Source organism: Thamnophis elegans, chromosome 10, assembly GCF_009769535.1.
Source record: "Thamnophis elegans isolate rThaEle1 chromosome 10, rThaEle1.pri, whole genome shotgun sequence".
Classification (NCBI taxonomy): domain Eukaryota; kingdom Metazoa; phylum Chordata; class Lepidosauria; order Squamata; family Colubridae; genus Thamnophis; species Thamnophis elegans.
In genome coordinates, this window is record NC_045550.1 from 67,124,099 (window position 1) to 67,255,760 (window position 131,662).

A 131,662-nucleotide genomic window follows, 5' to 3' on the forward strand; every position below is an offset into this window, starting at 1 on the left:
AATTGCCTACCACATCTATCCATCTCCGCCCCCTGCCTTTTATCCCCAGAGCTAGGGTGGGGCTTCGCTAGCAGTGGTGGCTCTTCCATCCCAAGAACCGGCCCATAGATTTCCACTGTTCTCCTCTCCTTTGCCTTCTGCACATCCACACATCAGGCACTGGACCCAGCTGTTCCTCCTCTTCCTGATCAGCCACCTCTAGACCTGGGGGCTGTTGACTCTCTATCTGAGGGCTGATGGACGGCCCAGGTGTCAGGATGCCAAGTAAGACGCCCCTCAACGAAAGAAGACTCCGAGGCTTGAAGTTCCTCTAAGTTCCATTTTATTAGAGATGTCAAATTGGCACACCTGGGAAAACCCGAATCTGAAAGCTTCCAGGTTTTCACCACCCAAACGAAAGTTCAAGCCCCTTCCCGGCACCCTCATGACCATCCCATGGTCCAATCAGGCACCATCCAAACCAGGCGATGCCTCCCAGTCACCTCATCGCAGCTGTAGAGCCAAGGTGGCGCAGTGGTTAAATGCAGCACTGCAGGCTACTGCTAGATCAGCAGTTCAGCGGTTCAAATCTCACCGGCTCAGGGTTGACTCAGCCTTCCATCCTTCCGAGGTGGGTAAAATGAGGACCCAGATTGTTGGGGGCAATATGCTGACTCTCTGTAAACCGCTTAGAGAGGCCTGAAAGGCCTATGAAGCGGTATATAAGTCTACTGCTATTGCTATTGTAGGGCAAGGTGGCCTTGACTTTATGAGAAAGAATGTTGTTATGGCTACATAACATAGGAGCCGAGGTGGCGCAGTGGTTAAATGCAGCACTGCAGGCTACTTCAGCTGACTGCAGTTCTGCAGTTCGGCTGTTCAAATCTCACCGGCTCAGGGTTGACTCAGCCTTCCATCCTTCCGAGGTGGGTAAAATGAGGACCCAGATTGTTGTTGGGGGCGATATGCTGACTCTGTAAACCGCTTAGAGAGGGCTGAAAGCCCTATGAAGCGGTATATAAGTCTAACTGCTATTGCTACATATCAACCACACCCTGAAAAAAAAAACCCTCCCATTTCCCCACAGTAGAAAATGTAGCAGGCCTGAAGTCCAAAAGGTAAAAGATGGCTTCCAGGCCTGACATCAGACTCCCCCCCTTCTCTCCCTCTCTCTCTGCCCCGCTCCATTCCCTCTCCCCCCTCAGAGCTCTCAGGTTGCCTTGATGCTGGCCCTGATTCCCACGCCTCCTCCCTCCCCTCTGATTCGGCTGCTGAATGTATGTCCTTTTTAGAATGCTCAGGATTGAACAGTGGACACCTTGATGCTCTCGGAGCTTGATTGTTTTCTCAGAGATTGTTTTCTAATAACATTTGCTTATCTTGTTGGGTAATGAAGCCTCTGCAGATGACTCAATGAAGCATCTTGTGTGTCTTTGGAGCCTCGTGTTCCTCTCCTCGTGGCTCCTAAACCTTTTCAAAACGTGACTTCTTTCCACAAGCAAAAGATAGGAAAATGTTGGCATAGCAGATTATTTGGAGAAGGTGCCTGTTAAAATCTGAATTTGCTTCCGTTTCTGTTCGCTGCTGATGTGGAAAAACCACAAAGACAGACAGACTGTTGATTTGATGGACTTCAGTCCCTTGAATGGAGAGAGTCCACCCAAAAAAATATTGTCCATTGGATCTCACATGCTCACATGATGGCAAGACACTGCAACTATTCATGAACCAGCTGTCAAGCACCCAAAATACAATAGAATAACAGTTGGAAGGGACATTGGAGGTCTTCTAGTCAAACCCCTTGCTTAGGCAGGAAACCCTACACCACTTCAGACAAATGGCTATCCAACATCTTAAAGACTTCCAGTGTTGGGGCATTCACAAGTTCTGGAGGCAAATTGTTCCACTGATTAACTGTTCTAAGTGTCAGGAAATTTCTCCTTAGTTCTAAATTGCTTCTCTCCTTGATTAGTTTTTCACCCATTGCTTCTTGTCCTGCCTTCTGGTGCTTTGGAGAATAGCTGGATTCCCTCTTGTTCGTGGCAGCCCCGGAAATATTGCTATCATGCATGGCACTAGGGATTCGGGGGTTTGAATCCCTAGCACCGTGCAACAGAGTGAGCTCCTGTTACTTGTCCCAGCTTCTGCCAACCTAGCAGTTCGAAAGCAGGTAAAAAATGCAAGTAGAAAAATAGGAACCATCTTTGGTGGGAAGGGAACAGCGTTGAGTCATGCCGGCCATATGACCACGGAGACGTCTTTGGACAGTGCTGGCTCTTCGGCTTTGAAACGGAGAGGAGCACTGCCTCCTAGAGTCGGGAACGACTGGCACATATGTTCAAGGGGAACCTTTATTTTTTACCTTTTACATCTTTCAGGAATGCTCAAAGTTTATTAGAAGTGGTCCTGTGCTTTCCTTCCTTCCCTATTCTGTAATCCATCTGGATATGTTCATTTAAATTAACCCTTATCCTCTCCTCACCGCTCCTACATCTCCTTTCTGAGAGAAGACAGACATAAAATATGATTTAAGCAGTTCTTTCCTTTTCACCGATTTGCCTTTTCTCCTTGCAGTGGATCTACGCAGTCTTTTATCCTGAACATATCCAAAGTAATCTTTTATATTGGTTTTGTATCCCTTGCAAACCTCAGCATTTTTTTAGAGCTTTACCTTTCTTGACGGGATTTCTATACTTTCTGAAGATTTATCTCATAGATGTTGTTTTTTTTTAATGATGCATATCCTAGTCACGTTTCATTTTTCTCTTCATTTTGGAGAGCTCAGTATATATCCCTTCTGGACTCTTTAGATTTCTCCCATTTTTCCTCCTTTTGGGAATTGATTGGGATTCAGACTAATGGAATAACACAGTGGGAAGAGACCTTGGTGGTCTTTCAGTTCAACCCCCTGCACAAGCAGGAAACTCTACCATTTCAGACAAATGGCTGTCCAACATTTTCTTTAAAATCTCCAGTGTTGGAGCCCTCACAACTCCTGGAGAGAAACCATTCCACTAGTTTATTGTTCTTGCTATCAGACAATTTCTCCTTAGTTCTAAGTTGCTTCTCTCCTTGAATAGTTTCCACCCATTGCTTCTTGTTCTGCCCTCAGGTGCCTTGGAGAATAGTTTGACTCCCTCTTCTTTGTGGCAACCCCTGAGTTATTGGAAGACTGCTATCATGTCTCCCCTGGTCCTTCTTTTCATTCAACTAGATATACCCAGTTCCTGCAACCGTTCTTCATATGTTTTAGTCTCCAGTCCCCTAATCCTCTTTGTTGCTCTTCTCTGCACTCTTTCCAGAGTCTCCACATTTTTTACATTGTGGCGACCAAAACTGGATGTGTGTATTCCAGATGTGGCCTTACTAAGGTTTTATAGAGCAGTACTAACATGTAGAATGGAATGGAATAGAATAGAATAGAAAATAGAATAGAATAGAATTACAGCATTGGAAGGGACCTTCAAGGTCTTCTAGTCCAACCCCCTGCTTAGGCAGGAAACCCTATACCGTTTCAGACAAATGGCTATCCAACATCTTAAAGACTTCCAGTGTTGGGGCATTCAAACTTCTGGAGGCAATTTCTGTTCCACTGGTTAATTGTTCTGTCAGGAAATTTCTCCTCAGTTCTAAGTTGCTTCTCTCCTTGATTAGTTTCCACCCATTGCGTCTTGTTCTGCCCTCAGGTGCCTTGGAGAATAGTTTGACTCCCTCTTCTTTGTGATTTGATTGATTTGATTTTATTGAAATTTATAGGCCGCCCTTTTCCCTGAGGGGACTCAGGGCGGCTCACATAAAATCAGGGAAGGGGAAATGCAAACAGTAACATAGACACATATAATAAAAACAATAGGCAACATGCATTCATCATTCGGGAGGGGCAACTATCTTCATCCCCAGGCCTGACGGGCTAGCCAGTTCTTCAAGGCTGTGCGGAAGGCCTGGACGGTGGTGAGGGTACGAATCTCCACGGGGAGTTCGTTCCAAAGGGTCGGGGCTACTACTGAGAAGGCCCTCCTCCTTGTGGTTGCCAGCCGACACTGGCTGGCCGATGGAATACGGAGGAGGCCCAATCTGTGTGATCTAATTGGTCGCAGGGAGGTAATTGGCAGAAGGCGGTCTCTCAAGTATCCAGATCCACTACCATGCAGGGCTTTATGGGTGACTAATAGCACCTTGAAGCGCATCCGGAAATCGACAGGTAGCCAGCGCAGCTCGCGGAGGATAGGTGTAATGTGGGTGAACCGGGGTGCACCCACAATCGCTCGCGCGGCCGCGTTCTGTACCAGCTGAAGACGCCGGATGCTCTTCAAGGGCAGCCCCATGTAGAGCACATTGCAGTATTCCAGCCTAGAGGTCACAAGGGCCCGAGTGACTGTTGTGAGTGCCTCCCGATTCAGGTAGGGTCGCAACTGGCGCACCAGGCGAACCTGGGCGAATGCCCCCCTAGCCACAGCCGTCAAGTGATGGTCAAACGATAGCTGTGGATCTAGGAGGACTCCCAAGTTGCGAACCCTCTCTGAGGGGTATAGAATTTGACCCCCCAGCCTGAGAGATGGAATATTGGTGGAATCTTTGGGAGGGAAACACAACAGCCACTCGGTCTTTTCTGGGTTGAGCACAAGCTTGTTAGCCCTGTGGCAACCCCTGAGATATTGGAAGGCTGTTATCATGTCTCCCCTAAGTCCTTCTTTCTATTAAACTAGACATAACCAGTTCCTGCAACTGTTCTTCATATGTTTTAGCCTCCAGTCCCCTAATTCTCTTTGTGGCTCTTCTTTGCATATGTGCATCTGGAACAGGCCCCAGCTGTTCTTTCTCCTCACTCATAGCTCCAAAGGCAGCTGCCTCTCTGCTGGCTGGGAAATGTTGAATAGGTTTATAGGTTTATTAACATTTATAGGCCGCCCTTTTCCCTGAGGGGACCTGGCTCTCTTTCTCTCTCTGTGTCTGACCCTGAGCATCCATCAGAATCTTCCCCAGGCCCCAGAAATCCAGTTCCAGAGGGCAGATCCAGGAAGGTTGTGTAGATACTTACAGAACCAAAATCTTGTGGCCCTAAACTGTTCAGTCGCTTGCTCCTACCCAGCCGTATTGTGATTTTTATGGAGATTCTAATCATAGATTGATGGTGATGCTTACAAAACCAGATGAATTCTGCATCTGTTACCTTTTTGCCTGACTGGGATAACAGAATGGTTGTTTAATGCAGCCAGATTTTCTGTGATAGTTTGTCGAAGGGGACTGCAATTAACAGCTGATTAATTTCCAGTGTTTTATGTGGGTTGTATAATAATAATAATAATAATAATGTTGATTTGTTTCCTTTTTCTTGGGCTGTTTTTAGTCCAAATTATGGAGGAGATTGTACTGTTCCTTGGTGCTTGGTGTAATCTTTAAACTCAGTAAAATAAAATAAAAGATAAAGATAAACTAAGATAAAATCTATCTACATATTAATGGCTCTGTGTGTGTATATATATATGTTCCAGCATAACTCTGGAACGCCTCCAGCAATTTCAACCAAACTTGGTACACAGATGACTTACTCTCTGGAAAAAAATACTGAGGGGGTAAGACACCTCTAACACCCATCAGTGTGTGTCTTCTGTTAAGATACAGCCTTTTGTGCCTTAAAATGGCTTCTACGTTACTGCCTTAAAATGGTTTCTACTGTGCAGCTCAGTGGAGTTGCCATGGTAACGGCTCCACAAGGGGGCTCCCTCTGGTAAGTGGGAAAATCCAACATTAGAAATTACGTTTGGTCGGGACATTTCCCCCCTATAAATAAATACCTGGATAATCAACACCTAGTAAGATAATAAAATAAAATATAAAATAAAATAAATAATAATAAACATTTCCTCTTTGATTATCTTAAGTCAGTAACTTATGGTCATGATATGAGTTGTGCATATTGGCTTTTTTAAGTTTCTCTGACCATGGAAACTGATTAGATTTATTTGTTTGAAATCGTTGCTGATGACAAAAGTGAAGACAAATAAATAAGAGCATCATTTGCCCCTACAGTGAACCCAATCCAGGTAGTCCTCAACTTACGACCCACAAATGAACCCCAAATTTCTGTTGCTAAGTGAGACCTTTGTTAAGTGAGCCTTGCCCCAATGTACAACCTTTCTAGCTGCCATTGTTAAGTGAATCATTGCCGTTGCTAAGTTAGTAACACAGTTGTTAAGTGAACCTGGCTCTCCCCATTGACTTTGATTCTCAGGAGGTCGCAAAAGGGGATCACAGGACCCCGGGACACTGCAACGGTCAGAAATATGAGTCAGTTGCCAAGCGTCTGAATTTGGATCCCATAACCTTAGGATGCTTCTTAAGTGTGAAAAATGGTCACACGTCGCCATTTTTCAGCGCCGTTGTACCTTGGAATGGTCGCTAAACAAAATGTTGTAAGTCAAGAACTACCTGTATTAACTTACCAGCTGCAGCGATTCTTGTAACAACTGTGGCAAGAAAGGTCGTAAAATGGGGCTAAAACCCACTCAACCGCTGTCTCGCTTAGCATTAGAAATCTTGGGCTCAATTGTGGTCGTATGTCGAGGACTTCTTGTATCTATTGCAAGTCCATGTGTATACTATCATCATCCCTTGCGGGGTGGAATCTGGGCAACGGAATGGAGCTGGCAGAGTATTTCCTGGCCAGATGCCTTCCTGTCGCCAATGTGGAGTTTTGTTCAGCAGATAGATTCTCATTGTGCCCAGAGAGAGAAATAGCTGCCGCACCACTCCTCCATATATATGCTATGCCGTGTGCTAAATAAACATATCAATGCATGTCTTTGTGCTAAATAAACATATCAATGCATGTCTTTCAGGTGGAACAGTTCTGGCGGTTTTACAGCCACATGGTCCGTCCTGGGGACCTGACAGGCCACAGCGACTTCCATCTTTTCAAAGAAGGAATTAAGCCGATGTGGGAGGTAAGCCTGAGGTTTCAAGATTGGCTTAAGTAAGGCCGTCCTGGGACTGACATCTCTACTGGGTTTAAACTCAGCTTTAACATTCTGTAGTCTGTGGGGATGCTCTCCCTGTCCCCGTTGTTCATCCTTTTTTCACCCATTTCTTTGGTGGGAAAGGGGAGCCTTTGGCCTATAAATTGTTTATTTGTTAGATTTTTCATCTACCTTTATTACTTCATCAGGAACTCAAGATGGCGGACATACCTAATACTCTTTTCTCCTCCTGTTTTCCCCACACCAACAACCCCGTAAGGTGGGTCGAGCTGAGAGAGAAAGACTGGCCCAAAGTCACCCAGCCAGCTTTCATATATTCAAGACAGGACTAGAATTCACCACCTCCTAGTGATTGGCCCAAAGTCACTCAGCCAGTTTTCATTCTGGAGGCAGGACTAGAATTCACCACCTCCTGATGATTGGGCCATAGTCACCCTGCCAGTTTTCGTACTAAAGGCGGGACTGGAATTCACCACCTCCTAGTGATTGGCCCAAAGTCACCCAGCTGGCTTTCATTCTAAAGGCGGGACTAGAATTCACCACCTCCTAGTGATTGGCCCAAAGTCACTCAGCCGGTTTTCATTCTGAAGGCAGGACTAGAATTCACCACCTCCTGATGATTGGGCCATAGTCACCCTCCCAGTTTTCGTACTAAAGGCGGGACTAGAATTCACCACCTCCTAGTGATTGGCCCAAAGTCACCCAGCTGGCTTTCATTCTAAAGGCGGGACTAGATTCACCATCTCCTAGTGATTAGCCCAAAGTCACTCAGCCGGTTTTCATTCTGAAGGCGGGACTAGAATTCACCATCTCCTGATGATTGGGCCATAGTCACCCTGGCAGTTTTCGTACTAAAGTGGGACTAGAATTCACCACCTCCTAGTGATTGGCCCAAAGTCACTCAGTCAGTTTTCATTATGAAGGCGGGACTAGAATTCACCACCACCTGATGATTGGGCCATAGTCACCCTGCCAGTTTTCGTACTAAAGTGGGACTAGAATTCACCACCTCCCAGTGATTGGCCCAAAGTCACTCAGTCGGCTTTCGTGCTTAAGGCAGGACTAAAACTCACCATCTCCTAGCAACTGGCCCATGGGGATCCCGTCAGCTGTTAGACTTGAGGCAGGACTAGAACTCACCATCTCCTCGTGATCGGCTCAGTATCACCCAGCTGGGTTTCATACCTAAGGCAGGACTAGAACTCACCCTCTCTGAAGTGATTGGCCCACAGTCACACCGCTGGTTTTTGTGCCTAAAGCATGACTAGAACTCATTTCCTGGCTTCTCAGCCAGCACCTTAACCACTACACGAAATTGATGCAGCTTATTGGAACTGGCTCCCTCTTTCACGTGTCAAGTTTCCAAATGAGGGAATAGGCACTTCTTCTGCTGAAGAAGTGAATGAGCTGGAAGGGACCTTGGAGGTTTCTAGTCCAGCCCTCTGTTCAAGCAGGAGACCCTCTACAAGTGGACATCCAGTCTCTTCTTAAAACCTCCAGTGACAAAGACCTACAATTTCCGGTGGCAAGATGTTCCACTGGTTAATTGCCCTCACTGTTAGGAAGTTTCTCCTTAATTCCAGGTTGCTTCTCTCTTTGATTAGTTTCCAACCATTGTTTCTTGTCCTGCCCCCTGTCAGAAGAATTGTCTTGTTTTGTCACAGACATCCCCCCCCCATCAGTGCGGCATCTGGGCTCTCTGCAGCCTTAACTCTCATGTCCGTACTAGGTTGACCCTTAATTTTCTTCCTCCTCCTCTTCCCAGGACGATGCCAACAAGAATGGGGGCAAGTGGATTATCCGCCTGCGGAAGGGCCTGGCGTCTCGGTGCTGGGAGAACCTCATTCTAGCAATGCTGGGAGAACAATTTATGGTGGGGGAAGAAATCTGCGGGGCCGTCGTCTCTGTCCGTTTCCAGGTGAGTTAACGGGAAGCGGCTGCCAATCTGAGCACAGGGCTGTCCTGTCCCGAAGGTGTTTTTTCAGGAGGCAACTGGACTGTTCCGGTTTTTTCTTTTGAAGACGTTTCTCTTCTCATCCACGAAGCTTCTTCAGCTCTGACTGGATGGTGAGGAACGGAAGGATTTATTTTCCTTGCAGACAAAGCAGGTCATTTGCATCCTTTTAGAGTGTCGTTCAGGCCACTTGGAGTCCCAAAAGTGCTTTCTTCAAGAGGCAACTAGATTTTCTGGTTTTTCTTTTGAAGACGTTTCTCTTCTCATCCAAGAAGCTTCTTCCATTCTGACTGGATGGTGGGGAATGGAAGGATGGATACTCCTTGCAGGCAGCTGGTCATTTGCATCCTTTTAGAGAGCGTTGAGGCCACCTGGAGGTTTATCCATGCCCTCAGGGTCACCCGAGTGGTGGTCCTGGTTCCTTGAGTCTGCACTTTCTTTCCTCTGAAAATCCATTCCTACTCCCACACCATTCGAAGGCCGTTCATCCCAAATTGTATTAGCTAAACGTCTGTAGAGATCAGTGGTGGGTTGCAGGCAGTACCCCCTGGTACGGGCGTACCGGAGGCTGCCTGGAGTACCGGATACCATTCCGGTTCGGGGCTCCGGAGGGCACACCTGAGCTCCTACGGGTCTTTTAAGGCTTCCGTACACGCGCATGGCGCATACAGTGCCTGCGTGACGCTCTGCGGAGCAGCTGGAGAGTCGCAGAGGCTCACGGAGGAGCTAAGACGCATGTGTGCATGCGCTGGCATGTTCATGTGGACGCCGCCAGGCCCGTTCCAATAGCTGACACGGCATCCGGAACCCACCACTGGTGGAGATCCTCAGTCATCCAGGGCATGCTTGTCCCAAAGGCAACCGTTTTAATCGTCTCCTGACTGTTTTCCCCCTGCAGGAGGACATCATCTCCATATGGAACAAGACGGCCAGTGACCAAGCCACCACGGCCCGGATCAGGGACACCTTACGACGCGTTCTCAACCTTCCCCCCAACACCATCATGGAGTACAAAACGCACACGGACAGCATCAAGTACGTGCCGCGGTGAGGGGAGGGCGAGCGGTTGCTGGAATGCGCTTGTTCTGTGTCCGTACGGGCCAAATGCTGCTTAGATACGAAGACATAATGTGTGCATGTTCTGTTGGGGTGGGGGGAAATCAGGATTGTGAACCCCTTTAGCTGAGCAATTTGCAAGCTCTCCATTCTGGAGAGCAACCCCCCCCACCTCCACCCTCCCCATGAACTGTTACTGCTCCCCTCAGGAATCTGCTCTGCCCCAGAGATCCTACGAGAGGAGTGTCAAACTCAAGGCCCGTGGGGCCAGATCCGGCCTGCGGGTTGCTTAGATCTGGCGCAACGGGGCCAGCTTGGAAACCACTAAAGCCTGGCCCGCGGTGCCTCTGCCAGCAAAAATGGAGCACCGTTTTCGTTGGCAGGCGGTTGCAGGAAGCTGTCGCAGCTGAAAGCGGAGCTCATGAGACCGTTTTTGCCGGCAGAGCGCTCACAGAACTATAGGTGCCACCAATATGAGTGACATTGGCCCACACTGGCCACGCCCATCCCGACACACACACATACACGCTGTGATATCAAACACAACCCTGATGCAGCCCTCAATGCAATTGAGGCTGACACCCCTTGTCCTAGGACAACTTTCTTTGAATTCTCCTTCACTTCTTTCCGACCGACAGGCAGGAATCGGGTATGGCCTTGATGCCATCAGGAACTCAACGTGTATAGCCGGTAGTCCTGGACTTACGACCACAATGGAGGCCAACATTTATGTTGCTAAGCGAGACAGTTGTTAAATTGCCCCATTTTGCCATCTTCCTTGCCACAGTCGTTAAGTGAATCATTGCAGTTAAGTGAGTAACACGGTTGTTAAGGGAAGCTGGCTTCCCTGTCGACTTGGCTTGTCAGAAGGTCGCAACTCCTGGACACTGTCACCATCATAAATATGAGCGGCTTGCTAAGGGTCTGGATTTTGACCATGTGACCCTGGGGATGCTGCAGCAGTCGTAAGTGCGAAAAATGGTCATAAGTCACTTTTTTCAGTGTCGTAACTTCAGTCACTAAATGAACTGTTATAGGTCGAGGTCTATCTGCATTAGGCATTATCTCTAAGCCAGCGCCTCCCACTTTAAGTGAGCTCCAATCTTTTAATTTTTTTTCAGTGTGTGCGGAAAGGTATCGTGTTTGAGTGGCACATTTTCATGCCTGAGCACCTGAATTTTTTTCACAGATGTTTCACAGAGCAATTGATTTATAGGATCCGAATTTGAATGGAGAAAAATGGTTTTGTGTGTGTGTTTGAGTGAGTGAGGGATCCGGTAAGGGAACTGCACCTATTTAGAAAAGGTAAATTATTGCAAACATAATCAGTAGAAGATAAGTATGGGGACAGGTTGGGCGGTAGAGAGAAAGTGATAAAAGAGTGGGAGAGAGGAAGAGAGGAAGAAAAAAAAGGGAAGAGAGACAGAAGGAGACAGAGAAGGAGAGAGAAAGTGACAGAAGAGTGGGAAAGAAGGAGAGACAAAGAGAGACAAAGAGAAAGAGGGTGAGAGACAGAGACAAAGGAGAGAGAAGGGATTGCCTATCAATCTAACTGTATGGCGATTGACAATCTCTTTATATTTCAACTCTAACTCTTTCAGTCTTAAAGGTTTAGTGAGGAGAAATCCCAAAATTCTTTTAAAGAGGAAAAAAATGCTTCCACAATTGCATTCATAGATACATGTATGGATACATCCATGTATACATGTACACAACACATAGAGAAACAAACTTAACAAAGTGCTAAGTCTGCCCTCCAACACACACTCACACTCTCCCTCCCTCCCTCCCTCCCTCCCTCCCTCCCTCCCTCTCTCTCTCTCTCTCTCTTTTAATGCTAGAGAGAGAGAGAATATCCCTCCTTCCTTCAGCCCTACACTCTCGCTGGCATCCTGGCCAGATGAGAGGGACTGCAGAGAGTCTCCTAGAGTCTAGGGCAGCGAGTCATTCAATGGGAAAGTTGCCTCTTGGAAGGAATGACCCTGCTTGGCTCCCACTTTCGATCTGCCGGCCAACGACCGAACGGAGAAGCGAAGAGGCAGGAGAGATGAGGCAGGAGAGACGAAGTGGGAGCCAAACCGAGTCATTCCTTCCAAGCGGCAAATTTCCCATCGAATGACTTGCTGCCCTAGACTTGAGGAGACCCTCTGCAGTCCCTCTTGTCTGGCCGGGATGCCAGCGAGAGTATTGGGCTGAAGGAAGGAGGGATACACACGCTCATGCTCTCCCTCCCCCCCCCCCTCTCAAATGGCAAATCCGAGCAGCCGCTGCTGCGAGCATGTCCCACGCCTTCTACAAACCCCCACACCGCTTCTCTCAGCTACTTTCTGCCTTGTGGACTAGAACTGATTGCTGTCTCCAGGCTGGCTCTCCTCTCCTATTATTGTGGAAGGCGTCTCACAAAAACCAGTGCGCGGCAGTTGGAAACTGCTGCGCGATGTTTTGTTGCCACCTGCGCGGCCGCGCACCCGTGCAGCTTAGCGGAAACATTGTTCAGCTCCCATAATTCCCCAGCCACCTGGGGGTCGAAGTTGACCTGCATGAAGTCCTCGACTTAAAACCACAACGGAGCCTGGGATTTCAGATGCAAGCTGTTACCGTCATAAATTGAGGTGCCACATCCCTGGATTCGACTTTATGACTGTTTTTAAGACTGGTAAAGCGAGTCAGCACAGTTGAAACTCAAATCATGGGGTCATTAAGCAAATGGAAGGGACCTTGGAGGTCTTCTAGTCCAGCCCCCTGCTCATATCAGACAAGTGATTGTCCGGTCTCTTTTTAACAACCTCCAGTGATTCACTTAACAGCAGCGGTGGCAAGAAAAGGCATACAATGCGGCAAAGTTCACTTAGCAAATTTCTCCCTTAGCAACAGAAACTTTGGGCTCGTTTGTGATTATAAATTGAGGACTGTATTTGCTCTCCTTCTTTTAAAAAAAAAGGTTTTATTTCTTAGTTTTCTACAAGCATATTGTGGTGTGAACAGTGCGATTACATTTTAGTACAAATAAAACAATACTCTTCATATTTAACACAATTAACAATCTTGTAGATTTTTAGTCGCGTGTTTCCCCAAAAGTAAGACAGGGTCTTATTTTCTTTTGACCCCCCCCCCAAAATAAGTGCTTGTCCTTATTTTCGGGGAGGTTTTATTATTTTTGAAGTGCAGGAGGTGGCAAACGTGGTCACCTCATGGCCTGCTTCCGTGTTGCAATATTTTCAGGGAGGGCTTATTTTAGCGCATGCACACAAAAGCCCGATTGGGCTTATTCTCCGGGGAGGCCTTATTTTCAGGGAAACAGGGTAGTAATACCCATATTTCATTGAATTACAATCTATCTTTAATCATTCAATATTTCAATGTATTATTTTTTATGCCAATCTCCATTTTCTCGATATTGCATCCCAATGTAAACGGAGCAAGGAGCAGCAGCCTGGCCCCCAAACCTGCTTCCCAAACTCAAACGCCCCGTAGTTACCACGGTGGCAACTTTAAAATTGTTTGCGTTTGTGAGACAAAACGGCCAGAGGGACGAAGAAGAAAAAAAAAGGCTGCATTCCTGGGGAAATGAAACACAAACTAGCGAGGATTTATAAGCCCTTTAGATTTATAAATGCTCTCAAGAAGGCACTATGTAAATTGACTTGCGCGGCACAAATGATTTCTGATCGTTATAAATGCCGTATATTAAATTTCCCCCGCTCCTTCAGTTGACGAGGGCTCTTTAAACAGGACGGAGGATAGTAATATATGGAGGAGACGGGGGTATTTTAGAGAAGGCTGCTCTGCTTTACCAGAGCAGGCAGTTTCACGATGACGTTTATTTTCACGCAAAATGATAAAAGATTGCCACTTATTTAAGAGCGTGGAGTGAAGAATGTGAAAAAGACGCCAGTGTTCTGTAAGCAAAGAGGCCCATCGGATCATGAGGACTGACATTAAAAAAAACAACTAATCCAAGTGAAAGAGACAAACAGGACAGAAAACAGAATTCAGCCCTGAGGAGAGTAAAATGGGGTAGAATCTTCTCCCTGATGTTTCCCACATGCGACCAAAAAGAATTTTCTGGTAGGGTCGGATCAAAAGCCCTCGACTTACCGTAACCGGATTCTTGGTAGTCCTCGGCTTACAGCCACACAATGGAGGCCAAAATTTACGCTGCTAAGTGGAACATTCGTTAAGGGAGTTTTGCCCCAGTTTACGACTTTTTTTGCCATCGTTGTTAAGTGAATCGCCTTTAAGTTAGTTCACAGGGTGGTGAAGGGAAGCTGGCTTCCCCGTTGATTTTGCTTGTCAGAAGGTCGCAAAAGGGGATTATGTGACACTGCGACCGTCATAAATATGAACCGGTCATTGCCCAGAATCTGAATTTTGATCATGTGACCACGGGGAAGGCTGCGACGGTCGAAAAGGGTGAAAAATGGTCCTTTTTTCCACTGCCGTTGTAACTTTGAATGGTCACTAAATGGTACTACATGTACTAACTTAACTCCGGCAGCAATTTGTATAATAACGGTGGCAAGAAAAGTTGTAAAACAGGTCAAAATTCACTTAACAACGTTCTGGCTTAGCAATGGAAATTTTGGGGCTCAAAATGTCTGTGGAGATTCTCAGTCATGGTTGTCCCCAAAATGTTTTTTTTCCCAAAAAAGACAACTGGATTTTGTTTTTTTTCTTGAAGACATTTCGCTTCTCATCCAAGAAGCTTCTTCAGTTCTGACTGGACTCTGGGGTCGTACGTCGAGGACTACCTGTAATTATATTGATTGAGTGACTAATCACCAAGTCATTTTGGACACTTGGCAACCACATAGATTTCCTCCATGACTCTCTGTCCCTCACCTGATCCACCATCACTGAGTCCATCCACCTTTTCTCTTTCCTTCGACGGGAGGGGAAAACGCCGGAGACATCTGGGACACTGGATTGGATTTCCACCTGGAGGTTTGGCACTCTAGCTGAACCCCCAAACTCCAGTGAGGGGAATTCCTTCCTTCCTTCCTTCCTTCCTTCCTTCCTTCCTTCCTTCCTTCATCTCCCTCCCGTCCTTCCTAACGGCTGCCTTCCTTCCCCTATCTTCCACCCTTCCCTCCTTCCCTATCCCGCCCTTCCTTCCTTCTCCGTCCCACCCTTCCTTCTTAACTCCTTCCCTCCCTCCATTCCTTCCATCTCCCTCCCTCCCTTCCTAATTCCTTCCTTCTTTCCTCCATCTCCGTCCCTCCCTCCCTCCTCCATTCCCCCCTTCCTAAGTCTTTCCATCCTTCCCCAATCTCCCTCCCTTCCTAAACTCTTTCCCTCCCTCTCTTCCATCTCCCTCCTTTCCTTCCTAACTCCTTCCCTCCCTTCCTAAGTCCTTCCATCCTTCTCCCATCTCTCTTCCTTCCTAACTCCTTCCCTCCCTTCCATATCCTTCCCTTCCTTCCTAACGCCTTCTCTCCCTCCCTCCCTCCTTCCTCTCTCCCTCCCTCCCTCCTTCTCTCTCCCTCCCTCCCTTCTTTCTTTCCCCATCTCCCTTCCTCTTTCCTCCCTCCCTCCCTTCTTCCTTCCTCCCACCTCCCTCCCTCTCTTCCATCTCCCTCCCTTCCTAACTCCTTCCTTCTTTCCCCCATCTCCCTCCCTCCCTTCCTTCTCCATCCCCCACTTCCTAAGTCCTTCCATCCTTCTCCCAGATCCCTTCCTTCCTAACGCCTTCCCTTCCTCTTTCCTTCCTTCCTTCCTTCCTTCCCCCTTTCTCCCTCCCTTCTTTCTTTCCCCCATCTCCCTTCCTCTTTCCTTCCTTCCTTCCTCCCTCCCTCCCTCGCAATAACTCACCAGCAGAGATTAGGCACCGGTGAGGTGGAGGAAGGGGTCGGTCCCTCTCGGTTCTTTCCATCCACTCCACTAGAGATGGTGTTTAAGCCAGCTAATGATGATGACCCCCCCCCCCGGAGGTCGCTTAGAGCAGTTGCAGTGGGGTGTTCCCCCCCCCTCCCAGACTGAGGAAGCTTGTGCAGACAAAGCAGGAATCCCGTCAACATTTGGGGTTTTATGGTTTTATACTTTTCATGATTCTCTCTGCTGCAATCCAGCATCCAGTCCCAAATTTTGCAGACTAGTTTATTCACAGAGAGGGGCACATGTGCATAAGTGTTGCACAAAGGTATTTATTATTTTAGAGGGGGACGTGGTATTGCAAACTTGGGGTGACCAGCCAAAGGGAGACCGTTGGAAGGGAGGCTCGTCAGAGGCCGAACTGAAGCTTCCTTCGTTTCTTCCCTTCCCTGGGCTTTTTTAGATCAGTGATGAAATGCACGCGCACACACACACACACACACACAATATTTCCTGCTTTCAATGCAGCCGCAGGCTCTTTGCAGCCTCCCCTTGCGCCAGGAAAACAGATTGAAAATGGAGCAAATCTTCCCCTCCCCATAATACTTCATAAATAACCTAGGCTTAGCTGCAGGCTTCTCGTTGTCTGAAGGGAGATTTGAGAGGGAGGCTCAAGAAACAGGGAAACTGCCTACTTAACCAGAAAGGAGATTGACGAACGGATCTGCCAGCTCAGTTACTGGCAGCTCAGAACATTTGGGTGCTCGGGCACCCACTCCGCTGGCGCTCACACTGTTCAGGCCTTCCCCAGCCGCGCGGTCCTTGAACGCCTGCAGGTGGCTGAAGCCATCCTGCCTGCATAGGCTGCGCATCGCTTTCTAGCACACCCCAGCCGACACGTGTTCCGAAGGCCATCAAGTAAATAACTGGCGCGGAAAACGCGGACACCGGAGAGGCTCACCGCTTGGAAAGCGAATTTGGCGGTGCAGCTGGCTGTGCCCGAGATATTTCCCCCCCCCCATGGCTGATTATAATTGTCAGTCTCCTTTGGCCCCCCAAAGGAAAAAAAAAGAGCACCAGAACAAGAACGTGGTCAATTGCTTCTTGCTTCGTTTTTTGCTCTGCAGAATCTCCCGAATTTCCTCAGAAAAAAAAACCAATTTCCGCGGTTAATTCGGGAGGAAAAATTGGCTGGATGGGTAGAAAATGCTCCGGAGATCATTTTAATGGGCTCTCCAGCTGCCTGCTTCCCAATCCCCAGCCCTTCCGTCATGTCCTGAGTGATGCTTTGAATACAGGGGAGTCCTCGACCTACGACCACAGTGATGAGGCCAACATTTCTCTTGCGAAGCGAGAAATTTTGTGAAGTGAACTTTGCCCCCGTTTTACGACCTTTCTTGCCACGGTTGTTAAGCGAATCACCGCAGTAGTTAAGTCAGCCACATGGTCGTTAAAGGAATCTGGCTTCCCCCGTTGACTTTGCTTGTCATAAGGTCGCAAAAGGGGATCACAGGATCCTGGGATGTTGCCACCGTCATAAATGTGAATCAAGCTGTCAAGCGTCTGAATGCAAATTACGTGACCATGGGGATGCTACCACGGACGTAAGTGTGAAAAATGGTCATGATTCACTTCTTCCAGTGCCGCCGTAACTTTGAACGGTCGCTAAATGAACCCGCGCTCGAGGACTCCCTATCAAGTGAATCACCCCAGTTGTTAACTTAGTCACACGGTTGTTGAGTGAATCTGAACTTCTCAGTTGGCTGGGCTTGTCAGAAGGTCGCAAGATAGGGAATCACATGACCCCGCAACCGTCATAAATACGAGACAGTCACGAATTTTGATCACATGACCCCGGGGATGCTACAGTGGTTCGCAAGTGTGAATAAAGCTCCTCGGTTACTTTTTTTCAGCGCAATCGTAATGGTCACTAAACAAACTGCTTTAAGTCGAGGACTTGCCTATGCCCATAGCTGCTGTGTGTCTCAGGAATTCCCCCCCCTCTACGCCCACCTCACCCCAAGTGGCTTTCCAATCGTTTCTGCTCTGCTCAGAGACAAGGAATCCGTGGGACTTCCCCTGTGGCAGGCCAGGCTCCCCGTGCGCTTATGGGGTTCGTAGTCCACCTTCGACTGCCAATGGCGCCTCTGCAAAATCCAAATTAAAGCGGTTATTGCCATCTTAAAAACCAACAGCCCGGGCAGGACAGATGGACGCCCGATTTGTATGGCCAGGCTGCCAGTCTATGCCAAGTCACCGACAGCTTTACAACCCAGACATTATGTCTGTAGTGGAAAGTTAGTTTTTCTTTTTTAAAAAAAAGATTTTTATTAGCAAACATGTAAAATACACACAAAAATTAGACATACGCCACATTTATACAATACAATACAATACGAACAGGAACTTCCTGTTCTTTATAGTAGCAATCATCAATCGATACCGCTCACCTTATATTATTTCCCCTTCTATTGTATTTCATTCGGATTTCACCATTCTTAACCCTCTTATTTTACTCATAACTATTATTTTTTGAGTTTTGTTATATTCCTTCATTGACTCTTGGTTCTTTCCTCCATCCACCTATACCATTTATCCCATATCTGGTAGAATTCTGATTCTTCTTTTCCCTGGATTTCTTTAATTAGTTTATCCATTTCAGCGTAATCCATAACCTTTCTTATTATTTCATCTTCGCTTGGGATTAATTTGTTTTTCCATTTCTGGGCAAAGGCAATCCTTGCCGCGGAGAGTTAGTTTTTCATTGGCCCTCCTCCCCACCCCTCTTCTTTTCCCCATCTCCCCTTCCCCCCTGGCAAATTGTCCAAGGGATTTGTGCCGCTAACTTAACAACAACAATTGTGGTCGTACGCCGAGGACTCCCGGTACAGCGAGGGGAGCTCTGATGCTGTTGGGAGGGAGAGCTTAGCTTGCAAGCGAGGTCAGCCAGGGGTCTGTGAGATCTCAGCCAGGGGACAAGGGTTACACTAATATCAGGGAAATGTTGGAATCGAATCGTGAAAGAAAAGATGCAGAAGGAAGGACACAAGGAAACGTGGATGACAGCAATTCAAATAGGGTTTTTTAAAATTCTTTTAATTCTTTAAACTAATTTAAAAACTATTTTCATTTTTGACATTCACGTGTCATTGTGTGTCCATTCCATTTAATTGAATTGTTGGATTTAGTTGGCCATGGTTAGTGGTGCGATTCCACTCCAGGGGACTGGAGGCTAAAACATATGAAGAACGGTTGCAGGAACTGGGTAGGTCTAGTTTAGTGAAAAGAAGGACCAGGGGAGACATGATAGCAGCCTTCCAATATCTCAGGGGTTGCCCCAAAGAAGAGGGAGTCAAGCTATTCTCCAAAGCACCTGAGGGCAGAACAAGAAGCAATGGGTGGAAACTAATCAAGGAGAGAAGCAACTTAGAATTGAGGAGGAATTTCCTGACAGTTAGACCAATTAATCGGTGGAAGCATGGGCCAGTCCTGGAGTCTGGGGAAGGCTCGGAGGAGGGCTCTGTGTCGGAGGCAGAGAGGGGTCCAGGGCTATATGCCAGTTATCAGCTGCCTTCAGAAACAGAGATCAGTGGGGCAGAAGAACAGCTGGAGCCTGTTCCCAGTGTGCGCATGCACAGAGTTGCCAGATGAAGGGAACAGCTAAAAAACAGGGGTCGACTTGGGAGTAAGGCCACAGGGGGACGATGAATGGCCCCTCCCAGAGGAAATAAAAGAGGAGCGGAAGGGGAGTGGAGTTTGCAGGAGACAATTAGTTCACTTCATAGGTTCGTGACTCTCCAAGACCCCTTGCAAAGTTCTGCAGAGATCGGCCTGGCAGCTCTCCAAGCCAGATAAGGTCTGTGACCGTAAATCCTCCCTGGAAAGACTTTGCTGGATGTGAAGGAGCAGAATTCACAGTCAATTAATAAAAGGGGTTTTTTGTCGTGATAAGGAGCCTGCTTCAGGCTCTTGGGCAGCCTTAGTCAGAACAAGCAGGGGGTTGGACTAGAAGACCTCCAAAGTTCCCCCCAACTTTATTATTCCATTCCATTCATTCCGCAACCAGGAGACACCGACGCAGGAGATTTAAGAAATCCAGCCTTGCCTGCCTCTGATGACCATGAGTGATCAGCCGAGACCCTCTCCCATGCCTTCCTCTCTCATTTGTCTAGCTTTGCTAAGCAGGCAAGCTGGATCTCATTCCCCCCCTCCCCCAATTCCTTTTCCCCCATCAGCAAGAAAAATCGCCCCAGCAGCCGCCCCATTAGACCCATTCCCCGAGATTTATCGGAAAGCACTTTGGCGGCGCATAGCCAGAGCGAGTTTTTATGTTTATTGTGGGTGTCATTAGCAAAGCAGATTTAAAGCCAGCCGTGACTGGTAGCAATTGGCTTTTTTTTTTTTCCCTCCCCTTCCCAATCAAAAAATAGCTCTATTAACGGATTCGTGTGCAGCTTGCGAAATGATGCATTGGCCTAGGTTGTGCCAAAGCCTTCGAGGTGTCAGAAAACATGGATTTTTGTCTGTGTCTCTCTCTGGTTAACTGTCTGCATGTTGCACCAGCCTAGGAAACATAAGGCCATCCGAGGGCAGTTTATATTCAGTCGGAATTGACAGTATTGGTCGAAGGGATGATGGGCAACCATTTTCCTTTTCCTTCACCTTTGGAAAGTTGCAGTGCTGCCACAAAGAAGGGGGGGGGGGGGTCAGCCTATTTTCCAAAGCGCCAGAAGGCAGGACAAGAAGCAATGGGTGGAAACTAACGAGAGAAGCAATCTAGAACTAAGAAGAAAATCCCTGACAGTCAGAACAATTAGCCAGTGGAACGACTTGCCTCCAGAAGTTGTGAATGCCCCAACACTGGAAGTTTTTTAAGAAGAGATTGGACAGCCATTTGTCTGAAATGGTATAGGGTCTCCTGCTTGAGCAGGAGGTTGGACTAGAAGACCTCCAAGGTCCCTTCCAACTCTGTTATTCTGAGACTCTAGAAGGGTTTCAGAGAAGAGCCACAAAGAGGATTAGGGGACTGGAGACTAAAACATATGAAGAACGGTTGCAGGAACTGGGTAATTTAATGAGAAGAAGGACTAGGGGAGACATGATAGCAGTCTTCCAATATCTCAGGAGTTGCCACAAAGAAGAGGGAGTCAAACTATTCTCCAAGGCACCTGAGGGCAGAACAAGAAGCAATGGGTGGAAACTAATCAAGGAGAGAAGCAACTTAGAACTGAAGAGGGATTTCCTGACAGAACAATTAATCAGTGGAACAGAAATTGCTTTCAGAAGTTGTGAATGCCCCAACACTGGAAGTCTTTAAGAAGATGTTGGATAGCCATTTGTCTGAAACGTATAGGGCTTCCTGCCTAGGCAGGGGGTTGGACTAGAAGACCTCCAAGGTCCCTTCCAACTCTGCTATTGTATTGTATTGTACTTTAATGAAAAGAAGGACCAGGGGAGACATGATATCAGTCTTCCAATATCTCAGGGGTTGCCACGAAGAAGAGGGAGTCCAGCTATTCTCCAAAGCACCTGAGGGTAGAACAAGAAGCAATGGGTGGAAACTAATCAAGGAGAGAAGCAACCTAGAACTGAGGAGAAATTTCCTGACAGTGAGAACAATTAATCAGTGGAACTCCTTGCCTCCAGAAGTTGTAGCTGCTCCATCACTGGAGGCTTTTAAGAAAAGATTCTACAGGGACTTGTCAGGGATGGTACAGGTAGTCCTCGACCACAACTGAGCCCCAAATTGATGATGACGAGACATTTCTTAAGTGAGTTTTTGCCTTGTTTTCCAACCTTTCTTGCCTGTAGTGAATCCCTGTGGTTGATAAGTGAGTAGCCTGGTTATTAACTGAATCTAACTGAATCTGGCTTCCCACAAAAGGGGATCGCATGACCCTGGGACACAGCAACGGTCATAAATACGAACCAATCGCCCAGCCTCTGAATTTTGATGACGTGATCACAGGAAGGCTGCAACGGTCGTAATGGTGAAAAACTGTCATAAGTCACTTGTTTGGGCACCGTTGTAACTCTCAGTGGTCACCAAAGGAAGTGTTGTGGTGTGTTGTGATGGACACCCTTTTCCAAGCACTGTGAAGCAAAGTGTGCTCAGGTCTAGTTCCTCCCCCCCCCCCGGGTGGGTTGCTTATGTGTGCACCAGTTTACGCCATTTCGTTTGTATGTGTGCCCCACGCGCATGCACAGTGCAATTTAAATGGTTCTGGTGCATGCAGAAATAAGATGGTGGCGGCTATGGCGCCACCCGGAGAACCGGTTTGGGAGCGTGGCAGGCCTGGGTGGCTGCCGGCTCCAGCAACTGGGGCTGCCAAACAATTACCGGTTCAGCCGAACCAGACTGGTCTAGTCCTGCCTTAGACACAAAGCTACTGGGTGATTAGAACAGAGAAGAGAAGAAATATTGGGATATAGAATGGAATGGAATAGCATAGAATAGGAATAGAATAGAATAAATATTGGAATATGGAATAGAATAGAATAGAATAAATATTGGAACAGAGAATGGAATAGAATAGAATAGAATAAATATTGGAATAGAGAATGGAATAGAATAGAATAAATATTGGAATATGGAATAGAATAGAATAAAATAAATATTGGAATATGGAATAGAACAGAATAGAATAAATATTGGAATAGAGAATGGAATGGAATAGAATAGAATAAATATTGGAGAATAGAATACAATTGAATTGAATAAATATTGGAGAATAGAATACAATTGAATTGAATGAATATTGGAATATGGAATAGAATAGAATAGCATAGAATAGAATAGAATAAATATTGGAATATAAAATATAATAAATATTGGAATATGGAATGGAGTGGAATGGAGTAACAGAACAGAATAGAATAGCGTAGCATAGAATAGAATAGAATAGAATAAATATTGGAATATAAAATAGAATAGAATAGAATATTGGAATATGGAATGGAATAACATAGAATAGAAGAGAAGAGAATAAATATTGGAATAGAGAATGGAATGGAATAGAAGAGATATTGGAGAATAGAATAGAAAAGAATATTGGAAAATGGGACAGGACAGGACAACTTTATTGTCACTTTGAATGTACATTAATTGACATACATCACAATGAAATGTCACACAGCTTTCAAAGGGTCACCACCTCCAATCTACACTACATGAATATGACAAACGTAATAAATAAATAAATCTCCATGTACCTACATATATTCTATGACTAGTTTGGATGTAGAAATGTTCATGGGGAGAAAAATGAATCCTGCTGTTTACCAGACGGATGGCATATCGGGAACAAAGCTCTCCTGCCAGAAAGACTTGGAAACCTGATGAAACTTTTTCACACTTTACAACCGTTGCGGCCTCCCCATGGCCAGGTGATCAAAACCCAGGCGCTCGGCCACCGGCTCGTATTTATGACGGTTGCAGTGTCCCACGGTCCCTCGATCCCTTCTGACAGCAAAGTCAAGGGGTGGGGGGAGCCCGATTCACTTTAACAACTGCCGTGATTCGTTTTAACAACCGCGGAAAGGGAGGCCGTTAAACTGGGGCCAAACTCGACAACTCGCTGGCTTAGCCACAGAAACGTTGGGCTCAATTTGTGGTCGTAAGTTGGAGGACTCCCTGTATCCCAAAGAGTCTCATCGGAACGGCCGGCCTTTGGTCTGTTCTTGAAATTGAAAGCAAGCAGAGTTGAAGCTGTTTACCCCCTTGGGGGAGGAGGGGGGCAATGCCGTTGCATCAGTAGCAACAAAACAACTCTTGATTCAGCTTCTTGGTGGGATGAGGGTGGAGGGACACAGGGCCCTTCACAACCAGGTAAAAAGGTTGGTACTTTGCAGTCCGGTTCCTGGAGGGGGGGCTTTACGGGAATGGGGGGGGGGCAGAGGAGAAGAGAGATGAGGGACTAAGAGGGTGGATGTGAGCCACATCCCTTCTGCTTCCATGGGAAGGGCAAGTGGGGAGGGGGCATCCCAGCTGCCTTTCAGTCCCCAGCCTGGTGGGGCTGCATCTCAGCCCCCCCAAACACCCAACCTGGAGAACTTTGCCTCCCCCCAAAAATTGCTTTAAAACAGGGCTCTCCAATCTTGGCAACTTTAAGTCTGGTGGACTTCAACTCCCAGAATTCCCCAGCCAGCTTGTCCACAAATCTTCAAGGGAGGAAGGAATTAGGAAGGAAGGGAGGGACAGAGAAGGGAGGGAGGGAGGGAGGGAGTTAGGAAGGAAGGAAGGCAAAGATGGAGAAGGAAGGAAGGCAAGAACGGGGAAGGAAGGGACAGAGGGAGATGGGGGAAGGAAGGAAGGCGTTAGAAAGGAAGGAAGTCCTTCCAAAGCCTTCCAGCTTTGCTGGCTGGGGAATTCTGGGAGTTGAAGTCCGCCAGGCTTAAAGTTGCCAAGCTTGGAGACACCCACTACTTTGAAAAGCATCCGGGATTCTCTTTTCTCTTATCCGGAGTTAAACCTTTGGTTTTGAAGTGCTTGTGTTTTTCTTTTCTTTTGTGTGTATGTTTTCCTGCCCTCCCCCACACCCCACTTCTTCTTCCTCCTTCCCCCTCCCTCCCCATTGGTTTTATTACCCCCCCCCCCCCCCCCATCCCTCTGGCTTGCCAGGGCCTGGGAAGACTTTCATGGCCTGGTGAACATCAGCGGCCGCTGAAATGAGCATCCTCCCTCCCTCTCACAGGCCCAGGGTAGGGCATCATCTTTCTTCTAAAACCATTATGGGATGTACCTCTCAGCCAGAGGTTCTGCCCTCTCTCTCTCTCTCTCTCTTCCCCCGCCCCCCGCACCATTCACGCTCCCTCCGAGGGAGCTGCAGATCCATTTCTAAATCCTGCAGCCTTGAGATACTCTAGGCTGGCTCGTTCTTTTCCCTTAATCCAGGGCTTTTTTTTAAAAAAAAAAGTATGCCACTTTTTCACCCTTACAGGGTCAAAGAGGCGTCTTTTAAATGTGACCAAGCCAAATTATTTTGCTCCCGAGCACCTCTGAACCATCCTGGCAGAAAGAAACCAGCCATGTTAAATCCCATCCTTAACCAAACGGAAGATATTTTATTCTTTTGCTTGGAAACCTGCAGGGGATGATCCTTTATGGGAGGGTCTCATGGAAGATGAGATTTTGGGGGACCCCAGGATAAACTCATGGGGCATCCAGGTCCCTTTAATCACACCTTACCTGACCCCTGTGAGAGAGCGCCTGGCTTCTTGCCGAAGCCCTTCCGAGGCTGAGAGGTACATCCCCCTCGCTTGCTTGTGTTGTGTGGATGTGGGACCATCGAGTGGGGAGGGTGGAAGGGCCCCAGTCCGGCCAGCTTACCACCTCACCTGCCAACAGAGGTGGCAGTCCGGGCACAACTGCCCGCTCCAAATTTCCCCTTTTCAAAACACAACAGACAAACCGGGAGGGTCTTCTGGCAGGTGTGACCACGTGGTCCCGGAGTCTTCTATCCAATTTGGCCGGTTGACTTGCTGCCGCAAAAGTGTTTCCACCTGAGCACTGAGGCTCAGCGAAAGAATAGCAATAGCACTTAAAAACTTATATACCGCTTTGTAGGGTTTCACAGTCCTATCCAGAGGTGGTATTCAGCCGGTTCGAACCGGTTCATCCGATAGCAGTCAGAATCGTGGGTTGTTTAGGATGGGTTAACCCAGCTCTATGCTGTCCTGTTTAGGCACATTTTCAAGCCACGCACATGCGTGCAAGCCATGCGTGCCATCAAAACACATGCGCGGAAGGCTGAGCGAATGCGTGGATGCGCGCATTCACATTTGCGAACCGGTAGGGAAAGTAAGTGAATACCACCCATGGCTCTTTCTAAGCGGTTGACAGAATCAGCGTATTATCTCCCAACAATCTGGGTCCTCATTTGACGAACCTGGGAAGGCTGAGTCCACCTTGAGCCGGTCAAGATCGAACTGCTGGCAGTGAGCAGAGTCAGCCTTCAACGCTGCCTTCTATCCGCTACGTCAGTGCGACTCAAAGAAGGAGGGAAGAAAAAAACGGTGGCATGGTGATTAGAAGGCCGGATTGCAGGCTGACTCTGCCCACTGCCATGAGTTTGATCCTGATTAGCTCAAGGTCGACTCAGCCTTCCGAAGTCAGTAAAATGAGGACGCACATTGTTGGGGGACAATATGCTGACTCCATAAACCACTTAACAGAGGGATGTAAAGCACTATGAAGTGTATAAGTCTGTTATTGCTATTAAATGACTATGCCCCGAAGACTGAGGGGGCCAGAGAGCATCGTTGGCACCCACTGAGGGTCACCTGATCGTGATCCTCCCCCCCCCCTCAGGTTTTGGGAAGGAGAAGGACCAGGGGACCATCCCAAAACAAAATTAGCCAGCACAATCCTGGTGGCTGTTTCAGGGCTAACTTTTGGTTTCATGTTTTTTTTTTAATTTAAATGTTTTGTTCATTTCGTTTTGCTGCTTTTGCTGTTGTGAAAGTGCTACCTGTGGTGTCGCAGGGCGAGGTGGGGCCGGGCTCATCCCTGATCCTGAGGAGCAAATTCCCAAGCTTGCTTTGATCTGCCTTTGTGGTTGGCTCAACTGCGAAGATCTTCCTCCCTGGCCTTTCCTTCCCTGTGGCCGCTACATGTGTTTCATTTCTAAGTGTCCGGCCCGTCCTAATGGGAGGAATAGAAGACTCCCTTAGATACACTCCTGTATCAGGAGTGCCTACAATAGGGTTCAACTTTGGCAACTTGAAGACTTGTGGATGTTGTGACAGTGAGGAGGTTGGGCAGAAACATGGGCCAGTCCTGGGGGCTGAGGAAAGCTCAGACGAGGGCTCTGCGTCGGAGGCAGAGAGGGAGCTAGATAGCAGCGAGGCAGAGGAACAGCTGGAGCCTGTTCCCAGTGTGCGCATGCGCAGAGCTGCCAGAAGACAAGAACAACTAAGAAAGCAGGGTCATAAAGCCATACCTTGGAGGTGATTTGCCCCTCCCAGAGGAAAGAAAAGAGGAGCGAAAGGGGAGGGGGCTTTTGCAGGAAACAATTCGTTCCTTCGGTCGTTTCCAAAGTGGAAAGTTCTGTTTGTGACTATAAGAGACTCTGTGCCAAGTTTTGCCATGCCCTGTGTTTGGAAACTGGTTATCTGGCAGCTCTCCAAGCGAGATAAGGTGCGTGTGGATAAACATTCCTTGTTTGCCAAAGCCTTGCTGACTGTGAATGAAAGGAATTCACAGTGGTGTAAATAAAAGAGGTTTTGCTGGGACTAAGACTCTGCTTCATGCTTTTTAAGGAAGCCTGGGTCAGAACAGTGGACTTCAACTCCCAGAATTCCCCAGCCAGCTGGGGAATTCTGGGAGTTGAAGTCCACAAGTCTTCAAGTTACCAAAGTTGGACACCAGTGGCCTACATTTAGATGTTTGGCCAGGACAGCCCAATTTAAGCCCTTCTCTCTGGGTTTTATGCACATCACACATGAAGGTTGCACTGTTGTGACCACTGTCCGCTGTTGTGACCGCTCTCTTGACTTTCATGGGCCACGCCCTGTGGGCTCATCTGCTTTCCATTAACTAGTTAATCTCTGAACCTTAGATTGCCTGAGCAAGCAACTCGGCTTACAAAATGCCAAATTTCTGAGCAAGAAGTCGGGAACACACACACACACACACACACACACACACACACACACACAAACCCACAATAAAAGTCCAGGAAGAGCGCCTGACCAGGTGTTGGTTTTATTACCGTCCATCAGTAGCAAGCTTTGTTGGCATTGTGCAACAATTACACAGGTACTCAAACCACCTTGATAGACTACAGATGATTGAAATGCTTGGTTGCACAAGTATCTGCTCCTTTTTTGTTTAGCAATCACAGTACAAAGCTGGGCTTGAGGTGGGCTCCAGCCTTACCTTTTTTTGAAATATTGATATAGAAATAGATATGGGTAGATATAGATATACTGTATTTTTCACAGTATAAGACGCTCCAAAGTATAAGATGCACCTAGCTTTTGGGAAGGAAAACAAGGGGGGAGGACTATCTGCCTCTGCCTCCCAGCCATTTGCCTCCTTGCAGCAAACGGCAAACAGTACAGAAGATATACAGTGTTCGTGTTGTTACAGTTCTGACTACACTTGTACAGATGCTGTTAAAATTGATGTGGCTTTCTGGAAGTATAGGTTATTCTCTGCTATTTAAAAGAAGATACAATAGCACTGGGCCTCTTCGGATCAAGCATTTGTTTTAAAAAGCTTCTTCATTTTGTTCAGCTGTCTAGAACAATAGTAAAGCAGTCTTTAAAAAATAAGAGTAATAATTTGAACATTCTATAGGCATTTATAGTTATTGACTTGCCTCCTTGCAGCAAACAGCCTGTTTCAGTGTAGCCTGATTAGAAGGAAAAAAATCTCCCTCCTGCCTCCCAACAATTTGTCTCCTTGCAGCAAACAGCCTGTTTCACTTTCAGTTTCAGCACTGGCCTCCCAATGATCAGCTGTTTCAGGCTGCGGGGATTGCCATAGCCCATTGCTGTCTCTGCAAGCCCCATTTTCCTGTTTGCTGCAAGGAGCAAATTGCTGGGAGGCAGAGGCCAAAGGGTGGGGGCCAGTGGGTGGGTGGGGTTACATTCAGTGTATAAGACTCACCCAAATTTTACCCTTCTTTGAGGGGGGAAGGTGCATCTTATATTCCAAAAAATACGGTAGATAGATAGATAGATAGATAGATAGATAGAGAGAGAGAGAGAGAGAGAGATGATAGATAGATAGATAGATAGAGATAGATAGATAGTTAGATAGATAGATAGATAGATAGATAGATAGATAGATAGATAGATAGATAGATAGATAGATATTGTTTCCCTCCAGGTGTTCCCTCTTATCCAGCTGTTGCCTTTGAAGGCAGCTGAATGAGACAACTCACTCCCCAATAACTCGCTGCAGAGCAATTCAACAATTCAATTTTAATCATTTGAAATCATTTTAAAAATAATTTTAATTTTGGTCATTCCCATTTCATTTTGTCCTTCCTTTGGTTTCCTTTTTTTTAATAGCAATAACACTTTCACCTGCATGCCGCTTCATCGAGCTTTACAGCCCTCTCTAAGCAGTCTACAGCAGAGGTCCCTAACCTCTGGGCCACGGGCCACTACCTGCTCGGCTCTTTTCAGAGAGATGCTCTAGATCAGCGATGGCAAACCTTTTGTGGCTCGCATGCCAAAAGCAGGGGGAGCGCAGGGGATCGTGCGCAGGTGTGCCACACCCATAATGCTATGCACAAGACCCCAGCGTGCATGACTAGCGCTCCCCCCCCCATTTTTTGGCATGCTTTTTTCGCTCTTCCCAGACTCCAGAAGCTTTATAGGAGCCTGGGGAGGGTGAAAACAGCCCCCCCGCCCCAGCGGAAGCCCTCCGGAGGCTTCAGGAGCTTCCCTGAAGGCTCTGGCGTGTGAAAAACCACCCCTACAAGCAAACCAGAAGCAGATTTCCGGTTTGCCCGTAGGGCCGGTTTTTCCCGCTCCGGAGCCTGCAAGGAGGCCCCCGGAGGGTGAAAAATGGCCTCAAAAGAAGGCTGAAGTCAGCTAGCGCACTGGCCAGCTGACTGGGCAACGCCTCATGGGCCCTGACAAATGGCTCCGCATGCCACAGGTTTGCCATCACGGCTCTCGATAGAAGTCACAAAGTAGGAATGGGCCAGGAACAGATGGACGCGCATGAAAGGGAGGAGGATGAAACCAGAGGGAGGAAGGGGAGAGTAATTCCGTCCTGTGAAAGGAGAGTTTGCAGGCTGATGTGGTAGAGGCCTCCCAGATATCTTAACCCCGGAGTTCCCCCACATTTCTGAGTTTGTGGAACGGGGGGGAAGGTGTGGTGAGGGGATTGGTTCCGTGTGAGCTACTGTCAAGAGCACACACGCGTGCAGCTCCATTGACTCAAACCGTGCGCACCCCGCTCACTTGAATGGAGCTCAGACGCTCGCCCGCTCCTCACACAAACGAGGACGGGGTGCATGCGGGGGGCACGGTCTTGCCAGCCGTTTCTGCGGCCCGGTTGCAAACCCGTCAACGGTCTACTAGTGGGGCTGTGGCCCAAAGATTGGGGACCCCTGTCTTAAGACTACCATCGCCTCCCTCCCCCCCCATTCCTTCAGCCTGCAGAGCCACAAGAAAGGTGCTCTGTGAGGTTTGGAGAGGGTCCAAATTGGGGGAACAGTTGCCCCCCTCCTTCCCGCCTCCCATGGCGAGGGTTAACCAGAAGCCCTTTCGACACTCCATCATCTCCTTTGTGCTGGGACCCTCTTTATGATGCGAAAGGCCATCAAATCTTAACAATCCGGCTGGCCAGGCGCTTTCCCTGCCCTTAATGGGCTGTTTAAGCTGCATTCATGCGCCCTCAGGGCCCGAGCAGAAAGAGAGTCGCTTGGCAGTTTGTAACACACCCTTGGCAGGCAGCCACCGGAGGGGCCTTAATGGGTTCCAAGAATTATTTTGCTGCTTCTGCAAGGGAGAGAATTCCCCCCCCCCACTCCCAAGCTTAGCTCATGGTCGTGTTTCCCCGAAAATAAGACAGGGTCTTATTTTCTTTTGACCACCGAAATAAGTGCTTGGCCTTATTTTTGGGGAAGTCTTATTATATTTGAGGTGCAGGAGGTGGCGAGTGTGGTCACCTCATGGCTGCTGCTGTGTGGCAATATTTTCGGGGAGGGCTTATTTGGGGGGGGGGGCGCAGGGATTATTTTAGCACATACGCTCAAAAGCCCGATTGGCCTTTTTTTTAAAACCTGCCTATTCACCCGAACCGGCAGGAAAAAAATACCTTAAAAAGTGAAAAACACTTGGCCACGCCCACCCAGTCCCGTGACCCTCCCACCACCAAGCCACGCCCACGGAACCAGTGGCCCAAAAATTGAGATGTCACCATTGTCGGGGAGGTCTCATTTCCAGGGGAAACGGGGGAGCTTCCTGTCGCTCACAAACTCGTTGCGGCTGCTACGACGTCTTGGCGGGAAGCCTCACGGTCTGTTTTGCTCCTTTGCGTTGCAGGGATAACTCCAGCTTCCGAAACACCAAGATCACATTGTGACAAGGAAGTGAGGAAGCGACTCCAACCAGCTCTTCCTTGGTGCGGCCCGGAGACGTGGGGGGAAGCGCCTCCCTCGACGCCCTGCAGTCAAAGTTTGCGGGACGGCCTGGACCTTTGACCCTCCAAGACGGCCTTTACACCCGTGTCAAAGACTGACCTTTCGGAAGACCTGGGACCCGCCAGGCCGAGCAGGGAAAACTGTCCTTGGCAGTTCCTCGGGGACCCTTCCCCACCCGGCTTCCCTCCGGGCAGCTCCTCTCGTTCAGGGCCCACGTCTGCCTGGAGGGTTTCCAGTATTATGACGGTCTCGGTTGTGGCAGAGGCCGTCGGAGAATTGGCACCCCTTCCTCTGCCAATAAACCATTCGGCTCCTAGTTGATCCTCCTCCTCCTCCCCCTTGCGTCTCGTTTGTGAAATGGGGGGGATGCGGGGATCTGGTTGAGAAAGCCGGCCGAGCTCCCGTGGGAAGTCCCTTCTTGGATTGGTAGCAGATCAGACGGGCGAATGCAAGCGAGAGGCCAGGCAGCATTAATTTGGAATTAATTGTCAAGAGCCCTGGTGGCTCAGTGGTTAGAGGGCAGCATTTCAGGCAAATTCTGTCCACAGCCAGAAGTTTGATCTTGAGCAACTCAAGGTCGACTCAGTCTTCCGTCCTTCCGAGGTGGGTAAAATGAGGACCCAGATCGTTGAAGGCAAATATGCTGACTCTGTAAACTGCTTAGAGAGTGCTGTGAAGCACTGTGAAGCAGGATATAAGTGCTATTGCTCTGCCTGCCTGCCTGCCTATCTCCCTTCTTGTTTACATCCTTCCTTCTACCCTCCTTCCTCCCTCTCTCCTTCCCTTCTGCCTCCTTCCCTCCCTCCATCCCTTCTCTCCTTCCCTTCCTTCCTTCCATCCTTCCTTGCGCAGTGGTTAGAAAGCACTATTGCCAGCAAACTCTGCCTGCAGTCTGGAGTTCGAGCCTGATCAGCTCAAGGTCGACTCAGCCTTCCATCCTTCTGAGGCGCGTAAAATGAGGACCCAGATTTTGGGGGGCAAGAGGCTGACGCTTAGAGAAGGACGGTAAAGCACTGTGAAGCGGTCTATAAGTCTAAGGGGTTGGGCTCTTCCTGTCTGCCTGCCTATCTGTTTGCCTCCCTTCTTCTTTACATCCTTCCTTCCTCCTACCCTCCTTCCTCTCTCCCTCCTTCCTTTCTGCCTCCTTCCCTTCCTTCCTTCCTTCCTTGCGCAGTAGTTAGAATGCACTATTGCAAGCAAACTCTGCCCACTGCCAAGAGTTCAATCCAGCTCAAGGTCGACTCAGCCTTCCGTCCTTCCGAGGTTGGTAAAACCGGGAGCCAGATTGTTGGGGGCAAATATGCTGACTCTGTAAACCACTTAAGAGAGGACCGTGAAGCCCTGTGAAGCGGTATATAAGTCTAAGGGCTAGTGTTAATTGGTCTCAGTTGGAAGCTACAATGGACCATTCTGAAAGATACTCATATCCCAGTTTTGAACTTCCAATGGCTTCCCTTGTAATCCCATAATCATATTTTGGGAGATTGACAACCTGCCCTCATTTTCAATCATTTCCAGCATGCTGAGTCCCACGGCCACAATTTATGACGTTTTGGGGCAGAAACCCAACATTTACTTCCACTTTCCAGCAACAAACACCCATTGGCTGAAGTGGGTTTGTTTAACGACCGCCATGTTCGCTTGATGACCGCGGAATTCAGTTAGCAACCATGGTGTTTGCTTAATGGCCGTGCAACAACAGTCAGGAAAATCAGGCAGAGTGGCACCCACTTAACGACTGGCGTGACTTAAACTGTAATTGCGGGTTCATTTTCCACTCATAAATCGAGGACGAATCCAGATGTTCCTCCAATCCATTAACCAACAAAGGGGATTTGACAGCAACATTGCCCAAATGTAAAGTACAACCGACAGGTGTGTGGGACCACAAGGCCCATAATTCCCTATCAGCTGACTGGCTGGGAGATAAGTCGGTTCCAAGCTTTAAATTCCTCTTTGGGGAAGCACTTCCTGCAAACCAGAGATGAGAGTTGGAGACCAAATATCGTCTTAAATCTGCTTTCACTCAGCTTGGGCTACGTCCTGTCCCCAGCCAAGAGCCATGAAAAAGAAGAAGAGGAAGAGAAGAAGAGGAGGAGAATAGAAGAGGAAGAAAGGCAGGGGAGAAGAAGAGGAGAAAAGGAAAAGAGAAGAAGAATAGAAAAGAAGACAAATGAGGGAGGCCGGTGCTAAGACTGCATTTCAAAAGCCATTTTGTTGGCAGAGTCCATGACCAGGTCATCCTCATAACTCCACGTGCCTCAAATTGCCTCCAGCCAAATCATGTTGTGCGATGTTCCACAACGTCTGATGGAAACAACTGATGATGCCAACAGGCCCAAGTCCAGAGGCTGGGGAATTCTGGCAGTTGAAGTCCATATATTTTAGAATGAATGAATGAATGAGCTGGAAGGGACCTCGGAGGTCTTCTAGTCCAGCCCCCTGCTCAAGCAGGAGACCCACTACCATCTCAGACAAGTGGCTGACCAGTCTCTTGTTAAAAACCTCCAGTGTTGGGACATTCACAACTTCTGGAGCTAAGTTGTTCCACTGATTAATTGTTCTCGCTGTTAGGAAATTCCTCCTTAGTTCCAGATTGCTTCTCTCTCTCTCTGATTAGTTTCCATCCCTTGTTTCTTGTCCTGCCCTCCGGTACTTTGGAAAACTATTCGACCTCCTCTTCTTTGTGGCCGCCCCTCAGATACTGGAGTACTGCTATCATGTCACCCCTAGTTCTTCTTTTCTTTAGACTAGCCAGATCCAAAACCTGCAGCTGTTCTTCCTATGTTTTAGTCTCCAGGCCTTTGATCATCTTAGTTGTAAAGTTGCCAAAGTTGAGAAACGTGGCTCCGGTATCCCTTACTAAGAGGATCCATTGTCGGAGTTGGAAGAACTCCCTGCCTGTAGGCTGAGCTTGAGCCGGCAAGTCTTGACCGAATTTCCTTCCTGTAATTTAAATGTGTCAAGCGTCCTAAAGGCGTTCAAGAGCAAAGCAAAACACCATTGATTTTTTCCTTTCCTCTTTTTTTTTATAGCTTATCTATTTGGTGGGATGCGTCTGCCCGCAGAATCGCAGGATCATTACGCAATTGTAATTTTGTGTGTGTGTGTGTGATTTCTTTGCCGTTATTCCCCTGCTCGTTGCCTTTTTCTGTGACTCGGGCTCACTCAGTGACTGATGGAAGGAAGGAAAGTGAAGCTTGATAGTTTGTTAACCATGACAAGGATGGAAGGGGCAGACGATCTGGGAAAGAGTGGGAAAGAAGGGAGTTGCAGGAGATGGGGGGGGGCAGGCAACCAGCAGTGGGCCAGGTGCCAATGTAAGCCACAAGAGAAGAGAAGGAAAGGGAAAGGGGATGAAGGGAAGGAAGGAAACAAAGAAAAAAGTAAGGAAGACCAATTTAAGAAGACGTAGGAAAGGTAAGGTTATATGATTGCTGGGTCAAAGAGAAGGAAAGGAAGGGAGAGTAAAAGAAATGAAAGAAAAAAGGAAGAAAGAAAAGCCCATTTAGAAGATGCAGGAATGGTTTTGTAAGGTTATATGATTGCTGGGTAAGAGAGACAAAGAGAAGGAAAGGAAGGAAGAATAAAAGAAAGGAAAGAATGAAGGAAGAAAAGCCCATTTAGAAGATGCAGGAATGGTTTTGTAAGATTATATGATTGCTGGGTAAGAGAGAAAGAAAGAATGAGAGAGAAGGAAAGAGGAAGATAGTGAAAGAAAAAAAGAAAGATACTCCCCACTGAATCTCCCTCCCTCCCTCCTGCTCTCTCCAATACAAGCAACCAAATTAAAAGCACACTTGAGTCAAACGCCCATCTCTGAAATAAAGTTGCAGAAAAACCTCAGAAACAGCTTTGATTAAGGGAGACGCAGAGCTCTTCAGCCCTCCTGCTCTTGGGATCAAAGGGACCATCGCCTTGCCCACCCCGAGACTTTTATCTCTGCTTCAATGGTGGTTCTCCTCTTTGTGGTGAAATCTTCTCACGAACCAGGAGTAGCTGAATAAAGTAATGAGGGAGATGAAAACTGAGGGTTTCTCATCATTTGTATACAAACATCCTGGCCCCTTTGATACGACATCCTGAGTTCGTTCATTGCAGTGTGCAAACATCAGTCAGTTTTGGACTAAAGTATCTTCCCCTGGATCAGCCCCGTGTCGTGTGGGGGCAGATTCGGAGTATGAAGAGGTTGGGGAGGAACATGGGCCAGCCCTGGAGTCTGGGGAAAGCTCTGATGTGGGCTCTGCATCGGAAGCAGAGAGAGAGCCAGGGCCCTCTGACATTTCCCAGCTGTCTTCGGAGTCGGAGATAAGTGGGGAAGAAGAACAGCTGGGGCCTGTTCCAGATGCGCATATGTGCAGAGCTGCCAGGAGAGGAGAACAACTGAGGACAAGGAGTTAACTCAGGAAGAAAGGCACACATGGATGCTGAATGCCCTTTTCTGGCTGGAGAATACATTACAATACAACAGTAGAGTTGGAAGGGACCTTGAAGGTCTACTAGTCCAACCCCCTACCTAGGCAGGAAACCCTATACCGTTTCAGACAAATGGCTATCCAGCATCTTCTTAAAGGCTTCCAGTGTTGGGGCATTCACAACTTCTGGAGGCAATTTCTGTTCCACTGATTAATTGTCCTCACTGTCAGGAAATTTCTGCTCAGTTCTAAGTTGCTTCTCTCCATGATTAGTTTCCACCCATTGCTTCTTGTTCTGCCCTCAGGTGCCTTGGAGAATAGCTTGACTCCCTCTTCTTTGTGGCAACCCCTGAGATACTGGAAGACTGCTATCATGTCTCCACTGGTCCTTCTTTTCATTAAACTAGACATTCCCAGTTCCTGCAACCGTTCTTCATATATTTGATAATAAACAGAAGGAAAGGAGAGTGGTCGTTGTAGGAAGCAACCATTTGGATTTCTGTCCAAAGATTTGCCCATGGTGGTTCCTGCCTCACCTCAGAGACAGCTTGGCAGAATTTAATTTACAGCTTTGTGGCTGGCAGCTCCCAGCCTGGCAATTATCCAAGGACTGATAAGGTCTGTTATTGCAATTAACCCTTGGAAGGATTGTTGCCGGGACTTTTCTGTGTTCGAAGGCCATGAATTCACAGTAGTTAAATAAAGAGGGGGTGTTGTTTTTTCAGGACAAGGGGTTCTGTTTCTTGGTTCTGCTAAGGCTGGGTCAGGACACCCTGAATTGCTTTAGCATCCGTCGATTGGGACGCTCCCACAACCAAATATAACCCGCACTAGGCCAATGAACCCACATGAGGGTAACAGTCAGTAAGCATCGCTTGGGTATACAGGTAGCTTGTCAGAAGATCCCAAAAAGGGGACCAAGTACAATGGTGGGTTTTGAATAATTCCACCACCGGTTCGCCACACGCTCACTTCATGACTCACTTCAGGGGTGGGTTTCAACCGGTTCGCGGCGGTCCCTGCAAACCGGTTGGTCGGCGAACTCGGAAGTAAGTAACTTCCGGGAACGGTGACTGGCCCACCCGCTCGCCCGCGCTCCTTACCCGGTTTTGACGAGTTCTGCGCTTCCACGCATGCGCAGGACGCATACAGCGCCTGCACGATCCTCCAGGAGCAGCTGGAGCATCGCACAGACACTAGTACGCATGCGTGCGCCACGCGTGTGCACGAGGACACCGCCGGCCCCGTTCCAACCGAACCGGTTGGAACGGGGCGAGAAACCCACCCCTGACTCACTTCTACATGGGGCTACCCTTGAAAAGCGTTCGGAGACTGCAGTTAGTCCAGAATGCAGCCACGCGAGCGATATTGGGTGCACCGAGGTACACCCATGTTACACCTGTCCTCCGCGAGTTGCACTGCATGCCACCTCTGGCACCCATGCCATAGGTTCACCATCGCAGGTATAGGATCTCCTGCTTGTGCAGGGGGTTAGGCTAGAAGACCTCCACAGCCCCTTCCAACTCTGCTATTCCGTATTCCTCCTGCACCCTTAACTGCACCCTTTGCCCCATCCCGATGCAGTCGGTGGTGGTGGTGGTTTTCCCCCCACCCACCCCATGCTCTGCGCCACTGCAGCATTTCGACATTTATTATTCAGCTAAACACATGACCCCTGCTGTCTCCAATATCGGTTATGGTGAGATTTGCGTTCTGCTTATAATAGCGCTCCGGTGCTGTAAGCCGACAAAATGCCCATGTAGAAGCGGCCTGACGCTGCCAGCTGTGCTCTCCTATCCGCCACTGTTGCATTAATTGTTTTGCAAATGATGGCACTTAAGGCTTTAGTCTCGCTCCCGAGCCCAGCTGTGCGCAGAACAAGTTTGCTGCTGCTTCATTTGCTCCCTCGCGCCAACACGGCGTACCAGCTCATCCCAAGCTCAACACGAGAAACCCACCCACCCCCCTCCTGCTGAGCTTGAAAAGAAAGAGGAGGGCTTGTCTCCATTCGCTCCTGGCTCTCCGCCGCTTGTCTGAGTCCCTTGTAGGCTTTAGGCCGGCTGCATTTTAATTTCCCCTTTTTTAAAAAAAAAGAAAGAAAGAGAGAAAATGATTTTGTTTCTAACATCAAATCTGGCATTGAAGGAGGCTGGAGTCCTTTGGTGCTGTCTGAGCTGGGTTGTTTTCTTGCAAACGTTTCGTGACCCAACTAGGTAACCTCATCAGGGCTAAAAGGGAGGAGGAGGAATGAGAAGGGGGGGAGAGGGGTGTGTGTTCTGACCATGGCTTCCCCAGAGCATGAAGCAAATTCCTTGTCCTGACAAAAACTCCTTTTATTAATTGACTGTGAATTCTGCTCCTTCGCATCCAGCAAAGTCTTTCCAGGGAGGATTTACGGTCACAGACCTTATCTGGCTTGGAGAGCTGCCAGGCCGAGATCTGCAATACTTGGCAAGGAGCCTCGGAGAGTCACGAACCAATGAAGTGAACTAATTGCAAATTCCACTCCCCTTTCGCTCCTCCTTTATTTCCTCTGGAAGGGGCCATTCATCGTCCACCTGTGGCCTTACTCCCAAGTCGACCCCTGTTCTTTAGCTCTTCCCTTCGTCTGGCAGCTCTGCACATGCGCACACTGGGAACAGGCTCCAGCTGTTCTTCTGCCTCACTGATGTCTGACTCTGAAGGCAGCTGATAACTGTCGGACGGCCCTGGCCCCCTCTCTGCCTCCGACACAGAGCCCTCCTCCGAGCCTTCCCCAGACTCCAGGACTGGCCCATCTTCCTCCCCAACCTCCTCACTGTCCGAATCTGCTGCCAACTCTGCTGGCGGGCCACAGCAGGGGGACGAGGAGGAAGAGGAAGAGGAAGGAAAGGACAAATAGTGGGGCCCTTGGTGTTCTCTGAGCTTAGTTATTTTCTTGCAGATATTTCATTAACCCACTAGATAACACCAGTGCTAGAAGGGAGTGGAGTTTGCAGAGTGGAGGAGGAAGATGATGACTATGGGATCTTTGGTGCTGCTTGGCTGAAGACATTTGTTTACCCAACTAGGTAATATCATCAGTGCTGCAAGGGTTTGCAAAAAGGAGGGGGAGGAGGACTGTGGCGTCCTTGGTGCTCTCCGAGGTCGGTTGTTTTCTTGCAGATATTTCATTACCCAACTAGGTAACACCATCAGTCTTAGAAGGAGGAGGGGCAGTCTAGTACATACGTCTATCCTCCTTTGTTCAAATTCTGAGGAACTCAAGAACTGGTTTAGTTCAGCTAGAAGCTTTGCAGGTAACCCTTTGCATTGCCAAGGATTAGGTCTAGATGAAGGTGCAGAGGCCAATCTGGGCTTGACCAGACTTTAGGTTAATACATGAGAGTTGAAGTCCATGCATCTTAAAATTCCCACAGTTGGGAAACGCTGGGATAGTGGTTTAAAGCAGTGGTCTCCAACCTTGGCAACTTTAAGACTTGTGGACTTCAACTCCCAGAGTTCCTCAGCCAGCTGGCTGAGGAACTCTGGGAGTTGAAGTCCACAGGTCTTAAAGTTGCCAAGGTTGGAGACCACTGCTTTAAAGCATCAGGCTAGAAACCAGGAGGCAGTCAGCTACAAATCATCCCAGTGACTTTGGGCCAGCCTCTCTCTCGAAGCCCCAGGGAAGATGGCAATGGCAAGCTCCTTCTGAACCCCTTGCCAAGAAAACTGCCGAGTCTTTTGTTGCCAAGAGTTGGCAAGACTGACTTCACTCCAAAACTCGGGATGATAAATGTGACATGCTTTTTGACTTAAGGGTCTACATTTAGGCACGAAAAAAACCAAATGCACAGGTACAGTATAGGTGGTACCTTCCTTAATAGTAGTAACTGGGAGAGGGATCTTGGAGTCCTAGTGGACAAGCATTTAAATAGGAGCCAGCCGTGGGCAGCAGCTGCCAAAAAAGCCAACACAGTTCTAGGCTGTATAAACAAAGGGATAAAATCAAGATCACGTGAAGTGTTAATACCACTTTATAAAGCCTTGGTAAGGCCACACTTGGAATCCTGCATTCAGTTTTGGTCACCACGATGTAGAAAAGATGCGGAGACTCTGGAAAGAGTGCAGAGAAGAGCAAGAAAGAGGATTAGGGGACTGGAGACTAAAACATAGGAAGAACGGTTGCAGGAACTGGGGATGTCTAGTTTAATGAAAAGAAGGACTAGGGGAGACAGGATAGCAGTGTTCCAATATCTCAGGGGCTGCCCCAAAGAAAAGGGAGTCAAGCTATTATCCAAGGCACCTGAGGGCAGAACAAGAAGCAATGGGTGGAAACTAATCAAGCAGAGAAGCAACTTAGAACTGAGGAGAAATTTCCTGACAGTGAGAACAATTACTCAGGGGAACAGAAGTTGCCTCCAGAAGTTGTGAATGCCTCCAACACTGGAAGTCTTTAAGAAGATGTTGGATAGCCATTTGTCTGAAACGGTATAGGGTTTCCTGCCTGGGCAGGGAATTGGACTAGAAGACCTCCAAGGTCCCTTCCAACTCTGCTATTGTATTGTATTATTGTACGTGAGCCTTAGCAAGATTCCCAAAGCAGCCAGCAGAGGGAGCTTTTGCACCAGACCTGTGAAATGGACTGTTGCCAAGTATCACCAATTCTTTTGGGAATATGCAGTGCCCGTTTTTTCTCTTTCTCCCTTCCAAACGCACATCCTTCCTGATTGGGAAGCAGCTGGAAAGGGGAGGGGGAGGAGAATTAAGTGTGGGAAAGTCCGCTTAAATCATCGGAGGCTTTTAAACGGTTGAAAACAAGGCCGTTGCTGGTAGTCCTTGGTTTACAACCGTTTCATTTAGTGTTACAGCGTTCCTAACGAAAGTGGCTTACAACCGGTCCTCGTGCTTACAACCCTCGCAGCATCCCAACGGTCACAATTTGAGCAAGGTGTGTACGACGGGTGGTCATGTGACCACCCAAATCAATGGGGGAAACTGGATTTGTTTAACGACTGCATGATTCATCGAATAACTGCAGTGGTTTTGCTTAACTACCACGGCAAAAATGTTGTCAAATCAGCTGCAATTCAAAAAAAAATGCCTTGCTTAACAATAGAAATTGTAGTTCTCAATTGCGGTCATAAATCGAGGACTACCTGTAGCAGGATTTAACAAAGTGAAAGCAAACCCAGCCCTTTTCTTTCTTGGTTGCCTTCTGAATAGCGACACAGGTAGTCCTCAACTTATAACGGTTCGTTTTGTGACCATTCGAACTTACAACGGCACCGGAAAAAGGGACTTAACGAACATTTTTTTCAAACTTATGACCGTCACATCCTTTCTGATCATGGTCACTTGCTCAAAATTCATACGCTTAGCAAGTGCCTCATATTTATGACGGTTGCGGTGTCCCGAGATCAAGTGACCCCCTTTTGAGAACTTCTGCCAAGCAAAGTCAATGGGGAATGCTAGATTCACTTAAAGACGGCGTTACTAATTTAACAACTGCAGCAGAGGTGGGTTCCTACCAGTTCGCACCTATTCGGTAGAACCGGTTCGTCAAATCTACTGAACCGGTTAGAAGAGGTTCCACCAGTGGACCCGGAAAGCAGGCCGCACCTACAGAAGAGGTTCCAAAATTTTTTGAAACCCACCACTGACACACACACACACACACAGACTCACACAGAGAGAGAAAGAGAAAGGAAGGAAGGAAGGAAGGGAGGGAGGGAGGGAGGGAGGGAGAGAGAGAGAGAGAGAGAGAGAGAGAGAGATATGAAAGAAAAAAAGGAAAAAGGGTCAGAGAGACAAAAGGAAGGAAAGAGAGAAAGAGAGAGAGAGAGAGAGAGAGAGAAAACACATGGCTGGCAAGCCACTCCCACAAAGGAGGCCACACCCACAGAGTAGGTTCGAAATTTTTTTGAAACCCACCACTGACACACACACACACAGACACACACACACACACAAACACACAGACTCACAAAGAGAGAGAAAGAGAAAGGAAGGAAGGAAGGAAGGGAGGGAGGGAGGGAGGGAGGGAGAGAGAGAGAGAGAGAGAGAGAGAGAGAGAGAGAGATGAAAGAAAAAAAGGAAAAAGGGTCAGAGAGACAAAAGGAAGGAAAGAGAGAAAGAGAGAGAGAGAGAGAGAGAGAGAAAACACATGGCTGGCAAGCCACTCCCACAAAGGAGGCCACACCCACAGAGTAGGTTCGAAATTTTTTTGAAACCCACCACTGACACACACACACAGACACACACACACACACAAACACACAGACTCACAAAGAGAGAGAAAGAGAAAGGAAGGAAGGAAGGAAGAAAGAAAGAAAGTAAGAAAAAGAGAGAGAGAGATGAAAGAAAAAAAGGAAAAGGGGTCAGAGAGACAAAAGGAAGGAAAGAGAGAGAGAGAAAGAGAGAGAGAGAGAAAACACATGGCCGGCAAGCCACTCCCACAAAGGAGGCCACACCCACAGAGTAGGCTCGAAATTTTTTTGAAACCCACCACTGAACTGCAGTGATTCACTTAAATGTGGCAAGGGAAAAAAAATCACTTAATCAATTGAGCGACACAACTTTGGGGTGCAATTGTGGTCGTAAATCAAGGACTACCCATACAGAACTGGGTAGCTACCTAAATCTTTTCCATAATCTACCGTAATCTGTAATCTCTGCAGAAGCCTGGAATTCGGTTTCATTCCATTTCCCAGCAAAAATTTAAAAAACAGACTGCAGAGAACAATGGCTTTGTTTAATGACCTGGGTGCTTGCTTTTGACGACCGCATTTGCTTAATGACTGCTGCAAAAATAGGTCATAAAATCGAATCAGCGCGCGATGATCCGCAAATCCCATCTAATTACTTTAGGGTCCAATCCAGGGCATCCATGTTATAAGGGTTGATAAGAATGCAGTCGTGATTTTATCTGTCTTGTGTTCCGAAACACTTCAGGAGTTTTTCGCCTGTACCAAATCTGCTGCAATTCTTTATTGACTTTTAAATTTCCTAACGCAGCCAATAATCAAATTAAGTTTCTGCAGATTGGAAAGTTGCTTTAAAACATGGAAAGTTTCTGAGAAGTAAACAATTAAAAGGGAGGTGGGGAGAGGAAAGAAAGAAAGCGAGCCAGGCAGACAATAACAGGCTACTAATGAATAGCAAAGCTTTAAAAGCTATTATTCCAGCGTAGAGCAAACTATTAAAATGGAATCGAGTCGGAAATTATAGAAATATCGGCAAGGAATGGAATGTTATTGCGTCGCAGTGAAGATGTGCAAATAATAATAATAATAATAATTCAAGTTGGGATTTTAAAAAAAAAATATCCTGGAGAATTCACGACGTTCGGTTTCTGCCCCGGGGATTTCTCAGAATTTCATCCTTCAAAGGAGAATCACTTTAATATATTTGAGAAGATCTCAGCTCTGTTTTTTTCCAAAACACCAGCTTAGAACACATGAGCCGTTCCTAATATGAGGTTTTGCCCCCCCTACATCAGGCCTGGGCATTTGATACACACACACACACACACACACACACACACACACACACACACACACAGCGCCCACATCAGGCCCTTTGGCTCTCCCCATCTGCCACCCAGGAGGTGAATGGGAAATGTATTAAGGTAGGGGGTCTCCAAGCTTGGCAACTTTAAACCTGGTGGACTTCAACTCCCAGAATTCCCCAGCCAGCAAAGCTGAACCCCCAAACTCCAGTGAGATGAATTCTGGAAGGCCTTCCTTCTTTCCTTCCTTCCTTCCCCATCTCCTTCCCCCCTTTCCTGCCTCCCTCTCTTCCTTCCTAACTCCTTCCTTCCCCATCTCCCTCCTTCCCTTCCTTCTCTGCCCCTCCCTCCCTTCCTAACTTCTTCCCTCCCTACCTCCCACCTTTCATCTCCCTCCCTTCTTTCATAACTCCTTCCTTCCTTTCCCCATCTCCCTCCCTCCCTTCCTTCTCCGTCCTTGCCTTCCTTCCTTCTCCATCCTTTCCTTCCTTCCTAACTCCTTCCTTCTTTCCACCATCTCGCTCCCCCCTTTCCTCCCTTCCTCCCTTCTTTCCTTCCTTCCTAACTCCTTCCTTCCCCCATCTCCCTCCCTTCTCAGTCCCTCCCTTCATAACTCCTTCCTTCCTTCCACCATCTCCCTCCCTCCCTCCCTTCCTTCTCCGTCTTTGCCTTCCTTCCTTCCTAACTCCTTCCTTCTTTCCACCATCTCGCTCCCCCCTTTCCTCCCTTCCTCCCTTCTTTCCTTCCTTCCTAACTCCTTCCTTCCCCATCTCCCTCCCTTCTCAGTCCCTCCCTTCATAACTCCTTCCTTCCTTCCACCATCTCCCTCCCTCCCTCCCTCCCTCCCTTCCTTCTCCGTCTTTGCCTTCCTTCCTTCCTAACTCCTTCCTTCTTTCCACCATCTCGCTCCCCCCTTTCCTCCCTTCCTCCCTTCTTTCCTTCCTTCCTAACTCCTTCCTTCCCCCATCTCCCTCCCTTCTCAGTCCCTCCCTTCATAACTCCTTCCTTCCTTCCACCATCTCCCTCCCTCCCTTCCTTCTCCGTCTTTGCCTTCCTTCCTTCCTAACTCCTTCCTTCTTTCCACCATCTCGCTCCCCCCTTTCCTCCCTTCCTCCCTTCTTTCCTTCCTTCCTAACTCCTTCCTTCCCCCATCTCCCTCCCTTCTCGGTCCCTCCCTTCATAACTCCTTCCTTCCTTCCACCATCTCCCTCCCTCCCTTCCTTCTCCGTCCTTGCCTTCCTTCCTTCCTAACTCCTTCCTATCTTCCACCATCTCGCTCCCTCCTTTCCTTCCTCCCTCCCTTCCTTCTCGGTCCCTCCCTCCCTTCCGTCTCCCTCCCTCCCTTCATAACTCCTTCCTTCCCCCATTTCACTCCCTCCTTTCCTTCCTCTCTTCCTTCCTTGAAGATTTATGGACAAGCTGGCTGGAGAATTCTGGGAGTTGAAGTCCGCCTGGCTTAAAGTTGCCAAGGTTGGAGACCCCTGTACTAGAGGACGGTCACTTAAACATGATCCAGCCGTGTGCAGCCGCTGCCGAAAAAAGCTAATACCATCCTTGGATGTGTAAACAGAGGCATAGAATCAAAATAAGGTATTAGTTCCACTTGATAAAGTCTTAGTAAGGCCACACCCAGGATTCTGCATCCAGTTTCAGTCACCACGTTACAAAAAAGATGTTGAGACTTTGGAAACAGTGCAGAGAAGAGCAATTAAAAGCCTGGAGATTAAAACATATGAAGAACGGTTGCAGGAACTGGTATGTCTAGTTTAATGGAAAGAAGGACTAGGGGAGACATGATAGCAGTCTTCCAATCTCTCAGGGGTTGCCACAAAGAAGGGGGAGTCAAGCTATTCTACAAGGCATCTGAGGGTAGAACAAGAAGCAATGGGTGGAAACTAATCAAGGAGAGAAGCAACTTAGAACTGAGGAGAAACTTCCTAATAGTGAGAACAATTAACCAGTGGAACAGCTTGCCACCGGAAATCATAGGCGTTCCATCACTGGATGTTTTTAAGAAGAGACTAGAAGAGTTACTTACCTGAAAGAGTATAGGTTCTCCTGCTTGAGCAAGGGGTTGGACTAGAAGACCTCCAAGGTCCCTTTCCAACTCTATTCGGATTGAAATTAAATGTAAATAAGTCCGCGTCGTGCATGAAAATACATCTGCATTGCTTTTATTTTGAAGGCAACTGCTCCTTGTTTTTTTTTCAATTTACACCTGTGTGTGTGTGTGTGTGTGTGTGTGTGTGTGTGTGTGTGTGTATGCCTACGCACCTTCACAGCCTTGGTTACTTCAGCCCTTCACAACATTTTGGGTTTCTCAGGCAGCCCCTTGGGAAATTTAATTGCACCCCCACCTTCCAAGCAAAGTAGCCCCCCCAGAAGGGTTAACATGGACCTTGAGGGTAGGCTCCCTGGAAGAGAGATTTCCCACACTAAAAAGCTCTCTCCTTCAAAATCTTTCACTCCCTCGACACTCCTTTCTCTTAGCTTCTCATTTGATTTCCCCCTTTTTGAAATAATATAATTTGTAGTATCTTGTCGGTAGGAATTCAATCACGCCTCCTTTTGGGATAAAAGACACTTGCAATAAATCACCTTACATTGCAAAAAAAAGCCAACACAGTTCTAGGCTGCATCAACAGAGGGAGAGAATCAAGATCCCGTGACGTGTTAATATCACTTTATAAGGCCTTGGGAAGGCCACACTTGGAATATGGCATCCAGTTTTGGTCACCATGATGTAGAAAAGATGTGGAGACTCTAGAAAGAGTGCAGAGAAGAGCAACAAAGAGGATTAGGGGACTGGAGGATAAAACACATGAAGAACGGTTGCAGGAACTGGGGATGTCTAGTTTAATAGAAAGAAGGATTAAGGGGAGACATAATAGCAGTCTTCCAATATCTCAGGGGTTGCCACAAAGAAGAGGCAGTCAAGATATTCTCCAAAGCACCTGAGGGCAGAACAAGAAGCAATGGGTGGAAACTAATCAAGGAGAGAAGCAACTTAGAACCGAGGAGAAATTTCCTGACAGTAAGAACAATTAATCAGTGGAACAGAAGTTGCCTCCAGAAGTTGTGAATGCTCCAACACTGGAAGTCTTTAAGAAGATGTTGGATAACCATTTGTCTGAAATGGTATAGGGTTTCCTGCCTAGGCAGGGGGATGGACTAGAAGACCTCCAAGGTCCCTTCCAACTCTGCTATTGTATTGCAATAAATCACCTGATTTGTTTTAAAGAAAACCCTCTTTTCAAAACATTTGTAAAAATTATTATCGCCATAGATCACACGGTCAGCCAGATGGTGGATTTGGCCTTTTTATCCATCTATCAAGTCTGTGATGATATGAAAAGGATCCCTTGCCGGATATCAGCTGTTCCATAATACAAATAGTCCTCGCCTTACGACAATTCATTTAGTGACCGCTTGAAGTTATGGCGGCCCTAAAAAAGTGACTTGTGACCAATTTTTTTTTTGCACCGATGATCGTCACAGCATCCCCAAAGTCACCTGATCAAAATCCGGATGCTTGGCAACTGGCTCATGTTTATGACGGTCGTAAGTTGAGGACTACCTGTAGCAGGATTTAACGAAGGCAAAGCAAACCCACCCCTTTGGACTGCTGCGGCTGCCTTCCGAGTACTGACACAGGAAGTCCTCAACTTACAATGATTTGTTTTGTGACCATTCGAAGTTATGATGGCACCGAAAAGAGGGACTTACGACAATTTTTTCACACTTATGACCGTCTCATCACCCGGATCACGGTCACCTCCTTAAAATTCAGACGCTTAGCAAGTGCCTCATATTTATGACGGTTGCAGTGTCCTGCGGTCACGTGATTCCCCTTTTCCGAACTTCTGTCAAGCAAAATCAATGGGGAATACCAGATTCACTTAACAATTGCCCAGTGGCTGATAGGACAGCACTCCAGGGGGTCAACGTCATTGCCCAGAGGGTTACGGGTTGCCCTCTCCCCTCTTTGGAAGAGCTTTATAGCTCCCGCTGCCTCAAAACATCCTTAAAGACCCATCTCATCCTGGGCTCCCTTTTTTTTTTGAACTATTACCATCTGGCAGACGGTACAGGGCAATAAAAACAAGGATAAACAGGCTGAAAAACAGCTTCTATCCCAGGGCAGCAACTATATTGAATTCTACGCAGTGGTAGGTTACGACCGGTATGCCCTGGTATATGCCCTGGTACGGGTGTACCGGTGCCTGCTGGGAGTATCAGGTACCGTTCTAGTATGGTGCTTCGGAGGGGCCCACTTGCCCACTCGCCCGCCCTCCTTATCTGTATTTGAGCTGTTCAGGGCTTCTGTGCACGCACACAATGTATAGGGCGCCTGCGCAACACTCCGCTGAGCAGCTGGAGCATCGCAGAGGCGTGGAGCGTCGCTGGCGGTAAGTACACATGCGTGCACTGTGTCTGTGTGTGCGTGCATGCTGCATGCATTCATGTGCTGGACGCCTGGCCCCGTTGCACCGTACTGGTTGCAATGGGATCCAGAATCCACCACTGATTCTACGGTATAAGTGCAATATCAGGTTTTTAATTTCCATGGTGTAGAATCTAAAGGATTTATGTTTGCGTTTTTATTTTTATAATTGTAATGTACACTGAAGACGGCCTTTAATTTCATTGTACCAGGTGCAAGGACAATAAAGTAAACTAAACTAATAGTGTTGTTATTTTACGGATGTGAACCATTCTTAACAACTGTGGCAAGAAAGGTCAAAAAAAAATATGGGACAAAGCCTTTGTGAATTTTGCCCCCTATTACTTTTCTTGCCAGTGTAGTCACGGCACTTGTTAAGTTAGTAACATGGTTGTTAAGTGAATCTGGCTTCCCCATAGACTTTACTAGCCAGAAGGTCGCAGAAGCTGATCACATGATTCCCCCCAAGGCACCGCAACCATCATAAATATGAGTCAGTGGCCAAGCATCTGAATAGCAATAGTCTTTAGACTTATATACTGCTTCACAGTGCCTTACAGCCCTCTCTAAGCGGTTTACAGGGTCAGCCTCTTGTCCCCCAACAATCTGGGTCCTCATTTTACCCACCTCGGAAGGATGGGAGGCTGAGTCAACCTTGAGCCTGGTGAGATTTGAACTGCCAAACTGCAGGCAGCCGGCAGGCAGCAGAAGTAGCCTGCAGTACTGCACTCTAACCACTGTGCCACCATGGCTCAATGTTGATCAGGAATGCTGCAATGGTTGTAAGTGTGTAAGTGTGAAAAATGGTCATAAGTCACTTTTTTCAGCACCGTCGTAACTTCAAACAGTCACTAAATGAATGGTTGTAAGTCGAGGATTACCTGTATTTCTGCAAGATGGGGTAAGTCCCCCCCCAAAGGTTTTGCATTGCAGCCTTGTTCTCTGTATGAAATTGCTCCAAGGAGAGGACCCAGCTGAGATCTGCGGATCCAATTCCTGGCCCACTACTCGGGCAGATATGTCCTCGGATCTCCCGCAAAAGGTTTGGCTGGAGCTTGGTTGAAGTGAGCTATCAGGAAGACGCCAACGGTACCGAAGACAAAAACGGAGGCCATGATGAGGAAGCAGACACGGTCAATGACTCTCCCCACCAGGATCCATTCCTCGTTTTCCTGGAAAAAAAGAAAGAAAGAAATCAAGGGAACTCGAAAGAAAAGTTAATTTTCCTGGAAGGAAGGAAAAGTCAGGGGAACCACAAGGGGGAAGCTCTCCAAATGTTGGGGTGGAGAAGAATGGAGGACCCCAGAGATATCCTTATTACCCTGGGTGTACAATATAGAGCACAGGTGGTATTCTACCGGTTCAGACCAGTACGCCCGAACCGGTAGCAGAAATCGCGGCTGGCCCTGCCCACTTTCCTCGGCTCTATAGCCTCGCATTCAGGCCCTTTTTAAGCAAAAAGCACATGCACAGAAGGCTTAGTGCATGCACGGAGGTGGCCCGTGTGAGCGAAGAGCGAGAGAGAGAGAGAGCAGGCACTCACATTTGTGAACCAGTAGGGCAGATAAATAAATACCACCCCTGATATAGAAACATAGTTGTATGCCATTCAAGGTCATTTTTTTAAAAAGCTTTCCCAGGAAGTAGATTCAACTCAAATTCTACCTCCCTGCAGAAGAGTCAAAAAAAGTCAAGATGGAAGCCATGTATGTATGACAGAAGTAAAACCTAGAGTAGGATTTCCATCATGGTTGACGCTCCCAGGACTCTCTCCCTCTCTCTCTCTCTCTCTCTCCCTCCCTCCCACCCTCCCTCCCTCCCTTCCCCCACTCTCTTTCTCACACAAACACGATGATCGAGCATTTTTTCCTCATGTATGGACTTCACAACATGTGCCTGTGGACTTCAACTCCCAGAATTCCCCAGACAGCTATGAATTCTGGGAGTTGAAGTCCATGCCATATTAAAGTTGAGAAATAAGGTTGAGAAAGAGCAGAGTAGAGTAGAGAAAATGGACAGAATAGAACAGAACAGAAGAGAAAACAAGTACTCCTGGAGCAGTGGTGGGATTCAGCCGGTTCGCACCTATTCGTGAGAACCGGTTGGTCACTTTCTAAGCAGTTCAGAGAACCGATTGTTGGAAGAAATCTCATTTTGTTTTTTTCCCCACTTTCCAGGGCTAATCCTGTAAGGAAGGCAGGAAGGAAACATTCTGGTGTTGTTTCTAGCCTAATCTTTATTGACCTGCTTACAGAAACTGCCTCTCCGGTTAACCCTTATGACATTGTAACAGCTAAAGCGAAGCGCCCATTGATGTGAGTGATATTGAGTTGGCCACACCCACACGGTCACATGACCACCGAGCCACACCTACCCAGCTGGTCTTTAGGGTAGAGAACCGGTTGTTAAATTATTTGAATCCCACCACTGTCCTGGAGTTATGAATGTAACGGAGTCTGTCCATTCCATTCATAACTTGAGGATTCGTGGGAGTGAATCTTGTACCTTGAAGGGTTCCACCACAAAACCGCGTTCGACTAAACCGCGCTCGACAAAACCGCGTAGCTGACATCATCAACAGCGCGACAACAGCGTGGAGACAGAAGCACGCTGTAAACACTAAACCTAAAATTAACTCCTAAATCTAAACCTAACCCCTAAACCTAATCCTAAACCTAACCCTAAACCTAACCCTCAACCTAACCCTCAACCTAACCCTAAACCTAACCCTTAACCTAACCATAAACCTAATCCTAACCCTTAACCTAACCATAAACCTAATCCTAACCCTAAACCTAACCCTAACCCTTAACCTAACCCTAAAGCTAACCCTAAAGCTAACCTTAAACCTAACCCTTACCTTAAGTTGAATCGGCTTGCTTTCAAAGCGCTATTTAAAGCGCCCTTCTTTCTCTGCGCTCGCTGTTGTCGCCCTGTTGATGATGTCAGCGACGCGGTTTAATCGGGCGCGGCTTAGTCGAGCGCGGTTTTGTCGTGCCACGACCTTGAAGAAGGTCACTCCCACTTTTCAGCCACACATTCACTCATTGAATGTAAAGCTCGTGAAGACCCTAACTTTGGTTAGCTGCCTCCTGGGGTAGGACAGACCCCAAAGCACAAAACTCTTATCGCTTCGACTCCGCTGCAGAGAAGACAAGCTTTTGTACACTCGTGTGTGCAAGAGAGGCAGGGCTTTGAGTGTGACAACGCACCCCTCGTCTTGTCGGTTTTGACATAGGCACACACACCCTCCGCAATATCATTGCTGGAGAAGGAGGCAGCTAGCCAAAGTTTCCACTGAGCTGGAAACCTTTGTAAGGAAGAAAGAAGAGGGGGAGCGGGGACCTTTCTTTTAACAGGAAAAAAAGAAATTTTCAGAGGTGGTAAAACGGCCGACAATTTGGACACCTTTCATGCAAAAAAAACACAAAACAAAATAAGTTTCCCGGCTGAACAATTTGTTTTCCAGCACTTTAAATCTAACTTATTTATGGTCCAAATGGGGGTGGAAAAAAGAAACTGCTAAGGGAAATAAGGAGAGAGAGAGGTTGAAAATACACCGAGCTTCAGTCTGATGATCAATTTCGGCTTGCCAGAGAGAATAGATGGATGTGGGTCTGATTGTTTTCTCCGATTCAGGTCTAAAGAGAAATGCTGATAAATGTCTATTTCCTTTCCAAAGGAATGAAGCCAAATGGCGAGATTTCTAGTTTTTCTTTTTTCTTTTCCCCGAAAACTTTTTAACCTGCTTCTCAACAAAACATAGAGGAACAGGCAGCGAAGCTCCAGATGTGAGAATTAATCTCCATCAACATAAAAATGCACAAACCTTCTAAATTTGGAGCATCCCGGAAATGAATCCACAACCATTTAACGGATTAACAAGAGTTGGAAGGGATCTTGTAGGTCATCTAGTTCAGTGTTTCTCAACCTTGGCAACTTGAAGATGTCTGGACTTCAACTCCCAGAATTCCCCAGCCAGCATTCGCTGGCTAGGGAATTCTGGGAGTTGAAGTCCAGACATCTTCAAGTTGCCAAGGTTGAGAAACACTGATCTAGTTGAACCCTCCTGCCTGAGCAGGAGACCCTACATCAGTGGTGAAATCTAATCCCCCCCCCAACACCGGTTTTGTAGGCGTGGCTTGGTGGTGGGGATCATGTAACTGTGTGTGGCCAACTTTTTTTTTACTTTTTAAAGCCTTTTTTCCTGCCTATTCGCCCAAACTGGCCGGGAAAGAAATGCTTTAAAAAGTGAAAAAAGAGATCGCATGGCTCACAGCTGACCCACACAATTCTCAGAAGCATTTTTTAAACTACCGGTTCACAGAACCAAGGACAATCGTCCCTACCGGTTCAGCCGAGCTGGAAAGATTTCACCCCTTCCCTACACCATTTCTGACAAATGGCTGTCCAGTCTCTTCTTGAAAGCCTCCAGGGATAAAACTCCCCTGAATTCCGAAGGCAACGTATCTTCCATTGAATATAGAATAACAAAGTTGGAAGGGACCTTGTAGGTCATCTAGTCCAACCCCCCGCCCAAGCAGGAGACCCTACATCATTTCTGACAGAGGGCAGTCCAGTCTCTTCTTGAAAGCCTCCAGGGATGAAGCTCCCACAACTTCCGAAGGCCACCTCTCTTCCATGGGTTGATTGTTCTCCCTGTCAGAAGATTCCTCCTTATTTCCAGCTTGAATCTCTCCTTGGTCATTTTCCATCCATTATTCCTTGTCTGGCCTTCAGGTGCTTTGAAATAGATTGACTTTTTCCTCTCTGTGGCAGCCCCTCAAATACTGGAAGACTGCTATCATGTCTGCCCTGCTCCTTCTCTTCACTAGACTAGCCATGCCCAGTTCCTGCAACTTGTTAGGAATATAATTCTAACGGCTGGGTTGGCAATATATAAATCATGTAACAATGTTGTACCTGTTTCTTTAAATCATACTGTAAAATGTGATTGGTTGCTGTTTTCCTCAATCGGCCATAAGAGGGAGCCAGAATGACTGTTAGCTCTCTGTTTGTTAGATGCTGGGCTGATCTGATCTGAGTGTTTTGGAAGCTGGCTGTTAGAAAGTGCCATGAGCTATTGTAAGTTTTGCAACTGCTAGCAAACTTTGAGTACTGAACTGATTATTATAATACTGGACTATATTATTTGGATTATCCCTTAACTGAAAGACATTGATGACTGACTGTCTTATCCGTGTATGACTTGGACTGTTTGATGGACTCTGATACCTGATACCTGATATTCAAGGTGCTACTTGTCACTCATAAAGCCCTTCATGGTAGTGGGTCTGCGTACTTGAGAGACCGCCTCCTGCCAATTACCTCCCTGCGACCAATTAGATCACATAGATTAGGCCTCCTCTGAGTTCCATCTGCCAGTCAGTGCCGACTGGCAACTACACGGAGGAGAGCCTTTTCAGTAGTAGCTCCGACCCTTTGGAACGATCTCCCCGTGGAGATTCGTACCCTCACCACCGTCCAGACCTTCCGCACAGCCCTTAAGACCTGGCTAGCCCGTCAGGCCTGGGGACAAAGATAACTGTTCCCACCCGAATGATGAATGAATGTTGCTTACTATTTTACTTCTATGTATTGTTTGTGTTTATTGTCTGTATACCCCCTCCCTTCATTTTATGTAAGCCGCCCTGAGTCCCCTCAGGGAAAAGGGCGGCCTATAAGTATTAATAAATACTACGAAATACTAATACCTCTATTTCCACGAAAGTAAAAGCCTATTTAAACTGCAGTGTCTCTGTATACTGGTTTGTGTGTTCTCCAACACAACTCTAACAACGCTCACCTAACACGACTGTTCATTGTATGTTTTAGCCTCCAGTCCCTTCATCATCCCAGTTGCTCTTTTCCGTTAATGCAACTTAGAAAGTAGAACGTGGCACTTACGCTATCAAAATCGTTCTTCTCTCGCAAAGTCTTGGTGATGTGGTTGCAGGCATTCACACAGGACTGGATTTCTGGAGCGGCATGGCGTAGGCTTCTGCAGAATTCGTGGGGTCCTCCGTTCTCCAAGCCTTCTCCTTGAAATGGAAATCAAAGTAGAGAAACATCAAAGACCAAGGACAAGAAGTCGCTCCGAAGAATTAGCAATTCCTGCCTGAATGTCTAATGCTCTTCCGTCAGTGCAGCACTTACGTTGACACAATGTTCAACTTATGAGGCGGCTGGAATCTCCATCGCTAATGGAGGCAATGGATGGAAACTAACCAAGGAGAGAAGCAACCTAGAACTAAGAAGGAATTTCCTGACAGTGAGGACTATTAACCAGTGAAACTACTTGTCTCCAGAAGTTGCAGATGTTCCAACCCTGGAAGTTTTAAAGAAAAGATAGGACAACCATTTGTCTGAAATGGGATAAGTTTTCCTGCTTGAGCAGGGGGTTGGACTAGAAGACCTCACAGGTTCCTTCCAACTGTTATTCTATGATTCTTGGATAGATAAATAAGACACATGACAGACAGAAGGATGGGTGGGTGGAGATGGTTACATGGATGGATGGTTGGATGGATGGATGATTGGATGGATGGATGGATGGATGGATGGTTGGATGGATGGATGGTTGGATGGATGATTGGATGGATGATTGGATGGATGGATGGATGGATGGATGGATGGATGGTTGGATGGATGGTTGGATGGATGGATGGATGGTTGGATGGATGGATGATTGGATGGATGGATGGATGGATGGATGGTTGGATGGATGGTTGGATGGATGATTGGATGGATGGATGGATGGATGGATGGATGGTTGGATGGATGGATGGATGGATGGTTGGATGTTTGGATGTTTGGATGGATGGATGGATGGTTGAATGAATGCTTGGATGGATGGATGGATGGATGGATGGATGGATGGATGGATGGATGGATGGATGGATGGATGGATGGATGTTTGGATGTTTGGATGGATGGATGGATGGATGGATGGTTGGATGGTTGGATGGTTGGATGAATGAATGGATGGAACAGCTTGTCTCCAGAAGTTGTGGGGGGTCCAACACTGAAAGTTTTAAAGATGAGATTGGACAACCACTTGTCTGAAATGGGATAGGGTTTCCTGTCTAGGTAGGGGATTGGACTAGAAGACCTCTATTCTGATCTATTCTGATCTTCCCAAACCATTGCCTGTTAACCCAGCCAGGCTTCCCTCCAGCCTGCCAGAAGCTCACCGATCTTGGCCAGGAGGCTCTTCATCAACCCGTCTCGTTCCTTCTGCCTCTGAAACAGGAGTTCGCTACGGGCTTTCCACAGCATGTATTCCTCGGCTTTGGCCATCAGATTCAGGGAGCTCCGTCGCCGCACAAGCCGATTCCCATCGGGGAGGGAGATGCGTTTCATGTGCATGCCCAGGTAATGGGGCACCAGGTGCAGGAAGACCTACAGAGCCAGGCGCTGAAACACTTTGGGAAGCGGGAGCGGAAAGGAAAGCCAGGGAAACTTTCCATTGATTCACGGGGTGGGGGTGGAAAGGGGAGTAGAGGGGGGCAGGGAAGAGACCAAACACGGGTAGTCCCCAACTTACAACAGTCCGTTTAGGGGCCGTTTAAAGTTACAACGGCCCTGAAAAAAGTGACAGATGATCATTTTTTATAAGTAGAATCTTTATTGCCATCGTACTTAAATACAACGAAATTGGTTTTTCACACAACCGTTGCAGCATTCCCGTAGCCAGGGGTGGGCTGCTCCAGTTCTGCCTGAATTGAATTGAATTGAATTGAATTTATTATATTTCTATGCCGCCCTATTCCTAGAAGGGACTCAGGGCGGCTCACAACCAGGTCATGGGGGGGGGGGGGGGATCAGGCCTGGGTTTGGGCGATCCTCTAGCGAAGATTCTGCACAATTCGGCAAACCACCAAATCCCACTCCTGGCTGGCCACCCCCATCCCTCCCCTCTCCCAGGAATCTCCACAAAGCCCATTTTGGATGCCACGTAAGTGCAGGGCCTGCATGGAGGGTTGGGTAAGGGGGAAAAAATGGGCCTCCCAGAACCCGGGAATGGGCCCTTTCCGGCTTCCAGGGAGCCTCCGGAGCCCGGAAGATGCCGTTTTCACCCTCCCGGAGACTCGAGGAAACCTTCCAGAGCCCAAGGAGGGCAAAATCGTCCCCTGCACTGTGCTGCAGGAGGCCAACTAGGCCACGCCCACCATGGCCACACCCACCAGCAACCAGGTAGAGAACCCGTTGCTAAAATTTTTGAAGCCCATCCCTTCCCGTGACCACGTGATCACAAAATTCAGATGCTTGGCAACTGACTCATGTATGACGGTTACCATGACCCGGGGTCGCGCAATCCTTTTTTGCAACCTCCTGACAAGCACTGTGGAAGCCAGATTCACTTAACAACCTGCTGACTAACTTATCCACCGCAGTGATTCCCTCTACTGTGGCAAGAAAGGTTGTAAAATGAGTTAAAATCCACTTAACAAATGACTCACTTACCTACAGATATTTGGGGCTCAATTGTGGTCGTAAGTTGAGGACTACCTGTACTGATGTCCCTTTCCCATTACTGCTAGTCCTTGACTTGTACCACCATAGTTGAAATAGGAATTTCTGTTGCTAAGCAGGCAAGTTTATTCAGTTCGTTGTACCACAACTGGAGCCAGGGCTCCCACTGCTAAGTAAGGTCGTTTATTTAGTGAGTCACACCCATATATATATTTTTTGCCACGGTTGTTAAGCCAAACTACTGCAGTTGTTAAGTGAATCGTATGTGGCCATTTAGCAAATCTGGGTTTATCCTGTTGCCTTGCTTGTCAAAGCCAGCAGGGGAAGTCATAAATGATGATCACGTCACCCCTAGAATTTTGATCCTGTGATCGTGGGGATGCTATGATGGTCGTAAGTGTGAGGACTGCTCAAGAATCACTTTTTCCAGCGCTGTTGCAACTTGGAATGATCACTAAAGGATGGTTGTAAGTCGAGGACTCTCTGTAATGTATTTCTGGAGAGGATTGCTTTTCGTTCTCTGATTAGTTTGCCTTAAACCAGGGGTCGGCTACCTTAAACACTCAGAGCCGAAAAGGTCCTAACCGGAAGCCCCCCGTTCAATTCTGGAGTCAACCAGAAGTCCAGTTCCCCCACCATAGAGTCTCCTCCCAGAGCGGCGTCCTTTTTCCTCTACCTGTCCTAACTGAAAGCTCTATCAATTATGGAGACGACCGGCAACAGGGAGCCACAGCAGAGGGATGAAAGAGCCACATGCGGCTCCAGAGCCACGGGTTGCTGCCCCCTGCCCTAAACCAAGGCTTAGCTTTAGGTTCAGGGTTGAGACCCCAAAAGAAATCCAGACTGCTCCCACCCTAAAGACCTTCCTAAAGTCTTGGGAAACTTAACCGTTGTCCCAGGTTAGGTGACTGCAGAGCCTCTATAGTCATTTTTTAAATATTATTCAGCACAGTTATCTCTTCTGAATATCTAGGATCCGTTTCCCTCAGCAACTTTAAGACTTGTGGACTTCAACTCCCAGAATTCTCCAGCCAGCATGGAGTTTGGCAGGCTAGAACAGCAGGAAAGGATGACAGACAGGAAGCTATGGGTAGGGCAGGCTGTCTCTTTAATAATGTTAATAAGGTGTGGACTTCAACTCCCAGAATTCCCCAGCCAGCATGGCTGGCTGGGGAATTCTGGGAGTTGAAGTCCACAAGTTTTAAAGTTGCCAAAATTGGACATCCTCTGGCGCAGGCTGTCATTTACAATCGGGGGGAGGGGGGCTCCAAATTAGATCAATTAATGTAAATAAATCAACACATTTTAAAAAAAAGAAAAAAACCTGCAGCTAATCTTGACTCGAAGGTACCAAACATTTAAACAAAAGCCCGGGAACCAGGAGGAGGCGGGCCCAACACTCATCCCTTGCAGGTGGGAAACAGAAGCCTCCTTTGGACTCACCTGTCGGATTCGCTTGGACATCACATGGGTATTGGGCGTGCGCAGAGAAACGTTGAGGACGATCACAGCATTCACCACGATGGTAATGGTCACCACCAGAAGGAAGGTTAAGTACCTTTCAATGGGAATAGGATGACGCTGTTTATCTTATTGATTACCTGTCTGTCTGTCCATCCATCCGTCCATCCATATCAGTGGTGGGTTTCAAAAAAATTTCGAACTTACTCTGTGGGTGTGACCTCCTTTGTGGGAGTGGCTTGCCGGCCATGTGACCTGGTGGGAGTGGCTTGCCGGCCATGTGCATTCTCTCTCTCTCTCTCTCTCTCTCTCTCTCTCTCTCTCTCTCTCTCTCTTCTTCCCTTTTTCCTTTTTTTCTTTCATCTCTCTCTCACTTTTTCTTTCTTTTTTCTTTTTTTCTTTCTTTCTTTCTTCCTTTCTCTTTCTCTCTCTGTGTGAGTGTGTATGTGTGTGTATGTGTGTGTGTGTGTGTCAGTGGTGGGTTTCAAAAAAATTTGGGACCTCTTCTGTAGGTGTGGACTGCTTTCCGGGACCACTGGTGGAACCTCTTCTAACCGGTTTGGTAGATTTGACGAACCGGTTTTAACGAATAGGTGCGAACTGGTAGGAACCCACCTCTGATTCATATCTATCCATCCATCCATCCATCCATCCATCCATCCATCCACCTCTATCTTTAGCTCTACCTATTCCTCCCTCCCTCCTGCCCTCCCTCTCTCTCTCTCTCTCTCTCCCCTTTCTTTTGTCTCTGTCCCTTTTTCCTTTTTTTCTTTCATCTCTCTCTCACTTTTTCTTTCTTTTTTCTTTTTTTCTTTCTTTCTTTCTTTCTTTCTTTCTTCCTTTCTCTTTCTCTCTCTGTGTGAGTGTGTGTGTGTGTGTGTGTGTGTGTGAGTGGTGGGTTTCAAAACATTTTGGAACCTCTTCTGTAGGTGTGGACTGCTTTCCGGGACCACTGGTGGAACCTCTTCTAACTGGTTCGGTAGATTTGACGAATCAGTTCTACCGAACTGGTGCGAACCTCTGATTCATATCCATCCATCCATCCATCCATCCATCCATCCATCCATCCATCCACCTCTATCTTTATCTCTACCTATTCCTCCCTCCCTCCTGCCCTCTCTCTCTCTCTCTCTCTCTCTCTCTCTCTTTCTCATTCGTGCCTTCTCCAGTATCCAAATTTTGCCCATTTTGGGGGGGAAAACTCACTTTCCAATGAGAGGCACTGCCTGAGATGTTTCGGGCACCTTTTTTGCAACCAGGAAAAGGAAGACGATCTGGGCCAAGAGGACGTTGATGGAGACCGTGCACTTCTGCCCACCGGCTGCAGAAAGGAGAGACCGTTTGTTCTTCTTGTAGCAGGGAAGGAAAGCGGGAAAGAGAGAAGGGAAAGGAAGGGGAAAGGGGGAGGGGAGAAGAGGGAAGGGGGAAAGTGGAAGAGGAGAGGGGGAAGGGGGAAAGGAAAGCAAAAAGGAAAGGAAAAAAGGGAAAAGGAAAGGGAAAAAGGGAAGGGAAAGGGAAGGATGATACTCTCACAATATTCTGGCCCCACTCTGCAACTGAACCCCAGCAATTTTAGAAGAGGCCCCCATGGAACCCAATTCATGCTCTGAATCTCTGTCTTTGTCCCAATGCTATTTTTTAACTTTCCCTCCCGGGCTGCGTTAGGATTCCTGGGGCTGGACTGGAGGATCTCCCAGATCCCTTCCCTTTGATGAGTCCAAGAACTGTGGCCACGAGGCCACCAGGACGCTGACCTTTGGCAGGCAGGAAGTAGACCAGCAGGGCTACGAAGGAGATGAGCACGCAGGGGATGATGATGTTGACCACATAGAAGAGAGGCTTCCTCTGGATGATCAAGAAGAAGACAATTTGCTGGTACCCGATGTCGCTCGGGGTGGAGTGTTCGGCATTCACAACTTTCTTGGCCGGACGGTGTTTGATGGCCCACTCGCCATTCTCTGCCGGAAGGATAATCGGATCAGCCGTAGCGCAGCTCACTCCTCGAAGGTCTAGGACAACTCTCCGTGATCAGCTCACTGCATCCAACTCACTGAGTCCAACTCATCACGACCAACTCACTGCGGCCAACTCACCATGTTTAACTCACCGCAGCCAACTCACCATGTCCATTCACTGTGTCCAACTCAACATGTCTAACTCACTGCAGCCAACTCACAGTGTCCAACTCACTGTGTCTGACTCACCACGTCTAACTCACCGCAGCCAACTCACCATGTCCATTCACTGCGGCCAACTCATGACAGCCAACTCACCATGTCCACTCACTGTGTCCAACTCACTGCATCCAACTCATGGCAGCCAACTCACCATGTCCACTCACTGTGTCCAACTCACTGCATCCAACTCACCACAGCCAACTCACCATGTCCACTCACTGCGTCCAACTCACTGCATCCAACTCAACATGTCTAACTCACTGCAGCCAACTCACAGTGTCCAACTCACTGCATCCAACTCATGGCAGCCAATTCACCATGTCCACTCACTGTGTCCAACTCACTGCATCCAACTCATGGCAGCCAACTCACAGTGTCCAACTCACTGCATCCAACTCATGGCAGCCAACTCACCATGTCCACTCACTGTGTCCAACTCACTGCATCCAACTCACCACAGCCAACTCACCATGTCCACTCACTGTGTCCAACTCACTGCATCCAACTCAACATGTCTAACTCACTGCAGCCAACTCACAGTGTCCAACTCACTGCATCCAACTCATGGCAGCCAATTCACCATGTCCACTCACTGTGTCCAACTCACTGCATCCAACTCATGACAGCCAACTCACCATGTCCACTCACTGTGTCCAACTCACTGCATCCAACTCACCACAGCCAACTCACCATGTCCACTCACTGTGTCCAACTCACTGCATCCAACTCATGGCAGCCAACTCACCATGTCCACTCACTGTGTCCAACTCACTGCATCCAACTCACCACAGCCAACTCACCATGTCCACTCACTGTGTCCAACTCACTGCATCCAACTCAACATGTCTAACTCACTGCAGCCAACTCACAGTGTCCAACTCACTGCATCCAACTCATGGCAGCCAATTCACCATGTCCACTCACTGTGTCCAACTCAACATGTGTAACTCACGGTGGCCAACTCACAGTGTCCAACTCACTGCATCCAACTCACTGCGTCCAACTCAACATGTCTAACTCACTGCAGCCAACTCACAGTGTCCAACTCACTGCATCCAACTCACGGCAGCCAACTCACCATGTCCACTCACTGTGTCCAACTCACTGCATCCAATTCAACATGTCTAACTCACTGCAGCCAACTCACAGTGTCCACTCACTGTGTCCGACTCACGGCGGCCAACTCACAGTGTCCAACTCACTGTGTCCGACTCACGGCGGCCAACTCACAGTGTCCACTCACTCTGGCCAACTCACCGTAGCCAACTCACCATGTCCACTTACTGCATCCAACTCAACATGTCTAACTCACTGCAGCCAACTCACAGTGTCCAACTCACTGTGTCCGACTCACCATGTCTAACTCACCGCAGTCAACTCATCATGTCCAACTCACTGCATCCAACTCACTGTGTCTGACTCACTGAGTCCAACTCACCATGTCCAACTCACCCTGACCAGCTCGCCACAGCCAACTCACCCTAGCCAACTAATTATGGCCAACTCACCTTGGCCAACTCACTGCAGCCAACTGTCAGGTATCCAAATGATGTCACCCATTCAAAAAAGAAATGTGCAAAGTCCATCAAATTTCTTTCATTTAGGTAGACATCAAATTGGCAAAGTCCGTTGCAGTTCCAGATCTGGCACAGACCGGAATTACACCACATAATATTGTAAATTAGAAACATCCCTCCAAAGTCACATTCTCCAATACACACTCAAGCCACATTTCCAGGTGTCTTCCAACTCCACTTTCCATTTTCCCCAAAAGCAGCCTCTGTTCCCCTGGGGAAGAAGGCCACCTCGCCAAAACGATCCTCACTATCTATTCGCTCAGAGAGTACCAAGGACCCCACAGTTCTCCTCCTCCTCAGCCTCCTTTCTGCAAACCCCACTCCCTTGCAGCACTGATAATGTTACCTAGTTGGGTAAGGGAACATCTGCAAGAAAACCAGAGAGCACTAACAATCCCATAGTCCCCCTCCTCCTCCTCCTCCTCCTCCTCCTCCTCCTCCTCCTCCTCCTCCTCCTCCTCCTCCTTTCTTCCAGCACTGATGATGTTACCTAGTTGGGTTATGAAATGTCTGCAAGAAACCAACCAAGCTCAGAGAGCACCAAAGACCCCACAATCCTTCCTATTCCCCCCCACCCTCCACCTCGTCCTTTTTGCAAATGCCCTTCCTTTCCAACACTGATGATGTTACCTAGTTTGGGGTAACGAGATCTTGATAAGAAAACCACCAGGCTCAAACCCCTCCTGTCAACCCTCAGCTACCAATATTCTGCTTTATTGTCCCACGAGGTCTCCAGGTGTCCCTTAGAAGAAGAAAAAAAAAACCCAAACCTGTCTCTTTTCTTTCCTTCTCTCGGCTGTTATGCCCAGCCAGGCGTAACGTATCATTGAGCTGCTGATGGTTTTCCTGCATTGTGTCCCAACCCCATATCATCTGCCCGAGCAACAGCTTTTGAACAGGGGGGGCGCAATGACTGGCTTGGAATAAAAATGAAAACCAGGAGACGCCGCTTGTGTTTTCCATCTGCTATTAAAACATGACGGAAACAGGTCAGCCTCTGCAGGGGTTCAGAATTTGGAGTGGGTGGGGTGGGAGGGAGGTCCCCAAGGAAGCAGCATATCGACGTCTCCATCAGCTGCAGGAGAAGACAAGGGAAGACAAGTCCTTGGCTGCAGACTTATTAAGATGCAGCAAATTCACACGCGCAAAGGAGATTTTGTCAATCCCTTTAACCAGCTGGGGGAAAGTAAACATCTGCCAGCTGTATTCACATGACATCCAAAGCCTGCTCAGCTCTAATCTTGGTTGGCTGCAGAAATGTGTTGTATTATGTGTGGTTGAAGATACCGCACCAATCCAACAGGGCAGGATTTTTGCACTCGGCAGGGCTTGGGCTAGATCAGGGGGCAGCAACCCGTGGCTCTGGAGCCGCATGTGGCTCTTTCATCCTGCTGCTGTGGCTCCCTGTCGCCAGTCGGCTCCACAATTGATAGGGCTTTCAGTTAGGATAGGTAGAGGAAAAGAGACACTGCGCTAGGAGGAGACTCTATGGTGAGGGAAGCGGACTTCCGGTCGGCTCCAGAATTGAACGGGAGGCTTCCGGTTAGGACCTTTGTGGCTCTTTGAGTGTTGAAGGTTGCCGACCCATGGGCTAGATAACGGAAGAACAGAATCACAGAGCTGGAAGGGACCTTGTAGGTCATCTAGTCCAACCCTCTGCCCAATCAGGAGACCCTACACCATTTCTGACAAATGGAGTCCACTCTCTTCTTGAAAGCCTCCAGTGATGAAACTCTCAGAACTTCCGAAGGCAACTTCTGTTTCACTGGTTGATTGTTCCCACTGTCAGAGAATTCCTCCTTATTTCCACGTTAAATCTCTCCTTGATCAGTTTCCATCCATTATTCCTCGGCTGGCCTTCAGGTGCTTGGGAGAATAGCTTGACCCCCCTCCACTCTGTGGCAGCCCCTCAAATATTGGGAGACTACTATCATGTCTCCCCTGGTCCTTCTCTTCCCTAGACTACCCATGCCCAATTCCTGAAACCGTTCTCCATATGTATTAGTCTCCAGTCCCCTAATCCTCCTGGTTGCTCTTCCCTGCACTCTTTCTAGAGTCTCCACATCTATTTTTATAGTGTGGTGATCAAAACTGGATGCAGTATCCTAAGCGTGGCCTTACTAAGGCTTTATAGAATGATATTAGTACCTTCTTGTGTTCGCGTACCCCGTTTTGCCTTCCAGGTAGATGCAGGAGGCTTTCCAGGCCCAAAACGGGGCGCATGGGCATGTATGGGAGTGGGGCACACGTGGGGAGTATCCAGTATGCATGCACCGGGTGGGGCGCATGAGGGGGCATGTGCCCACATCCATAATATGCCCCCCATGCACCCCAGCCCCCGTGCATGCATACGGGACACTCCCCACATGTGCCTCTCCCCCGTACATACATGCGCAAACCCCCATGCCCCATTTTGGTCCTGGTGCCCCCACACATACACATACGCGGCAGAGACCCGAAGACCAGGTGGCTGGCGGGAGGCGCAAGCGCATGGACAGTGGAGCTGGGCCGGGGTGATGGCTGGCGTGCCCGCAGAGAGGACAAGTGGCACCCGTGCCCGAGGTTCGCCATCCCGGATATAGACGATTTTGGGCTCTGTAAATCGCAGCCAATGGCGGGTAACGTTTATTGATTAATTTCATTTACCGGCAGAAGGATTTGTTAGAGGGCAGGAAACAGTAGTTAGAATAAGGAGCAGATAAATGGCCCAACATTGGGGAAAGACTGTGTTAAGGGCTATCTCCGTCACTTGATTTATTTAATTTCTATATAATGAAATCTAAATGCTATTTAAGGTATTGATTTCTCAGAGAGATGAGAGACGCACGCCAGGCTGGGAGACAAATGGAATTGAAAGAGCCCCCCCCCCCTCAAACACCATGCGGATAACAAGGCAGAGAGGATGACTTCAACCAAAGGAAAAAGGGAGACAATACAATAGCCCATCTGCTCCTCCTTATTTTTTAAAAAAATGCATTTAATAACTGCAGCTAGATTGTTGGTGGCGCAATACTGGAAGAAGGAAGACTTGCCTACTATTCAAGAATGGACATTGAAAGTAACAAACCTAGCTGAGATGGCTAAAATATCTGCATATCTCAAGGATCACTCAAACGAGAGATATAAACTGGAGTGGAGAAGATGGATTGATTATACTCAAAATAAATATGGGACTAAGAAATTCCAGATAGCTTATGATTAAAGACCAGGAATGATATAAATTGTCTAGAGCTAGTTTAGCAAGGAGGAGCTAAAGCTCAATTGAAAGATGTTATCAGCTATCTTGATAATTGGTTTTTATCTTTCTGGGCGTTGATGACAAGAGGAACTGATGTAATTACTACTTAATACAATAGGAATAGTATACATGTGATTATATGTTATGAAAGTGGAAAATAAAAAAAAGTATATTTAAAAAAAGTATCTTTTTTTTTCTTTTTAAGTATATTTTACATTGTTTAAATTTAAATTTAAAATTTAATTTAAAATTTTTTGTCAAAGATTTATACCCTGTATTGGTTCTGGGAAGTCGGGGGGGGGGGCAGGTTAAGGGGGGCTGGGGGGGAGGGGGGGAGGGAAGTAAATATTTGTAAAAGTTTGTTTTTCAAAATTCTCATTAAAAAAAGGAAACTTTTGTCTTAATATATTTTAGACTGTGTTTGTTAAAAATCTATACCGTGTACGGGCTCTGGGAAGTCAGGGGGGGGAAGGGAGGTGGGGTGTTAGGGGGGAGGGGGGATATATAGTATGTGTTAGATTTCAATGTAACGCGATTGCACTTGTATACTGTTGCTCTTTAATTCCACTGTAAAAATAGGACAAGCTGAATATATTGACATATAGTAGAAATACACCGAAGGGAGGAGTAGAGGGATAGAAGAAAGAGGGGTAGAGAGGGTGGGAGAGAGGATTGGAGGGAGGGTGAGAAGGAAGGGAGGGAGTGTATCAGGAGAGAGGAGTGGTAGAGGGGGAGGGGAAGTAGGGTAGAGGGGAAGGATGGAGGGAAGATGGAAAGTTGGAGGGGGGCGAAAGAAAGGGTGTATGGAGGGTCGAAGAGGTACACTGGGTTTCTATTTTGGGGGGTATTGTTGACAAGAGGAATGGCTGTGTTTATTGTTTAATGTTATATGGCCCCGGTTATGCACAGTATATATGTGACTGTATGAAAATGAAAAATGGAAAAATAAAAACACATTTTCAATTTAAAAAAAGGAAACTTCTAACAGTTGGACCAAATAAAAAAATGACAATTATGCCGCAGATAAAGAACCCCAGTGCAAAGAGGCAGAGAAAAATTAGGAATAGTAGGTTTCATCTTCCTAGCCTCAAAAGCCCAGAGGGACTGGGCCAGCGACGCTAAAATAAAAGGAAAAAAAGGGGGCCTACTAAGTTAGGAGAAAGGCTTTTGAAAAAAATCTCATCAAACAATTAAAATGCAGAGATATGACATCCATGACAGAGGTGTGCAAATTGTTAAGATTCTGATTCTTCCAGCTGGAACATCTGGCTATAGCAATAGCAATAGCAGTTAGACTTATATACCGCTTCATAGGGCTTTCAGCCCTCTCTAAGCGGTTTACAGAGTCAGCATATCGCCCCCACAGTCTGGGTCCTCATTTCACCCACCTCGGAAGGATGGAAGGCTGAGTCAACCTTGAGCCGGTGAGATTTGAACCGCCGAACTGCAGATAACAGTTCAGCTGAAGTGGCCTGCAGTACTGCACCCTAACCACTGCGCCACCTCGGCTCAATATGGCTATGAAAACCAGCCAATCAGAAAAGCTGAGTAAAGGAGAGCCGTGATGAGGAGCATTGCTCCAAATCCCTCGATCTCCAGAAGACCAACTAATTCAGGACTACAGTAGATAAGGAGATGGTGCTAATGGAAATACGAAGGAGGCTTCGATGTTGTGGACCCCCTGCGGAAAAACTAGAGGCCAGTTTGGCAGAGTAGAATAACAGAAGAACAGAGTTTGGGAAGGACCTTGGAGATCTTCTAGTCCATCCCCCTGCTCAAGCAGGAGACCCTAAACCAGTGACGGCGAACCTTTTGTGGCTCGCGTGCCAAAAGTGGGGGAAGCGCAGAGGGGGGTCGTACATGGTGAGAGAGCTTATTGGAACCTCCATGTTCAGGGACAGTCTAACCTGGAATGACATCACGAGGAAGGCGGGGAGCAAGGAGGAAAGTGACTTTCAACAAGAGGCATCAGGTGGTTCCCTAATGGTACCAATGCTAGGATGACCCTTCGGATGTAGCGAGACCCGAGTCGCATGGCGAAATCCTTCCTCCCACCTGCTTACCTGTGAAATCTTCGATAACAACCCATTCAATTGTTGTGTCCTCTTCGACAGTCAACAGGAGGTTGATCTCAAGGGCATTGTAGGTCTGAGATCTTGCAAGGAGAAGACACACAACTAGGATCAATTCATGGCATTGGGGATGCTGGAGGAAGGTTGGAATCGCCTCCTTCTCCAACTCCTCCTCCTCCAGCTCCTCCTCCTCTTCCTGCAACTCCTCTTCTCTTCCTCCAGCTCCTCCTCCTCCAGGTCCTCCTCCTCATCCTCCAATTCCTCCACCACTTCCTCAAACTCCTCCTCCTCCAGCTCCTCCTCTAACCTCTAACAACTCCTCCTGTAATTCCTCCAGCTCCTCCTCCTCCAGCTCCTCCTCCTTTAACTCCTCCAGCTCCTCCTCCTCTTCCTCCAATTCTTCCACCACTTCCTCAAACTCCTCCTCCAGCTCCTCTAACTCCTCTAACAACTCCTCTTGTAATTCCTCCAGCTCCTCCTCCTCCAGCTCCTCCTCCTTTAACTCCTCCAGCTCCTCCTCCTCTTCCTCCAACTCCTCTTCTCTTCCTCCAGCTCCTCCTCCTCCAGCTCCTCCTCTTCTTCCTCCAATTCCTCCACCACTTCCTCAAACTCCTCCTCCTCTAACCTCTAACAACTCCTCCTGTAATTCCTCCAGCTCCTCCTCCTCCAGCTCCTCCTCCTTTAACTCCTCCAGCTCCTCCTCCTCTTCCTCCAATTCTTCCACCACTTCCTCAAACTCCTCCTCCAGCTCCTCCTCCTCTAACTCCTCTAACAACTCCTCCTGTAATTCCTCCAGCTCCTTCTCCTCCAACTCCTCCTCCTCTAACTCCTCCAGCTCCTCCAACTCTTCCTCCTCCTCTTCCTCCAACAACTCCTCCTCCAGCTCCTCTAACTCCTCCTCCTCCAATTCCGCCTCCTCCAGCTCCTCCTCCTCTAACTCCTCCAGCTTTTTCTCCTCTTCCTCCAACTCTCCTCCTTCAGCTCCTCCTCCATCTGCAACTCCTCCTTCTCCACCACCCCATCATCACCTACCCCAGCCCTTCTTCCTCCTCTCCTCTCTATGATTTGGCCCACTCAGCCAATGGCAGGATTGAAAAGGACGATCTGAAAGTCCTATCAAATGTAGCCCGTGTTTCAATGGCCCTGCTTTAATCTGTAGACTTTCTCCCAAGGCCACCACCAAGAAGACCTTGAAGGCCACTCAGATGAGCCTTCCCTTCCCCATCCTACTCCTTCCTCCCTCCCCATCCTATCCCCCTACCACCAAAGGAAGCACTCACTGGAACACCATGGAGCAATTTTGCCAATCGAAGGGGAAGTAGGTGACGAAAATGGAGCAGACGCTCTGATAAATAGCTGGGGGCAACCAAGTGATGCTCCCGTCAGGTGATAACAAAGCGTTGGTGTACAAGGCCACATCAAAGACCCCATCGATGCTGCAAGGAAGAAGGGTGGAAAGAGATCAGACATGAGGGCAGTGGTGACATTCGAAAAATGTTCCTTACCCGTTTGGTGGGCGTGGCTTGGTGGTCATGTGATCGGGAGGGCGTGTCTTGGTGGTTATGTGGCCGGGTGGGCGTGGCTTGGTGCAACAAGCAAGCAGGGACCTCACAGGGCCACAGAGAGCTCAAAAACAAACCGTCACACTTTACACAAAAAGAACACAAAAGCTACACAACCGACTCACACACAATCTCACACCCAATCGGCGGCGACAATCAGTTTACAGGTTGTAAAGCTGTGCCACGCGATCGTCAGAACCTTTTTTTTTTTTTACTTTTTAAAATCTTTTTTTACCACCTATTCCCCCGAACCAGTAGTAAAAAAAATACTGTTTTAAAAGTTTTTTAAAAGGTTCCAACGATCAGCTGTGTCGCCTGATCGCCTGAACCTTTAAAAAAAAAAACTTTTTAAAGCAATTTTTACTACTGGCTCAGGTGAATTGGTATCCTTTCACCTCTGAATGGGGGGGGGCTTGGTGCTCTCTGAGCTTGCTTGTTTTCTGGGAGACGTTTCGTGACCGAATTAGGTAACGTCATCAGTGTTGCCAACAGTAAGGAGTGCTATTTGCTGTCAGTTTTGATTCTGATGTGTGATTCTGGCCTGTGTGGTTGGGGTTAGGGATTCTTTGACTGTGCTGTTTACTGACGGCTCTTGGGCAGTTTCTTAATTGGGGTATCCTTTACTTGATTGTTGGTCTGAAGTTGAGCTTGGAGTTAATCTATGCGGATCTGGGTGCTGATTACTGGTGGAGAAACTCAAGGATGCAGCCCATGGGGTGCTTAGATCTGGCCCGCAGGGCCGCCCTAGAAACAGCAAAGGACTGGCCTGTGCTGTGTTTGCCAGCTAAAACTCAGCTCGTGGCCCTCCCAGGCGCCATTTTTTTCTGGCAGAAGGCTAGCAAAACAAACTAAAAAGAAAAAAAAGAAGTGTTTTCCCTTTTCAGCATCTGAGCATGCAAGAAGGGACAGGGAAGGAGAAAGGGAAAGAGGAAAGACGAAGAAAAAGATGGGGAAATGGGAAGAGAGCAAGGAAGGAAGAAGAAGGAAAGAGGGGAAGGAAGAAGAAAGGAGAATGAAGAGGGAAGGAAAAAGAAGAGAAGGAAGGAAGGAGAAAGAAGGGAGGGAAAAGAAAAGGAAGGAAAGAAGGAAGAAGAAAGGAGAATGAAGAGGGAAGGAAAAAGAAGAGAGGGAAGGAAGGAGAAAGAAGAGGGGAGGAAAAAGAAAAGGAAGGAAGGAAGGAAGAAGAAAGGAGAATGAAGAGGGAAGGAAAAAGAAGAGAAGGAAGGAATGAGAAAGAAGGGAGGAAAAAGAAAAGGAAGGAAGGAAGAAGAAAGGAGAATGAAGAGGGAAGGAAAAAAGAGAAGGACGGAAGGAGAAAGAAGAGGGGAAGAAAAAGAAAAGGAAGGAAGGAAGAAGAAAGGAGAATGAAGAGGGAAGGAAAAAGAAGAGAAGGGAGGAAGGAGAAAGAAGAGGGGAGGAAAAAGAAAAGGAAGGAAGGAAGAAGAAAGGAGAATGAAGAGGGAAGGAAAAAGAAGAGAAGGGAGGAAGGAGAAAGAAGAGGGGAGGAAAAAGAAAAGTAAGGAAGGATGGAAGAAGAAAGGAGAATGAAGAGGGAAGGAAAAAGAAGAGAAGGAATGAGAAAGAAGAGGGGAGGAAAAAGAAAAGGAAGGAAGAAAGGAAGAAGAAAGGAGAATGAAGAGGGAAGGAAAAAGAAGAGAAAGAAGAAAGGAGAAAGAAGGGAAGAAAAAGAAAAGGAAGGAAAGAAGGAAGAAAAAAGGAGAATGAAGAGGGAAGGAAAAAGAAGAGAAGGAAGGAAGGAGAAAGAAGGGAGGAAAAAGAAAAGGAAGGAAAGAAGGAAGAAAAAAGGAGAATGAAGAGGGAAGGAAAAAGAAGAGAAGGAAGGAAGGAGAAAGAAGAGGGGAGGAAAAAGAAGAAGGAAGGAAGAAGAAAGGAGAATGAAGAAGGAAGGAAAAAGAAGAGAAGGAAGGAAGGAGAAAGAAGGGAGGAAAAAGAAAAGGAAGGAAGGAAGGAAGGAAGGAAGAAGAAAGGAGAATGAAGAGGGAAGGAAAAAGAAGAGAAGGAAGGAAGGAGATTATAATGAGAGGGAGGGAGGGTCTTAGCACTTGGCCACCAGAGGCGTCCCCTAACATGAATGATGTCAAGCTGGCCACACCCACCCACCCACCCCGAGATCAAACACAACCTGATGCGGCCTTCAATGAGTTTGACACCCCTATGCTGGAGTCTTTTTTTTCTCTTTTGGGCTGGTTGATTGTCTCTTCGGTAGATGTTGTTAATGTCTATGTGTCTGTTGATGGCCGATTTGTCAGAATGCCAGACGTCTAGAAATTCCCTGGCATTTTTGGACTTGGCCTGGCCTAGATTGTGAAATTAAAGGATTTTTGCCATGCCTTCTGGCTGCTAGTTGGTGTTCATGAATGCCTTCTGCCAGTCTTCTGCCCGTTTGTCCTACATTGTGGTTGTTGCAATCCTTACACTGTATGTTGTATATGACCCTTTTTTTTTTCTCCTTTAGAGATCAGAAAGGTTTGGGGGCTTCCATTTTCGGTCTGGCTGGCCTCACCGAAGAGGCACCTAGTTTTCACCATTTCATCTCTCTGTCATCTTTTTATAAGGACCCCCGTTATCCCTTGGGGGGGGGGTAGAGTCTGAGCAACTTAATGGAGCTGGCAGAATATTTCCTGGCCAGATGCCTTTCCTGTTGCTAATGCGGAGCTTTGTTCAGGAGATATGTTCTCATTGTGAGAACATATCTCCAAAGAGAGAAATATCTGCCTCTACCTAGGATTGAGCTCCACCTCTAGGCCACCGCACCAGAACAGAAAACAAGAAAAAAACAATAACAACAGGGGAAAAAAGGTTGAAAGGGACCTTGGAGGTCTTCTAGTCCAACCCCCTGCCTAGGCAGGAAACCCTATACCGTTCCAGACAAATGGCTATCCAACATCTTCTTAAAGACTTCCAGTGTTGGGGCATTCGCAACTTCTGGAGGCAAATTCTATTCCACTGATAAATTGTTCTCACTGTCAGGAAATTCCTCCTCAGTTCTAAGTTGCTTCTCTCCTTGATTAGTTTCCACTCATTGCTTCTTGTTCTACCCTCAGGTGCCTTGGAGAATAGCTTGACTCCCTCTTCTTTGTGGCAACCCCTGAGATATTGGAAGGCTGCTATCATGTCTCCCCAGGTCCTTCTTTTCATTAAACTAGATATACCCAGTTCCCGCTCTTCATATGTTTTGGCCTCCAGTCCCCTAATCATCCTTGTTGCTGACTCATTTCATCTCTCTGTCCCTCAAACCGTTTGGTCCAGAGGTGGCATTCAACAGGTTCTGAGCAGTTCTGGAGAACCAGTAGCGGAAATTTTGAGTAGTTCGGAGGACCGGTAAATACCATCTCTGGCTGGCCCCGCCCCCATCTATTCTCTGCCTCCCGAGTCCCAGCTGATCAGCAGGGAATGGGGATTTTGCAGTATCCTTCCCCTGCCACTCCCACCAAGCCATGCCCACCAAGCCACGCCCACCAAGCCATGCCCACCAAGCCATGCCACGCCCACCAAGCCACACCCACAGAACTAGTAGTAAAAAGATTTGAATCCCACCACTGATTTGGTCCCTTTTCAAAAAATGCCCTCGGGATGCTCAGAATGCCTCACCTGGTGGGGGATTGATCCCTTGTGGATCCATGGAAGGGTCCAACTAGATTAGGATATATATGACACAAAGAATTGCCATCAGAGGGACATGGAAAGCAAAAACAACTTTTGCAAACTACTGACTTGTTCTCCAGGACTATATCTGGCAGCCAGATCAACTTCGAAGGGATCCGCAAACATTTGATGTTGCCATACTCTTCTGGGTCCCACTGCAGACGGTAATCTCTCCATTTCTGGTGATAACAAACTTGATTACTCATATTGGCTTGGCAAATATCAACAAGAGAAGGAACTATTACTACAGCTATTATGATTGTGGGTTGAGCAGGGACAAAAACAGCCAGAGAAATGATTGACGTCTGGGAAACGGGCCCCTTGTCAGTCAATAGGAGTGTTGATTTACCACCAGCCTATCAGGTCCTTAGGAGCTGAGGTCACAGGGGTATAATTAGTTCTGCTTAATTGGTTCGTGAACAGCTTCTTCAGCTCTGATTGGATGGTGGGGAATGGAAGGATTTCTACTCCTTGCAGACAGCTGGTCATTTGCATTATTTTAGAGAGTTGTTGAGGCTACTTGGAGGTCTATCTGTGTCCTCGGGGTCACCTGAGTGGTGCAAATGGGCGTGGAGCCTTCTTGGAACTGCTGAAAGGACTGTGTTGCAGACTGGAGATAGAGGATGTCACATCCCTCCCCTTCTGTTGAGAGAAGGCTGTTCAACTTCCATTCCCCACCATCCTATCAGAGCTGAAGAAGCTTCTTGGATGAGAAGCGAAATGTCTTCACAGAAAGTCCAGTTGCCTCTTGAAAAAAAAGCATCTTTGGGACAACCATAATCTGGGTGAGTGAGGGTCTCCATAGACATCCCAGGATAATAGCAATAGCAATAGCAGTTAGACATATACCGCTTCATAGGGCTTTCAGCCCTCTCTAAGCGGTTTACAGAGTCAGCATATCGCCCCCAACAACAATCCAGGTCCTCATTTCACCCACCTCGGAAGGATGGAAGGCTGAGTCAACCCTGAGCCGGTGAGATTTGAACAGCTGAACTGCAGAACAGCAGTCAGCTGAAGTAGCCTGCAGTGCTGCATTTAACCACTGCGCCACCTCGGCGTTGTAGGATCCAGGTGGAATCGGATACTGGGACCAAAGATTTATTCTTCCAAGCTTTTTGAGTTCATGCTAGAACCCATCATCCGAGAACTTCTCTCTCTCTCCAGAATAGGGTTTCCTGCCTAAGCAGTGGGTTGGACTAGAAGACCTCCAAGGTCCCTTCCAACTCTGTTATTCTATTCTATTCTAATATGTGCACTTGTTCTACGCCTTGTATTAATGTCTCCTGGTTGTGTATAGCTTTTAGTTGTTAATTAGGGCCTTGTCGGCCTGCTGTTTAGTTGTTAATTGTAGTTTCCTTATAGCAATAGCAGTTAGACTTATATACCGCTTCATAAGGCTTTCAGCCCTCTCTAAGCGGTTTACAGAGTCAGCATATCGCCCCCAACAACAATCCGGGTCCTCATTTCACCCACCTCGGAAGGATGGAAGGCTGAGTCAACCTTGAGCCGGTGAGATTTGAACCGCTGAACTGCAGATAATAGTCAGCTGAAGTGGCCTGCAGTGCTGCACTCTAACCACTGCCCCACCTCGGCTCTTCAATTGTCTCCTGCAAACTCCACTCCCCTTTTGCTCCTCTTTTATTCCCTCTGGGAAGGGCCATTCATCATCCACCTGTGGCCTTACTCCCAAGTCAGCCCCTGCTTTTTAGCTGTTCCCTTCGTCTGGACACTCTGCGCATGCGCACACTGGGAACAGGCTCCAGCTGTTCTTCTGCCTCACTGATGTCTGACTCCGAAGGCAGCTGATAACTGTCAGACGGCCCTGGCCCCCTCTCTGCCTCCGACACAGAGCCCTCCTCAGAGCCTTCCCCAGACTCCAAGACTGGCCCATCTTCCTCCCCAACCTCCTCATTCTCCAAGACTGGCACCAGCTCCGCTCGCGGGCCAAAACAGCAACTGAGTTAAGCTGCCTGTTTAACAGGAGTCACAGACATTCCTACAAGAACACGTAATGGTCCTGGGTCTTTACTTACCATCTCTACCCACACGTTCGTTGTGAGAGCTTCATCAATCTCGTTCTGGAAAAGCACAAAAGAAATGGGATTAAAGGTAATCTTTGACTTATGACCGTTCGCTTAATGATGGCTCAAAGTTATGACGGTCGCAGAAAAAGTGACTCGTGAACCATCTGTCAAATTACGACCATCGCACCGCCAATCATAACAGCATTATGGGCCCTGGGCAAAACCGTGTACTGGGGCCCCTACGACAGCTACTCACAGGAACAAAAATGTAAACGGTTGATAAAAATTAAACATATATTTACAAGTTAGTATTAATTTGAAAATGCAGTAAAATAGCTAAACATAATAATAGCAATAGCAATAGCAGTTCGACTTATATACCGCTTCATAGGGCTTTCAGCCCTCTCTAAGCGGTTTACAGAGTCAGCATATTGCCCCCAACAACAATCCGGGTCCTCATTTTACCCACCTCGGAAGGATGGAAGGCTGAGTCAACCCTGAGCCTGGTGGGATTTGAACAGCCGAACTGCAGAACTGCAGTCAGCTGAAGTAGCCTGCAGTGCTGCATTTAACCACTGCGCCACCTCGGGGTCTATAAATAATAAATATGTTGCTGTATGTATATGCTACAAGGTGCACTGAAGGGTTACCATACACAGATTACAGTGGTGAGTTCCGGATCCGGTTGCAACCGGTATGATGCAACGAGGCCGGGGGTCCACCACATGAATGGGCACAGCATGCGCATGCGTACATATCGCACAATGCTCCGCAACGCCTCTGCAACACTCCAGCTGCTCAGCGGAGCGTCACGCAGCCATCGTATGCTCCGTGCATGGAAGCCCTGAAAACCTCAAATACCGGTAAGGAGCACGGGTGGGCGGGTGGGCGGGCCCTCTGGAGTACCATATGGGAATGGTACCTTGTGCTCCCGGCAGGCACCGGAGCTGTGCTGGCTGGGGGATTCTGGGAGTTGAAGTCCCCAGGACTTAAAGTCGCCAAGGTTGAGAAACACTGCTCTAGAGACTTTGAGAAGGAAAAGGGTGGTACATTCTTGGTCCATCCTGTGATGATCCGGGGCATGCAAACGAAGGCAACACAGCCAGAGCACCGTTATGAGTCCCTTTATTAACACCAACTGTGCTTCCAACATCCCTTTCAACTGTTCCACAAACCCGTAACAGCCTTTGGCTGAAAATACTCCAGTCCAAACGTTGTAAGAAGAAAATTTCCAACTATAAATCCAACAAGGCAAGATAAGGTAATTAATCCGGCAGGACAAGATGCCAGGGACTCAGCTAAGCAGTTAAACTCAGGTTTTGTTCAAGACGACCGTCCCTCCCATTTGCCTCTCCTTTAAACTCCATCCCCAGGTGTGCCTTGTGAACAGAATTGGGGCCCTTTCCTCCCTCGTAAGCCACACAACCCATGTTGTTCTGTTCTCCGTTCTTCCCTGCGCTCCCTAGGATGAAGAGCCGAGGTGGCGCAGTGGTTAAATGCAGCACTGCAGGCTACCTCAGCTGACTGCAGTTCGGCAGTTCGGCTGTTCAAATCTCACCGGCTCCGGGTTGACTCAGCCTTCCATCCTTCTGAGGTGGGTAAAATGAGGACCCGGATTGTTGTTGGGGGCGATATGCTGACTCTGTAAACCGCTTAGAGAGGGCTGAAAGCCCTAGGAAGCGGTATATAAGTCTAACTGCTATTGCTATTGCTATTGCTATTGCTATGAAGAGGGGGGTGGGCCTTGGTCTTCATCTGACCCCCCCCTCTCCCTTGTTCTACCTCTCCCCCGCTCTTCCCAGCCTGACTTTGCCCTTCCCTAGTTTCCTCGTCAGCCAATGGACTTCCCCCTCGGATTCAGACTCCGACGGGAGTGTGACACATCCCGAAAGTCCCCAAGAAGGGATGACAACCCCGTTCCTTACCAGGGAGATTAAGTTGGTGAGGGTCATCTTGAGAGAAACATTGACAATCTCCTCCTTGTCTGAAGCGGGGCGAAAATTCCGGTTATAACCGACCATCAGATCATTGTAAAGCTGCTCCTCCTGATTCCGGCACAGGACGACTGGAAAGGAAGAAAGGGCAGTGCAATGCAGTGAGTCATGTGCAGATCTGTACATTGGGGAAACAAAACAACCACTTCACAGATGCATGGCACAACATAAGAGAACCTGTCAGGACCAGATTCAACAGTCCAGTTGCATTTGAAAGGCAAAGTCTGCTCTTTTGAAGACAGCAAAGTCTACATTTTGGAGAGAGAAGACCGCTGGTTTGACATTGGCTATCTCCAGTCTACAACACAGGAGTCCTTTCAGCAGTTCTAAGAAGGCTCCACACACATTTGCACCACTCAGGTAACCCCGAGGACACAGATCAACCTCCAAGTGGCCTCAACGACTCTCTAAAAGGATGCAAATGACCAGCTGTCTACAAGGAATATGAATCCTGAGGGTCACCTGAGGACACAGATAACCTCCAAGTGGCCTCAAGGACCCTCTAAAAGGATGCAAATGACCAGCTGTCTGCAAGGAATATGAATCCTAAGGGTCACCTGAGGACACAGATAAACCTCCAAGTGGCCTCAAGGACCCTCTAAAAGGATGCAAATGACTAGCTCTCTACAAGGAATATGAATCCTGAGGGTCACCTGAGGACACAGATAACCTCCAAGTGGCCTCAAGGACCCTCTAAAAGGATGCAAATGACCAGCTGCCTGCAAGGAATATGAATCCTAAGGGTCACCTGAGGACACAGATAAATGTCCAAGTGGCCTCAAGGACCCTCTAAAAGGATGCAAATGACTAGCTCTCTACAAGGAATATGAATCCTGAGAGTCACCTGAGGACACAGATAAATGTCCAGGTGGCCTCAAGGACCCTCTAAAAGGATGCAAATGACCAGCTGTCTACAAGGAATATGAATCCTGAGGGTCACCTGAGGACACAGATAAACCTCCAAGTGGCCTCAACGACCTTCTAAAAGGATGCAAATGACCAGCTGTCTACAAGGAATATGAATCCTGAGGGTCACCTGAGGACACAGATAAACCTCCAAGTGGCCTCAATGACTCTCTAAAAGGATGCAAATGACCAGCTGTCTGCAAGGAATATCAATCCTTCCATTCCACACCATCAAGTCAGAGCAGGAGAAGCATCTTGGATGAGAAGCAAAACGCCTTCAAAGAAGAACCAGAAAGTCTACCTTTGGGAAAACCATTACCTGGACGACTGAGAATCTCCATAGACACTTAACTTGGTTACTGGATTAACCCATAATTCACCAGACCATAAACCAACCAACCGACCAATCTAAGTTGGCAGAACATATGAAGCCCACCCACCCACCCACCCAAATAACCCAACCTTAATAATAAGGCTAGTTAACCAAGCTTAGCAAATTGAACAAATGTCCTGATCAGGTCTTTGGCTCTGATCAAGAGCCAAGGTGGCGCAGTGGTTAAATGCAGCACTGCAGGCTACTGCTAGATCAGCAGGTCAGCGGTTCAAATCTCACCGGCTCAGGGTTGACTCAGCCTTCCCTCCTTCTGAGGTGGGTAAAATGAGGACCCAGATTGTTGGGGGCAATATGCTGACTCTCTGTAAACCGCTTAGAAAGGCCTGAAAGGCCTATGAAGTGGTATATAAGTCTACTGCTATTGCTATTGCTATTGCTATTGCTTTGACTAATCTGGGTTTAAGATAATGTCTGAACACAGCCCACAATTAAACTACTCCTGATGCATTTTAGGAAAAGGGTCTTCTGAACTTCTCAGGAAAGCCAGCTGCCAATATCTGCTGCCCCTTTCCAATTTTGACGTGAATGCATTTTTGCCAGACCTATATATCACATAAGTAAAGGTAACGGTTCTCCTCGTACATTTGTCCTAGTCGTTCCCAACTCTAGGGGGTGGTGCTCATCTCCATTTCAAAGCCCAAGAGCCAGTGCTGTCCGAAGACGTCTCCGTGGTCATGTGGCCGGCATGACTAAACGTCGAAGGCACACAGAACACTATTCCCTTCCCACCAAAGGTGGTCCCTATTTTTCTTGAAAAAGGTTTTTATTTTCCATTTTTTCATTTTCATACACTCGCATATATACTGTGCATAGCCGGAGCCATACAACACTAAACAATAATCGCAGCAATTCCTCTTGTCAACAGTACCCCCCAAAATAGAAACCCAATATACCTCTTCCACTCCGTACACCTCTTTCTTCCACCCCCCTCCAACTTTCTATCTTCCCTCCATCATCACCTCTCTACCCTACTTCCCCTCCCCCTCTACCACTCCCCTCTCCCGATCCACTCCCTCCCTTCCTTCTCACCCTCCCTCCCATCCTCTCTCCCGCCCTCTCTACCCATCTTTCTTCTATCCCACTCCTCCTCCCCTTGGTGTATTTCCACTATATGTCAATGTACTTAACTTATCCTATTTTTACAGAGAAATTAAAGAAAAACAGTATACATGTGAAGTCGCATTACATTGAAATCTAACACATTGCCATTCCCAACATATTTTTTTAATTAGTTTTTCAAGGTCTTCTTTCATGGTGACCAGCATGACTCAATGCTGAAGGAGCACGGAAGGCTGTGACCTTCCCACCAAAGGTGGTCCCTATTTTTCTACTTGAATTTTTACATGCTGTCAAACTGCTAGGTTGGCAGAAGCTGGACAAGTCACGGGAGCTCACTCCGTTACGTGGCACTAGGGATCCGAACCGCCGAACTGCCGACTCTTCTGATCGAAAAGCTCAGCGTTTAGCCACTGAACCACCGCATCCCTTATCCTATCACATACGCTGTCTTAAATATGCAAAAAGATGGGTGTTTTTTTTAATGGGAAAAAAAAACCCTCATCTGCATCCTCCTCTATCTCTCTGTTGCCTTTTCTCTGATCATGTTTGGTCTGCATTAAAATATAAACGCAACAACAGATTAACTCCTGGGCCATTTCAGTACTAAAATGAGCATTTAATTAGGGAAGCGGGCGTTTTGTTTTCGGTCCAAATGGATTAATAATAAACGGCGCTCCGGTTTGTGGCTGGAATCCCTCCCTATCTGGTGCACAGTTCGTTGCCTGGCTAATGACTTTAAAAAAAAAAAATCCTTTCCATTATTAAATTATTAGAGAACAGCAAACCACCCAATAGACTCTAAGGGCTCAGCCTGGGGAGAAACTTTGACAGATTAACCTGCATTAGGATAATTGCCACTGCTTGGCCTGGGAGCGTGGGAGTCCGAATTTTGATGCGGGCGAATGCCACGCTGGGGTTTTATCATCCCACGCTTTGGCATTTTCTCGCTCTGACTGGGGTCATGTTAAGTCAGTGTTTCTCAATTTTGGCACCTTCTAAGATGATGGTGGACTTCAACTCCCAGAATTCCCCAGCCAGCACAATATAGACATGCAAGAAAAGTGGGGCCAAGCTCACTTAACAAATGTCTCATTTAGCCCCATAAATTTTGGGTTCAATTGTGGTCATAAATCAAGGACTACCTGCAGATTTCTGCCTCTAAAAGGAAATCGGGTGTAAATTTAGGCTGATCACGTTTTGACTTCCAAGCGTTTTGTTGGCTTGTGTCAGTCAGGATTCAAAGTTCAGCTGGAAACCATCGGAAAGAAATCCTATCCTCAAACAATTAACAGCCAAGCTAGCCTGACCAAGTGTTAAGATAGACAAACAGGTCTTATAAATAGAACCTCGAGGGAGATGCACAACATTAGCAATAGCCCTTAGACTTATATACCGCTTCACTGGGCTTTTCAGCCCTCTCTAAGTAATTTACAGAATCAGCCTCCTGCCCCCAACAATCTGGGTTCTCATTTTACCAACTTCGGAAGGATGGAAGGCTGAGTCAACCTTGAGCTGGTCAGGATCGAACTGCTGGCAGTCGGCAACACTGCATTCTAACCACTGCGCACCATGGAAGGAAGGAAGGAAAGAAGGAAGGAAGGAAGGAAGGAAGGGCAATAGCACTTAGACTTATATACTGCTTCACAGTGCGTTATGGCCCTCCCTAAGTGGTTTACAGAGTCAGCCTCTTGCACCCCAACAATCTGGGTCCTCATTTTACCTTGGAAGGATGGAAGGATGAGTCAACCTTGAACCAGTCATGATTGAACTCCTAGCAATGGGCAGAGTCAGCCTGCAATGCTGCATTCTAACCATTGCGCCACTATGGAAGGAAAGAAGGAAGGAAGGAAGGAAGGAAGGAAGGAAGGAAGGAAGGAAGGAAGGAAGGAAGGAAGGAAGGAAGGAGAGAGAGACTAGGCCCAGACAGGAGGAAGGGAGGGAGGAGTGGGGAAGGAAGGAAGGAAGGAAGGAGGGAGGGAGGGAGGGAAGGAAGGAAGGAGAGAGAGACTAGGCCCAGACAGGAGGAAGGGAGGGAGGAGTGGGGAAGGAAGGAAGGAAGGAAGGAGGGAGGGAGGGAAGGAAGGAAGGAAGGAGAGAGAGACTAGGCCCAGATAGGAGGAAGGGAGGGAGGAGGGGGGAAGGAAGGAAGGAAGGAGAGAGAGACTAGGCCCAGACAGAAGGGAGTAGGAGGGGGGAAGGAAGGAAGGAAGGAAGGAAGGAAGGGCAATAGCACTTTAGACTTATATACTGCTTCACTGTGCTTTACAACCCTCTGAGCGGTTTACAGAATCTGTGGCAAGAAAGGTTATAAAATGGGTCAAAACACACCTAACACGTGTCTCACTTAGTAACAGAAATGTTGGGCTCGGTTGTGGTCGTAAGCCGAGGATTACTTGGAAAACCTTCCTCTTGAGCTCCCCTTTAAGGGTATCTTTAGGAATCACCCCAAATGGTCGACAAGAATCCCCTTCCTTTCGTGTTTGTCCAACTTCCCCAAAGAGTTAAAATCGTACGAGAAATGAGGGGCGAAGCCGAGATTAGAAATTCCAGATTCAATAAATCTTGCAAAATCCAAGAATAGCCCCTGAGAGGCTCGGTGGTTCACACAGCATTGTTTAGCCCCTACCGAATTGTACCGACTGCATCCCCAAAGAGGTTAAACTTGGTTAGTTTTAACTTTGGGGTTTGTTTTTCGTTTCTGTGGGGTTGGGTTTGTTTGTTTGTTTTTTTTTTTTTTTTGCTTCTCTGGGTTTAAGCGACGCGGGGGAATTGAGAGAGTGTATCCAAACCTGAGTCCCTTCACTGTCTGGCTGACGGCATCTGAAGAAGGCCCACCCTGTGGGATCTTACCGGCCGCTTGGAGGTATATAGCAGTAGGCGGTCTCACAGGTATACTGGCCCTAAGCCATGTAGGGCTTTAAAGGTAATAACCAACACCTTGAATTGCGACCGGATAGCAAGCCAGTGCAGCTCGCAGAGGACAGGTGTAACGTGGGTGTACCGAGGTATAATATCGCACGGCTGCATTCTAACACCTTTCTCCCTGCTTGGAACTGAACCAGATGGATATTTCTTCCCACAACGTTTTCCCTCTCTCTTGATGCCTCTGTTCTGACCCAACCTTAGCAAAACCAATAAACAGACTCCTTGTCCTGAAAAACCCCTCTTTATTTAGCTACTGTGAATTAATGGCATTCTCACACCAAAAAGTCCAGGCAATAAACCTTCAAAGGGTTAACTGCAGTAAAAGACCTTATCAGTTCCTTGAGATAATTGCCAGGCTGGGAGCTTCCAGCGCCAAAGCTGTAAATTAAGTTCTGGCAAGCAGTCCCTGAGGCACGAATCACAATGAGCAAAATCTTCAGAAATACGAACTGTTGTCTCCTACGACCACCACTCCACTTTCCTTCTATTTATTCTCCAGCCAGGGAGGGGCCATTCAGCGCCCATGTGTGCCTTTCTTCCCGAGTCAGCTCCTTGTCCTCAGTTGTCCTCCTCTCCTAACAGCTCTGCCCCTACACACATCTGGAACAGGCCCCAGCTGTTCTTCCTCCCCACTTATCTCTGACTCCGAAGGCAGCTGGGAAATGTCAGACGGCCCTGGCTCTCTCTCTCTCTCTGCTTCCGACGCAGAGCATCCGTCACAGCCTTCCCCAAACTCCAGGACTGGCCCAGGTTTTCCCTCAACCTCCTCATCATCTGAGTTTGCCGCCAGCTCCGCTGACATCTGGCAAGCCACAACAGTCCCTGAACTGGTAGTAAAACAGCTTCCTAAGGACAAGAAATGACAAAGCTGTGATAGAGACGGTGTCAAAAAGGCTTCAAAACAAGCCAACAATGTTGCCAGGGAAAAGACAAGGCTTTCTTGTGTTCTTCCGCTCTTTCTTCCATTCTTTAGATATGTTCAGAATGAAGGGAGGAGAAAGGAATCCCATCTGTTCAGCAAAGATGCCAACAGGTGACGGAAGTTAAAAACAACAACCGCAGAGCGGTGCGGCTTCTCTCTACCCTTCGTTCTCTCTGACAGGGACGTGCAGGAATTCCGCAGGGAGATGAGGAAAAAACGAAACAAAGAGATGTGATTGACATGCCAGACTTACAAAAATAGGCTAAGAGATTTAAAAAAAAAAAAAAAACTTTGTAAAGAATGATTTTGAAACTCCAGAGTTGGAGGAATTGTATCCGAAGACGATAAATTGCTAATGAAATGTTAAATCTTGTGTTAAAATATCAGATGAAAAAGCAAATGCACAGGTGGTGCCTGGCTTAATAGTAGTAACTGGGAGAGGGATCTTAACAAAATAACAGAATAACAGAGTTGGAAGGGACCCTGGAGGTCTTCTAGTCCACCCCCCCTGCTCAGACAGGAAACCCTAAACCATTTCAGACAAAAGGCCCTCCAATCTCTTCTTTAAAACCTCCAGTTTTGGAGTATCAAAACCTCCAGAATTGGAGCACAAAAAACCTCCAGAATTGGAGCATCAAAAATGCAGCTTTGGAGCACCAAAACCTCCAGAATTGGAGCACCAAAACCTCCAAACCTCCAGAATTAGACCATCAAAATCTCCAGAATTGGAGCATCAAAAATGCAGTTTTGGAGCACCAAAACCTCCAGAATTGGAGCACCAAAACCTCCAAACCTCCAGAATCGGACCATCGAAATCTCCAGACTTCAACTCCCAGAATTCCTCCTCTAGCTCTTCATCTTGATGATGTGCGGACGGGCGGGAGGGAGGGAGCTGGAACCGGTTCTAAACGGCACTGTAGATTTGTGGAACCTCTTCTATAGAAGAGCTTAGAACTGGCAGGAACCCACCCCTGCTCCCATCCCACTCAGAGGTGAAATGCTACCGGTTCGGGCGAAGCAGTATTTCCAACGATCAGCTGTGACGCACAATTTATATTAGCTAGGAAGCAGAATTTCCTGCGCTCACATTTGCGAACCGGTAGCGAAGGTAAGTAGATTTCATCCCTGATCCCACCTCACCTCCCCATCGGCGAGCGAATTATCTGCAGGGATCCTAACTTACCGGCAAAGAAGCTGAACAGAAGTGCTAAACTTGAGCATCTGATCCTCATTGTTATATGGCTGCGCACTGTTCGTTCTTTGTTCCTCGGCAGCAATGGGGCCACTGATGTAAGCTGGAAGATCTGGGACGTTATTTTGAGCCACAGCCCAGCCCCTCCCGCCCCCACCCACATGGCAACCCCCCCTTTCCAAGATAGTTATGGGTCAGCTGTTATGCTGGGCATTGTCAGCTGCTTCGGCAGCTCAACGCTGGGAACAATGCGGGGCTGAAGAGGAAGGGCTCAATTTTTAAGTACTGCCTGTTCTCACCACCTTCCGGGATACCTGAAAAACTTAAGCCCTTGTTTTGATTTTTGGAGGTGGGGAGAGTCTCCCCTGGAGAGGGAAAGGTGGAGAGAATGCCAGGGCTAACTTCGTTAACGCTCTGACCTTGGATTCCCCAGCAGCACGAAGCCGAGTTCTCGTCACGATAAAACCCTTTTTATTTAATTGACAGTGAATTCCTCTCCAGCAAAGTCTTTCCTCTCCCACCGTCTTTCCAGGTAGTTCCCATTTACCGACCTTTGTCAGGCTTGGAGAGTGGCCAGGGCGATATTATTCATATGCTGAAATACTTGGCAAGAATGCAGGAATGATGTTGGATAGCCATTTGTCTGAAACGGTATAAGGTTTCCTGCCTAGGCAGAGGGTTGGACTAGAAGACCACCAAGGTCCCTTCCAACTCTGCTATTGTATTGTATTATTGTATTGAATGAACTCATGGCCTCCTGCAAACTCCCTGCCCCCCTTTCGCTCCTCTTTTATTCCCTATGGGAGGGGCTGTCCACCATCCACCTGTGGCCTTACTCCCAAGTCGACCCTTGTTCCTTAGGTGTTCCCTTCATCTGGGAATTCTGCACATATGCACCCCAGGAACAGGCTCCACCTGTTCTTCTGCCCCACTGATCTCCGACTCTGAACTGACAGCCCTGGCTCCCTCTCTGCCTCCCCCAGGCTCCAGGACTGGCCCATGTTCCTCCCCAACCTCCTCACTGGCTAAGTCTGCCATCAGCTCCACTGTCTGCTGGAGGGCCACAACAGTTAAGCCATGAATGAGCCAAGTTACCAATGCTATGTTAGTCTCCAGTGGGGCGAAAAAGATCAGAATTCCTATAGCACCTTCTCCAACGGACGGATTTTAAACCAAGCTCAAGCTTTCATAATTTTGGATTATAATTCATCTGCTGGAAAAGACACAACCAGTTCTATAGACAGTCCTCCGCTTACCAAAATTCATTTTAGTTTGAAGTTATGACAGCATTGAAAAAAAGTAACAGGATCATTTTTCACACTTATAAGCATTGTAGCCTCTCCATGGTCACATGGTCAAAATTCAAACACTTGGCAACTGACTCATATATATGACGGTTGCAGGTCAGGGGATCCTCACCCGAGATCTTATGACAAGCACAGTCAGTGGGGAAGCCAGGTTCATTTAACAACCGTGTGACCAATTTAACAATTGCCCTTTCATCTAACACAAGGGTGTCCAAACTTGGGAACTTAAGACTTGTGGACTTCAACATGTACAAGATAGCAGATCTAAGTATAAACATGGACATGAACACAGGAAATGGGTATGAATAAATGGGGGCAATAGGACAGGGACGGTAGGCACACTGGTGCGCTTATGCACGCCCCCTTTACGGACCTCTAAGGAATGGGGTGAGGTCAACAGTAGACAGTCTTAGATTAAAATTATGGGGGTTTGGGGATCTAACAACGGAGCCAGGTAGAGCATTCCAGGCGTCGACCACTCTGTTGCTGAAGTCGCATTTTCTGCAATCGAGTTTGGAGCGGTTGACCTTGAGTTTGTATCTATTGTTTGCCCGTGTGTTATTGAGGTTGAAGCTGAAGGAGTCGTTGGCGGGTAGGACGTTGTAGCAGACAATTTTGTGTACTACACTTAGGTCAGAACTTGGTGTAGTTCCAGGTTGTCCAAGCCCAAAATTTGGAGCCTGGTAGAATAAGGGATTCTGTTGTGAGCAGAGGAGTGGAGGACTCTTCTCGCGAAATACCTCTGGACTCGCTCAATTGTGTTAATGCCCGCTATACAGTGCGGATTCCAGATAGCTGTATTCAAGGATTGGTCTAGCAAAGATTTTGTATGCCCTAGTTTACAGTACAATACGAGAGAGAGAGAGAGAGACACACACACACACACATATTCATTTAAGAACTGTGGCAAGAAAGGTCACAAAATGGGGCAAAACTCACTTAACCAACGTCTCAGGCCCCGGGAGCATAACAACATAAATTTGGGACTCAGTTGTGGTCATAAGTCGAGGACTACCTGTAGAGTACGTTTCGGTATATATTTGTAATGTGTATAATAAATGAAATTTGTTTATAAAATTGTGTGGTGTATATAAAAATACATATAAACCAGAGGTGGGTTCCTACCAGTTCGCACCTATTCGGTAGAACCGGTTCATCAAATCTACCGAACCGGTTAGAAGAGGTTCCACCAGTGGACCCGGAAAGCAGGCCACACCTACAGGAGAGGTTCCAAAATTTTTTGAAACCCACCACTGGTCCTTGGATATGATTATTCTACACTATCATGCTCCTATTTATAAAACTCAGTGCCTCTGTGAAAGGTAAGATGACTACTGCGTTTGTGGTGCAATCAGAACATTGCGTGTGTTGAAGTTGTTTTAACGCAAACCAAAGATGCCCTTTAAAAAACAAGTTGACATCCTATTCTTATGCATGCCAGTGCTGTGTGAGAGGTAATTTAAGATGGTTCTGACAAGTGTCGTTGGCATCTTCATATCCGGTCACATGGGTGGCAAGCCACTCCCATCCGGTCACATGGGTGGCAAGCCACTCCCATCCAGTCACATGGGCAGCAAGCCACTCCCACAAAGGAGGCCACACCCACTGAGTAGGTTCGAACAATTTTTGAAACCCACCACTGATATAAACATATACATGCATATACATACATATACCGTATATATAAAACTCACTTTACAGAATTGTTGTGGGGGAAAATATATGTTCACTGCAGACGATTTTATGTACTATGTTTAAGTCAGACCTTAGTCGGCGTAGTTCTAGGTTGTCCAAGCCCAAAATTTCAAGCCTGGTAGAATAAGGGATTCTGTTGTGAGCAGAGGAGCGGAGGACGCTTCTTGCAAAATACCTCTGGACTCCAGGGGTGGGTTTCTCGCCCCGTTCCAACCGGTTCGGTTGGAACGGGGCCGGCGGCGTCCTCGTGCACGCACGCAATGCACGCATGCGTACTAGCGCCTGTGCGATGTCCAGCTGCTCCTGGAGGATCGCGCAGGCGCTGTATGCCTTCTGTGCATGCGTGGAAGCGCAGAACTCATCAAAACCGGGTAAGAAATGCGGGCGGGCGGGTGGATCCTTCGGCGTTCCCAGAAGTTACTTACTTCCGGGTTCGCCGACCAACCGGTTTGCGGGGACCGCCGCGAACCGCCTGAAACCCACCCCTGCTGGACTCGCTCAATTGTATTAGTGTCCGAAATACAGTGTGGATTCCAGGCAGACGAGCTGTATTCAAGAATTGATATATTCTCAGAATTGGTTGACCCCCCCCCCCACTTCTTTGTAGCAACCCCTCAAATGTTGGGCTTCTATTGTCCTGTCTCCCCTCGTCCTTCTTTTCATTAAGCTAGACAATACCCAGTACTTGCAACCGTTCTTCGCATCTTTTATCCTCCAGTCCCCTAATTATCTTTTGTTGCTCTTTGTTGCTCTTCTCTGCACTCTTTCCAGAGTGTCAACATCTTTCTGTATCGAGACAACCAAAATTGGATGCCATGTTTCAGATGTTTTGGGCTTTATAAAGTAGTATTAACACTCCCCGTGATTTTGATTCTATTTCTCCGTTGATGCAGCCTAGGACTCTGTTGGCATTTGGGGGGGGACTGCAGCCCACGGCTCACTCATATTTAAGTGATTATCCACTAGGACTCTCCCTCGCATTACACATTGTGCTAGATACCACCTAGTGTTTTTTTGCTTTTGGTTTTTTTGCCTAAGTGTAAAACCTTACTTTGTTGGAATTCATTGTCGGAATGTATTTTGATGCAACAGCTACAGTAATATTTAACCAATAGATGGCAGTGTTTTGAAATTTGGGTCTCTATACTCTATGCTTTTTTGTTCTAAGTAGAGTTTCCTGTTTCAGATAAATAGTTGAGCAGTAAAGCACATGGTGACTGTATTTTTTTTTAATTTGCTTTCAGTGGTGCTTTATATAAAACAGAATTTCTAATTCTTTTTCTATTTCTTTTCTCACCATCGGGGTTTGTTTTGTTGGAGGGTTTCTTTCAGTCTTATTCCCCATCCACCTACTTACAACAAAGACAGACTGATAACAGAGTTGGAAGGGAGCTTTGAGATCCTGTAGTCCAACCCCCTGCTCAAACAGGAAACCCTACACCAATACACAGTCCAATTTCTTCTTAAAAACATCCAGTGTTGGAGCACCCACATCTTCTGGGGGCTATTTATTCTGCTGATTAAATGTTCTGTTACTTATCTGTGGGTGTGTATTTAGGAAACTCACAATAACAGTCAATGTGGCGTTTTCATCATTTCTCAACTCCCGGAAACTCTCTGGCGGCAGCTGTCTCGCCCATAACTTCACCCCAAGGCTTTGCATTCTCAGCCAGGGAGCTTCAACTGCTTTCTATGTAATGGGACCTGTCCTGAGAGAGATGCTTCCCGATGGCCTTGAGCACTTCTCCTCGACACCTGACCTCCTGGCCTTATTTCCACACAACAGCTAGCACAACAGCTGGCAGGAGGTATGTCCAGTCCCTAGCATTAAAAATAAACCCAGGGCTTCCAATAGTTTATAACCAGGGTCTCCAGACTTGGCAAATGTAAGACTTGTAGACTTCAATTCCCAGAATTCCTGCTGGCTGAGGAATGCTGGGAGTTTTAACAGAATAATAAAGTTAGAAGGGACCTTGGAGGTCTTCTAGTCCAAACCCCTTGCTCTCAGCAGCAGGCTGAGAGCAAGGGGTTTCAGACAAATGGTTGTCCAATCTCTTCTTGAAAACCTGCAGTGATGGTGGAGCCACAACTTCTGGTGGCAACTTCTGTTCCACTGGTTAATTGTCCTCATTGTTAGGAAGTTTCTCCTGAATTCCAGGTTGCTTCTCTCCTTGATTAGTTCCCACCCATTGCTTCTTGTTCTGCCCTCAGGTGCTTTGGAGAATAGTTTGACTCCCTCTTCTTTGTGACAACCCCTGAGATATTGGAAGGCTGCTATCATGTCTCCCCTAGTCCTTCTTTCTATTAAACTAGACATACCCAATTCCTGCAACCGTTCTTTGTATGTTTTATCTACCAATCCCCTAATCATCTTAAAGTTGCCAAGCTTGGAGACCCCTGGTTTGTCCTATTATTATTATTGTGCCATATCCATCAAACCGGTCTCTTAGATTTGGAAGCCATGATGTTCTTCTTCTGCCAGGACCTTGTTTGCTTTCAATCTTTCCTTGCAGGATTAAATGAAGCATGCCATAAAAAAATCAACCTTTTTTTCCCATCCAGGTCCCACTCAGGAAGAGGTGGGTTTCTACCGGTTTGCACCAGTTCGGGCGAACCGGTAGTGGTAATTTGGCCTGGGTCGCAGAACCAGCAGTGACCCAGGCTGGCCACGCCCCTTAACCAGTTTTCCACTCTCCACTGCCATTGCCGATATGTTTTTTTAATTAATTTTTCAAGGTCTTCTTTCATGGTGGCCAGCATGACTCAACGCTGAAGGAGCACGGAACGCTGTGACCTTCCCACCAAAGGTGGTTCCTATTTTTCTACTTGAATTTTTTACGTGCTTTCGAACTGCTAGATTGGCAGAAGCTGGGACAAGTAAGGGGAGCTCACTCCGTTATGCGGCACTTGGGATTCGAACCGCCAAACTGCTGACCTTTCTGATCAACCAGCTCAGCGTCTTCCCCACTGAATCACCACATCCCTCGTTTTCGCTGGCCGAGGGCTAGTATAATAAACTGAAAACAAAACAAGACGAGAACTGTTTCCCCCTTTTGCATTTGAGCATGCAAGAAGGGACAGGAAAGGAGAAAGGGAAAGAAGGAGAGGGAAAGAAAAAGAAGGAAAGTTGGGAAGAGAGCAAGGAAGGAGAAAGAAGGAAAGAGGGGAAGGAAGAAGAAAGGAGAATGAAGAGGGAAGGAAAAAGAAGAAAAGGAAGGAAGGAAAGAAGGAAGGAAGGAAAGAAAGAAGGAATAAAGGAAAGAAGGAAGGAAGGAGAAAGGAAGGGAGGGAGGGTGTCAGGCCTGCAATTATATTCCTTTTAGAATTTTGGTCTGCCACACTTTCTCTTATTTCATTATGCTGTTTCTTTAGTATAGTTGATGGGAGGGGGGAATAAACAGGAGTGAGATTGTAGAATGTATTGTTTTCATTCTTTACTAGAAGCCAAGGTCATCCTTTGTCTCCGCACCAGTACACCTGACCGGAAGAAGCTGGGTGTGGATGCCAGCGTGGAAGAAGAAGATAGGACCATGTGATGGATTGTGGGTGTGGGGACAAGATCCTGAACTTTCAACTGGGTGGAATTTTGATGCCATTTCCAGTATTGGGATTAACACAGATGTGCTAAAAAGATTAGATTAGATTTAATGAATTTATAGGCCGCCCAATCCCGAAGGACTCGGGTGGCTTACAACAAATACATTTAAGATGCTAAGATGTCTAATTTATTAAATTGGAACTTTAAGGATCGTTTTGCCTTGGACTCTGATTTAATTCTACATGATACTTGGAACGCTGACAGAGGGAGGGAGATTATGAAAGTGAGGGAGGGTCTGAGGGAAGTCCAGCCTTAGCACCTGGCCACCACAGATGCCCCCAACACGTGACATTGATCTGGCCATGTCCCCCCGACCCCCTAAGGTCACATCCCTGATGCGTCCGTCAATGCAATCAAGTTTGACACCCCTGATCTAGAATGGATAAAGGCACTTCAAATATTTGTCAGGAATATGAACAACACAGAGGGACATGCTTGATGGACACGTAAAAAACCTTAAAGAATGATTCAAAGACACAGAAGATAACACAGGTAGTCCTCATCTTACAACAGTTCATTTATTGACCATCTGAAGTTACAACACTACTGAAAAAAGGGACATGACCATTCCTCACACTTACGACCTTCGCAGCCTCCCCATAGCCACGTGAACAAAACTCAGAGGCTAGGCAATTGACTCGTATTTATGACGGTTGCAGTGTCCCAGGGTCAGGTGGTCCCCTTTTGCGACCTTCTGATAAGCAAAGGCAAGGGGGAAGCCACTTAACAGCCACTTTAGAAACAAATGCAGTGATTCGTTTAACAACGGAGGCAAGAAAGTTCATGAAATGGGGCAAGACTCGCTTAACAACTGTCTTGCTTGGCCCCAGAAATTTGGGGCACAACTGTTGTCGTAAGAGAAGAATTAACGGCATTCAACTGAAACTTTTCCTTTTAGGACTGATGGGTGCAGAGTTAGGAGAAAAAAAATCATGGAAATTTATTTCGGCATATATGATTACTGCAACAAGATTTATGTACCAAGATGAAAAGATTCTGCACTAGCCCTGTGCAGGAATGGGTGATTAAATTGACAGAACTTGCTAAGAAGAACAAACTAACTTTTTAAAATCTTCAAAAACAACAACCAAAACAAACCCCTTTGCCATCCCAGATATTCCCAAACTCCCTTGGAAAAAAAAAGTCTTTATTAAACTCTATTTCTCATTCTTGGCAACTGTACAATGTCTGGACTTCAACTCCCAGCATTCCCCTGGCAGCAGAGAATTCTGGGAGTTGAAGTCCAAACATCTCAAAGTATCTTGTTGTGGCCCGCCAGCAGCCAGAGGAGCTGGCAGCAGATTCGGACAGTGAGGAGGTTGGGGAGGAACATGGGCCAATCCTGGAGTCTGGGGGAGGTTCGGATGAGGGCTCTGCATCGAAAACAGAGAGGGGGTCAGGGCCGTCTGACAGTTCTCAGCTGCCTTCAAAGTCGGACAACAGTGAGGCAGAAGAACAGTTGGAGCCTGTTCCCAGGGTGCGCATGCGCAGAGTTGCCAGACGAAAGGAAAAACTAAGGAACAAGAGTCGACTTTGGAGTAAAGCCAGAGGTGGACGGTGAATGGCCCCGCCCATAGGGAATAAAAGAGGAACGAAAGGGGAATGGAGTTTGCAGGAGGCCATTAGTCCATTCCTGCATTCTTGCCAAGTAAGAGCCGAGGTGGCGCAGTGGTTAAATGCAGCACTGCAGGCTACTTCAGCTGACTGCAGTTCTGCAGTTCGGCTGTTCAAATCTCACCGGCTCAAGGTTGACTCAGCCTTCCATCCTTCCGAGGTGGGTAAAATGAGGACACGGATTGTTGTTGGGGGCAATTTGCTGACTCTGTAAACCGCTTAGAGAGGGCTGAAAGCCCTATGAAGCGGTATATAAGTCTAACTGCTATTGCTATTGCTATATTATGGGGCGTCTGAAAGATATGGCCACTCTCCAAGCCTGATAAAGGCCGGTAATTGTGAACTCTCTTGAAAGACTGAGGGAGAGGAAAGACTTTGCTGGAGAGGAATCCACTGTAAATTAAATACAAAGGTTTTTTTTGGGGGGGGGGGACAAGGACTCGGCTTTGTGATGCTGGGGAAGGCTAGGTCAGAACCTATCAAAGGCTGGGAAACCTAAGGAATAAAATTGCAACAAAAATCAAAAATAACTTAAGGGATCCCAACCCTCCGGATATTTGGGGTGGGGGAGCCACAGCAAGGGCCAGTACGATCTCCCATCGCGACCCACCGAATCTGGCAGCTGTGACGGATGTTCTGATCAGCAATGCTAGTGCAGGGCAGACCTCGGCTTTAGAGAAAACGTGGGTTACTTTCATTGTAGTCGTAAGAGTCGTCCTCAAAGGGCTGGGCGGGAGGGTGGTTGAAGATTCCCACCAAGAAGATCCATAAAGTCCCAAGACTCAGGATGGGGGTCACCAAGAAGAGGCCGAGACGGTCCACAGTCCGAGCCACGCGATTCCAGTTGTCCTTTTCCTACAAGGGTAAAATAATAGGATCGGAAAAGGGCCGAAGACTTTCATACACTCTGCAAGCACCTCCAAAAGCTATAGTATGTTCACAGCAGGAACAGTCTAATAAGACTTGTGGACTTCAACTCCCAGAATTCCCCAGTCAGCCTTTAAGATTTGTGGACTTCAACTCCCAGAATTCCCCAGCCAGCCTTTAAGACTTGTGGCCTTCAACTCCCAGAATTCCCCAGCCAGCCTTTAAGACTTGTGGCCTTCAACTCTCAGAATTCCCCAGTCAGCCTTTAAGACTTCTGGCCTTCAACTCCCAGAATCCCCCAGCCAGCCTTTAAGACTTGTGGCCTTCAAACTCCCAGAATTCCCCAGTCAGCCTTTAAGACTTGTGGACTTCAACTCCCAGAATTCCCCAGTCAGCCTTTAAGATTTGTGGCCTTCAACTCCCAGAATTCCCCAGCCAGCCTTTAAGATTTGTGGCCTTCAAACTCCCAGAATTCCCCAGTCAGCCTTTAAGATTTGTGGCCTTCAACTCCCAGAATTCCCCAGTCAGCCTTTAAGATTTGTGGCCTTCAAACTCCCAGAATTCCCCAGTCAGCCTTTAAGACTTGTGGCCTTCAAACTCCCAGAATTCCCCAGTCAGCCTTTAAGATTTGTGGCCTTCAAACTCCCAGAATTCCCCAGTCAGCCTTTAAGATTTGTGGCCTTCAAACTCCCAGAATTCCCCAGTCAGCCTTTAAGACTTGTGGCCTTCAAACTCCCAGAATTCCCCAGTCAGCCTTTAAGATTTGTGGCCTTCAAACTCCCAGAATTCCCCAGTCAGCCTTTAAGATTTGTGGCCTTCAAACTCCCAGAATTCCCCAGCCAGCCTTTAAGACTTGTGGCCTTCAAACTCCCAGAATTCCCCAGCCAGCCTTTAAGACTTGTGGCCTTCAAACTCCCAGAATTCCCCAGTCAGCCTTTAAGATTTGTGGCCTTCAAACTCCCAGAATCCCCCAGTCAGCCTTTAAGATTTGTGGCCTTCAAACTCCCAGAATCCCCCAGTCAGCCTTTAAGACTTGTGGCCTTCAAACTCCCAGAATTCCCCAGTCAGCCTTTAAGATTTGTGGCCTTCAAACTCCCAGAATTCCCCAGTCAGCCTTTAAGACTTGTGGCCTTCAAACTCCCAGAATTCCCCAGCCAGCCTTTAAGACTTGTGGCCTTCAAACTCCCAGAATTCCCCAGTCAGCCTTTAAGACTTGTGGCCTTCAAACTCCCAGAATTCCCCAGTCAGCCTTTAAGATTTGTGGCCTTCAAACTCCCAGAATTCCCCAGTCAGCCTTTAAGATTTGTGGCCTTCAAACTCCCAGAATCCCCCAGTCAGCCTTTAAGACTTGTGGCCTTCAAACTCCCAGAATTCCCCAGTCAGCCTTTAAGATTTGTGGCCTTCAAACTCCCAGAATTCCCCAGCCAGCCTTTAAGACTTGTGACCTTCAAACTCCCAGAATTCCCCAGTCAGCCTTTAAGACTTGTGGCCTTCAAACTCCCAGAATTCCCCAGTCAGCCTTTAAGATTTGTGGCCTTCAAACTCCCAGAATTCCCCAGTCAGCCTTTAAGATTTGTGGCCTTCAAACTCCCAGAATCCCCCAGCCAGCCTTTAAGACTTGTGGCCTTCAACTCCCAGAATTCCCCAGCCAGCCTTTAAGACTTGTGGCCTTCAAACTCCCAGAATTCCCCAGTCAGCCTTTAAGATTTGTGGCCTTCAAACTCCCAGAATTCCCCAGTCAGCCTTTAAGATTTGTGGCCTTCAAACTCCCAGAATCCCCCAGTCAGCCTTTAAGACTTGTGGCCTTCAAACTCCCAGAATTCCCCAGTCAGCCTTTAAGATTTGTGGCCTTCAAACTCCCAGAATTCCCCAGCCAGCCTTTAAGACTTGTGACCTTCAAACTCCCAGAATTCCCCAGTCAGCCTTTAAGACTTGTGGCCTTCAAACTCCCAGAATTCCCCAGTCAGCCTTTAAGATTTGTGGCCTTCAAACTCCCAGAATTCCCCAGTCAGCCTTTAAGATTTGTGGCCTTCAAACTCCCAGAATCCCCCAGTCAGCCTTTAAGATTTGTGGCCTTCAAACTCCCAGAATTCCCCAGCCAGCCTTTAAGATTTGTGGCCTTCAACTCCCAGAATTCCCCAGCCAGCCTTTAAGACTTGTGGCCTTCAAACTCCCAGAATTCCCCAGTCAGCCTTTAAGATTTGTGGCCTTCAAACTCCCAGAATTCCCCAGTCAGCCTTTAAGATTTGTGGCCTTCAAACTCCCAGAATCCCCCAGTCAGCCTTTAAGATTTGTGGCCTTCAAACTCCCAGAATTCCCCAGTCAGCCTTTAAGATTTGTGGCCTTCAAACTCCCAGAATTCCCCAGCCAGCCTTTAAGACTTGTGGCCTTCAACTCCCAGAATCCCCCAGCCAGCCTTTAAGACTTGTGACCTTCAAACTCCCAGAATTCCCCAGCCAGCCTTTAAGACTTGTGGCCTTCAACTCCCAGAATCCCCCAGCCAGCCTTTAAGACTTGTGGCCTTCAACTCCCAGAATTCCCCAGCCAGCCTTTAAGACTTGTGGCCTTCAAACTCCCAGAATTCCCCAGCCAGCCTTTAAGACTTGTGGCCTTCAACTCCCAGAATTCCCCAGTCAGCCTTTAAGACTTGTGGCCTTCAACTCCCAGAATCCCCCAGCCAGCCTTTAAGACTTCTGGCCTTCAACTCCCAGAATCCCCCAGCCAGCCTTTAAGACTTCTGGCCTTCAACTCTCAGAATTCCCCAGTCAGCCTTTAAGACTTCTGGCCTTCAACTCCCAGAATCCCCCAGCCAGCCTTTAAGACTTCTGGCCTTCAAACTCCCAGAATTCCCCAGCCAGCCTTTAAGACTTGTGGCCTTCAACTCCCAGAATTCCCCAGTCAGCCTTTAAGACTTGTGGCCTTCAACTCCCAGAATTCCCCAGTCAGCCTTTAAGACTTGTGGCCTTCAACTCCCAGAATCCCCCAGCCAGCCTTTAAGACTTCTGGCCTTCAACTCCCAGAATCCCCCAGCCAGCCTTTAAGACTTCTGGCCTTCAACTCTCAGAATTCCCCAGTCAGCCTTTAAGACTTCTGGCCTTCAACTCTCAGAATTCCCCAGTCAGCCTTTAAGACTTCTGGCCTTCAAACTCCCAGAATTCCCCAGCCAGCCTTTAAGACTTGTGGCCTTCAACTCCCAGAATTCCCCAGTCAGCCTTTAAGACTTGTGGCCTTCAACTCCCAGAATTCCCCAGTCAGCCTTTAAGACTTGTGGCCTTCAACTCCCAGAATCCCCCAGCCAGCCTTTAAGACTTCTGGCCTTCAACTCCCAGAATCCCCCAGCCAGCCTTTAAGACTTCTGGCCTTCAACTCTCAGAATTCCCCAGCCAGCCTTTAAGACTTCTGGCCTTCAACTCTCAGAATTCCCCAGTCAGCCTTTAAGACTTCTGGCCTTCAACTCCCAGAATCCCCCAGCCAGCCTTTAAGACTTGTGGCCTTCAAACTCCCAGAATCCCCCAGCCAGCCTTTAAGACTTGTGGCCTTCAAACTCCCAGAATTCCCCAGCCAGCCTTTAAGACTTGTGGCCTTCAACTCCCAGAATTCCCCAGCCAGCCTTTAAGACTTGTGGCCTTCAACTCCCAGAATCCCCCAGCCAGCCATGCTGACTGAAGAATTCTGGGAGTTGAAGGCAATAGGTCTTAATGTTGCCAAATTTGGAGACCATTGGCCTTGTGGCATTTGGATATCAGACGAAGCTTAAACCTGGCTTAATTCAGCAACCAGTTTAGGTAAGTTGCGACAGCACAGCATGCCTCTCTTGGGTTTTCCCCATTTCTGACCACCTGCTGACCACATTCTGCTGCAGAAAATGAAAATATTCAAGTTACAGCATGGCTGTAACTTGAGAGACATGGCTAATGTCACTGATGTGCCAGTGCCTGGAGGCTGTTAGGGTCTGGATGGGAGTAAACAAGTTGGCACTCAATCCAGACAAGACCGAGTGGCTTCTGATGTTCCCTCCCAAAGATTGGCCAAGTATTCCATCTCTCAGGCTGGGGGGTGAAATTATACGCCCCTCAGAGAGGGTCCACAATTTGGGAGTCCTCCTGGATTCCCAGCTGACTTTAGAACATCATCTGTCGGCTGTGACCAGGGGGACCTTTGCCCAGGTTCGCCTGGTGCACCAATTGCGACCCTACCTGGATCGGGAGGCCCTTCAGACAGTCACTCACTCCCTTGTAACCTCAAGACTGGATTACTGTAATGCGCTCTACATGGGGCAGCCCTTGAAGAGTGTTCGAAGACTTCAGTTAGTCCAGAACGCAGCCACGCGAGCGATTGTGGGTGCACCCAGGTACACCCACGTCACACCTATCCTCCACGAGCTGCACTGGCTACCCATTAGTCTCCGAATCCGCTTCAAGGTGCTGGTCGTCACCTATAAAGCCCTGCATGGCATCGGACCTGGATACCTGAGAGACCGCCTCCTGCCGATTACCTCCCATAGACCGATTAGATCTCACAGGTTAGGTCTCCTCTGGATTCCATCTGCCAACCAATGTCGGCTGGTGACTCCCCGGGGGAGGGCCTTCTCTGTTGCAGCTCCGGCCCTTTGGAACGACCTCCCCGTGGAGATCCGGACCCTTACTACCCCCCCCGGCCTTCCGCAAAGCCACCAAGTTCTGGCTGCTCCAGCAGGCCGGGGGGCTTGTGAAACATCCAGCCCCACGGTAACTGTGAATGTTGTGTTTTTTAAAGTGTTGTTTTGTTTATTTATCCCCTTCCCTTGTTTATTGTGAGCCGCCCGGAGTCCTTCAGGAGTGGGCGGCATACAAGATCAATAAACTAAACTAAACTAAACTAATCTAGTGAAGAGAAGGACCAGGGGAGACAGGAGAGCATCTTCCAATATTTGAGGGGCTGCCTCAGAGAGGGGGGGGAGCTATTTTACAAAGCACGAAAGAAAGAAAGAAAGAAAGAAAGAAAGAAAAGAAAGAAAGAAAGAAAGAAAGAAAGAAAGAAAGAAAGAGGGAGGGAGGGGGGAGGAAGGAAGGAAGGAAGGAAGGAAAAAAATAAAGAGAGAGACATGGCTGGTCTAGTGAAGAGAAGGACCAGGGGAGACAGGAGAGCATCTTCCAATATTTAAGGGGCTGCCCCAGAGAGGAGGGGGTCATGCTATTTTACAAAGCACAAGAAAGAGAGAGAAAGAAAGAAAGAAAGAGAGAGAGAGAGAGAGAAAGAAAGAGAGAAAGAGAGAGGGAGGGAGGGAGGGAGGAAAGAAGGAAGGAAGGAAGGAAGGAAGGAAGGAAGGAAGGAAGGAAGGAAGGAAAAATAATTAAAAAGAGAGAGACATGGCTGTTCTAGTGAGGAGAAGGACCAGGGGAGACAGGAGAGCATCTTCCAATATTTGAGGGGCTGCCACAGAGAGGAGGGGGGGTGTCAAGCTATTCTCCAAGGCACCTGAAGGCCAGACAAAGAATAATGGATGGAAACGGATCCAGGAGAGATTCAACCTGGAAATAAGGAAGTGAGAACAATTAATCCGTTGAAAGGCTTGTGAATGTTCCAACACTGGAAGTTTTTAAGAAGATGTTGGATGACCCAGGGGTGAAATCCTCCTGGTTCGGCCCGGTTTGGCTGAACCAGTAGGGACAATTGTCGTTGGTTCTATGAACCGGTATTAAAAAAAAATAAAAGCTTCCGTGAGCCACACGATCATCAGAACCTTCCCCCACCCCCACTTTTTAAAGCATTTTTTCCTGCCTCTTCACCCGAACTAGCAGGAAAGAAATGCTTTTAAAAGTTTTTGAAAGTTGGCCACGCCCACCCAGTCACATGATTACCACCAAGCCACGCCCACAGAACCAATGGCCAAAATATATATATATGTAGATTTCACCACTGGGATATCCATTTGTCTGAAGTGGTGTAGGGTTTCCTGCCTAAGCAGTAGGTTGGACTAGAAGACCTCCAAGGTCCCTTCCAACTCTGTTGTTCTATTCTATTCAGAAGGATAGTCCGAAGAAAATAAAATTAAGTTGGTGACCTTATAAGGTGGGGTTTTTTTTTTTCACTCTTACCTCATTATAGTTGCTCTTCTCCTGCATGTGCTTCACGATGAAATTGGCTCCAGCAATGGCTGGCTTGATCTCATTGTACAGCTGGTCCTGCAAATAGCCTTCCTCATGGGGGCTTGGTCCTGGGAGGCGGTGGGGAGAGAGAAAAGAAGGAAGCTCTGAGCCAGGGACCGAAGAGATCTAGAGAGCTGCAATATGAGAGCCAGGGGGTATCGCAGTGGTCCGAATGCGGTACTGCAGGCTAACTCTGTGTCAGGGTTCCAACAGATGCCCTAATTAAATCATGAGCCTCGAGCCAAGCTTCAAAAGAAATCCAGTTATTTATTGGGGTCTCCATGTCGGCATGTTCCCAAATGAAGCCCACTCTGACCCCACGTAATTTATGGCCCAATCATGACCCTGTTTTCCCCCCTCCTTCCAAGGTGCATCATCAATCACATTCGCCAACAGAGCAGTTTTGCAGGTTGTAGCAATCACTCCCCTCCAGCCATTGTGGATAACTCTGGGAGATGGCCTTGAGAAAGATAAGTCTGGGGTGTACTTCTGTTTTTGGCTGCCATGCTGCTCCGTCGGTTTCCTATCCCCCTTGCCTATGACAACTCGAGAGCAGGCCAAGGATGCTTTGCGAGTTGACACTCAGTCTACCAGGGGTGGGTTCCGGATCCCATTCCAACCAGTATGGTTGGAACAGGCCCGGCGTCGCCAACATGGACGTGCATGATGCGGTTGCACACGTGCTTGACGCGCGCATGCATCGTAGTAGCCAGCGACGCTTCCGCAAGCCTCCGCAACGCTCTAGCTGCTCGGCAGAGCGTCGCACAGGCGCTGCATGCACCATGCGCATGCGCAGAAGGCTTTAAAGGACAGGTAAGGAGCTCGAGCAGGCGGGTGTGCTTCCTGCCTGTCATGAGCCAGCGGCATTTAATGAGACTGCATTAGAGAACTTTTAGGTGGTGTCGATGCGAGTTCAGGCGATCCTCTAGCGAAGATTCTGCGCGGTTCAGTGAACTCCCAAACCCCACTCCTGGCTGGCCCCACCCATTCTGCCCCATCCCTCCCACCCCACCCCTCCCAGGAATGCAGCCCATTCATCATGCCAGGTAGCAGCAGGAGCCACATGGAGGCTCAGGGAGTGGGGGGAGGAAATGGGCCTACCGGAAATCCGGAAACGGGCCCGTTTCCCACCTCTAGAGGGCTTCCGGAGCCCGGGGAAGGCAGTTTTTGCTTCCCAGAGGCCCAAGGAAAGTCTCCAGAGCCTCGGGACGGCAAAAAAACTCCCCCTCCACCATGGTGCAGTAGGGTAACTAGGCCACACCCACCTTGGCCACGCCCACCCAGCAACGGGGCAGCAAACCCATTGCTGCAATTTTGGGGCTTACGTGCAGGGGTAATCCGTCTAGTTAAGCCGTGTCTCTCCGACTGCTTCTCAAACATGAGCTCGCTGCGGGATTTAATGGTGAAATATTCCTCCGCTTTGGCGATATAACCGACCGAGCTGGAACGCCGGATCAGGAAGCCGTCCTGCGGCGCGGGGTCGCTCTCCGCTGGCTTGGACATGCGGAGGAGGCGCGGAAGGGTGTCAAGGAAGAACTGTGGATCGAAGGAGGGAAAGGGGAAAGGGATTTTCAACCTTCAACAGTCTTCAGCGGCAGCTTGAAGATCTCCTGATGGTGTCCCATCCGAGGTCCAAAATAAACCCAACTGGATGAGATGCAGCCACCTATTTGCATAGTAGGCCAGAATGGGCCCTTTTAGAACTCCACAACACAGAGACAATGGAAGTGTTGGTCCCAAGGGTGCTATTTTTTTTTTCAAGAGGCAAGTGGACCTCCTTGTTATTCTTTTGAAGATGTTTCACTTCTCATCCAAGAAGCTTCTGGATGGGGGGGGCAATAGAAGGATTTAAACCCCTTGCAGACCACTGGTCATTTGCATTCTTTCAGAGGGTCGTTGAGGCCGCTTGGAGTTTTGAAAGAGGGGTTTAAAAGGCCATCTATGTCCAAATTGAACAGCCGTCTCTCAACACAGGGGGAAGAAGACAACATCATGTCTACAACACGGTCCTTTCAGTGGTTCCACGGAGGCTCCACACCCATTTGAGCCACTCAGGTGACCCTGAGGACACAGATAAAACCTCCAAGTAGCCTCAACAACTCTCTAAAAGGATGCAAATGACCAGCTGTCTGCAAGGAGTATCAATCCTTCCCACCCATCAATCCATTTCCCACCAGAAAAAAACCAGAAAGTCCGGAATGGAATGGAATAGAATAGAATGGAATGGAATGGAATGGAATAGAATAGAATAGAATAGAATAGAATAGAATAGAAAACAGAATGAAACAACACACAGAACAGAAGGAATTTAATAGAGTAGAGTACAATAGCATAGCATAGCACAGCACAGCACAGAACAGGACAGAACAGCACAGAATAGAATAGAATAGAATAGAATAGAATAGAATAGAATAGAATAGAATAGAATAGAATTCCTTATTGGCCAAGTGTGATTGGACACACAAGGAATTTGTCTTTGGTGCCGATGCTCTCCGTGTACCTAAGGAGAATAAAAATACATTCATCAAGAATAAAAGATACAACACTTAGTGATAGTCAAGGTTACTAATAAGCTATCAAATCGTACTAGGAAACAAATGAAAACAATCCAAATTAAAAGATTCAAGCAACATGGTTATGGTCATAAGTGGGAGGAGATGGGTGCTAGGAAGGATGAGAAGAATAACAGTAACACAGTCGTAGTAGATAATTCGACAGTGTTGTGGTACTTTAGTTGTTTAGCAGAGTGATGCCGTTCTCGAAAAAACTGTTCTTGTGTCTAGTTGTCTTGGTGTGCAGTGCCCTATAGCGTCGTTTTGAGGGTAGGAGTTGAAACAATTTATGTCCAGGATGCGAGGGGTCTGTAGATATTTTCACAGCCCTCTGTTTGACTCGTGCAGCGTGCAGGTCCTCAATGGAAGGCAGGTTGGCTGTATTTGTTTTTTTCTGCAGTTCTGATTCTCCTCTGACGTCTCCGTCTGTCTTGTTGGGTTGCAGAGCCAAGCCAGACAGTTATGGAGGTGCAGAAGACAGACTCAATTGTTCCTCTGTAGAACTGAATCAGCAGCTCCTTGGATAAAAAGCTTAGAAGGGATCCTCCATAGTTTCTTGGGATGTCATGGAGACAGGAGAAAAATCTTGATTTGCAAAATTCTGTCAATGCAGCTTCCCAGTCAAGTAGGATTAGTTCATCCAGTTGTTATTTCCTGCCTGAGCCTACGCTGATAAACCGGGTTTTCTAAAATTACGGGGAACCTAGAAATCAGGTTAATTCAGATCCTGCTTCAAGCAGGATGCCTGAATAGACTTTCTGAATTTACTGGATTTACAAAGCCTCTTTTTATTTTACAGGAATTAAAAATATTGACTTGGGGAAATTAGTCCTTGATTCACAACCCCAATCAACTCCAAAATCTCTGTTTCTAAACGGGACGGTTGTTAGGTGAGTTTTGCCCCATTTTACGACCTTTCTCGTCGTTAAGCAAATTGCTGGTCGTAAGTGTGAAAAATCCATCAAGAGTGCCTTCCCCCCCTCCCAGTGCTGTTAGAACTTTGAAAGGCCATTCCATTGATTTATTTGTTATTTTATTTAGAAAAATTACATGGGAACTGTTGCAAGAGGTGGATTACCTATATTTCGGATCGCTCCTTCCGGCTTACCTCTTTCGTCCATTCAGACAAGATGTGGGTGCTTGGGCTCCGAAAATGAATGTTCAGCTCCACGGTGCACACCACTATGACTGCAGTCACCAGAAGCATGACGAAGAGCAGGTACCTATCAGCGTCATACATAACCATTTATAAAATAGCAATAACAATTGCACTTATATACCGCTTCATAGTGCTTTACAGTCTTCTCTAAGCGGTTTACAGAGTCAGCATATTTGCCCCCAACAATCTGGGTCCTCGTTTTGCCCACCATGGAAGGCTGAGTCAACCTTGAGCCTGGGGAGATGCAAACTCCAGACTGTGGGCAGAGTTTGCTAGGAAGAGAGGGAGGGAGGGAGGGAGGGAGGGAGGAAGGAAGGAAGGAAGGAAGGAAGGAAGGAAGGAAGAGCACTAGCATTTATATACCACTTTACAGTGCTTTCCAGCCTTCTCTGAGCAGTTTACAGAGTCAGCATATTTGCCCCCAACAATTTGGGTCCTCATTTTACCCACCACAGAAGGCTGAGTCAACCTTGAGCCTGGTGGGATTCGAACTCCAGACTGTGGGCAGAGTTTGCTAGGAAGGGAGGGAGGGAGGGAGGGAGGGAGGAAGGAAGGAAGGAAGGAAGGAAGGAAGGAATCCACGAAGAAGGGAGGCAGGCAGGCAGGCAGGCAGGCAGGCAGGCAGGCAGGCAGGCAGGCAGGAAGGAAGGAAGGAAGGAAGGAAGGAAGGAAGGAAGAGCACTAGCATTTATATACCACTTTACAGTGCTTTCCAGCCTTCTCTGAGCAGTTTACAGAGTCAGCATATTTGCCCCCAACAATTTGGGTCCTCATTTTACCCACCACAGAAGGCTGAGTCAACCTTGAGCCTGGTGGGATTCGAACTCCAGACTGTGGGCAGAGTTTGCTAGGAAGGGAGGGAGGGAGGGAGGGAGGGAGGAAGGAAGGAAGGAAGGAAGGAAGGAAGGAAGGAAGGAAGGAATCCACGAAGAAGGGAGGCAGGCAGGCAGGCAGGCAGGCAGGCAGGAAGGAAGGAAGGAAGGAAGGAAGGAAGGAAGGAAGGAAGGAAGGAAGGAAGGAAGAGCACTAGCATTTATATACCACTTTACAGTGCTTTCCAGCCTTCTCTGAGCAGTTTACAGAGTCAGCATATTTGCCCCCAACAATTTGGGTCCTCATTTTACCCACCACAGAAGGCTGAGTCAACCTTGAGCCTGGTGGGATTTGAACTCCAGACTGTGGGCAGAGTTTGCTAGGAAGGGAGGGAGGGAGGGAGGGAGGGAGGGAGGGAGGAAGGAAGGAAGGAAGGAAGGAAGGAATCCACGAAGAAGGGAGGCAGGCAGGCAGGCAGGCAGGCAGGCAGGAAGGAAGGAAGGAAGGAAGGAAGGAAGGAAGGAAGGAAGAGCACTAGCATTTATATACCACTTTACAGTGCTTTCCAGCCTTCTCTGAGCAGTTTACAGAGTCAGCATATTTGCCCCCAATAATTTGGGTCCTCATTTTACCCACCACAGAAGGCTGAGTCAACCTTGAGCCTGGTGGGATTTGAACTCCAGACTGTGGGCAGAGTTTGCTAGGAAGGGAGGGAGGGAGGGAGGGAGGGAGGGAGGGAGGGAGGAAGGAAGGAAGGAAGGAAGGAAGGAAGGAAGGAAGGAAGGAAGGAAGGAAGGAATCCACGAAGAAGGGAGGCAGGCAGGCAGGCAGGCAGGCAGGCAGGCAGGCAGGAAGGAAGGAAGGAAGGAAGGAAGGAAGGAAGGAAGGAAGAGCACTAGCATTTATATACCACTTTACAGTGCTTTCCAGCCTTCTCTGAGCAGTTTACAGAGTCAGCATATTTGCCCCCAACAATTTGGGTCCTCATTTTACCCACCACAGAAGGCTGAGTCAACCTTGAGCCTGGTGACATTCAAACTCCAGACTGTGGGCAGAGTGCTAGGGAGGGAGGGAGGGAGGGAGGGAGGGAGGGAGGGAGGGAGGGAGGGAGGAAGGAAGGAAGGAAGGAAGGAAGGAAGGAAGGAAGGAAGGAATCCACGAAGAAGGGAGGCAGGCAGGAGATATATATGAGATATATTTATCAGCACAATAAATATTTATCAGCACAAATGCAACACAAATGTAACAAAGGCAACATAAAAAATGGCTTTCAGCCTGGAAGGCTCCTAGAGTGAGTCGAAACACAGAAAAGGGAAGCAGTATGCTCCCTCCCATATTTGGGTATACCAGGAGTTATCACACAATACATACCTATTTCCCTGGCTTGGCTGATAAAGGAGGAGAACTTGTAGCTTAGTGGCTAATACAACTGTCTGATATGTAATACAGCCCAGGTTCGATTCCCAGTAAGTGTATGACTAGCTAATGAGAGCTAAATAGCTTGAAATAGATCTATACTAGTCTCCCTTTATTTATTTATCAGCACAAATGCAACACAAATGTAACAAAGGCAACATAAAAAAGTGCCTTTCTGCCTGGATGGCTCCTAGGGTGAGCCGAAAGTCAGAAATGGGAAGCAGGATGCTCCCTCCCATATTTGGGCATACCAGGGGTTGTGACACATATATATGGGAGACTTACTTGCCAATGAGGGGTATGGCGAAGGAGGTGGCCGGGAGGCGCTGAGAAATCAGCAGCAGAAATACAGACTGAGCCAAGAGGATGGAGATACCCAAAGTCATCTTCTCCCCACCTGAAAAGCAAGGTGAGAATTTAACCTCAGAACATCCCCACCAATTTTTGACACCTCCTCTTCGCTTCCTAGATTTATCGCCTTTTGGGAATCCATCCACACCCATCTCCTTTGCAACCCCATTGCAGTTGTTAAGTAGATCACTGCCGTTATTCAGTTAATAACGCTGTTTTTAAGCGAAGCTGGCTGTCCCACTGACTTCGCGTGTCAGAAGATACCAAAAGGGGCCCACACGTCATAAATGCGAATCAATTGCTGCCGTAAGTGTGAATCAGTGGCCAAGCATCCTAATTTTCATCACCTGGCCATGGTGCGACAGTCAAAAGGGTGAAAAGAGGTCCTACACAGTCACTTTTTTCAGTGCCGTCGTAACTTTGAACAGTCACTAAATGAACTGTTGTAAGTCGAGGACTCCCTGTAGATAGATCGGCCTAACTGGACCTCGGCGGGAAGTCTAAGAGGCTGAAAAGATCTGCTTACTGTCAGCCGGCAAGTAGAAGACGAGGATGATCATGAAGGCGATGAGGATGCAGGGAATGACGATGTTGATGATATAAAAGAGAGGTTTGCGCTTAATGATGAGGTAGAAGGTGATGTCCTGATGTTTGTTGCTGTCTCGAGGGACAAGCCAGTTGATGTTTTTACGAGCCGGGCGGTAAATAATTTCCCATTCGCCATTCTCTGATTGGGGAGAGAGAAGGGAAGGAGTGGGGAGAGTGGTAGGGAGAGAGGAGAGAGAGAGAGAAAGGGGAGAGAGAGGGAAGAGAAAGATGAGACAGTAAAAGAAAGAGGGGAGAGGAGAGAGAGAGAGAAAAAGTGAGAGGGAGAACAGAAAAATGAGAGAGAGAGAAAGAGAGATAGGAGAGAAAAGAGAGAGAGAAGAGAGAAAAAGAGAGGGGAGACAGAGAAGAGAAAGGGGGAGAGAGGGAAGAGAGAGAGAAGAGAAAGATGAGAGAGAAAAAGAGAGAAGAGAGAGGGAAGAGAGGAGAGGAGAGAGAAAAAGGAGAGACAGAGAAGAGAGAGAAAGGGAAGATACAGAAGAGAAAGATGAGAGAAAAAGAGAGGAGAGAGAAGAGACATAGGAGAGACAGAGAAGAGAGAGAGAAAAAGTGAGAGAGAAGAGAGAAAAAAGAGAGAAGAGAAGAGACAGAGAAAAGAGAGAGAGGAGATGGGGAAGAGAGGAGAGAGAGAGAAGAGAAAAATAGAGAAGAGAGAAGAGAGAGAAATGGGGAGAGAGGGAAAAGGTAGAGAAGAGAAAGATGAGAGAGAAAAAGAGAGAAGAGAGATAGGAGAGAAAGAGAAGAGAGAGATAAAAAAGTGAGAGAGAAGAGAGAAAAGAGAGAGAGAGAAGAAAGAGGGAAGAGAGAGAGGAGAGAGGGGAGAGAGAGGGGAGAGGGAAGAGAGAAGAGAAAAGAGAAAAATAGCGAAGAGAAGAGAGAGAAATGGGGAGAGAGGGAAGAGGTAGAGAAGAGAAAGATGAGAGAGAAAAAGAGAGAAGAGAGATAGGAGAGAAAGAGAAGAGAGAGAGAAAAAAGTGAGAGAGAATAGAGAAAAGAGAGAGAGAGAGAAGAAAGAGGGAAGAGAGGAGAAACAGTGTGAGCCATGAAGCATCTTTAAGAGACTATCCCACTGGCCTTTCCCAACCAAATGGGGCTGCCCTTGAAGAGCATCCGGCGACTTCAGCTAGTGCAGAACGCAGCCGCGCGAGTGATTGCGGGTGCACCCCGATTCACCCGCATTACACCTATCCTCCGCGAGCTGCGCTGGCTACCTGTCGATCTCCGGATGCGCTTCAAGGTGCTATTGACCACCCATAAAGCCCTACATGGCAGTGGATCTGGATACTTGAGAGACCGCCTTCTGCCAATTACCTCCCTACGGCCTATAAGATCTCATAGGTTAGGCCTCCTCCGCATCCCATCGGCCAGCCAATGTCGGCTGGCAACCACAAGGAGGAGGGCCTTCTCAGTAGCGGCCCCGACCCTTTGGAACGAGCTCCCCGTAGAGATTCGTACCCTCTCCACCGTCCAGGCCTTCCGCACAGCCTTGAAGAACTGGCTCGCCCGTCAGGCCTGGGGATAAGGACCATTACCCCGCCCGAATGTTGTATGCATGTTGTGTATCATTTTTATTATGTGTTGTTGTCTTAGTACTGTATTGTATTGTATTCCCCTCTCCCTGGTTTCTGTGAGCCGCCCTGAGTCCCCTCAGGGAAAAGGGCGGCCTACAAATAAAATCAATTCAATTCAATTCAATTCAATTCAACCCACAATCCCCAGGCAAAATTGAACTCCAATGAAGTTGCCAATTCAGAATAGATCTGGAGGAGACATTTGAGGTCTTCTAGTCCACCCCTCTATTTCTATATTCTTCTTTTCTTTGCTTTTTTTCACATTATTTTTCTTTACTTTCAAAATTATATATATTGGTTCTGTGGGCATGGCATGGTGGGTGGGGCAGGGGAAGGATACTGTAAAAATCTCCATTCCCTCCCTATCCCCCTAACCTGCTTCCCAGCTCTGTTCTCCTGTGCAGGACAACAGAAGAAGACCCAGCCGATCAGCTGGGACTCGGGAGGCAGAGAATAGATGGGGGCAGGGACAGATAGACAGCGGTATCTGCCGGTTCTCCGACCTACTCAAAATTTCCGCTGAATACCACCTTTGGAACCCTTGTAGGAAGTTAAAACCCACACCTCTCCTTAAAAAAAATGAAATATCCTGGGAAATGTTGAAAAGGCAGAATATTATATTTTCCCTGGATCAGAAATGAAGAAACATGTTTTTAGGCAGGAAACAGATTCACTCTTAATAGCCCCCCCCCACCTTTATCGTTGGGCCATTAAAAGGCCTGAGCTAGTCTATTCTACATAGCAAAGATCTCCCCCTTCATCTCCAGGGTGATGGGATTAAGGCATGATAGTCTTAGCCCTTTACCCGTCTCCCCACAGGACACCTCGGAAGAAGCAACCCTCAACCAAACTTGGACTCAAAGCACAGCCTAGAGAGATGCCCCATGGGAGTCTGACAACCAATCAGAATGCAAGCTCAAGATCAAAGCCCAGAGAGGGTATAAAACCAGGGACTTTCAGCATCTCGCTCTCTTTTTCTTCTTCACCCAACATCTGGAAGGATGGGATCCCCCTTTTCTGTTCAGGAGTTCAAGCCATGTGGTCCTGTCCACCATTAAAACCATCTTTCCAAGCAGCCTCCGTGTTTCCAGGGTCTTTTTCCCCACTTGGAACTGAACCTAGAATGAGACTTACTTTCTTTCTTTCTTTCTTTCTTTCTTTCTTTCTTTCTTTCTTTCTTTCTTTCTTTCTTTCTTTCTTTCTTTCTTTCTCTGTCTCTCTTTTTCTTTCTCCCTCTATTTCTTTCTTTCTCCCTCTCCCCTTCTCTCTCTCTCTCTTTCTTTCTTTCTCCCTCCCTCTCTCTCTCTCTCTCCCTCTCTCTCTCTCCCTCTCTCTCTCTCTCGCTGCCTGCCTGCCTGCCATGTGGTCCTGTCCACCATTAAAACCATCTTTCCAAGCAGCCTCCGTGTTTCCAGGGTCTTTTTCCCCACTTGGAACTGAACTCAGAAGGACGTTTCTTCCAACACCCTGTTCCTGTGACTTGAAAACCTCGGATTACAGTTTGTACCATCCGGCCTATCGCAGCTGCCCTTGCAAACCAGACCTAAGCCGACGGTGGCTTGTGTGATTGCGAAAGCCACAGCAGCCCACAAAGACATTTGTTACCTGTGAAGCTTTCCGTGTCGATGATGATCCATTCCACCTGATAATAGGGCTCGGTGATGTTGTATTGATCTTTCCTGAGCTGCAGGTCGATCTCATTGGCGTTGTACTTCAGGGAGCTGGTGAAGACAGACAGACGTTTTGCAAACACCTGGGCTGCCCAAGTAAGATTTGCCTACAGCACTTTCTGAAAATGCCCAAACCCAGGGGTTGTTAAGAAGCAGAATGGAATGGAATGGCATAGAAACAGAAAAAAATATAGAAAGTAGAATAGAAACAGAAAAAAATAGAAATAGAATAGAATAGAATTAGAATCAGAAATAGGAATAGGAATAAGAATAGAATAGAATATAGAAATAAGAATAGAAAAAGAATAGAATAGAAACAGAAAAAATAGAAATAGAATAGAATTAGAATCAGAAATAGGAATAGGAATAAGAATAGAATAGAATATAGAAATAAGAATAGAAATAGAATAGAAAAAGAATAGAATAGAATAGAAATAGAAAAAAATAGAAATAGAAGAGAATTAGAATTAGGAATAGGAATAAGAATAGCATAGCATAGCACAGAATAGAATAGAATATAGAAATTAGAATAGAAATAGAATAGAATAGAATAGAGCAGTGGTTCCCAAACTTGGCAACTTTAAGACTTGTGGACTTCAAGCAGAGCTGGCTGGAGAATTCTGGGAGTTGAAGTCCACAAGTCTTAAAGTTGCCAAGTTTGGGAACCATGGAATAGAGGAAGAATACAATAGAACAGAATAGAATATAATAGAAATAGAAAAAATAGAAAGAGAAGAGAATTAGAATCAGAAATAGGAATAAGAATAGAATAGGACAGAATAGAATAGAATATAGAAATTAGAACAGAAATAGAATAGAATAGAGGAAGAATAGAATAGAACAGAACAGAATAGAATAGAATAGAATAGAATAGAAAAAATAGAAAGATAAAGGAATAAAGGAAACTAAAGAAAACTAAAGAGAAGAGAATTAGAATCAGAAATAGGAATAAGAATAGAATAGAACAGAATAGAATAGAATCTAGAAATTAGAATAGAAATAGAATAGAATAGAGGAAGAATAGAATAGAACAGAATAGAATATAATAGAAAAAAATAGAAGGGAATTAGGAATAGGAATAAGAATAAGAATAGTATAGCATAGCACAGAATAGAATAGAATAGAATCTAGAAATTAGAATAGAAATAGAATAGAATAGAGGAAGAATAGAATAGAACAGAATAGAATAGAATAGAAATAGAAAAAAATAGAAGAGAATTAGAATTAGGAATAGGAATAAGAATAGTATAGCATAGCACAGAATAGAACAGAATAGAATATAGAAATTAGAATAGAAATAGAATAGAATAGAGGAAGAATAGAATAGAACAGAATAGAATAGAATATAATAGAAATAGAAAAAATAGAAGAGAATTAGAATTAGAATCAGAAATAGGAATAAGAACAGAACAGAATAGAATAGAATAGAATAGAAATTACAACCAATCATAAATATACAAATAAGAGAAGGTAGTAGAAAGCATGAGTAGATGAGAAAGATTTAAGGGAAAGATGAGAAGGATAATATCAATACAGCCCTACAACATGAGCATCTTTACTCCTAGGACAGGGCTGTGAGAAGTAGGTGTCGAGCAGTGTTTCCCCGGCACGAGGGGAAAAACTCTCCCTGAGTCTGGTTGTTTTGGCATGCAGTGCCCCATAGCGGTGTCCAGAGGGGAGATGTTGAAACCATTTATCTCCAGGATGAGAGGGGTCTGTAGATATTTTCTCAACCCTCTTTGTGGTTCGTAAAAAAAGGACAACCTCATATATATAAACTAGGTCCTGCTGAGATGTGTGTCAGGGTTCCAAATAGCATCCAGAACAGGGGTGGGTTTCAAAAATTTTTGGAACCTACTCTGTGGGTGTGACCTCCTTTGTGGGAGTGGCTTGCCAGCCATGTGACCTGGTGGGAGTGGCTTGCCGGCCATGTGTTCTCTCTCTATCTCTCTCTCTCTCTCTTTCTCTCTCTCTCTCTCTCTCTCTCTCTCCTTCCTTTTGTCTCTCTGTCCCTTTTTTCTTTTTTCTTTCATCTCTCTCTCATCTTTTTCTTTCTTTTTTCTTTCTTTATTTCTTCCCTTCTTTCTCTCTCTCTCTCTCTCTGTGTCAATCTCTGTGTGTGTGTGTGTGTGTGTGTGTGGCAGTGGTAGGTTTCAAAAATTTTTGGAACCTCTTCTGTAGGTGTGGCCTGCTTTCCGGGTCCACTGGTGGAACCTCTTCTAACCAGTTGGGTAGATTTGACGAACCGGTTCTACCGAATAGGTGCGAACTGGTAGGAACCCACCTCTGATCCAGAAGTAAATCAGACTCCAAGGCAAAGGATCCCTCAAAATTCCAATTTATGAAGAGAGCCACGTTGGCACATCTGGGAAAACCCAAATCTGAAAGCTTCCCGGTTTTTCCCACCTAGTTGAAAGTTCAAGATCTTGCCCCACACTCACATCCATCACATGGTCCAATACTGGTTTAGCCTGCCTTTGTTTGAACCTGCTTACAATCTCTACCACGTTGGAAGAATCTGCTGTTGGTATCGTACATTTATTCATGTGTTATTATATATATAAAGAAGTGAATGAATCCTGCTGAATCAGTTATCTGTGTGTGCTTTCTGGATTTGATTTTTTGCAACAAACTCTGACACATCCAGTGGAGGGAGGGGGGTCAATCATCAGGAACTAAGTTTAAACATGTTTGTGTCAATCACATTCCTTTCTGTATTTTTAGCCTGCCACAAACTCTATTATTTTACTATGCTGTTTCATTAGTGGGGAATTGGGAGCGGGGATTGTGCGGAGTTAGATGCGATGTAGCCATAACAACATTCTTTCTAGAAAAAGGTCATCCTTTGTCTTTGCACCTCTGCACCTGACCGGAACTGGATGGGTGAAACTGCCAGCATGGCAGGGGGAGATTGGACCATGGGATGGACTGGTGGGTGTGGGGGGCAAGATCTTGAACTTCCAAATGGGTGGGAAAACCCGGGAAACTTTCAGATTCGGGTTTTCCCAGATGTGCCAACATGGCTCTCTTCATAAATTGGAACTTTGAGGAATACTTCGCCTTGGACTCTGATTTAATTAATTCCTTCTAGAACGCTGACAGTTTGTTTAAACATCTTAATAGATACATATATCTATAATCCGGCAAACAATTTAAAAATAAATAAACAGAAAATAATCAAATGAAATAATAATCGTTACAATAGACAAACCAAGATGCCAATTCTAATCTAAATGTTTCGGTGACTGCGACAAACAAATAAGAGAAAGAAGGAAGGAAGGAAGGAAGGAAGGAAGGAAGGAAGGAAGGAAGGAAGATGTTTTTCAACCTTGGCAACTTGAAGAGCTGTGGACTTCAACTCCCAGAATTCCCCAGCCAGCTTACCAGAACTTCAGGGTACAATTCTGCCAGTCGAAGGGGAAGTAATTGACGTTGATAGGGCAGGCAGTGCGGAAGATGGAAGGAGGCAGCCAGAGGATGCCTCCGTCATAATATACCAGTATATTGGATCTGTAAGTGATCTCAAAGTTTCCATCGTTGCTAAGAAAAAGAAAGACACGCCAGTGTGAGTGATGGGTCTTCCCAGCCGGATCTTGGCAGCTTCCCCAATTCCATCTCATGCAGCTTTTTCAAATCAGTCCAGGGGTGGGTTCCTGCCAGTTCTAACTTCTTCTATAGAAGAGGTTCCACAAATCTACCGTGCCATATAGAACCGGTTCCAGCTCCCTCCCCCCACCCGTCTGCACATCATCAAGATGAAGAGCGAGAGGAGGAATTATGGGAGTTGAAGTCCACAAGTCTTAAAGCTGTCAAGTTTGAACACCCCTGGGGTTTTTTTTTTCTAAAGGGTTAGGGGTGCAAGGGTCTTGTAACTTGACAGCTTTAAGACTTGTGTGCTTCAAATGCCAGAGTTCCTGAGCCAACATTTTGGTTGCTAAGCAAGTGCGTTCTTAAGTGAGTTTCACCACATTTTACAAGTTGGCCACACCCACCCAGTCACATGGCTGCCAAGCTACTCCCACCCGGTCACATGGCCAGCAAGCCACTCCCACAAAGCAGGCCATACCTACAGAAGAGGTTCTAAAAAAATTTGAAACCCATCGCTGAACCAGTCCTTTGTGGCATCTTGGAAATCGAGTCCCATAATCCCAATCCCATTTTCTGGACCCCTAATACCATTTGGCCCAGATAAAGTTTACAGAAAGTAGAGTTTTAGAGATAGCTAGGAATAGAGATAGATAAATGACAGATGATAGATAGATAGATAGATAGATAGATAGATAGATGAATATAAATAGATGATAGATGAAGAGAGTGAGAGAGAGATGGATATAAAATGATAGAGATAGATGATAGATAGATTATAGATAGATAGATAGATAGATAGATAGATAGATAGATAGATAGATGATAGAGATAGATAGATAGATAGATAGATAGATAGATAGATAGATGATAGATAGATAGATAGATAGATAGATAGATAGATAGATAGATAGATAGATAGATAGATATAGATGATAGATATAAAGAGATGATGATAGATGATATTAGAAATAGAGAGAGATAAATCATAGATGAGAGAGATGGAAAGAGATGAAAGATGGATAGAGAGAGAGAGATGGATGGATGGATAGACAGACAGATATAAATAGATGGATATAAATAGATGAGAGAGAGAGATGGATATAAATAGATTGATGATAAATAAATAGATAGAAAAATAGATAGATAGATAGATAGATGATAGATAGATAGATAGATAGATATAAATAGATGATAGATGATATTAATGTTTCATAGATGAGAGAGAGATAGAAAGAGAGATGAGAGGTGGATAGAGAGAGATAGAGATGGATGGATCGACAGACAGACAGACACATATAAATAGATGGATATAAATAAATAGATGATTGATAGATAGATAGATAGAAAGAAAGAAAGAAAGAAAGAAAGAAAAAGATGATAGATGATATTAGAAATAGAGACAGAAGAGAGATAAATCATAGATGAGAGAAAGAGAAAAAGAGAGAGAGAAAAAAAGAGAGAAAGAAAGAGAGGGGGGAAGAGAGAGAAAGAGAGAGAGAGAAAAAGAAAGAGAGCGAGAAAAAGAGAGCGAAAGAGAGAGAAAGAAAGAAAGAAAGAAAGAAAGAGAAAGAGAGAGACAGAGAGAGAAACAGAGAGAGGAAGAAAAAGAAAGAGACAGAGGGAAAGAGAGAGAAAGAAAGAGAAAGAGAAAGAAAGAGAAAGAGAAAGAAAGAGGGAAAGAGAGAGAGAGGGAGGAAAGAGAGAAAGAGAGGGGGGGAAAGGAAGAGAGAGAGAAAAGAAAGAGAGAGAAAGAGAGAAAGAGAGAGAAAGAGAGAAAGAGAAAGAGAGAGAGAAAGAAGGAGAAAGAAAAAGAGAAAGAGAGAGCGAGCTGTTGAATGAAAAACTCATTGGAAGTGATCGATTCTAGAGGCTAACAAGAGGCTCACTTGTTCTCCAGAACAATCTCCGGCAGCCACAACTTCTCCGGACGGAGACGGAGCACTTTGATCCCTCCATACTCCTCTGGGTTCCATTCCAGCCGATAATCATGCCAGGTCTGCTAACCAAACTGGGTTAGGGTTAGGGTTAGGGATGAGGGTTAAGGGTTGGGGTTCACCAATTCACCCAGGTCCCTCAGTCATCCGAAGGGCCGGCTTGGATGTCTTAAATCATCCAGGAGAAATGGGGCCACTCACTTGCTCAAGCCAGACGTTGGTCGTGAGAGTTTCGTCTGCTTCTTTCTGTAACAACAAGCCAGGAAAGATGGTTAGACCCAGCCTCTGGAGGCTTCTCCCATTTTATGCCATGCTACAGCCGGTGCTTTCCCCCTTCCTCCCAGCATTTAGGCTGAAAGGGCTAGTTGGAGAGCTTCCGATGCATAGCTTCTCATCTCTCTCTTCTAAGTCCGAAGGGAGGATAAATAAACTGCCAAACAGCTTGATGGATTGCTGTTTAGACAGATTAACGACGCCAAGATTCCAGAGCTGTTAAAGATAACAACCCTCTGTCAGGCTCCGCCCACCGGAAGCCCTGCTTCTTTCTGTAACAACAAGCCAGGAAAGATGGTTAGACCCAGCCTCTGGAGGCTTCTCCCATTTTATGACCTTTTACTACCCCAGTTGTTAAGTGAATCCCTGCAACGGTTCATTGAGTAACAACATGGTTGTTAAGTGAATTGACCTTGGATCACTTAACTTGTCGCCTTGTTTCGCAACGGAAATGAAAAGATGACGGTAGCAGAAAGAAAACCTTCATTTCGAATCGACTGGCAGAAGCCTGAAATGAAAAAGGGGCCCCAAGCAACCTTTGGAGGTGGCAGACGGTGTGTTTTGTGTTTGTGTGTGTGAGAGAGAGATGTGACACATGATGGTGATCAACATAAGGATATGTTTCATCTTTTTGACCCCTCTTTTGACACACAGCCCTGGTTGATAATTGACAGTGGAGCTGCCAGCAGAGTCGGAGAGGGAGGAGGTTGGGGAGGAAGATGGGCCAGTCCTGGAGGCTGGCAAAGGTTCAGACGAGGGCTCTGTGTCGGAGGCAGAGAGGGGGCCAGGGCCGTCCGACAATTATCAGCTGCCTTCAGAGTCGGACATCAGTGAGGCAGAAGCACAGCTGGAGCCTGTTCCCAGTGTGCGCATGCGCAGAGCTGCCAGACGAAGGGAACAGCTAAAGAACAGGGGTTGACTTGGGAGTAAAGCCACAGGTGGATGGTGAATGGCCCCTCCCATAGGAAATAAAAGAGGAGGGGGCTTTTGCAGGAAACAATTCGTTAATTAGCTCGTTCGTTTCGGGAGTGTGAAGATCTGTCCATGAATCCCAGAGACTCTGTGCCCAGCCTTTCCTTGCACAGCAATTCATTTGGGAAATATTTACATGGCCGCTTTCCAAGCTAGATAAGGTCTGTGGTCATCAATACACCTTTGAAAGACTGTTTGCCAGGCCTGGCTGAAGGTAAATGAGAGGAATTCACATGGATTTAATAAAAGGGATTTTGTCAGCACCAGGACTCTGCCTCGGGCTTTGGGGGGAAGAACAGGAGGCCCGAGGAGGACCTTACCAAGGTTAACAGGTTGGAAAGCGTCAGGGCCAGGTTGATGACTACGGTCTCATTCTTGAACTTCACCGGGCGCAGTTTATTGTCGTACTTTCTCTCGTCGAAAAGTTCCTTGATCAGCACCTCCTCCATGTTTACACCCAGGGCACCTGCAAGGACGTGGAGAGAAGACGGTGGAAGGGGCTGGGCTGGTGCGTTGAAGAGATGCCACCCAAACACCTTAGCCAGGCCTTCACAAAATGACAGATCAATTGTTTCTCCGCCTTGGCAACTTTAAGCTAGGTGGACTTCAATTCCCAGAATTATCCTGGCTGAGGAATTCTGGGAGTTGGAGTCCAGGCATGCTGGCAGGGGAATTCTGGGAGGTGGAGTCCAGGCATGCTGGCTGAGGAATTCTGGGAGTTGGAGTCCACACATGCTGGCTGAGGAATTCTGAGAATTGGAGTCCAGGCATGCAGACAGGGGAATTCTGGGAGTTGGAGTCCACGCATCTTAAACTTGCCATGGTTGAGAAATGGTGCATTTGCCCAATGGATGAGAAGCCCAATGGATTTGTAGTTGATCTCAAAGCCCTGTGAACCTGGCCTAATTTTATAAAGGAGAGAGGGGCCAGGCTGGGTTAAGATGTGTAATGTATGTATGACTGTAAGATGGACATTAAAACTGGGGTGGGGGGGACCAAGAAGAAACAGCAAATCATTTCCATTCTGTTGCCATGAAAATAATCTAGACATCTCCAAAAATTCAGTTTGGGTTTAAATGAAGGTCAGGATTTCTGGTCGGTAGCTCAGTTTTTAGCCACTGCGTTATAGGTTTGTCCTGACACTAATATTTTACGCATCCTCTGAGAAGTCAGAACAAGAAGCAACGGATGGAAACTAATCAAGGAGAGAAGCAACCTGGAATTAAGGAGAACAGTTAAGGAGAACAGTTAGAACAATTAACCAGTGGAACAGCTTGCCACAAGAAGTTGTGGGTGTGTTCCATCACTGGAGGTTTTTAAGAAGGCACTGGACGACCATTTGTCTGAAATGTTATAGCAGGAGGTTGGACTAGTAGACCACCAAGGTCCCTTCCAGCTTCTATTCTATGCTGTTCTATTCTATGCTATGCTATTCTATTCTATGCTCTTCTATGCTATGCCATGCTATGCTATTCTATTCTATTCTATGTTATGCTATTCTATTCTATGCTCTTCTATTCTATGCTATTCTATGCTCTTCTATGCTATGGCATGCTATTCTATTCTATTCTATTCTATGTTATGCTATTCTATTCTATTCTATGTTATGCTATTCTATTCTATTCTATGCTGTTCTATTCTATGCTATTCTATTCTATGCTCTTCTATGCTATGCTACTTTATTCTACTCTATGCTACTCTATGCTATTCTATTCTATGCTATGCTACTCTATTCTATTCTATTCTATGCTATGCTATGCTATTCAATGCTATTCAATGCTATTCTATTCTAGGCTATTCTATTCAGTGATATTCTATTTTATGCTATGCTATTCTATTCTATGTTATGCTATGCTATGCTATGCTACTTTATTCTACTCTATGCTATTCTATTCTATGCTATTCTATGCTATGCTACTCTATTCTATTCTATGCTATTCTATGCTATTCTATTCTATGCTATGCTATGCTATGCTATTCAATGCTATGCTACTCTATGCTATGCTATTCTATTCTATGCTATTCTATGCTATGCTATGCTATGCTATTCTATTCTATTCTATTCTATTCTATGCTATTCTATTCTATTCTATTCTATTCTACATATACTGTATATGAGTCAGTTGCCATGCATCCCAATTAATTAACTATAAACAGCATAATCAATTATAAAATTATAAACAATTAAGATGATTAGGGGACTGGAGGCTAAAACATGTGAAGAACGGTTGCAGGAACTGGGGATGTCTCATTTAATGAAAAGAAGGACCAGGAGAGACAGGATAGCAGTCTTCCAATATCTCAGGGGTTGCCACAAAGAAGATGGAATCAAGCTATTCTCCAAAGCATCTGAGGGCAGGACAAGAAGCAATGGGTGGGAACTAATCAAGGAGAGAAGCAACTTAGAACTGAGGAGAAATATCCCGACAAACATCCAGTGGAACAATTTGCCTTCAGAAGTTGTGAATGCTCCATCACTGGAAGCTTTAAAGAAGAGACTGAACGGCCGTTTGTCAGAGATGGTACATAGGGTTTCCTGTTTGAGGAGCGGGTTGGACTGGATGACCCCACAAAGTCCCTTTCAACTCTGCCATTCTTTTTTTTTTCAGTTAAGATCTGAAGGGACGTTCTTCCCAGATGGATCTCAGTGTCGAGCTTCCCTCCTCACTTGCTTGTCACTTGATCCGTTTCCACCGGACGCTTCCCGGTTGCCAACAATGTGCCCTGCCACTATGCCACCACGGCCTTTCCAGGTTTCCGGACATGAGCCGTGCTTTGCTTGCAAAGAAACTTCCTTCTGTGTCTTCTTGTCTTTTGGTTGTGTCTAAAGGAGAAGTCACCAACCTCTGGGCCGTGACCCACTACCAGGCCCTGGCCTATTCGGAGATGGGCAAAGCTGGCTGTGGAATTCTGGGAGTTGAAGTCCACCAGGCTTAAAGTTGCCAAAGTTGGAGGCCCCTGGTCTAAGCCACAAGGGACCCTGGAGGTCTTCTAGTCCAACCCCCTGCTCAAGCAGGAGACCCTATATACCCGTGAGGGCGAACCTACGGCACGCGTGCCACCTGTGGTACGCAGAGCCATTTGTTAAGGCACACCAGGCGTTGCCCTGTCAACTCCAGCATGCAGAGTTCAGCCTTCATTTTCAGGTGTTTTTCGCCCTCCGGAGGCTTCCCTTAAAAAAAAACTACCCAACGCACAAACCGGAAGTTCGGGAACGGACTTCCAGTTTGTGCGTTGGGCCGTTTTTCTCCCTCCGGGGAGGGCAAGGGAGACCATTTTCGCCCTTCCCAGGTTCCTAGGAAGCCCCTGGAGCCTGGGGAGGGCAAAAAAAATGGGTCCATTATGCTCAAAAAGCAGAGGGGAGGGTGGGGGTTGCGTGCGCATGTACGCGGGGGGGGGGGTTGCGGGCATAGAATTATGGGTGTGGGCACGCCCATGCGCAACCCTCCCCTGCCCTCCCCCTCGCTTTTGGCACGCAATGGCAAAAAGTTTAGCCATCACCGCACTTCAGAAAAGCGGTTACAATGATACAATGAAAAACTGATATATCTATGAATTGAATACTTTAGAATATTTTTTTTTGTTTTAAAAAGGATAAGGATAATAATGATTTTATGTATACTTGATAGAGGATTGGTGATATAATTATAACATTAAGGACATATTACAATGATATATTGTTGATAAATAATTTTAATAAGGGAATAATTGAAAATTGGTATATATACGTAGTGACTATTTAGAATATTTTGTTGAAAAATGAAGGAATAACATCTTTGTTTGAATGTATGATGTACAAGGATAATAATGAACATAAGCATACCTGATAGTTGATTGGTAGAATTATGCATAGTTGAAAATAGTGATATACAAATATAAATGGTTGGTAAAAAAAAAATTTTTTTTGCTATCACATGGGGATTATATAAAGGTATACTGTTATCAAATAGTTAATCAAGAATGTAAGGGAATTATGATTTATTGGAAAAAATAATAATACTGTAATTGAAAATATACTGTACAATGAAAGTGAGGTATTTAGTTATACTAGATGAAAAATCTGAGATGGTAAATGTTATTCGAGAATATGCATGTTAAAACACCTGTAACCAAACGACATGCTCTATTTGATGATGTTTTTTTATTGTTCTGTTTATGTGTTGTCTATGTAAATAATAATAATAATAATAATAATAATAATAATAATAATAATAATTTATATTTTAAAAAAAGACAAGCGGTTGTCCATTTTTATCTTTAAAACCTCCAGTGATGGAGCACCTACAACTTCTGGAGGGAAATTGTCCCACTGTCCCATTGTCCTCACTGTCAGGAAATTTCTCCGCAGTTCTAGGTTGCTTCTCTCCTCGATTAGTTTCCATCCATTGTCTCCTGTCCTGCCTTTGGGAGTTTTAGGGAATAGGTTGATCCCCTCGTCTTTGGGGCAGCCCCTCAAATATCGGAAGACTGCTGTCACGTCATCCTTACTCCTAAGGGACCTTGGAGGTCTTCTAGTCCAGCCTCCTGCTCAAGCAGGAGACCCCATATCATTTCAGACAAATGGCTGTTGGTCTCTTGTTGAAAACTTCCAGTGACGCAGCCCCCACACCTTCTGAGGGCAAGGTGACACAAAGACACACAAGCGCACAAAACAGTTGTTGTGCATGTGGGACGGCAAGCAGAGGAGGAATTACGGAAGAAGATGGGAAGGTCCGACATGTAAAAATGGAGCCCACCCACCACGATCCACCCACCCCTAGAGTGCAACTGTTTTTTTTCTACAAGGAAATGCCAAGAATTGGGGGAGACCTACCCCACATTTTTGCACACAAATCAGTCAAGAAAAACTGCGTACGTCTCAACGCAAATCCTTCCTGAATCTCAAATTGCACCCCGCATTCCCTAAAAAATGTAGGCCAGGAAGACTTTTTTTGCTGATGACTCTCCCTGATAATAAAATCCCCAACTTTCAGAACTGTGGCTTCCTAAATAGGCTGTTTCTGCGATTCACAAGTGCCAAACACGGGACTTTTCTAAAGCTTTGTTGTTCTCCGTTTGCAAAATGTTGCAGAGTTTTTCATTAGGGTTGTATCGGTGCCCGCATCCTAGGTTTCAGGTGGGTTTTTGAGGGCATCTTACCTGGCAAGGCCAGCGCGCAAAGCAGAATGAGTTGAAGTTTCCGATTGTCCATCTTGGCTTCGGGTGGACTGCTCCCCGTCCTTCGGCTGCCTCTGTGCGTGTCTGACTGGGCTAGAAGCAAGCTTAATTTGGGAATGCGGACGGACAAGAGCAGCTGGCAGCTCGGGGGAAGGGAGAATTACGAGCCAGCTTGGGAAACAAGAGACTGGCATCCAGGTCCTAACTTCCTCTCTGAAATCAAGAAGGAATTTTGGTTTTTGGCAGCTGGCCGAGCTGGCCTGTCTGCTCCACATTCCATGCGTTCACACAACATGCTGAACTAGATTGGGTCAAAATCTTAGCAGATGGTCTCACCCCATAGCCTCAGTGTCAGGCCTGCAGCCATCTTTTCTTGTGGATTTTTGGCCTGCCAAACTTTCTATTATTCTACTATGTATTTTCTATGGTGGGAAAATGGGGGGGGGGGGGGATTGTACGGAGTTAGATTCTATGTAGCCATAACAACATTCTTTCTAGAAAGCCAAGGTCATCCTTTGTCTCTGCATTTCTGCACCTGACCGGAACTGGATGGATGGAACTGCCAGCAGGGCAGTGGGAGATTGGTTTCCCCAGATGTGCCAAATTTATTTATCTCTTAATAAATTGGAACTTTGAGCAATACTTTTATTTTTGGATGCTATTTGGAACCCTGACACTCAGCTTGAGTAGACCTATTCTCCAAAGCACCAGAAGGCAGGACGAGAAGGAATGGATGGAAACTAACCAAGGAGAGAAGCAACCTAGAACTAAGGAGAAATTTCCTGACAGTGGAGAACAATTAATCAGTGGAACAACTTGCCTCCAGAAGTTGTGAATGCTCCAACGCTGGAAGTATCAGAGAAGAAGGATAGGGAGGGGGAAATAGAGATAGCTGGGCCTTTGTAGCCAAAACAAAATACTTTCTCTTGAGAACCAAGGACATTCCCATAGGTAGTCATAGAGAGAAGCTACCAGGCAACCAGGTGGCACATTGATTGGACCATGTGACTGTTTGGGGAAAAGGAGAAAAATCTTTTAGTTGGGTGAATACTGCGGGAATATTCAGTCTCGGTTTTCACCAGAACTGTGCCAATATGATATATCCAATAAAACTATTCTTTGAGGAATCTACCTGCCTCAGAGTTTTGTTTGCTATGGATGTATTACTTGGAATCTTGACAATAAATTCTTGCGTATCCTTTAAGGTCCTACGTGGCTCCAGATTTGGTGGCCTGATGTTCCACCTTCTCGTCTATTCATAATAGACTGTCGCAAAATGGGACTAAGCTCACTTAGCAAATGTTCCATTTAGCAACAGAAATTTGGGGCTCAAATGTGGTTGTAAGTTGAGGACTACCTGTATGGTATTCCGTTATTTTCGTCAAAGCTGACGCCTTCCTAGGGATAGCCCACATCAGTATTAAAATGCGGCTGATTAGCCATGTGACTTAGCTTATGGTTAGGTAACAGCGTTCACACAAGTCTTATTGGGTTCAAAGAAAACCTGGGTGACTCCATCCATCCAACATACTGAGCGTACTTAAGGTTCACTGAGGCTCAAACAATTCAAGATGGTGGCCTGTGATGGCACCCTTGAAGCCCCGTCAGGCCTGCAGCCATCTTTTCTTTCGGATCTTTGGCCTGCCACACTTTCTATTATTCTGCTATGCATTTTCTATGGTGGGAAAATGGGAGGAGGGATTGTACAGAGTTAGATCATATGTAGCCATAACAACATTCTTTCTAGAAAAAGAAGGTCATCCTTTGTCTTTGCACCTCTGCACCTGACCGGAACTGGATGTGTGGAAGCTGCCAGCATGGCAGTGGGAGATTGGACCATGGGATGGACTGGTGGGTGTGGGGGGAAAGATCTTGAACTTTCAACTGGGTGGGGAAAACCGGGAAGCTTTCAGATTCGGCTTTTCCCAGATGTGCCAACATGGCTCTCTTCATAACTTGGAACTTTGAGCAACATTTTGCCTTGGACTCTGATTTACTTTTGGATGATATTTGAAACCCTGACACCCGCATCTTGCATTTTGGCATGTGCACCTGTCTCTGTGTCACGCTGTGGGACTTCAGCCTGTTTTGATCAGGTTAGGGGGCAACGTATCCTGCAAACGCAGAAAATGCTTTACTGTAGTCCTTGATTTACATCCATTTGTTCGAAGTAACAGTTGCATTGAAAAAAAGCGACTCGTGATTTATACTCCTTCCAGACAGCTGGTCAAAGAGGCCAATTATATGTCAAAACTGAACAGCCCTCTCTCAACAGAGGAGGAGGAGGGGATACGATATCATCTATCTCCAGTCTGCAGCACAGTCCTTTCAGCAATTCCCCGATTCTCCAATTCTTCACACCAGAAGTGATATTCAGCCGGTTCTGACCGGTTCTTGTCAACTGGTAGTGGAAATTTGGAGTCGTTTGGAGAACCAACTACTGACTGGCCCCGCCCAGGGATGGATTGCTCCTGGCATTACGGCATCAACAGAACTGAAAATCAAGATGGCGTTCCCATAGGAGGTGGCTGGCCTGGGTCACTGCCGGTTCCAGCAACCAGGTCACCAAACCGGTCTGAACCAGTAGGAATCCACCTCTAGCCCCGGCCCCATCTATTCTCTGCCTCCCGAGTCCCAGCTGATCGGCATCCCAGCTGATCGGCTGGGTCTTCTTTTCTTGCTTCTTTTTGGGAGGGAATAGGGATTTTGCAGTAATGTTCCACTGCCACGCCCACCAAGCTACGCCCACCAAGCCAATGCCCACCAAGCCCGCCCACAGAAAAAAGATTTGAATCCCACCACTGCTCCACACCCATTTGCACCACTCAAGTGACCCTGAAGACACAGACAAACCTCCAAGTGGCCTCAACGACCCTCAAAATCAAGAGTGGGATTCAGCCAGTTCGCACCTATTCGGGAGAACCAGTTATTAACTTTCTAAGCAGTTCGGAAAACCAGTTGTTGGAAGAAATCTTTTGTTTTTCCCACTTTGCAGGGCTAATCCTGTAAGGAAACCAGGAAGGAAACATTCTGGTGTTGTTTCCAGCCTAATCTTTATTGACCTGCTTTCAGAAACTGCCTCTCCAGTTAACCCTTATTACCATTGTAACAACTAAGGTGAAGTGCCCATCGACCTGAGTGACATTGACTTGGCCACGCCCACATGATCACATGAACCACCGAGCCCTGCCTACCCAGCTGGTCATTAGGGGAGAGAACTGGTTGGTAAATTATTTGAATCCCACCATTGCTCTAAATGGAGGCAAATGACCAGCTGTCTCCAAGGAGTATCAATCCTTCCCTTCCCCACCATCCAGTCAGAGCTGAAGAAGCTTCTTAGAGGAGAAGCGAAATGTCTTCAAAAGAAAAACCAGAAAGTCCAGTTGCCTCTTAAAAAAAAAAAAAGCCCTTTTGGGACAACCAGGACCTGGATGACTGAGAATCTCCATAAACATCTGGCAGTTGTTAATAATAATAATAATTTATGAAATTTATTTCTCCCAGCGACTCTTGAGTTCAAGTCCAGACATCTTAAAGTTCCCAAGGCTGACAGACGCTGATCTAAAGGCATTGGAAGGAAGTTCTTGGTTACCACCTCAACTAACATCCTGAGGTCCCATCCTGAAGAGAACATCCTGAGGTCCCATCCTGAAGAACAGGCAGATATCCCTAGACCAGGGGCCGGTAACCCATGGCTCTGGAGCTGCATGTGGCTCTTTCATCCCTCTGCTGTGGCTCCCTGTCGCCGGTCGACGCCACAATTTTGCGAGGAGTTGGGGGGGGGGGAGCACAGCACGCCAGAAGGAGACTCTATGGCAAGGAGCGGGTTTTCCGGTCAGCTCCACAATTGATAGGGCTTTCAGTTAGGACAGGTAGAGGAAAAAGGATGCCGTATTAGGAGGAGACTCTATGATGGAGGAACCAGACTTCCGGTCAGCTCCAGAATTGAATAGTGGGGCATCTGGTTAGAACCTTTCTGGCTCTTTGAATGTTTAAGGTTGCCGGCCCCTGTTCTAGACCCCTCCATTTCCAGCAGCCAGGTCTCCTCGGGAGTCAGCCTTGTTTTCCGGAATGTCCATGGCCTTCTGCCTTCCGGGCTTGCTTGGCCGAACGTCCCCTGGTTTGGCCTTCCTGGCAGTGCCCTCAGGTCTTCAGAGTCCCCAAGGCGAGAGCGATGATTTCAGGCATGCTCCGGTAGAGAGAGTCCTGCTCCAGGCCCACCAGGCCAGAGAAGCTGGTGGCCTTCTGTCCAACAATGGCTTGGATGTGAGCTCGGTAGAGGCCCTTGGCGTTCTTGGAGGACAAGTCCACCAGGATCTGGGGGAACACGGGAGAAGAGAGAGCAGGAGGCCAGTAACTAAAAAAAAATCTAGCACAATCCTGGGTTGTATAAACAGAGGCATAGAATCAAAATCTTGTCAGAGTATGTTCATAGACTGGAATAGACATGTTAACAAGTCAGCCAATGGAGACTGTTTGAATAGTGAAACATAGTATTTGTTTGTATGGGGCCCTAAGAGACAGTTTGGTGTCTGGGTGTGGCTTACATTTGCTGAACTGTATATAAGAGCTGGTTTGGCCTCTGTAACTTTACCTCAGCTTCTGTACAATATATAGGCCAGTGATGGCAAAACTTTTTTGGCTCGCATGCCAAAAGCAGGGGGAGCACAGGGGGGGGGGCATGCGTGGGCGTACCACACCCATAGTGCTATACGCAAGACCCCAGCGCGCATGCAGGCATGACCAGCCCCTCCCCATTTTTGCCATGCTTTTTTTGCCCTCCCCAGGTTCCAGAGGCTTTATAGGAACCCTGGGAGGGCAAAAACAGCCTCCCTCGCTGTCCCAGAGGCCCTCCGGAGGTTTCAGGCGCTTCCCTGAAGCCTCCGGAGCACGAAAAACCAGCCCTACAGGCAAACCAGAAGTTCAGAAATGTACTTCCGGTTTGCTCGTAGGGCTGGTTTTAGTTAGGTAGGTAGGTAGATAAAGGGATAGAGAGAGAAAGAGATAGAAAGAGAGAGAGAGAGAGGAGAGAGAGAGAGAGAGAAATACAGTAGGTAGGTAGGGAGAGAGAAAGTGTAGTTAGGTAGGTGGATAAAGGGATAGAGAGAGAAAGAGATAGAAAGAGAGAGAGAGAAATACAGTAGGTAGGTAGGGAGAGAGAAAGTGTAGTTAGGTAGGTGGATAAAGGAATAGAGAGAGAAAGAGATAGAAAGAGAGAGAGAGAAATAGGTAGGTAGGTAGGTAGATAAAGGGATAGAGAGAGAAAGAGATAGAAATAGATAGAGAGAGAGAGAAAGAGAGAGAGAGAGAGAGAGAGAGAAATACAGTAGGTGGGTAGGGAGAGAGAAAGTGTAGTTAGGTAGGTGGATAAAGGGATAGAGAGAGAAAGAGATAGATAGAAAGAGAGAGAGAGAGAGAAATAGGTAGGTAGGTAGGTAGGTAGGTAGGTAGGTAGGTAGGTAGGTAGGTAGGTAGATAAAGGGATAGAGAGAGAAAGAGATAGAAATAGATAGAGAGAGAGAGAAAGAGAGGAGAGAGAGAGAAATACAGTAGGTAGGTAGGGAGAGAGAAAGTGTAGTTAGGTAGGTGGATAAAGGGATAGAGAGAGAAAGAGATAGAAAGAGAGAGAGAGAGAGAGATACAGTAGGTAGGTAGGGAGAGAGAGTGTGTAGGTAGGTAGGTAGGTAGGTAGAGGGATAGAGAGAGAGAAATAGAGAAATAAATAGATAGGTAGGTGTTTTTGCTGGCACAGCACTTGATCAATGTAATTCTCATCAATCAGTTAAAGAGCTTTCCAAAAAGAAAAAAAAAGTTTTTGCACTTTGCAAACCTCCAAAAAAGACTGTTTTTCATGAAAATGGGCTCGTTTTTTTTTTAAAAGGCATGAATAGCCTTGAGGGGCTTGCAAAGTGCTCCTAGGGTGTGGGGGGCCCAAGATGAGCAAAAACAGCCCGTTTTTTGTGAAAATGGGCCCGTTTTTTGTCAAAAAAAATTGCATGCCTTATGGAGGCTTATAGAGTGCTGCTGGGGGCTGGGGGGCAAAAATGGCCCGTTTTTTGCTCATTTCTGCCCTCCCCAGCCCCCAGGAAAACCTCTGAAAGCCTCCATAAGGGTATGTACAGCCATTATGGTAAAGGGGGCGGGGCTTCGGGATGCAAAAAATGCTGTATTCGGTGTATAAGACGCACCCAGATTTTCCGCCTCTTTTTTGGGGGAAAAAGGTGCGTTTTATACTCCGAAAAATATGGTATATTATAGTATCCTATGTATAGACAAAGAGAAACTGAAATAAGGGCGGAGAAGTGTATTTACAATGGATGTATACCAGGGGTGGGTTTCTCGCCCCGTTCCAACCGGATCGGTTGGAACGAGGCTGGCGGCGTCCTCACGCACGCACGCGGCGCGCGCGTGCACGCACGCGGCGTCCTCGCACACGCATGCGCCATCCTCGCGCATGCACGCGGCATGTGCGTGCGTACTAGCGTCTGCGCGATGCTCCAGCTGCTCCTGGAGGATCGTGCAGGCGTACTGCGCATGCGTGGAAAGCGCGAAATTCGAAAAAACCGGGTAAGGAGCGGGTGTGCGGGCACGCGCGGGCGCGGGGGGGGGGCTTCGCCGTTCCCGGAAGTTACTTACTTCCGGGTTCGGCGACCAACCGGATCGCAGGGACCGGTGCGAACCGGTCGAAACCCAGCCCTGATGTACAGTATACCGAGGTGGAAATGTTATACAGGAGGAAATTGCAATTAAAAAATTGACTTTTTTTAAAAAAAAAAAACCTGTTTAATAAAAATCATTTAAAAAAAAGAATTGTCTCGCTTAGCCACAGAAATTATAGCAATAGCAGTTATAGCAGTTAGACTTATATACCGCTTCATAGGGCTTTCAGCCCTCTCTAAGCGGTTTACAGAGTCAGCATATTGCCCCCAACAACAATCCGGGTCCTCATTTCACCCACCTCGGAAGGATGGAAGGCTGAGTCAACCTTGTGCACTTCACTGGGATCATAAAGTGTATCACCTCCCTTCTTGGTGGTGGATGGGGAGGGCAGAGGGGGTGGCCAATAGCCTCACCTTCTGGAAGTTCATGGTGAGATCCTGGTCAGGTACTTGCAGGATCCAACGGAAGTCTTCCCGCACCGAATGTACCCGCTGGGCAGATTCATTTGCTCCCTGGCAGCTGGAATCTACGGCTGGGCCTCGGGGAGAAGAAAGTTGTGGGGTGAATCTCTCAGAGGGGAAAAAGCAGTGTCTGAGCCAGAGGTGGGTTCTAGCCGGCGTTAGTGCCCGTTTGCTCGTGGGCGCGCTTCACGTGCGCACTGGATGCACACCGCGGGCGCCTACACAGTTCAATAGAAATTGTTCTGTGCATGCGCAGAACTACAAGACAAGATGGCGGCAGAGACTGCAGCGACCGGGGAACCAGTTCAGAGGCGCGGCCAGCCAGTTCTGCAAAACCAGGCTAGCATGCCGCTACCGGTTCAGCCGAACCAGACCGAACCGGTAGGAACCCACCACTGGTTTGAACAGCGGAACAGCTTCCCTCCAGATGTTATGAGAGCTTCATCACTGGAGGTTTCTAAAGAGTGAACCAAGCAATCAATCTGGACCAAAAGATCTCCAGGGTCGCTTTCCAGCTTTATTCTGATTGATTGATTGATTGAGTGGCTTACTGACTGCTGATTGATTGATTGATATCTCCCAGGAACATCCCTTTGCCTCCACCCTTGGATCTGCTGGGTTCAACACAACAAACCCCAAGAGACACAAACACAACAAATACAACACAACAAACGGATTGATTTCCAGCTCTATTCTGATTGATTGATTGATTGATTGATTGATTGATTAAAGTTGTGAATGTTCCAATACTGGAAGTTTTTAAGGGGAGAGTGGATCTGCTGGGTTCAACACAACAAACCACAAGAGACACAAATACAACATAACAAACTGATTGATTTCCAGCTCTATTCTGATTGGTTGGTTGGTTGATTGATTGATTGATTGATTGATGTTTTGAATGTTCCAACACTGGAAGTTTTTAAGGAGAGAATGGACAGCCATTTGTCTGCAGTGGTACAGGGTCTCCTGCCGGAGAAGGGGCTGGACTAGAAGACCTCCAAGGTCCCTTTCCACCTCTATTCTGATTGATTGATTGATTGACTCATTAATCTCTCCCAGGAACAACCCTTGGATCTGCTGGGTTCAACGCAACAAACCACAAGAGACACAATCACAACAAATACAACACAACAAACACAGAACCTGCCATTCTCATACATTAGAGATAGGCTTTTAGAAACATGACATTCTCCCATTCCAGAAACAGCAATATTTTCAACTTATGAAAGAAGAAAGCAATATCTTCTCCTTTGGTGCTTTGATATTTCACAATGATACGGTGGCGTTATTAGATAATTTCCTTTTTATCTCTATATATTTTACAATAATACGGTGGAATAAGGTGTCTTTTGTAACGCAGGGGCAGCAAATTATTTAACATATATCCTTAAATATTTAGGAATTGTTAAATTCTGTTAGAATCCTTAAAACATGGCAGTATTTTTCTTTTCTCCTTTCCTTTCTTTTCCTTTTCTTCTTTCCTTCCCTTCCTTCCTTCCTTCCTTCCCCCTTTCCTTTCCTTTTTTTCTTTCTCCTTTCCTCTTTTCTCCTTTCTTTTCCATTCCTTTCCTTCTTTCCTTTCTTTTCTCCTTTCCTTTCCTTTCCCTTTCCTTTCCTTTTCCCTTCCGCCCTTTTATTCCTTTCCTTTCTTCCTTCCTTTTCTTCTTTCTTTTCTTTTCCTTCTTTCCTTTCTTTTCTCCTTTCCTTTCCCCTTTCCTTTCTTTTCTCCTTACTTTTCCTTTCCTTCTTTCCTTTCTTTTCTCTTTTCCTTTCCTTTCCTCTCCTTTCCTTCTTTCCTATCCTTTTTTCCTTTCTTTTCTCCTTTCTTTTCTCCTTTCCTTTCCTCTCCTTTCCTTTCCTTCTTTCCTTTCCTTTCCTTTTTGATTCGCTTTAATTTTAATTTTGTCGCTGTTTTGCATTAATTACTTTTAATGTTGCAGGTACCAATTTTATTGGCTATCATTTGTGCTGTGATCATCTGTGGAGATTCTCACTCATTCTGCTCATGGTTGCCCCCAAAAGAACTTTTTTTTTCCAAAGAGCAACTGAACTTTTCTTAGTTCCAAGAAGGTTCCACCCTCGTTTGCAATACAGGTAGTCCTCGACTTACAACAGTCCATTTAGTGACCATTTGAAGTTACAACGGCACTGAATAAATGACTTATGGCCAATGTTCACACTTCTGACCTCTGCAGCATCCCCATGTTCAGGTAATCAGAATTCAGACACTTGGCAAGTGACTCGTATTTATGACGGTTGTGGTGTCCCCTTTTGCGACAAGCCAAGTCAAAAGGGAAGCCAGGTTCCCTCAACACTTGTTTTACTAACTTAACAACTGCTGTGGTTCACTTAACGACTGTGGCAAGAAAGGTCGTAAAACAGGGCAAAGTTCACTTAACAAAAGCCTCACTTAGCAACAGAAATTTTGGGCTCAACTGAGTCCATAAGTGGAGGACTACTTTTATTCAGGTGACAGAGATAAACCTCAAGGACTCTCAGAGAGAGTACTAATGACCAGAGGACAGCAAGCAGTAAAAATCCTTTCCACCCTCCACCATTCAGTCAGAACTGAAGAAGCTTCTTGGAGGAGAAGTGAAAGGTCTTCAAGGGGGAAACCAAAAAAGTCCAGTTGCCTTTTAGGGAGAGTGGGGGGGGGGGGGGTTGAGCACCTTTGCACTCTGATCCTTTTTTGCAATCTTCCAAATTATTATTATTATCACAATTATATCACAGCGCTCAGTTGTTTCGCCGGATTTGGCATTGGTTACTAGTCGGGCCCCACCCAGGGGCCTAGGACGTCGTAACGTATTTTCGTAACATGCGTGCAGATCCAAGCAGTGCGGCTTTTTGCATTTGACTGATGGCGATTTTGTCAATTTTTAACTGTTTTAAATGTAATTCCAGTGCTTTTGGAATAGCATCCAGTGTGCCAATTACCACTGGAATTATCACTGCTGGTTTGTGCCATAATCGTTGAATTTCAATTTTTAAGTCCTGGTATTTCACGATTTTTTCATGTTCGTTCTCGTCAACCCTGCTATCACCTGGTATTGCGATGTCTATGATTGTGACCTTATTTTTCTCAACCAGTGTGATGTCTGGTGTATTATGCGCCACTATTTTGTCTGTTTGTATACGGAAATCCCACAAGATCTTGACCATCTGATTTTTGGTGACTTTTTCAGGCTGATGTTCCCACCAGTTTGTTGCTGTTTTAATATTATAATTTTTGCACAAATTCCAATGGATCATTTGTGCTACAGAATTGTGCCACAATTTATAATCAGTCTGCGCGATTTTTTACAGCAGCTGAGTATGTGATCAACAGTTTCATCAGCTTCTTTGCAAAGTCTGCATGATAAATTATTATTATTATTATTAATATTATTATTATAATAAATAGATACCACTGGGCAGTTGATTCTCCTTTTCTTCCATGGGGTCAATGCCCAAGCTGCGTTTCTCTCGCTGAGAATGGGTCTCGCTCACCAGAGAATCTGTCACAAAGATTCGAAGAAAGAAAGAGATAAATTTGGTCTGTTGTCCCAAAGTTTAACCCTCTAGGAATGAATGCTGGACATCTGCACTGTATGTCGAACATTAACGCAATTGAGCGAGTCCAGAGGTATTTCACAAGGAGAGTCCTCCGCTCCTCTGCTCACAATAGAATCTCTTATGCCACCAGGCTCCAAATTTTGGGCTTGGACAACCTGGAACTACACCAAGTTCTGACCTAAGTGTAGTACACAAAATTGTCTGCTACAACGTCCTACCCGCCAACGACTCCTTCAGCTTCAACTGCAATAATACACGGGCAAACAATAGATACAAACTCAAGGTCAACCGCTCCAAACTCGATTGCAGAAAATGCGACTTCAGCAACAGAGTGGTCAACGCCTGGAATGCTCTACCTGACTCCGTTGTTACATCCTCAAACCCCCCACAGCTCCAACCTTAAACTGTCTACCGTGGACCTCACCCCATTCCTAAGAGGTCCGTAAAGGGGGCGTACCTCTCCAGTTCCACCACAAAACCGCGTTTGACTAAAGCGCGCTCGACGAAACCGCGTAGCTGACGTCATCACAGGGCGACAACAGTGCGGAGACAGAAGCACGTTGTAAACGCTAAACCTAAAATTAACCCCTAAACCTAACCCTAAACCTAACCCTTAACCTAACCCTAAACCTAATCCTAAACCTAACCCTTATCTTAACTTGAATCGGCTTGCTTTCAAAGTGCTATTTAAAGCGCCCTTCTTTCTCCACGCTTGCTGTTGTCGCCCTGTTGATGACATTAGCGACGCGGTTTAATCGGGCGTGCTTTAGTCGAGCGCGGTTTTGTCGTGCCACGTACCTCTCCTACTATCCCCATTTACTTGTACTCATTCCTTGTTCATGTTTATACTTATACCTGTT

The 131,662-nt window shown here is 46.9% G+C and overlaps 3 protein-coding genes across 5 annotated transcripts in view; 1 reads left to right on the top strand and 2 right to left on the bottom strand.

The window, feature by feature from the left end:
- EIF4E2 (eukaryotic translation initiation factor 4E family member 2) overlaps positions 1–31,213 on the top strand; it is a 44,326-nt gene extending 13,113 nt beyond the window's left edge. For 2 of the 3 annotated variants that reach the window (XM_032225666.1, XM_032225668.1), the window contains 5 exons: positions 6,819–6,923; positions 8,722–8,874; positions 9,809–9,945; positions 24,398–24,477; positions 30,787–30,874. In XM_032225666.1, coding sequence (XP_032081557.1) covers positions 6,819–6,923; positions 8,722–8,874; positions 9,809–9,945; positions 24,398–24,443 — 441 coding nt within the window. In that variant the 3' untranslated portion in view covers positions 24,444–24,477; positions 30,787–30,874. Of the gene's footprint in view, positions 1–6,818; positions 6,924–8,721; positions 8,875–9,808; positions 9,946–24,397; positions 24,478–30,786 lie in introns of all 3 variants that reach the window. The other variant, XM_032225667.1, reaches the window with a different exon arrangement.
- Positions 31,214–48,215: 17,002 nt separating this feature from the next.
- On the bottom strand, positions 48,216–75,517 carry CHRNG (cholinergic receptor nicotinic gamma subunit). Its single transcript, XM_032224923.1, has 11 exons — positions 75,389–75,517; positions 73,473–73,517; positions 71,509–71,618; positions 67,492–67,647; positions 66,203–66,294; positions 58,902–59,105; positions 58,354–58,468; positions 57,130–57,244; positions 54,405–54,612; positions 53,119–53,252; positions 48,216–48,383 (listed from the first exon to the last, which is right to left on the bottom strand). Exons 1-11 carry the CDS (start codon positions 75,482–75,484, stop codon positions 48,216–48,218), a joined length of 1,443 nt encoding a protein of 480 aa, XP_032080814.1. The 5' UTR covers positions 75,485–75,517.
- Positions 75,518–91,741: 16,224 nt separating this feature from the next.
- Positions 91,742–120,160, bottom strand: CHRND (cholinergic receptor nicotinic delta subunit). The gene is made up of 12 exons (XM_032225850.1): positions 120,109–120,160; positions 115,290–115,435; positions 113,926–113,970; positions 113,677–113,786; positions 111,587–111,742; positions 108,138–108,253; positions 104,882–105,082; positions 104,290–104,401; positions 101,725–101,839; positions 99,390–99,600; positions 98,014–98,132; positions 91,742–91,924 (listed from the first exon to the last, which is right to left on the bottom strand). The coding sequence occupies exons 1-12, from the start codon at positions 120,158–120,160 to the stop codon at positions 91,742–91,744; spliced, it is 1,566 nt and encodes a 521-aa protein (XP_032081741.1).
- Positions 120,161–131,662: the final 11,502 nt, after the last annotated feature.

Excerpts from the sequence above, each read along its gene's own strand:
- CHRNG (XM_032224923.1), bottom strand. The coding sequence starts at position 75,484 with ATGGTCGGTTATAACCGGAATTTTCGCCCCGCTTCAGACAAGGAGGAG. Across the intron at positions 54,613-57,129 it reads TGTCCAAGCGAATCCGACAG|GTCTTCCTGCACCTGGTGCC; the intron begins GTGAGTCCAAAG and ends CTGGCTCTGTAG. Across the intron at positions 48,384-53,118 it reads AGAAGAACGATTTTGATAGC|GAAAACGAGGAATGGATCCT; the intron begins GTAAGTGCCACG and ends CTTTTTTTCCAG.
- CHRND (XM_032225850.1), bottom strand. The coding sequence starts at position 120,160 with ATGGACAATCGGAAACTTCAACTCATTCTGCTTTGCGCGCTGGCCTTG. Across the intron at positions 113,971-115,289 it reads TTTCCAACCTGTTAACCTTG|AAAGAAGCAGACGAAACTCT; the intron begins GTAAGGTCCTCC and ends TTGTTGTTACAG. Across the intron at positions 105,083-108,137 it reads CGACACGGAAAGCTTCACAG|AGAATGGCGAATGGGAAATT; the intron begins GTAACAAATGTC and ends CTCCCCAATCAG.